At 44.5% G+C, this 144,179-nt stretch overlaps 3 protein-coding genes across 5 annotated transcripts; 2 read left to right on the top strand and 1 right to left on the bottom strand.

Moving 5' to 3' along the window:
* Window positions 1–42,396: 42,396 nt before the first annotated feature.
* Window positions 42,397–44,160, bottom strand: LOC133414171 (uncharacterized protein K02A2.6-like). Its single transcript, XM_061699351.1, has 2 exons — window positions 44,124–44,160; window positions 42,397–43,949 (listed from the first exon to the last, which is right to left on the bottom strand). Exons 1-2 carry the CDS (start codon window positions 44,158–44,160, stop codon window positions 42,397–42,399), a joined length of 1,590 nt encoding a protein of 529 aa, XP_061555335.1.
* A 5,216-nt stretch (window positions 44,161–49,376) lies between these two features.
* Window positions 49,377–90,643, top strand: hm13 (histocompatibility (minor) 13). 3 transcript variants are annotated; one of them, XM_061693960.1, is made up of 12 exons: window positions 49,383–49,836; window positions 74,251–74,286; window positions 76,473–76,571; window positions 78,737–78,819; window positions 78,905–78,993; window positions 79,074–79,159; window positions 79,258–79,383; window positions 79,453–79,510; window positions 80,489–80,609; window positions 83,238–83,340; window positions 83,426–83,511; window positions 89,686–90,643. In XM_061693960.1, exons 1-12 carry the CDS (start codon window positions 49,612–49,614, stop codon window positions 89,756–89,758), a joined length of 1,185 nt encoding a protein of 394 aa, XP_061549944.1. In that variant the 5' UTR covers window positions 49,383–49,611; the 3' UTR covers window positions 89,759–90,643. The 3 variants fall into 3 exon arrangements, with proteins under 3 accessions (XP_061549962.1, XP_061549944.1, XP_061549953.1); XM_061693978.1 differs by lacking the exons at window positions 74,251–74,286; window positions 89,686–90,643 and adding an exon at window positions 89,408–89,665 and having other exon boundaries at window positions 49,377–49,836; XM_061693969.1 differs by lacking the exon at window positions 74,251–74,286 and having other exon boundaries at window positions 49,389–49,836.
* A 7,027-nt stretch (window positions 90,644–97,670) lies between these two features.
* On the top strand, window positions 97,671–134,811 carry mrgbp (MRG/MORF4L binding protein). Its single transcript, XM_061693931.1, has 5 exons — window positions 97,671–97,911; window positions 115,868–115,989; window positions 133,013–133,094; window positions 133,173–133,247; window positions 134,045–134,811. Exons 1-5 carry the CDS (start codon window positions 97,770–97,772, stop codon window positions 134,248–134,250), a joined length of 627 nt encoding a protein of 208 aa, XP_061549915.1. The 5' UTR covers window positions 97,671–97,769; the 3' UTR covers window positions 134,251–134,811.
* The last annotated feature ends 9,368 nt before the right edge of the window (window positions 134,812–144,179 follow it).

Here is a 144,179-nt window from a genome sequence, read left to right as displayed (position 1 = left end):
TGGTTCCTCTTTATAATGTAAAACTTTGTGAAGTGATCCTATTTGTGGTGACTGTCGCTTTCGGCGAATTGTATAATGTTGCTATCCAATGTATAAATTAAACTCCAAAGCAAAATTTGCGAAGTACTGGAAACAGGAAAGCCCAGTTCATTTTATCGAAAGCTTTCTCTGCGTCAAGTGACATGATTATTGCGTTTAGATTTTTACGCTGTGACATGCTTATTAAATTCAACAGACGTCTGACATTATTTGTGGAACCTCTATCAAGAACTCTTATCTAATTCCTGTAGCAACCTTCAGATTACGAGACATAGAGGATTTCGTCATTTTGTCCTAATGTTTTACAAATCTAAAAAGAGATGTCGTGCCCCTTTTCGAGATAAAATAATTTTATTTTTACACTTAAACTTAAAACCACGCTAAACCTTATTCTTTTCTCCTAAATTAATTACCTTTTTATCCAAACCAATATATGCTACATATTGGTGCAAGGTCGTGTGAGGTGATGCCAAGTTACGTCCAACCCAAACACACAGATTCACAATATTTTGCAATAAAACTAGGCAGTTAGCAGCCGCAGCCTCTGTGTTGTGAGTGTAACTTTGTTACCATGGCAACGCAGTCACGAGCACTTGCGAGCGTGAGTTAACTAAGAGTGGCCCTCTTAGTTAAGACTAGAGCGAATTTATGGCATTATAAATGTTATTTGGATATCCGTGTTTTGTGTGCTGCATGCTTTGAACTGTGGGAAGATTTCCTATGTAAATTATTGTTAAAAAGGCCTTTGAGGGTCGTAAAACAGGTCACAAATTCTGGACGTTTGTGTGATGCCCTTTCTTCCCAGTTTTCTAACATCTGGAGTAGCTAACCAGACTAGTTATATGCCTGTTGTGGTTTTGGGGAATCTTATTCTGTGCTTCACTGCATAAATAGAAGATTTGGGAAGTCATTAGTCGCCTTAAAGGCATATTATACCGAGAATCCCTGTTGTGTGTCAGTCGAAAATCTGAGCTAAAGTGTTAGCTCTTTGTGTTTGAAAAAAAAACATGTGACGCCCGTAACGGTCGTCATCTTTGCTTTGTGTTGAAACGCTCAATCGCAGACTGCCAGTTGGTAATTTTTGACTTAAGTCTGCATCTTCACGGAAGACGTGACATCATCTTTACGTCGCCACTTGGGTTCATTCCTTCGTGGTTTTGGACTGTTGCACAGCCTTCGGTTTGTCCTTGAATGCCTCTTCGCGGACGCTCATGCCATTACGCAGCTCCTGTAAACTGGAAGCTTGTTAGCTGCCTAGCCGCTGCTCAACCGCTAGGAAGATGTTTGTGAACACGGATCGAGACAGCGTGTTCCCTCTTCATCACTGCTGGTGAAATAATCAACTTTAGCTTGCCTACAGTACTGCCCAGGATCTCCCACGAGTGCTCTGCTGCGAGTGACATGCAAGCTTGTGTCACACGTCGCCAAGCAACAGACCACCCCTCAAGAATATGGCTAACTAGCCACCTTTATCGTGATAAAGTGCTCTTATTAACTCATTCCCTGCCAATGCCGTACAAAGATGTCATTCAGAATCCATCTATTCCCTGCCAATGCCGCCAAAAGACGCCAATTGCATTTTTTAATGGGGATGGGTTGGTGCAAGGTCTTGTGCAGTTTATGTGTGATCGCCGAGCCTCTGGATAACTGCAATTAGGATTGGCACTGTGTAGAGGGCAACAAGGCCTTGAGGTAAACGTCCCTCCCTCAGAGGAAGAAGAGGAAGAAGAGGAAGAAGAGGAAGAAGGAGGGGGCGGGCCGGTGGGGTCCAAGAGACAATGAGAGAAGCCAAACATAATGGCAGAAAAGAGAAAAGACAAAATGAAAAAAATCTAACAAAAAACCTTTCGGTACTAGAAATTTATTGCGCCAAGGCAAGAAAAATATTCCTGTGACTGACAGGAATGATGCCTTAGATCATGCGGGGTAATAAAGGATGACGCGCCAAGCCAGAATAACGTGCGATCGCTTTGTAGCAAAGCTATCGCACAAAATGCCGGGCCAAATGGCATTGACATCCTCGGCCGCTTGCCAGCTGATCGTCTGCCGACCAGGATTTGAGTAAACACAATCCAGAACTGGAAGCAGCCGAGCTTCATTCGGAGCTTCCTCTGGATGATATGGAGACGAAGGTAACTCGTTTGCAGTTCGCATTAGCTACATTTAGCGAGCAAGCACGCTCCTTCAATCCTTGTTACATAAAAACCTATTTTAGTCCCACTAGTTCACATTACGGCGGCATGGTGGACGACTGGTTAGTGCGTCTGCCTCACAGTTCTGAGGACAGGGTTCAATCCCCGGCCCCACCTGTGTGGAGTTTGCATGTTCTCCCCGTGCCTGTGTGGCTTTTCTCCGGGCACTCCAGTTTCCTCCCACATCCCAAAAACATGCATGGTGTCCGCTTTTTAGGTCGCCCCAGGCGCCTCGGGAGGGACGTCTCGTTCCTGGTTGTGTTCAAGAGGAGAAGAGTTCATCAGCAGGCCAGTTGGTGAGAGTTTAGCACAGGATTTTTATTATATAGTCAAAATCACACTTACAGAAGCTTCTGGGCTCATATGCCGGTCACCACTTGGAGTGGATCTTGCACGTTCTCTCTCGCTTATATAGGAAAGGTTCCCGCCTCTGTTGCGCGACTACTACTTTGTTGTTTTCGCCTCTGTTGCGTGATCACAACTTTGTTGTTTTCGCCTCTGTTGCGTGATCACAACTTTGTTGTTTTCGTCTCTGTTTCGCAACAGGTTTCATAAACTTCCATTTGAGGCCTTAAAATTGTAACTGTTTTTTGTAGGTAAATGAGAAATAGGTAACTCGGTTACAAAGATAACATCACATTTGTATGTGATAAAATTAGAATATATGATATTGCCCCAAAGACGAAGAGTTTTTGTAGGTCCCTCTCTTGACGTGACTTAGTCACGTCACTTGACCTTAACAAAGTACTTGGGATAACACTAAGGCAGGTGAATGTATAAAAGAATGTAGCTTGCAAGCAGGCATTAAAATTCATCCATCACATCCATCCATTTTCTGAACCGCTTCTCCTCACTATTGTCGCGGGCGTGCTGGAGCCTATCCTAGCTATCATCGGGCAGGAGGCGGGGTACACCCTGAACTGGTTGCCAGCCAATCGCAGGGCACACATAAACAAACAACCATTCGCACACACATTCACACCTACGGGCAATTTAGAATTTTCAATTAAACTACCTTGCATGTTTTTGGGATGTGGGAGGAAACCGGAGTGCCCGGAGAAACCCCACGCAGGCACGGGACGAACATGCCAACTCCACACAGGCGGGGCCGGGGATTGAACCCAGGTCCTCAGAACTGTGAGGCTGACGCTCTAACCAGTCGTCCACCGTGCCGCGCATTAAAATTAATCAAATCAAAATAGGATACGGGAAGAAAATAAGCATATGAAATTTTAACAGTCCTTCTCTTGATGTGTTTACACCTCATAACCAATCACCTTGAGGAGCCTTTACAAACTTAACTGCATTTCAAGTCTTCCATATCAATCATCCATATCCGACTCGTCATCTGTTTCGGTGGTTAACACAGTACTTAAAAGAGCTTGTCTAACTGCCTTGTCATCAGTCGGCTGGGGAGCTATAGCTTTATCAATAACGCGGACGGTCAGTGAGCGAATGTGTGGAATACAGCAACACCCGCATAATGCAAACACAGTACCCAAAACCAAAATTGAAGTAAAAGCAGGCATTATAACACTTTTCCATGAACCAAACCATTTTTGCATCCATTCAGCGAATGGATCTTCTGGAACACCTGAAACGTCTTTCAACTCTTTGGACAGTTCCTGTAACCCTTTCAATCCTCTGGTTAAGGCTCCATCTGGGACCGTGTTGTTGGGAATGAAGGTGCAGCAAGCATCCCCAAACATCGCGCACACTGCTCCTTTTTCCGCCAATAACATGTCTACTGCAATGCGAGTTTGTGTGGCCATGATGGAGACAGCATTAAGCTGAGAATGGGTGGCCCTAACTGCATTTACTGTGTAATTGGCTAATCTCTGGACACTGATGTGTATGTAATTGATACGATAAAGCGTGTGCTTAACACCAGCTATGTGGCCGTAAATGGGGATCCCGTATGCAAAATTCCACGAGTGTGCTATTTGATATTCAGGTGGTACACTGTAAATGTCTCCTGAAGCCGACAATTAAGCTATGAATAGATCTCCGTCGTGTATACTTCTTTTGGTTCGCCGACTCAACTTTCGGACAATCTGGAGATGACCAAGATCTGATCGGTCTATGGGGATAATTTGAACCGGGGCCAACAGTGAAACTAGTGAGCACGTACCATACCATCCTCTTGGTAGGAATCCATACAGGGCACGACCACCACAGAACCACCACACGTCTGCCCTGGCTGTGGGATATCTCCCCGTTATATTGACTGTGGAGTTACATTTTTCGTCAGGAACTGTTCCCATGTAGCGAATGCTGCTATTTGTTTTCGGACAGTGGAAACATTCCATTTGCGGGATAAATTTAGAGTCGAATACCGGAGCCAATGCACTTTTTGCAGCTACAGGGTAGATTTCATCCCAGCCAGAACAATTTGGGGAGAGATTATCTTTTTCCATAGCTTGATGTAAGCAATTGTTATTGAGAATGGTAATGTTGCCACGTTTCCCTACTACCATTAATGCATCGGGTGAAGTCTGTGACCACCATTTTAAGCGTTGGTCTTGCTTTGGCACATGGAACACAATCAGAATTTGCCGTTTGTTTGGTCATTTCTTGGAGCATAGGGATCCAAACATTACGCTCCGCATCAAACCCTGTTTCGATCCTCATTAGCCTAGACATTCCCTTTGGTGTGTGAGCAATCTCTTCTCCTGAGAATGCTTTAACCCTGCTTTCCTGAGGAGTTGAAGTGGGTGTGGTTGTCGTCCCGTTTGCTGCAGGGGAATTACTTCGTTGGGGAGGATCAATTAGATTAACATGTATTAGTCCCTTCGGGTCCGTCCCACTTATATCTCAGGTAGGAGGCCGTCGGGGATGTGGACATACAGGGGTCGTGGTTCGTTTTATACCCAAATGTTTGAGTGAGGGTGTTGATAGTTAATGCTACCTTATTTACGGGTTGGACATTAGACACATATAGATACCTGGCTATGGTAATTTAGTTTCTTAAACAGAAGTGGCCAGCTGGATACGTCTGGACACCCCAAGGGGCCCCCGACCAAGCAAACACCAAGCTCCAGCTACTACACTATCTGAATAGGTTGTGAAAAATACAAAAGTAGACGTTGTATCCCGCCCACCCCAAGGGATATGTGCCGCACGAAATCACATCATAGAGATCAAATACAGAGGTCATGTTTGTTCCCCTAGTATAATTTATTTCTACTCCCCCATATTTCTTCAAACATGCGTCAGCAAAGACGTGTTTTGAACCTATCATGTGTTTTTGTCACTGCAACACTGGTTCTAACTTAGGCGCACGAGTGGTGGCGGTAAGGTTAAAAAGTAGGGTATTATTACCAGAAGTATCACTCACCTGGGCTTCGTGCCAGATAATAGGAAACGTAATTATAACAGACCTAAAAAGCAATACACAGAGCGTTACATACGGGCCGCAAAGTCCTGGCAGCCTAAAGGGGTGCCAGGGAGCCATGTCTATTAATCTAAGCTACTTTTTCAAAGGTTTAAAAGTTCAACGTACGTTCAGTTTTTCCCAAGAAGGTCAATCTTGTGCCTTGCCTTATATGTACTATATCAGTTCCCTCAATGTGTCTTCCATGTGTGCGGTGTTACGCGGTCAGTACAGAGGTGTACACTTGTGTGACCGTCTTGAGTTCACTTTGACCAACTCCTAACAATGTTTTCCTTCAAACCTCAAGAGGGGTGAGTGATGCCCTCTCTGGGGTTGCTTTTTCCTCCTCGTCCTCGATCTCCGAGACGCCCGAGTCCCAGTCGATCCCGCACTGGAGTGACCTTCCACCTTCGATAGGGGCCGTACCACCGTGGACTCCACCACCTGGTCTTGAACCTTTTCACGAACACCCACGTCAGTGGCTTCGAGCTGTCCGCTGGGGGAGGAGGGGTTGGTCCCTTCCTGTGCGCTGCAACAAAAGCTAGAGAATCTGTTAGTGCGGACCAATACTCTTGAGAGAACACCGGCATTTCATTGTCTCCCTCGGGAGTTGGTACCGCCCCGGCCAGATCTGTGTACCCCCTCCCTGTGTGGAGTTGGAAAGGAGTTAACCCATGTCTCCCACTCTGGGGTGTGTTTCTAATGTCATGAAGGACAATGGGTAGAGCGTCCACCCAAGTAATTTTGGTGCCTGTCATGACTTTAGCCAATTTTTTCTTCAACACCCCGTTCGTCCGTTCGACCAGCCCTTGACTTAGTGGGTGGTAAACTGCTCCAAATTTATGTTTGATACCGAAATGTTCTTCCACCTCTCTCAAATGCGTGTTTTGGAAGTGTGATCCATTATCTGATCGGATCACTTTTGATGACTTTCTTCACCAAAACTTTGATTAGTTCTTCTGCTGTTTCATGTTTCGTGGGATAAGCACTTACCCAGCCGGAAAACGCATCCACCATTACCAGCATGTACCTGTTCTGTTTTACCCTCTGGTCCTTTCCCATGTCAATATAGTCGATTACCAAAGTATGCCCTGGTCCTTGAGGTAGGGGGAAGAGTCCTTTTGCTGTTTTTATGCCTGCCTTTGGATTGAATTGATTACATTAACGGCATTGACTCAGCACTTCTTGTACTTTCTCTTTTAGGTGTGGCAAAAACCATCCCCTCATCCTTTTAAACGTCAAGTCAGTTCCCACAGAAGTCTTCCCATGTGCTTCCCCTATTACCAGGTGGGCTGCTTCTAATGGTAAGATCACGCGACCATCAGGTAACCTCCAGATTCCATCTGCCTCTTCCCGTGCTCGCTCTTGGAGCCAGACCGACTTTTCCCACGGCGTAACTTGTTTTTGTAAGATTATAAGATTATAGATAAGACTGCTTCAAACGCTCCACCATCATTCCAGTCCCCAAGAAACCTGCAATCTCTGGTCTGAATGACTACAGGCCTGTCGCTTTGACATCTGTGGTCATGAAGTCCTTTGAACGTCTCGTGCTGGACCACCTCAAGAGTGTCACAGGTCCCCTGCTGGACCCCCTGCAGTTTGCCTACCAAGCGAACAGGTCTGCGGATGATGGAGTCAACATGGGACTGCACTTCATCCTAGAACACCTCGACAGTGCAGGGACCTACGCGAGGATCCTGTTCGTGGACTTCAGCTCAGCGTTCAACACCATCATCCCTGAACTCCTTTCAACCAAGCTTCTCCAGCTCAGCGTCTCACCAGCCATCTGCCAGTGGATTTACAGCTTTCTGACGGGCAGGACACAGCAGGTCAGGCTGGGGGAGGCCACCTCATCCGCACGCAGCATCAGCACTGGGGCGCCCCAAGGTTGTGTCCTCTCTCCGCTGCTCTTCTCTCTCTACACGAACGACTGCAACTCAGCGAACCCGACTGTCAAGCTCCTGAAGTTTGCAGATGACACCACTGTCATCGGCCTCATCAAGGACGGTGACGAGTCTGCATATCGACAGGAAGCGGAGCGGCTGGAGCTGTGGTGCGGGCAACACAACCTGGAGCTGAACACGCTCAAGACGGTAGAGATGATCGTGGACTTCAGGAGGCATCCTTCGCCACAGCTGCCCCTCACGTTGTCCAGCTGCCTTGTGTCAACCGTCGAGACCTTCAAGTTCCTGGGAATTACAATCTCTCAGGACCTGAAGTGGGCGACCAACATCAACTCCGTCCTCAAAAAGGCCCAGCAGTGGATGTACTTCCTGCGGCTTCTGAGAAAGCACGGCCTGCCACCGGAGCTGCTGAGACAGTTCTACACAGCGGTCATCGAATCGGTCCTGTGTTCTTCCATCACAGTCTGGTTTGGTGCTGCTACAAAAAAGGACAAACTCCGACTGCAACGGACAATCAAAACTGCTGAAAGTATTGTCGGTACCCCCCTACCCACCATTGAGGACTTGCACGCTGACAGAACTAAGACAAGGGCGTGCAAAATCCTCTCGGACCGTCTGCACCCCGGTCACCAGCTCTTCCAGCTCCTTCCCTCAGGTAGGCGCTACCGATCAACGCAAACTAGAACTAGTAGACATTCCAACAGCTTCTTCCCTCTTGCGATCAACTTCTTAAACACCTAACCTATAATTCCATTACAACAAGCTGGTAATTTTTTGAATTTTTTAACTTGAGTTCGTTGTCACATTTCTGTGGGGCCAATTATGTATTACTCGTGCACTCACTGTAGTTGTCTCGCCATGCTGCACTATTTGCATATACTGGCCACTCATGCCAGAGTAGGATCTGCTCCATTTGCACACTGATTGAGGAGTATCTGTAACATTTGCACAACCAACATTGTCCCAGATGATCGCACTACTCGTCACTTTAAACCGCATACACTCCTTGAAGTCTCAGTGCCCTTTGCACAATGGTCATTGCACCGGACTATTGCAATATTAGTCGTTCGAACTGCTCTAAGTGCTAGAGGACTCTGCATCTTTTTGCATAATTGTTTTTTGTCAATGTCTTTATGTCCCCAAAGTGTTCTGTAAATTGACTGTTTGTTGTACTAGAGCGGCTCCAACTACCGGAGACAAATTCCTTGTGTGTTTTGGACATACTTGGCAAATAAAGATGATTCTGATTCTGATTCTGATTTGCAAGCGCCTCCTTGTCTTTTTCAAGTGCCGCGACGGGAGGGAGATCGCTTCCTTCCTTTTCTGCTGTTACCAGAGAAGCGATCATCGGGAGGAACCCTGTGACTTTCTTAGCCGCTTCATCTGCTGTCTGATTGCCTCGTGAATCGTCGTCCAGGCCCCCAGTGTGGGCCGTACATTTTCTTACAGCAATTTCTGTAGGTTGCATAAGATCTATGGCCAATCGCTGCACCAAGTCTGACAACTTGATTTCAGCCAATGTCTGTCGTAAACATCGATTAAAAATGCCTGGCGAGTTCATCATGCCCTGTGGTAAACGTGTGTACGTGTACCTTCTGCCCTGGTATGTGAATGCAAACAAATCACGACACTTTTCGTGCAGAGGCACAGAGAAAAATGTGTTTGATAAATCCAAAACCGAAAACCACTGATGTTGTGGTGTGAGTGAATTCATTATAACCAGCGGGTTTGGTACTGGTTCGAGCGGAGTGGTACAGTGAGCATTTACCTCACTTAGGTCGTGTACCATTCTCCATGTTTTGTCAGATTTCTGTATGGGTAACGAAGGTGTATTTGAACGGGATTCTGTTGAGATTAGGACTCCCGCTTCTACCAACCCTGCAATAGTATCTTTGATTCCTTCTGCAGCTGCAGGTTTAATGGGGTATTGTGGTCTGTTAATGACGTCAGTGGAGAATGCCAGCACAATAGGTTCAACGTTCAGATAGCCGACGTCAAAACTGCCAGTAGACCAGACATGAGTTGGAACTTGTTCTAGCATATGAGCTGCTAACGGGTGATCTGTATTTTCCCGACCATGATATCATTCCAAATCTAGGTCTTGAGGTTTGACAAGGTCTAAATTTGAGCCAATCATTTTGTAGCAGGAAGTTTCAGGTGAATACCAAACATCCGTAATTAGTGTTAACATCCAGTCAGTAGCAGCAATGGCATTCTTTACCATCGGGCCGAGATCTTTAGCTTGCCCTTTCACCTGCACTGCTAAGGAACAATGAGGAACGGCTGTGTCAGCCAGGTTTTACCACAGAAACTGTTGTTCCGTTAATTGGCCTCACTGCGGCAACACCCTCCGGTCCCACGTATATGTCTGTTGTTTTTAGGGTGGTATCAATGGTACCTGATCCAGCATCCCACATCTCCTGGTAGACCTCATCAGGTTCTCGGGTATAGTATAGAGTCACATGCGGTGGGTCGGGGGAAGGGACGTAGTCACCAAGCTGGTCAATCCATTTCTTCCACCGGTAATAAAAACTCAGCACACCAGTCTTGTCAGTTGTTTCTGGTTTCAGCTGTAACCAGAAAATGTGTGCTGGAGTCCCTTCCACTGCCCACTCTTGAGACATGGGAAACAGTCCAGTGGAGTCATCAGCCGTGGAATATACTTCTGTCCCATCGGGAAAAACCACTCTGACACCATCAGCGGAGCAATAGATGGTGGCATTCATTTTTTGTAACAAGTCTCTTCCGCAAAGTGGCTTGGGACAAACGTTAGTGGAGAAAGGAGTGCGATAGTTTTTGGCCAGCACACTGTACCACAGTGTCTTTTGAGAATGGCAGTGTCTGTTTTTGTCCCGACACCCCTACCACAGTTACCGTTTCACCGGAAAGAGGTGGGGCATGGGACGTGGGCAACGTTGAATGTGTAGCCCCTGTGTCCACGAGCCCGTGTACATTCTTTCCTCCCACCTCGTAAAACAACTGTGGTTCTGCCACCGGGGTCCCTGGGCACCCCTATTGTGGGGGTGGATGCTGTTGTGGAGCCATCGTCGCAGTGCAACGGGCGCTTGTGGAGGTACTTGCGCTGGCCCCCAGGATGGCTGTGGTGGTGGTGGGTACGGCTGGTAGGTCAGTTGTTGAGGTGGTGGGTTGGAGTAGGACGACATCGGCGGGTGGTGGCAGTCTCTGGCCCAATGCCCACTTTGTCCACAGTTGAAACATCCTGTGTTCCACTTCTGACCTTGGCCTCGGCCTCCGCGCGGACCCCTGGCCTGTCCCCTGCCTCGGCTTCCCTGAGCCTGTGGGTATGCTGGGGGGTAGTAATTTCCTTGTCCCTGATATGCCATAACCGGAATCTCTGGCATCATGGTGGGATAATAAGGTTGAGGGGGTGGGACAGTCGCTGGAGCCTGAGGCGTTTGCACATTTCCTGCAGCTTGTGGTACTTTTGGTTTGGAGGCATGCGTTTGTGCCTCTTTTAGTTGTAATTGCAATGGCAGTTTAGCTGTGCTTTCAGTGTTTTTGTCGGTTTTACTCTGTTTTTCATTATATCTGTCGATTGCATGTGCAGTTCTCTGAGCGAAGTCCGCATAGGTGCACGTAAGTGTAGTGCAACTATCTCTCATTTGGTCAGCTATTTGTGATGTTAGTCGCAGCTGCTATCACAGCCTGCCTGTAGAAAATGGCGGAAGTCTGTGTGTGTGCACCCTGGGCTGTTTCTCCTGTAGTGGATTCCCAATATTCTGATGTGCGCTGCATATATTCAATGCCAGTCTCATTTGATTTCAGAGGTAGGCGAGTGTAAATGTATTTGTTACATAAAAATGATTCTACAGTTAAAAATCGAAATGAAGTGACTGTAAAATGATATGAGAATTTGTGCAAATACATGATAAACAGGAGGGAAATGTTAAATATATTGTAGAAGTTATCATTTATTTGTTTAGCTTGCATTATTATTATGGACGATTTTGTGAAAGGAAGATGTCTCGCCTTCAAGAAGATGACTCAGCAGGAATCATCAGAGAGAAGGGCGCCTTGACCAAGGACGTGGCAGGTGTTGGTCCCATGTCTTCACCTTGGAACCCTCCCCTTAGTGTGTTGTGTCTTGTAAGCTTAGTATGTTATGTCTTGTAACTCTGAAACCTCCCTATTTCAAATAAATGCAGGAGCGACGGGAGAGATTGTTTAGAGCGTGATGTGAGGCTGTAATCTGAACAATCTCCCATACGCCCTCTCATGAGAAAAAGAAACCAGCGTCTTCATTCCTTTTGTGTCTATTTTTTATAGGTGTTGGGTAAGATAGATCCAACAGCGTGCCACCGTGGCAATATTCCAATTCGGTGGATATGTATTTCTGACTACATCAAATCAACCTTGTTTATGATGGGACAATGGGGTTTCTTTAGGTTGCCCCTGTGATCCAGCAGCCCGTTCAATGTCCTCAACAGTGGACACTGTTGCACCTGCCAGCAATGCCCTCAAGTCTCCTAATGCCAAAGTAGTTCCTTGTGTCACATTCACCAGCTTTGCCAACCATGCTCCTCCTCCCGCAGTAATGGCGGGCAATTTTGCAGATATCGCAGTAATGTCCGCTTGCGAATATGGTTTAAACCTCGGATTTGCATTGTACGGGTCTGGTATTAATGGACACATGGAGTGTGCACCTCCTGTGGTACTCCCTTCCTGCTGTTGCTGTAACTCTATCTGAGCCTTCATCTTAATGTATTCTTCCTCTATGAGTCTTTGTTCTGCTTCCTTTCTTGCGCGTTCTCTCACTTTCTCTTCCTCTTTTTTCTTTGCTGCGCGCGTCAGTACGCCTGTCCTTGTTGTCATGACTCCTTTTATAACTCCTGGCTGCTCTATTTTTCCTGCGCTATTCCGGCCTGTTAGATATATATCCTCATGAGTAAAATGACCAACGTCTTCATTCCTTTTGTGTTTATTCAGCCTTTCTGCGACTTCACACAAAGGCTCATCAAATTAGATTCTGACTCTGTTCCCTCTGAGTCACATTCCTCATCGCTGCCTGCTGAACCAGTCTGGTCTCCAGTACTGCAATGACTAATGTATTTAACTCAATTTGCGCCATTGCTCTCCTTATATCCCTGTCAATGTCTTTTGTATCAGCCACTGTGACATCTTTTCCCTCTTTTGCTGCCACTAACTGAGACACACGGTGTTCAAGCTTCAACTTATTTTCCAGCGCATTCTCACAGTCAGATCTCAACCTTTCCCTCTCTTGATCCTGAGCCTTTTGTCTCCAACGTACTGTATGGTCTGTTTTGATGTCCGCGAAGGCTGTCATAACATTCTTCTGAGCGTTTTTTTTAAGATCTTCCCACACCCCTCCCGTATTGCTGTCGGTCTTTGATGTCCGAATGCGTGTGGGAGGCAAACTCTTATGCTTTTGTTGAAGAAGTGCATCTCTCCCTTCGTTAGTTAGTGTTTCAATAAGATTTCCCTCGTAATTCTATTCCACCTTTGAATTGTAATTGAGGATAAAGGCCTGACACTGGTTTTAAATGTATTTGGTCAGCCTGAGAAGAAGGTGGTGATAATGATGGAGCTGTTGTGCAATACGGTGGCGGGGGTGCACTCGCTCCTTGTCCATCAAAGGATGGTCCTTTATGGGAGTCCCCCTCAAGTGTCTGCAAGCCTCCGACAATTATGTCGAGGATGCATGCCTTATCAGTATGTTTGTCAGCCTTTCTTACCCATTTCCTGCTGTTTCTTAAAATAGTGGGCTTACCAAATTCAACCTCACATTGGTTTTTAGCGTGGTTTACTGGCGCCTTGGTTGTTATCAACTGGGTTTTGAACAATAGCAAAAAAGGACCGTGGTTGTTATTTTTAGGCCACCCGGCTTTTTCTTTTTATCTTTTTCAAAGCTGTCTAGCCTTGTCTTTATAGTCAGTGGTTGGTTAGTCTCTTTCAAGGAAGTCAACTCGTCAATAAATTGAGTCCACGTGTCTTTAAAGGTCGACATTATCCATCCAGCCCTCCATTTTCTGAGCCGCTTCTCCTCACTAGGGTCGCGGGTGTGTTGGAGTCTATACCAGCTATCATCGAGCAGGAGGCGGGGTACACCCTGAACTGGTTGCCAGCCAATCGCAGGGCACATACAAACAAACAACCATTCGCACTCACATTCACACCTACGGGCAATTTAGAGTGTCCAATTCATGCATGTTTTTGGGATGTGGGAGGAAACCGGAGTGCCCGGAGAAAACCCACGCAGGCACGGGGAGAACATGCAAACTCCACACAGGCGGGGCCGGGGATTGAACCCCGGTCCTCAGAACTGTGAGGCTGACGCTCTAACCAGTCGCCCACCGTGCCACCAGGTGGCATGATTTTGGTCCTTAAAACAACAGGAAACTGCTTACCTTTTAATCGTTATCCCGGGACGAATTATTTTGATGTAAAATCAGGAACCTTGTTTGGAGTAGTTTTCTCCTTACTCTTTTACCTAGTCACGTCGGGGTCACCAATTTGTCCGCTTTTTAGGTCACCCCAGGCGCCTCGGGAGGGACGTCTCGTTCCCCGTTGTGTTCAAGAGGAGAAGAGTTCATCAGCAAGGTGAGTTGGTGAGAGTTTAGCACAGGATTTTTATTATATAGTCAAAATCACACTTACGGAAGCTTCTGGGCTCGTATGCCGGTCACCACTTGGAGTGGATCTTGCACGTTCCTCTCTACTCGGGATAGAGAGGGAGCAGTTCAAGCCCCTAGGTACGTGTTTCTCTCGCTTATATAGGAAAGGTTCCCGCCTCTGTTGCGTGACTACTACTTTGTTGTTTTCGCCTCTGTTGCGTGACCACAACTTTGTTGTTTTCGCCTCTGTTTCGCAACAGGTTTCATAAACTTGCATTTGAGATCTTAAAATTTTAACAATGGTAGGTTAATTGATAACTCTAAATTGACCATAGGTGTGAATGTGAGTGCGAATGGTTGTTTGTTTGTATGTGCCCTGCGATTGGCTGGCAACCAGTTCAGGATGTACCCCGCATCCTGCCCGAAGATAGCTTTGATAGGCTCCAGCATGCCCGCGACCCTACTGAGGAGAAGTGGCTCAGAAGATGGATGGATTGATGGATGTATGGATAGTTCACATTACAATGTAACATCTGTTGCCAGTATTGATTTGAATTTTCCATTTCGTCCATCTTGCAGGAATTCTCCATTTTCCCTCGTTTTTCTAAACGCGGTTGCCGCAATTGTGTTTTAAAGCTTTATGACTGGTATTTTTAACAAGTTTTGCGCTTTACAACGCAACGGTTTCAACAAACTGTGTCAACAAGAGGTGCTGCCTTGCTAATGCAGTAGCGCCACCTTCCGTTCGCAGACGTTCCCTACACAACACAATGTAAATAGTAAACAATTACTTAACGATAGTAGTAATAGTAAACAATTACTTAACGATTGGAAGCGCGACCACAAGACAATACATGGTTTGGGATTATTTTGTGGTTTAAAACCAGTGGAATAAAATATTAATTATTGGATTGAAGATAACGAGACCATTTTCCCACTTTGCATTGTCCCACGCCCATCCTCTTTAATACCTGTAACGAATGTTTTAAATGTTATGTGATTGTTGAGAACACTACTATTTTCAATGTGGTGTTTTTGTGGTGTGGAGTGCAACATTTCATCCGGTTCAGTTAACAACAGATTCGACATCCGACATTCGAGTTTGCAGAAATACAGTCAATAGTGGCGTTCATGTAAAGTTCTTAAAATATCAATATTAATAACATTAGGCCATCGTTGTGTCTTGACGGTACAAAGGCTACACGCATCGCCGGTGGGGGTGCTGTGTGTAGCTGTTCTTTGGGTTGTTATATTTATGGTTTGCGGCAGAGCAGCGCGTTCGGTTTCACCGGTGTCTCGGTCGGGCATCTGCGTTGGCGGACTTGATGTAGTCAAGGATGCTGTCACGGAGGTTGGACCTGCTTGCCCGGTCCGGTCTCAGTGTGTTGTTGACCATCCTCCGTTTTGTGCATGACGCATCGTGGGCGGAGTCTTGTGCGACCCCCCTTTCGCACCGCGAAGCCATGAATGGCTGTGAAGTGCGCTTCACGGAGGTGCAATAACCAAAGTCCACGATAATGTAAATGAGCAGGTGCAAAGTTAAGGAGAAACCGAAGTCAAGCTTGTGTAGCGCGCAGGAAGGAAGAACTGAAGGCACGCCGGTCAAGGTGAGCCAAAGAAAGCAAACGAAAAGCAGGCAACTTTGCCATCACGAACAACGTGGAACATCAGAAGGAAGGCTGGGGACCAGCACAGAATTTCATCAACAGTGGTTGCTGCAGGTGAAACAGAAGAGCCAGATCCCAGGCGTAGCCTGACGGAGCAAAGGGTGGGTAGGGTTGGTAAAATCACATAGAGGTGCACTTTGCAAGTTCCAGAGAAGAAGTGCACGGGAAGTCTGAGGTCTCTAAGGAGAGACAAAACCCACATGTCCTGTGCTGTTGAACCTATGCATTTGTGAAAGTCATGAAAGAAGCAAGATGACTATCATAGTCATCTTGCTTCTTGTTCGGGAAGCGTCGAGGAGTGTGGCGTGCAGCGACAAACTCAGGTCATTAAACTCTGGTGAAGGCTGAAAGAACGCATGTGGACCGGTTACTGCTTTGTTATCGCGCGTGACAAGTCGAATACGGAAGTTAACATTGGATGCTTTTGCTATAACTTCATCTTTGCTCCAAACTTCGCAAGGGGATGGTTTGTCCCGACTTAAGGTTTAACGGTTGAAGAACGTGCTAGGCGGAGTGCCCGTTAGCGCGCGACCACAAAACATTGTTAATGGTGTCAACTTGAACGGCCAGTCGGACAAGTACATCCACACCAACATAAGTTTTATGCGGCAAATTGGGGACTACTAGGAAGCAGTGAGTTAACGGGCGATGGTCCCATTATAGGTTCAGGGCGCTTACGCCCACTGCTGTGACGGCAGACGGCAGCGCGGTGTTATCGGGAAAGCGAAAGGTTTTCAGCGTTAATTGAAGGTCAGGATGCTTAAGTTGTCGGGTGTCAAACAATGCCTGAGAAATTGATGATTTGTCAGCCCACAAGGCCAGGATGACGCCGTCTTTCGGGCAGTTATGCAAATTAATCCCACCAGCAACATTGGGGCCGTAGCGCTCTTTGTGCGGTAGTTGGACAAGATGGCAGAGAAACGTGTGGAGTTCTCTAAGTCGGTACGGCGGTTGTGAGGTGGTTACAGGGGACTCGGCGGTGTCGTCAATGGGGGTGTCGTCACTTTAAAGAGTGTGGCCTGACAAGTCGCCGTCCTCCGAGTGGTCCAACACCAAGAACCGCTCTGAGGACAGTTCCCGGGTTGGTGTGGTAATGCCTGTTCCACCTGCGCCCACAGCTGAATATTTTTGTAATGAATTAGTGGCTCGAAGCAGCAGAGCAGGTCTTGGTCGATGAGCAGGGGGACTGTTCCAATTGGAGACACGTAGACCGGATGGACTAAAGTCAGGGGGGCCAATTGTCCAGTGGAGCATAGTTAAGGTGATTAGCTCAGTGTTAGTCACTGAAAATGCGCGGATGATTAGTGCGCAGCGTTGGAGTTGTAGGTTGAAGCTACTGGGTTGTAGCAATGTCAGATTGGATTGAACACGGGTGGGACATAACAGTGATGTCTGCTGCGGGGTCAGTCAGAGCTTCTCGGACAAGTTCATGCTCTCGTGTAACGGTTAAATAGAACTTTCGGGAAGTATTTTTTGCGGTTAGTTCACCCAAAAGCTGTCGGAATGGCAGAACGTTATTTAATAGTGTGATGTCACGCGAGTCAGGGGCCTCGCCTGGGTCGAGTCAGACGATAAGGACGGCACGAGAAGGGTTTAGGGATTGGTCGTCGCAAAGTGGTCCACTAAGGTTATGGCGAGGTGAGGTCGTCGTGGAGTCGACCGGGGTTACAGGGGCACTTGGCTGGTCATTAGGGGAACAGCGGAGGTTACCTGGTTAACCTATCGTGTCCTATGTGGCCCTGTTCGACTCAGTCAGGCCTAGTCATAATGATGGGTCCCGCTTTTTGCCATAAAATTCAAAGTTAATGATTATTTGCTAAAAACAATAAGGTTTATCGGTTTGAACAATAAGGTTTATCGGTTTGAACATTAAATATCTTGTCTTTGTTGTCTTTGTATCCATCCATTTTCTGTGCCGCTTCTCCTCACTAGGGTCGCGAGAGTGCTGGAGCCTATCCCAGCTATCATCAGGCAGGAGGTGGGGTACACCCTCAACTGGTTGCCAGCCAATCGCAGGGCACATGCAAACAAAGAACCACTCGTACTCACAGTCACACCTACGGGCAATTTAGAGTTGTCAATTAACCTACCATGCATGTTTTTGGGATGTGGGAGGAAACCGGAGTGCCCGGAGAAAACCCACCCAGGCACGGGGAGAACATGCAAACTCCACACAGGCGGGACCGGGGAGTGAACCCCGGTCCTCAGAACTGTGAGGCAGAGAACATTGTTCTCCAAACATACCGCAAACACCTCCGTCTCTCGCGAGGAGCATGTCGATAGCTATGCGGTTTTGGAACGTCATTAAAGAGGTAGCCTTGAGCTGCTCATGCACAGCTTCCAACCCACTCTGAGTCCAATTTCCTAATCTCTGTACATTGAAGTGGATATAGTTTATCCTATCAACATTTTTATTAATTGTACACCACCAGCATATGAGGGACTCAAATCCTCCTGCAACTTGGTCAGCTAATTTGTATTGACGAGGAACCCCACGAGGAACACCTATGGCATCGATGTATGTTGGATTATTTTGCGCCTGCCAGGATAAATCTCTTTTTTGTCTATGTTCTAGATTTGACAACAAATAGGTGCTTTTTTTTTGTTACGGGATATATAGGATCCCATGATTTACACTTCTCAGTTGGTATCATTCAGGGTGGGACGTCCCGTATACCACATAAACAAAACCAACACCATAGTAGCCAAAGTTGCTACGTAACAACCTATCGAATCTCGTAACCAACGCGGGTGTGCCATTCTGCTGCGTTCTCACTAAACCGGTTGGTGTCTTTTTTCTTCACTGACCAGCAAGCGTTTTCAGAATCTACACATCTTCTCCCGCTCCATTATCAGACTTTTGCTCACCTTCCCTATTTGAGTACTCAGCTGAAATGACTCTTTTACAGTGTGTTAAATGAACCCACGTATTTCTTTCTGCTATTTTTTAGGGCTGTAAAGTGTCGATGGATCTGTGCCACCATCCCTCCGGTTGAGACATGTTACACACCATGGCTCAATATAGCAGCCCATTTGAACATTTTTTTTTTTAAGTATTTGTTTCCCTTCTGTGCTAATGTGAATTTCATTTTGTAGTTTTGCACTTTGTTTTTCCCAATAATTGCATTCTTGTTATGGAATACGCATATTGGCTATCAGTATAGATTATAACATCTTTATTTATCATTAGTTTGCATGCCTCGGTTAATGCTACGAATTCAGCAGCTTGTTCAGCCAATTCCTGACAATCATGCTGCATGCCTTCATCAGGTAAGGGTATAAGTGTGGCTGGATTTAAGGTTGTGCATCGCTCAACAGTCAAATGTGGTTGTGACAGCAAGATGGCCATGCAAGATAAATGTCTTGCAGGTGATAAAAACGCCATATTTGTTTGCAATAGGAGAGCAGACACTGTATGTGGGACCTTAAGAGTTAATGGATGGAATAACACAATTGTGGAACTGCTCTCCACTGCCATCGAGGATGCCACAACTGCTCTGACACAATGCGGTAATGCACACGTCACGCTGTCCAATTTAGTCGAAAAATAAGCTATTGGTCTTAGCTTATCACCGTATTGATGTGTAAGTACGGAGGTCATGTAATAGCTTTTACAATCTACCATTTGAATTAATGGTTTATCATAATTTGGAAGGGCACAGCGCCGAACTGGACACCAAATGTTGTTTAATGTCGCAGAAGGCCTTTTCTGCCTCTGTGTTCCATTGAACAGGTGATGTCATTTTAAGGTTGTCTTCATACATTCATTTTGGGAGACAATGTTTCTCCCTGTCTCGTCATCTTCCTGTCTTTGAAACAACATATCTTTATCCCTACCTGTCTGCCTTTTCTGTTCACTTTCTAAGTCCTTGTTTTTCTTACTTCCTTTTTCTCTTTTGGACGCCATGTTTAGCCAGAAGAATAAGTCGTCATATCCCTCTTTTTCTATTTTTGTGTCGACATTTTATTTCGTCTCGAAGTTGAACCAATTCTTGCGAATTTAGCTGGCCAGCGAAACCGTATTTGGTTATCCACGTGTTTAAATGTTTTATTTTGGAAGGGTTTTGGAGTTGAACATATTTCCAGTCTTTACACGTTAGGCGTTCTTTTGGATCCGTTTTACTGTTATTTTTTCCCATTTTGTGAATTTGGAAGTCAGTTTATTTGCACCTAGAGTGACCTAAATACTGACTTTATTCAAAATGACAGGGTGACAATGAACGTCTGGGTTTTGGTAATCCTCAAACTTCTACCCAACACGGGGCGGAGGATTCTTGCATCTGCTTCTAAACCCAGTTGTCACTTACAATCCTGTCTTACACATTCATACCTTTACACATTCACATGATACTCGTAATGTTTTTACAAACACGGAATTTAAGTACGTACAGGACTCCGTCGTCCTCGCGGAATTTCTCGGACTCCGCCGTCCCTCTTTTACTTGCCAGTGACTAGTATTACACAAGGTTTATTCTGCCGCAGACTTTTGTCGCGCAATTCACCCACTCTTTAATCCTTTTTTTCCCCAATTTTAACTCACCAAAGTCATCTTCAATCCTGTGGATTGTCGTCAACCTTCAGATCTCAGTTGAGGAGAACGAAGACCAGTCCCATAAAGGGTCTTACTTGCTGTGGCCACGGTCTCTTAACTGGAAGTCGGCTCCACAACTGGAATCCTCAGGTGTGTTGACATCCGTCTCGAAGGACCAATTTAATGTTGGATCTATCTCACCCAACACCGATAAAAAATAGAGACAAAGGAATGAAGACACTGGTTTCTTTTTGCTCATAAGGAGAACATGTGGGAGATTGTTCAATTACAGTCTCCAATCATGCTCTAAACAATCTCCCCCGTTGCTCCTGTATTTATTTGAAATAGGGAGGTATCTAAGTTACAAGACATAACATATTAAGTTACAAGACATAACACACTAAGGGGAGGGTTTCAAGGTGAAGACATGAGACCAACACCCGGCCACGTGTCCTTGGTCACTCTCTGACGATTCCCGCTGAGTCATCTTCCCGAAGGCGAGACATCTTCCTTTCCCCCACGGTCAGCAAGCAACCATCAAAATCGTCCATGATACTAATGCAAGCTAAGAAAATAAATGATAACTTCTACAATTTATTTAACAGTATTCACTTAAATATATGTTGAACATGATTTGTAAATCATTGTATTCTGTTTTTATTTATGTTTAACACAATCCAACTTCATTGGAATTGGGTTGTACGTGTTTGAGATTGTGCGTAGAAGCAGTGATTGAGGAGCACAAAAGTGTTGACAGCTTAAAGCTGTGCGCACAATTTTTTTTGATTGAATTAAATTGCTGTGTGAGAGTTGGCAATTTAATTAGTGATTTAAAAATAGTTGCGAAGGGTACTTAGTGGAGTGAAACGAATCAGCTTGTTGACTAAATTTGAAACTAATGTAACCAATTAATTTATTGATTTGGATAAATAAATTAATTTTAGTTATAAGTTTGCTAAGCAGCTTGATTTGAGCGGTACGGTGGCCGACTGGTTAAAGCGTCTACCTCACAGTTCTGAGGACCGGGGTTCAATCCTCGGCCCCGCCTGTGTGGAGTTTGCATGTTCTACCCGTGCCTGCGTGGGTTTTCTCCGGGCACTTGGGTTTCCTCCCACATCCCAAAAACATGCATGGTAGGTTAATTGAAGACTCTAAATTGCCCGTAGGTGTGAATGTGAGTGCAAATGGTTGTTTGTTTATATGTGCCCTGCGATTGGCTGGCAACCAGTTCAGCGTTTACCCCGCCTCCTGCCCGATGATAGCTGGGATAGGGTACAGCACTTCCGCGACCCTTGTGAGGATAAGCGACTCAGAGAATGGATGGAACTTGATTTGACGGTGTGTGTTATGGCTATCAGTGCAAGTCAATTCAATCGGTGAAGCAATTTAGTTCTTCACCTGATTTACATAAGTTTTATTTAACTTTGGGTAAACGTCAAATGGACTTATCATTAGGCTTGTGACTGAATTACTTGTATGGCTAGTCATGGTGTGGGCTTTAGGCTGAGGGGAAAGCCATCAAAAAAAATTAAACGATACAACAAAGAAATAAATGAAATTAAAATTAAAATTAAAACTAATGAAAAAAACCATTAAAAATATCTATTTTTTAAATAATTTTATAAGTGAACATTAAAAAATAATGATAATAAAAAGAATTTCCCCCGAAAATGAAAACCCAAAGTGATTAAAAACAATGATAATAAAAATAATTTCCCCAAAAAATGAAAACCCAAACTGATTAAAAACAGACACGCAATTAATTAATAAACTCCACTTTGTAAAAGAAATCCGTTAATTAACTTTGGTTAATGGAAGTGGTCGTCAGTTTAAATCGTCAGAAGGTGTTGTGCACGTTTGTTGGCGGAAGGTGGCGGTGTTGCTGTATAGCAATGCAGCCCCTTCCAGTGGTGAAACTTGTTTAGAGTCTCACGTTGTAAATCCCAAAACTGGTTAAAAATGCCAGGGTAGGCATCGGCATTTCGAAAACGAGCAAAAACGGAGGCTTTTAACTTGAAAACGCTCTTTCTAACTATCGTGGATTCAGGCAAGCTCTCGGGGGTGTTTGGTTGCCTAGGCAACAGGTGACGCCAGGTCGCGCAGTGCTCACAGCGGAACAGCACCACCTGTGGGAGGGGCCATAGGGGTTGGGTGCATTGTGAGCTGAGCAGTGGCCGAAGGTAGGGACCTTGGCGATCCGATCTCCAGCTACAGAAGCTGGCTCAAGGGACGTGGAATGTCACCTCTCTGGCAGGGAAGGAGTCTAAGCCGGTGTGTGAAGTCGAGAAGTTCCGACTAGTCGGGCTCGCCTCCACACACGGCTTGGACTCTGGTACCAGTCCTCACGAGAGGGGTTGGACTCTCTTCCACTCTGGAGTTGCCCATGGTGAGAGGCGCTTGGCACCAGGACACCCTGGGTCGCAGTTCGATGATCGACTTTGTGGTCGTGTCATCGGAATTGCGGCCGCATGTGTTGGACATAAGAGACAGGCGGAGATGTCAACTGATCACCACCTGGTTCCGATGGTGGGGGAAGATGCCGGTCTGACGTGGTAGGCCCAAACATATCATGAGGGTCTGCTGGGAACGTCTGGCAGAATCCTCTGTCAGAAGGAGTTTCAACTCCCACCTCCGACAGAACTTTGCTCATGTTCCGGGGGTGGCGGGAGACATCGAGTCCGAGTGGACCATGTTCCATTGCTCCATTGCTGAGGCGGCCGACCGGAGCTGTGGCCGTAAGGTGGCGGCAATCCCCGAACCCGTTGGTGGACACCAGCAGTGAGGGATTCCGTCAAGCTGAAGAAGCAGTCCTATCGGGGCATTTTGGCTTGTGGGATTCCTGAGGCAGCTGATGGGTACAAGCGGAATGCAGCTTTGGTGGTCGCTGAAGCAAAAGTCGGGCATGGGAGGAGTTCGGTGAGGCCATGGAGAAAGACTTCCGGACGACTTTGAGGAAATTCTGGTTCACCATCCGGCGTCTCAGGAGGGGGAAGCAGTGCACCATCAACACTGTATATAGTGGGGATGGGGCGCTGCTGACCTCGACTCGGGACGTTGTGAGCCGGTGGGGAGAATACTTTGAAGACCTCCTCAATTCCACCGACACACCTTCACATGAGGGAGCAGAGTCTGGGTTCTCTGAGGCGGGCTCTCCTATTTCTGGGGTTGAGGTCACCGAGGTGGTTAAAAAGCTTCTCGGTGGCAGGGGCCCCGGGGGTGGATGAGATTCGCCCGGAGTTCCTCAAGGCTCTGAATGTTGTAGGGCCATATGGCGGCTGAAAAAATGTACAAAAAGATAATACACATTTTTCTCGTTGGTTCACCCCTCTTTCTCATGAATAGATTTTTTTCTCTCAAACAATTTGGCAGCTCAAAGAATTACCTCCAAAATACATCCAATCATCATCAGCGACCATGCACCAATTTTTCTCAATCTAAAAACTGAGTCAAGTTTGGGACCCCCACCAACATGGTGCTTTAACACGTCCCTATTGAAGGACCCAGATTTTGATTCTTTTGTGAGGAAGGAATGGGACGGGTTTTTGAAATTCAACGACTCCCCGACCATAACCTTGAAAACCTTTAGCTTGTGCAATATGCTTGCACTGTGTGTGCTTGGACAAGTTGTTTCCAGGATCTTGCAAGAGGAAGGCTGCGCAATGTTCTAGTTGACAGCTATAGGAAAACAGGTCATCTACCAGAGAAAGGGTGTGAGATAGCAGGTCAGGATGACGAGGAGGAACATTGCGCTCCCTGTACTTGTGTTGTAATATACAAATTGTGGGGCGACTAGGGAATGATGCGTCATTTTCTCTCCACATGCAACGCAGATGCGAGGCTTGGCTCTAGGCAGGAGAGAAAACACCCAGAATTCTGTCAACATGATTTGCTGAACTCTTGAGAAACATAAACGGATAATTATAGCAACCTGTGTGAGTCATTGGAGTAAATTCTTTTCCTGAGAAAAAACGAACATGCAGAACTTGGTGAGTGTGGTGGTAGTTTATTAATTTGTAATCTGGGGCCTTGGGCCCTGCATTTGATACAACCTCTACTACTCCAACAAATTGGTGACTCCCGACGGTGATCTCGGGAAGGTTGTTTCTTGGGACCTCCGTGGCTACACGTTTCATTCTAAAATATCCAGGCCGGCCGTCTAAAAAGGTAAGGAGAAACCTGTTTGTTCAAATTCTCCTATTTTGCTGCTAATTTAAATTGGGATATTGTGGAATGGGGTAAGGACCGGATATTTGTTGAGAAGAATCAGAAGTTCAGCACATATATATATATGGTATTTAGTATTGGTAAAAGCCCCCTCCTTGAGTCGTCACCTTATCGTGGTGGAGGGGTTTGTGTGTCCCAATGATCCTAGGAGCTAAGTTGTCTGGGGCTTCATGCCCCTGGTAGGGTCATCCATGGCAAACAGGTCCTAGGTGAGGGACCAGACAAAACACGGCTCAAATACCCCTTATGAAGAAGACAAATTATGGACTCAAGTCTCCCTTGCCCGGACGCGGGTCACTGGGGCCCCCCTCTGGTGCCAGGCCTGGAGGTGGGGCTCGAAGGAGAGCACCTGGTGGTGCACCCATGGGGGTGGTGATCTGATCCCCGGCTACAGAAGCTGGCTCTAGGGACGTGGAATGTCACCTCTCTGCCAGGGAAGGAGCCCGAGCTGATGTGTGAGGTCGAGAAGTTCCGACTAGATATAGTCGGACTCGCCTCAGCGCACAGCTTGGGCTCTGGTACCAGTCCTCTCGAGAGGGGTTGGACTCTCTTCCACTCTGGAATTGCCCACAGTGTGAGGCGCAGAGCAGGTGTGGGTATACTTATTGCTCCCCGGCTCGGCGCCTGTACATTGGGGTTCACCTCAGTGGACGAGAGGGTAGCCTCCCTCCGCCTTCAGGTGGGGGGATGGGTCCTGACTGTTGTTTGTGCCAATGCACCAAACAGCAGTTCAGAGTACCCACCCTTTTTGGAGTCTTTGGAGGGGTGCTGGAGAGCGCTCCCACTGGGGACTCCATCGTTCTGCTGGGGGACTTCAATGCTCACGTGGGCAATGACATTGAGACCTGGAAGGCCGTGATTGGGAGGAACGCCCCCCCCCCCCAATCAGAACCCGAGCGGTGTTCTGTTTTCGACTTCTGTGCTCATCACGGCTTGTCCATAATGAACACCATGTTCAAGCATAAGGATGTCCACACGTGCACTTGGCACCAGGACACCTTAGGACTTGCGACCGCATGTCTTGGACACTCGGGTGAAGAGAGGGGCGGAGCTGTCAACTGATCACCACCTGGTGGTGAGTTGGCTCCGATGGTGGGGGAAGATGCCGGTCCGACGTGGCAGGCCCAAACCTATTGTGAGGGTCTGCTGGGAACGTCTGGCGGAATCTCCTGTCAGAAGGAGTTTCAACTCCCACCTCCGACAGAACTTTACTCATATTCCAGGGGAGGCATGGGACATCGAGTCCGAGTGGACCATGTTCCATTGCTCCATTGCTGAGGCGGCCGACCGGAGCTGTGGCCGTAAGGTGGTTGGTGCCTGTCGTGGCGGTAATCCCCGAACCCGTTGGTGGACACCAACAGTGAGGGATGCCGTCAAGCTGAAGAAGGAGTCCTATCGGGCCTTTTTGGCCTGTTAACACGCCTCTGCAACATCGCATGGACATCGGGGACAGTGCCTCTGGATTGGCAGACTGGGGTGGTGGTCCCCCTTTTTAAGAAGGGGGACCGGAGGGTGTGTTCCAACTCCAGGGGGATCACACTCCTCAGCCTCCCTGGTAAAGTCTATTAAGGGGTGCTGGAGAGGAGGGTCCGTCAGGAAGTTGAATCTCCGATTCAGAAGGAGCAGTGTGGTTTTTGTCCTGGCCGTGGAACAGTGTACCAGCTTTACATTCTTAGCAGGGTCCTCGAGGATGCATGGGAGTTCGCCCAACCAGTCTACATTTGTTTCGTGGATAAACTCCGACTGCAACGGACAATCAAAACTGCTGAAAGGATTGTCGGTACCCCCCTACCGACCAATGAGGACTTGCATGCTGCCAGAACTAAGACAAAAGCGTGCAAAATCCTCTCGGACCCTCCTCACCCCAGTCACCAGCTCTTCCAGCTCCTTCCCTCAGGTAGGCGCTACCGATCAATGCAAACTAAAACTAGCAGACATTCCAACAGCTTCTTCCCTCTTGCGATCAACTTCTTAAACACCTAACCTACAATCCCATTACAACATGCAGGCAATTTTTTGACTTGAGTTCGTTGTCACATTTCTGTGGGGCCAATTATGTATTACTCGTGCACTCACTGTAGTTGTCTCGCCATGCTGCAGTATTTGCATATACTGGCCACTCATGCCAGAGTAGCATCTGCGCCATTTGCACACTGATTGAGGAGTATCTGCAACATTTGCACAACCAACATTGTCCCAGATTATCGCACTACTCGTCACTTTAAACCGCATACACTCCTTGAAGTCTCGGCGCCCTTTGCACAATGGTCATTGCACCGGACTATTGCAATATTAGTCATTCAAACTGCTCTAAGTGCTAGAGGACTCTGCATCTTTTTGCACAATTAAAAAAATTAATAATAATAATAAAAACATTAAAATGTACCGGCATTACCAGATAACTAGCAACCCTTTACTGCTCAGTGACTAGAGCGGCTCCAACTACCGGAGACAAATTCCTTGTGTGTTTTTGGGACATACTTGGCAAATAAAGATGATTCTGATTCTGATTCTGGTTCTGATTCTGATCAAGTTCAATATGCTGACATCAATTGGGAGGCTCTGAACACTTAGTATCCCTCCTCCCGCGATTTGCACACCCCTCTATCAACTCTGGTCACCATGGCTTACGAGCCTGCACCCTTACACTCCGCCAATTGACCCGTTACATTGTACATTGCTGCGAGTGGCTGGCAACCAGTTCAGGGTGTACCCCGCCTTCTGCCCGATGACAGCTGGGATAGGCTCCAGCACACCCGCGACCCTCGTGAGGAGAAGCGGCTCAGAAAATGGATGGATGGATACATTGTACATTGTGTAACGTACATGAGTTAAATACAAATTTTATTAATTTAACAGAAAAGAATAAGCCAGAAGCGATGCCTGTGTTACTTCCGGTTTAGCATAATTTTAAGTTTAATCGTTAAAATCAACTATTTTATCTAGTAAAGGGTAACCACGTCACTTTTTAGATGTATAAAACTTCAGGACAAAGTGACGACAAACCTTTTTGCCTCAGTCTCGTAATTTGAAGGTTGCTCCATGAATTAGATAAGAGTTCTAGACAGCAAGAGGTTTTTTTCTCGAACCCAAACACACACAACTGATGCAGGTATTGGATTTGTTTTTAAAAACAAATATTATGAGATCTAACATGGGGATCTACAAGGGAAACAATGCAGGAAGAAAAACAAAACAAAGGACAGACGAACATTGGCAAATGTATGTACCTTTAGTAACAGCATGTTGGATTTACATGTGTTGAACACAAGTGAGGCAGACGGGTCGAGCTTCTGAATATTTGGCCGGTCCGGTCCGCCCGGGGGAACAGGTTAATTTGGCGGAAAGGAGGAAGGAAACAAAAAAGGAGCACAAAAAGGTCCCAGAGGCATGACCGCCAGAGCCTGGGTGTCGCTGCTCGCAAGACGTTCTGTGCGGACGTGTGCTGTCCGCTTACGTCCCCATGGAACTTGCCCAAGCACCCAAAAAGGGTAGCTCGGAGCGCTGGCAGGATGCCCTGTGGTGGGGAAGGGTCCGATGTGTCCTCGCCACCTCGTGGTGCAAGGTGGGGCGTCCTGGCTGGGCCAGTCTTCAGCAAGTTGTTTGGATAAGAAAAGAGCAGAGCGCTCAAGCAGCCAAGGGGCTCTGGCCTTTTATGGCCAGCTGCCAAAGGGGGTGGTAACCCCCCCACCCTCCCTTTTCCACCATCTCCGGGACCAAAAGGGAAGCTGGACCGCCTGTGAATGTAACTTTTTCATTTTAGGATTATACTGGGGTTTAAACCAAGTGGAATAATATGTTATTTATTGGATTTAAGATCACGAGACCATTTTCCCACTTTGCATTGTCACCCGCCCATCCTCTTTAATCCCTGTAACGAATGTTTCAAGTGGATGTGGTTGTTGAGAACACTGTAATATTTGCAATGTGGCATTTGTGTTGTGTGGGGTGAAACACTTCATCCGGTTCAGTTGACAAACAGATTTGACATCAGACATTAAAATTTGCAAAAATACAATCACTAGTGACGTTCATGGAAAGTTCTTAAAATATTATATCACATTCAAGTCCAATGAAGATTGTGATTGGTTAATGCGGGCTTTCCACTGCCTGTGTGTCTCGCGAGTGCGCCATCCATTGCCCCAGGGTGGTTAGAGTGTCAGCCTCACAGTTCTGAAGACCGGGGTTCAATCCCCGTCCCCGCCTGTGTGGAGTTTGCATGTTCTCCCCGTGCCTGCGTGGGTTTTCTCCGGGCACTCCGGTTTCCTCCCACATCCCAAAAACATGCATTTATTGGAGACTCTAAATTGCCCGTAGGTGCGAATGTGTGTGCGAATGGTTGTTTGTTTGTATGTGCCCTGCGATTGGCTGGCAACCAGTTCAGGGTGTACCCCACCTCCTGCCCGATGATAGCTGGGATAGGCTCCAGCACGCCCGCGACCTTAGTGAGGAGAAGCGGCTCAGAAAATGGATGGATGGAAGTAAAAAAGTCTACGGCACGGTTCATCCGGGCCTAGTAAATACATTTGTTTATTTGTCAAATACCTTTTTCGCTTCAAATCCATAATAATATCCCTCACCATTTTTTGAGTTCTAGGTTGTATAGACTGTGGCAAAGGTACATATTAAGTTGTATTGTTAAGCTGTCTATCAGCTTCCATTATGTAATTATGTTTATCCTGTAAAATAATCTGACCCCCTTTATCTGCTAGTTTTATAACAATGCCCTTTAAGGCCCGTGAACTCTTTCGAGCCCATTTTTGGTCTCCCGCAATATTACTTTGATATGTTCTACTCAGTCGGTAGTGCGATAACGAACTTTTATTATTTTTCATCCACTGGCGAGTTATGTCCGATAATGTACTGCCATTTGGTTCCCAACCTGAAGGACCTGTAAAAGGAATATGTATATATCTTCTCAATAATTAAAAAAGTCCAATATTTTTATTTTCCTATGATAATTATAAATGTCCTGTTGTAATTCTAATAATTTAGGTAGGTGTTGTGTAGGAATAAAGGTAAGACCTCTTTCCAAAAAATCTTTTTGGGCCACATTCAATTTAAATGAGGAGAAAAGTACCATTACATTTGATCCGTGGGGGTCTGTACCATCCAGTCGCCCCCTCACATATTTAATTGGTCCAGCCAATGCTCCAAAATCCTATGGGGCGTCTGTTCTGTCCAGTGTACTGGATCCCGTATGTCTACTTGAAATCTAAAATAAGCCAATTCCGTCAAAGATTTTTTTTTTTTTTTTTTTTTTTAATTATTGTTTGATTCAATAGTTCAATTAGCTCCTGTTTATCACCCTCCAACCTGTCCGAATAATTGATCACGGGTACAAAAAGCTCGGCATTAGGAAAAGTACTCCTCGTCGTTCTCATCAAATGTTGAAGTTGTTTATCTGTCGTAGATGCTAACAGACCTTTTAGATAATTATTTGAAACCACAGATAAGATTACTTTTTCTAACCTTCTGGTCCGGTTATAATTTCGCAAAAAAATTGTTGAATATGATAGAGTTGAGCCCCAGGAAAGCTATCTATCTGCATCTCTGAGTGAAAGGAAGGAATACGAGCCAAATTCGAGTCCCCAACAATTAATAGTGGTTTATCAATCTGCAAATTCCAATCTTTTACTTTTCTATCCGTATTACAATGTCTTCCTTTCAAGAATGCGGGACTTGATTTGGCCCCAAATCTTCATTCCCATATAGAGGGTTAGGCTCAGATTGGGAAATGTTCAAGTCCATTAAACTTTGAAACATATCATCCTTCATCACATCTGCCTCGCCCCTTTGGCTGGCCCTCAAAGGGGAAATTTGCTGGAAATTCCTTTGTTGTTGTACATCCATCCATCAATTTTCTGAGCCGCTTATCCTCACAAGGGTCGCGGGAGCGCTGGAGCCTATCCCAGCTGCTATCATTGGGCAGGAGGTGGGGTACACCCTGAACTGGTTGCCAGCCAATCGCAGGGCACATAGAAACAAACAACCATTCGCACTCAGAGTAATGCCTACGGGCAATTTAGAGTCTCCAATTAATGCATGTTTTTGGGATGTGGGAGGAAACCGGAGTGCCCGGAGAAAACCCACGCAGGCACGGGGAGAACATGCAAACTCCACACAGGCGGGGCCGGGGATTGAACCCGGGTCCTCAGAACTGTGAGGCTGATGCTCTAACCAGTCGGCCACCGTGCCTCCCTGTATTATATTCAGCAAAAACCTGATCCTATATCTTCTTTCATTTTCATATATAGGACAGTATTTGTACATTTTTAGTGTGAAGGGAATCATTGATACAAATCCTTATATTTGCCAATCCATCCATCCATCTTCTACCGCTTATCCGAGGTCGGGTCGCGGGGGCAGTAGCTTTAGCAGGGATGCCCAGACTTCCCTTTCCCCAGCCACTTCATCCAGTTCTTCCGGGGGGATCCCGAAGCGTTCCCAGGCCAGCCGAGAGACGTAGTTTCTCCAGCGTGTCCTGGGTCGTCCCCGGGGTCTCCTCCCGGTGGGACGTGCCCGGAACACCTCACCGGGGAGGCGTCCGGGAGGCATCCGAATCAGATGCCCCAGCCACCTCATCTGGCTCCTCTCGATGTGAAGGAGTAACGACTCTACTCTGAGATCCTCCCGGATAACCGAGCTTCTCACCCTATCTCTAAGGGAGAGCCCAGACACCCTGCGGAGGAAACTCATTTCGGCCGCTTGTATCCGGGATCTCGTTCTTGCGGACATGACCCACAGCTCGTGACCATAGGTGAGGGTAGGAACGTAGATCGACCAGTAAATCGAGAGCTTCGCCTTTCGGCTTAGCTCCTTCTTTGCCACAACGGATCGATACAAAGTCCGCATCACTGCAGACGCTGCACCGATCCGCCTGTCGATCTCTCGTTCCATTCTTCCCTCACTCGTGAACAAGACCCCAAGATACTTGAACTCCTCCACTTGGGGCAGGATCTCATCCCCGACCTGGAGAGGGCACGCCACCCTTTTCCGACTGAGGACCATGGTCTCAGATTTGGAGGTGCTGATTCTCATCCCAGCCGCTTCACACTCGGCTGCGAACTCCTCCAGTGAGAGTTGGAGGTCACGGCTTGATGAAGCCAACAGAACCACATCATCTGCAAAAAGCAGAGATGCAATACTGAGGCCACCAAACCGGACCCCCTCTACGCCTCGGCTGCACCTAGAAATTCTGTCCATAAAAGTTATGAACAGAATCGGTGACAAAGGGCAGCCTTTGCGGAGTCCAACCCTCACCGGAAACGAGTCCGACTTACTGCCGGATATGCGGACCAAACTCGGACTCCGGTCGTACAGGGACCGAACAGCCCGTATCAGGGGGTTCAGTACCCCATAATCCCGAAGCACCCTCCACAGGACCAACCGAGGGACACGGTCGAACGCCTTCTCCAAGTCCACAAAACACATGTAGACTGGTTGGGCGAACTCCCATGCACCCTCAAGGACCCTGCCAAAGGTGTAGAGCTGGTCCACTGTTCCACGGCCAGGACGAAAACCACACTGCTCCTCCTGAATCTGGGATTCAACTTCCCGACGGACCCTCCTCTCCAGCACCCCTTGGCAGCCGGACCCTCCTCTCCAGCACCCCTGAATAGACCTTACCAGGGAGGCTGAGGAGTGTGATCCCCCTGTAGTTGGAACACACCCTCCGGTCCCCCTTCTTAAAAAGGGGGACCTTCTTAAAAAGGGGGGCCACCACCCCGGTCTGCCAATCCAGAGGCACTATCCCCGATGTCCACGCGATGTTGCAGAGGCGTGTCAACCAGGACAGCCCTACAACATCCAGAGCCTTGAGGAACTCCGGGCGAATCTCATCCACCCCTGGGGCCCTGCCACCGAGGAGCTTTTTAACCACCTCGGTGACCTCAACCCCAGAGATAGGAGAGCCCACCTCACAGAACCCAGACTCTTCTCCTTCATGGGAAGGCGTGTCGGTGGAATTGAGGAGGTCTTCAAAGTATTCTCCTCACCGGCTCACAACGTCCCGAGTCGAGGTCAGCAGTGCCCCATCCCCACTATACACAGTGTTGATGGTGCACTGCTTTCCCCTCCTGAGAAGTCGGATGGTGGACCAGAATTTCCTCGAAGCCGTCCGGAAGTCTTTCTCCATGGCCTCACCGAACTCCTCCCATGCCCGAGTTTTTGCTTCAGCGACCACCAAAGCTGCATTCCGCTTGGCCAGCCGGTACCCATCAGCTGCCTCAGGAGTCCCACAGGCCAAAAAGGCCCGATAGGACTCCTTTTTCAGCTTGACGGCATCCCTCACCATTGGTGTCCACCAACGGGTTCGGGGATTGCCGCCACGACAGGCACCGCCCACCTTACGGCCACAACTCCGGTCGGCCGCCTCAGCAATGGAGGCGCGGAACATGGTCCACTCTGACTCGATGTCCCTCGCCTCCCCCGGAACATGAGCAAAGTTCTGTCGGAGGTGGGAGTTGAAACTCCTTCTGACAGGGGATTCCGCCAGACGTTCCCAGCAGACCCTCACAATACGTTTGGGCCTGCCACGTCGGACCGGCATCTTCCCCCACCATCGGAGCCAACTCACCACCAGGTGGTGATCAGTTGACAGCTCCGCCCCTCTCTTTACCCGAGTGTCCAAGACATGCGGCCGCAAGTCCGATGACAAGACCACAAAGTCGATCATCGAACTGCGACCTAGGGTGTCCTGGTGCCAGGTGCACGTGTGGACACCCTTATGCTTAAACATGGTGTTCGTTATGGACAATCCGTGACGAGCACAGAAGTCCAATAACAGAACACCGCTCGGGTTCTGATCGGGGGGGGCCGTTCCTCCCAATAACGCCCTTCCAGATCTCACTGTCATTGCCCACGTGAGCATTGAAGTCCCCCAGCAGAACGATGGAGTCCCCAGTGGGAGCGCTCTCCAGCACCCCCTCCAAGGACTCCAAAAAGGGTGGGTACTCTGAACTGGTGTTTGGTGCATAGGCACAAACAACAGTCATGACCCGTCCCCCCACCCGAAGGCGGAGGGAGGCTACCCTCTCGTCCACCGGGGTGAACCCCAACGTACAGGCGTCGAGCCGGGGAGCAATAAGTATACCCACACCTGCTCGGCGCCTCTCACCGTGGGCAACTCCAGAGTGGAAGAGAGTCCAACCCCTCTCGAGAGGACTGGTACCAGAGCCCAAGCTGTGCGTGGAGGCGAGTCCAACCATATCTAGTCGGAACTTCTCGACCTTACACACCAGCTCGGGCTCTTTCACTGCCAGAGAGGTGACATTCCACGTCCCTAGAGTCAGCTTCTGTAGCCGGGGATCGGATCGCCAAGGTCCCCGCCTTCGGCTACCGCCCAGCTCGCATTGCACCCGACCCCTATGGCCCCTCCCACAGGTGGTGAGCCCATGGGAAGGGGGACCCACGTTACCCTTTCGGGCTGTGCCCAGCCGGGCCCCATGGGTGCAGGCCCGGCCACCAGGCGCTCGCCTTCGAACCCCACCTCCAGGCCTGGCTCCAGATGGGGGCCCCGGTGACCCGCGTCCGGGCAAGGGAAAACGTAATCCAATAATTTTTCTCATCATAGGGGTCTTCGGAGCTGTGTTTTGTCTGGTCCCTCACCTAGGACCTGTTTGCCATGGGTGACCCTGCCAGGGGCGTGAAGCCCCAGACAACTTAGCTCCTAGGATCATTGGGACACACAAACCCCTCCACCACGATAAGGTGACGGCTCAAGGAGGGGTATATGTGCCAAAATAATTATAATTATTTTTTTCTAGCACATATATAGGAGTATTAGGGTTAGTTAGTATTGAGACTGCTTTCATAGCGAGCTGAAAAAGTCTGACTGAAATTTTAATCTGAAAGGTAATTTTCCTCTGATTTAGACAGTGATTTAAACAGACATCTTGTATGAAAAACAGTTCCGTTTTTTGTTTTGAGATATCAATAATCTTCAGTTTTTTATGTCTGTGAACGAATGGCATTTACATTCAATGAAACAAAAGTTATACGTGACATATTAATGAGAAATGTACAATTTTTATAAGTGAATGTGGGACAATATGTGTGAGTGTATCATCTATACGTGTTTGGGAAAGATAGAACGCTCAGAAATATTATATATCTAATGGGAACTTGTTTACTGTGTACCTGGTAATATTAAGTTGTGTTTAGAGGTATTATGTATTGAAGTATTGAACATATTGTATATGAGTTCAGCATAGCCAAAATGTAAACGGAAGCCAAGGGACTATATCACGAGTAATTCATAACACAAGCAGCATGCAAATACAGATGTGTGTGGTGGGGGAAGGGAGGTGGAAGTGAGCATTCGGTATGTGGGGGGGTCCCTTAAAGAAGGGAAAAGGAAGTACCATAGAGAAAGGTTAGTACAAAGAAAACAAGGACAATGTCCCATGTCAGTGAGTGGAGGGTGAAATAGGACATGCGTGATTCCCTTTTTTTCCCTAAACAAATTATTACACGGTTTCCCACACTATATACCAAATATTAGAGCAAACTTGGAAGGAATACTCATATATTCGAAGAGCCAAGGGGTGACTTTGTGACCTTGTTGCCGGTAGTTCTTCATTAGAGGGTACAGGACTTTGCATCGTTCGTTGATTTCGCGTGGGAACTGGTCATTCATCCCGAATTGTGTACCCTTCAGCTCCTGTCCTTTTGACTGTACGAAGACTTTCTGTTGGAAATATTTAAATTTTGCGAGTATTGGACGGGGTTGATCCACTGTTCGTGATCCTATTTTGTGTACTTGGTGGAAGGTAATCTTGGCGAGGTTTTCCTTTGGGATTTTCAGCGCTGTCGACAAAGTTTTTTACTCGAGCCTCTGGAAGATCAAGCGTACTCTATGCCTGAAACGATGAGGTTATCCCACATGCTTCTTGACTGTAAATCCAGCATTGCTTCTTTGATTTTTGTTTTCCTTTCTTGAGAACTTCAACCTCAGTTGTCATTGCTTTCATGCCTGAATGAAGTTCGGCATTGTCTTCTTTTAGCTCTTTGATTTGTTGGTGCGTGAACTCCAAACTGGTTTTGAGCTCTTGAATCTCCTGGTGTAATAAATCAACAAGTGATAGCTTCTTGTCAGTGGAGGAGAGGACTTGAATATGGGCGTCGGGTGAGCTGGGTAGTAAATCTTCAGTGCTAGTGGACAAGTTAGCCTTCGTCTTTTCAGCGGGTTGCTGCAGTACTCATGATGGGATCCACTAGCTTGCATGACGAAGCGTTCGAAAGATCCGTCGATGAACTCTTCGAGTGGCTCTATCTTAGCGTCACCAGGGATTGGAATAAAGTGATCAATAATAATCAGCCCTGAAAAAAGAGGGGAAAAAAGTGGATGAGGGGGAAATTAAGTCTCGGGGTTGCTCATCTGATTTGACAGCGTTGCCGCAAAGTTTCGTCTGGGAAATCTCGCTGTCTCTTGTGGTGTCAGAGCATGCCTCGCCAAAGCCTGTGCGGTCAACCCCACCTGTCTTTCCTGACCAGACATGTCACAACAAGTTTGTGCATGACCCCCACCATCTCCCAGACATTTGCACGGGCATGTGACCTCATGTAACCCTGTCTGACCTTGCGTGATGCTGTGAAGTGCCAGATTTTATTGTTTAATAACCCTTTGAAGTACCAATTTTATAACACACAATAGTTCACTTGCTTTATTACTTGCTTTCTTTTTTTAATAGTACACTCCCTGCTCCCTATGGACCAATATCACGCCCTGCAATTCTTGACCTCACACTCCCTTCAAATGAACCCCTACCAACTGCTTCCTCTGTCTCAGTCTGCTTTGGGGTCCAGTTTAAAATCATTTGTTTTAAAATCATCACAGATCCTGTAAACTACTCCAGTATGTTGTTGTAATCAGTCATCTTAAAAAAAATACAGTAATTAATTATAAAGTAATTCACAGTATCATGTTGGATTAATTTACATGTACAGTATTTTACAGGACCAGTGCTGCCAGTAAAATAGTGTGAAAGATTGTTTTTCTAAATGTGTCCACTATGTGCCCCTTCCCAGTTTACCTTCTGCTCTTGGGACTGCTAACCTTCTCGTCCTCTACGTATTCTAATTTCACGGTATACTCCTAGACATTGTCGCGGACCGAGGCCGCCAGTTCTCCTCCCAGGTCGGTAAAACGTTCTGTAAGGTGGTGGGCGCAGCAGGCAGTCTGTCTTCTGGCTACTATCCTCAGTCCAATGGCCAGACGGAGCGGGAAAAACAGAATCTGGAGTCTGCTCTTCGCTGCGATGCTGTACGTAATCCCGCCTCCTGAAGCACCTTTCTCCCGTGGGTTGAATATGCCCACAACTCCCTCACCAGCTCCGCCACAGCTATGTCTCCCTTCATGGGATGCTATGGTTTCCAAGCCACTCTGTTTATAGAGCAGTAGCATCCGGTGTCGGTTCCTTCTGTGAAGGAGCACCTTCGATGGATCAAAGCGATCTGGAGGGACGTCAAGGCAGCTCTTACCCATGAAACTGAGAAGAACAAGCGGTTGGCCGATCTCCATCGCTCCCATGCACCTGAGTACTCGGTGGGTCAGATGGTGTGGCTCTCCTCCCGGGACCTCCCTCTTTAGACCGAATCACTTAAGCTCACACCACGCATCATTGGACCTCTTCCTGTCACCAAAACTATCAACTCCACAGTCATACAATGAAAGCTTCCCCAGTCTCTCAAGATCTATCCCGTGTTTCACGGATCCCAACTTAAGCTGCTCTTGTGGAAGAAAAATACTCAATGACCTGTGCATTTACTTACCCTCTCGTTTTCTGCTCTTCCTCCAGTGCCTACCTGTGTCTCCTGCTACGCCGCCTGCCGCAACCGCACCGCCAAACTCACTCACCTGCTCACGCTCCAGTGCCTCGTGCACACTCCCTGCTCCTACGGACCAATATCATGCCCTGGAATTCATGACCTCATGGTCCCTTCAAATAAACCCTTATCAAGTGTTCTCTGTCAATTGACTGTATGTTGTCGTACTAAAGTGGCTCCAACTACCGGAGACAAATTCCTTGTGGTTTTTTTTGGACATAATTGGCAAATAAGGATGATGCTGATTCTGATTCTGATCAACTGCTTCCTCTGTCTCAGTCTGCTTTTGGGTCCACTTTAAAACCATTTGGTTAAAAATTGTCACAGATCATGTAAAATACTCCAGTATGTTGCTGCAATCAGTAATCTTAAAAAATACACTAATTAATTGAAAAGTAATTCACAGTATCATGCTGGATTCATTTACAGTATTTTACAGGACCAGTCCTGCCAGTAAAATAGTGTAAATTACAGTAAGACGTTTTACAGTGCACCTTTGCGGTTTTTATGGCTTAAAAATTGTCCCCAGCGCCTGCTGTATACGTTTTGTGTTTTCAATGATAACTTCACACAGGTTGGTTTTCCTGCAATTGGCTGGCAACCAGTTCAGGGTGTACCCCGCCTCCTGCCCGATGATAGCTGAGATAGGCTCCCGCGACCCTTGTGAGGATAAGCGGCTGGCTCAGATAATGGATGGATGGATGGAAGGATGGTTTCCAAGAAAATTCTTAGGGTTTGGAGGCTACAACTTGCCCCGCTGCACTAGTTACAGTGGTGGTTTAAATCCCCAGCCTTTGATTGGGCTTTTACGCACCTTTTCAGTTTTTATTGCTTTAAAATGTTTCCCAGAGCATAATCTACATGTTTTGTGTTTTCAGTGATAATTTAACACAGGCTGGCTTCCAAACCAAATCTGGGGCTTTCTAAACTAGAACTGACCCCGTTGCACTGGTTACAGGCAGTGGTTTGAATCCCCAGCTTTTGGTTGGGCTTTTACACATCATTGTGGTTTTTATTGCTAAATAATGGTCCCCAGAGCCTGCTGTACACGTTTTGGATTTCAGTGTTAACTTCAAACAGGCTGGCTTCCAAGTAAATTCTTAGCGCTACCAGTCGCGGTTGTTTGGGAGTCGTGCATTTTTGGGTCCTATCCTCTGTTCCGTTCATGACAGAACGAACTGGCCATAACATGGACCCAGCAGACTCAGATCCGGTGCGCAAAGCCCTTCAAGCGCAGGGTCAACGCCTCTCGAAGCAGGATCAGAATCAGAATCAGAATCAGAATCAGAATCATCTTTATTTGCCAAGTATGTCCAAAACACACAAGGAATTTGTCTCCGGTAGTTGGAGCCGCTCTAGTACAACAAACAGTCAATTTACAGAACACTTTGGGGACATAAAGACATTGACAAAAAACAATTGTGCAAAAAGATGCAGAGTCCTCTAGCACTTAGAGCAGTTCGAACGACTAATATTGCAATAGTCCGGTGCAATGACCATTGTGCAAAGGGCGCTGAGACTTCAAGGAGTGTATGCGGTTCAAAGTGACGAGTAGTGCGATCATCTGGGACAATGTTGGTTGTGCAAATGTTACAGATACTCCTCAATCAGTGTGCAAATGGAGCAGATGCTACTCTGGCATGAGTGGCCAGTATATGCAAATAGTGCAGCATGGCGAGACAACTACAGTGAGTGCACGAGTAATACATAATTGGCCCCACAGAAATGTGACAACGAACTCAAGTCAAAAAATTGCCAGCTTGTTGTAATGGAATTATAGGTTAGGTATTTAAGAAGTTGATCGCAAGAGGGAAGAAGCTGTTGGAATGTCTACTAGTTCTAGTTTGCGTTGATCGGTAGCGCCTACCTGAGGGAAGGAGCTGGAAGAGCTGGTGATATTTTCTGGGTTTTGTCCTGGCTCAAGGTGAAGTCAAAATGGACCATTGCAAAGTCGATGCAGTGATTAATTGGCCTACTCCCACGTCACGCAAAGATGTACAAAGGTTCTTAGGGTTCGCAAACTTCTACAGAAAATTTATCAGGAATTTCAGTTCTATAGCCTCTCCTTTGCATGATCTTACCTCGCCACACAAACCTTTTGCATGGAACCCGCTTTGTCAGGCAGCGTTTCAAAAACTTAAGTCGAGCTGTACCTCCACTCCCATCCTTACTTTGCCAGATCTCCAACAGCAGTTTGTGGTAGAAGTCGATGCGTCTGATGCCGGAATAGGAGCAGTGCTCTCCCAAAAATCTCTCAAGGATGATAAATTACATCCTTGTGCTTTTCTCTCCAAAAAACTGACCCCAGCTGAGAAAAATTATGACATTGGTGACCGTGAACTGCTGGCAGTCAAGGTGGCTTTGATGGAGTGGAGGCACTGGCTAGAGGGGGCACAGACTCCGTTTTTAGTATGGACAGATCACAAGAACCTTGAGTATACTAAGACTGCTAAAAGATTAAATGCGAGGCAGGCTAGATGGGCTCTGTTCTTTACTAGATTTAATTTCACGCTATCCTACCGACCCGGTTCTAAAAATGGTAAGCCAGATGCTTTGTCACGCATTTTCTCCGAAGAGAATTCTTTGTCCGACCCTAAGACTATTTTGCCCAAGTCATGTTTTATTTCCGCTTTTGTTTGGGACATTGAAACGGCGGTTAAAGGGGCTCTGAAAAACACTCCTAGCCCTGAAGATTGCCCTGAAAACAGGCTTTATGTGGTTCCGACCTTAAGGGGAAGAGTCATCCACTGGGCTCACACGAACCGCACTGTATGTCACCCAGGCATTGCCAAGACTCAATCAGTGGTCGAACAGCGCTTTTGGTGGCCTAATGTTAGGAGGGATGTTATCGATTATGTCAATGCTTCCCAGGTATGTGCTGCCAACAAGCCCTCTCATCAACGTCCTTCTGGGGAGTTGCGACCCCTGCCAAGACCACAACGTCCTTGGTCAGACATTTCCGTAGACTTTGTGACAGAATTACCGGCCTCTAAAGGCAATACCACCATTCTTACAGTTGTTGACAGGTTCTCTAAGATGGCACACTTCATTGCACTTCCAAAACTCCCCTCAGCTAAAGACACTGCCGAGCTGATGATTAATCAGGTTTTCAAGTTCCATGGTTTCCCCAAGAATGTGGTGTCTGATAGGGGTCCCCAATTTATTTCGCAATTTTGGAAGGAGTTTTGCAATCTCATAGGTGCTACCGTCAGTCTGTCATCTGGGTTTCATCCTGAAACCAACGGCCAAACCGAGAGGCTGAACCAGGACCTGGAGACTGGGCTCCGATGTCTCGCTTCACAGGATCCGCGATCCTGGTCTCAGAAATTGGTTTGGGTCGAATTCTCCCACAATTTCCTCCCCTCTGCATCCACTGGTCTATCGCCTTTTCGCGTTGTGTATTGGTTACCAACCATCTCTGTTTCCTGCCATAGCCCCTGAGTCTACAGTTCCAGCGGCATTAACCTTGGTGAGACGCTGCAGGAGGACCTGGGAGCGAGCTCGACAGATGCTGCTGCGCCAGGGACGGTCCTACAAAGCCGCTGCTGACCGTCGGAGGACACCGGCCCCGAACTACAAAGTGGGTCAGCGAGTTTGGCTCTCGACCAAACATATTCCACTCCGGGTGGAGTCCAAGAAGCTCGCTCCCAGGTTTGTTGGGCCCTTCCCCATCACAAAGATCATCAACCCTGTCACCGTGAAGGTGAGGCTCCCAAGGTCGATGCGGGTCCACCCTGCTTTTCATGTACGCCTACTCAAACCAGCCCGGGAGTCCCCTCTGGTCCCGCCTTCCAGGCCCCCTCCTCCCCCCCGGTTTGTGGATGGGGGCCCTGTCTTCGCTGTGAAGCGGCTGTTGTCGTCTCGTCGGAGGGGGAGGGGGTTTCAATATCTGGTGGACTGGGAGGGCTATGGGCCTGAGGAACGTTCATGGGTACCGTCTGCGTTTATCATGGATGATTCGCTCATTCGGGACTTCTACGTTGCGCATCCAGGGGCCCCAGGGCTGTCTGGGGCCGGCCGTTAAGGGGGGGGTACTGTCGTGTGTGTGTGTGTGTGTGTGTGTTCCAGGTTTTGTCTTCCCCTCCCTGTTTCACACACACCTGCTCCTGTGAGCATCTTCACCACCTGTGCCTCGTTCACCCTAATTACCTATTGTATTTAACCTCGTGTCTCATTCCCTCTCGTTGCCAGTTCGTTGTACCTTGTCGTCACGTTCCAGCATTCCTTGTCACAGACTCACAGTAAGACTTTGACCCTGTTCCGATTATCAACCTTGCCTCTTTGCCTCATGTTCTTGGATACTGTTGCCTTTCTTGGATTGCCTGCCTGTGTACCAACCTATGCCCGTCTATTAAACCTCTCTTTTTGGAAACTGTCCATTTGTTTGGCAATCGTGCATTTTTGGGTCCTATCCTCTGTTCCGTTCATGACACCCCCTTTCGGACTCGAAAGAGTCTGACACCAGGATTACAAAAATATGCCCGCGAGGTCATCGAGCATCTCAGGGGTATCCCCTGAAGACAAGAGTGGCATCATCTGGACGGGGTTATTAACATCTCTCTTTTCAATAGCTGCTGTAATGAGTCGCTGGCTAAGAGAGCGCAAGCAAGGAATGCAACAACATCCACATATTGTGAGAAAAGCAGCAAACACAGCAATAGAAATAAAAACAGAAGATACCAGAGCCTTATAACGTCCAAAAACACTCATCCAATTGTCCTAAATAGAAGTATCTACCCCTGAATGTTCTTTCATCTTTTTGTTTAATGTTCTGAGCCCTTCAATTGCAAAGGTTGGGCTGCCATCAGAAGCTGTGTTATTAGGAATAAAATTGCAAGTTAATACAATAAAAAGGGTTGTGATGTAACAACAAATTGAAACATTGTCCCACTTGCGCCATTGTTGGGTGGTGTTTTTTCAGGATCGTTGCTAGAGAGCGCTGTCAGCTTCTTCAGGACCTGGGGTTAGACTACCCGGTCCTAGGTTGAGTCACCGGGATTATTCTGCCCGTGTACCGTGATCTCAACCTTTGATGAGTGATGTCGTCACTGGGATGGTATCTGGTCTGGCGTTGACGTGCAGTCAGTACTTGTGGCAATGATGATCTGTCGGGATGGGGTCTTTGCTGGTCGTGTAGAGGTGAGGTGGTACCACGTGTCCCCCTTTCCTTGTGGGCGGACAGCAGACGATGTTCTCTCCGTCACTTCATGAGGACCTGTCCACCTGGGTTCAGACCACTTTCTTTTGATTACTTTCAACCATACAAATTCACTTTCATGCATTACCAAAGGAGCATCGGGTTGTTTTGCAGTTAGTTGCAAAAAAGCAAGCGTTAGTTGTTTGAGCTCCGGAGGGCCGGAAACATCTGTTGTCTCCAGTGCAGCTGTTGGAGCCGGAAACGGTCTGTTAGTATGACATTCAAATGGAGTCCAGCCTTTGGCTGAATTGAATGACATTCGTACATTCATCAAAGCCAAAGGAAGGGCTTGTAGCCAATTGAGATTTGAAGTAGCTAAAGCTTTGGCCAATTTTTCCTTAATGTTCCGATTCATTCTTTCTACTTGTCCTTGGGACTGTGGGTGATATACTGAACCAAATGTGTGTTTCAGTCCCAGGGCTTTTTCTACTTCCTGCAAATGTTTGTTTTTAAAATGGGTCCCATTATCAGACCTTATTTTATTTGGGAACCCATGAGATGGAATATAATGGTTAATCAAATGTTTAACCACTACGTTTGCCGTTTCTGTTTTGCAGGGATAGGCTTCAGGCCAACCGGAGAAGGAATCCACTATCACCAGTAGATACCTGTAACCGGACACACTTTCAATCATGTCTGTAAAATCCATCGGAACCACCTGCCCAGGTGCCGTCACGTCAGGATCGTGAGTTCCCTGGGGTGGTTTCGTGGTAGGCATGCTGTTATATCTGCTACAGACACTGCAATCCTGTAGTTCATTTTTAACAATTGCTCTCATGAAAGGATGCCACCAGGTGTGGAGTCGTCTCAGTGTTTCTTCCACGCCTACATGGCATGCTCCATGAGCTTCACTTATCAACAGTTTTAATTGCTTCTGAGGTAGTATACATTTTCCTCCTTTTCTCCAAACACCTTTCTCATCTCTCTCACCCCCTTTTGACTTCCACATACTCCTTTCCTCGGGACTACCTTGTTCCTGCCATATTTTAACTGTCTCTTCTGTTACTTCCTGTCTGTCTTTTAATTCTGTTTCACTTACAACTAGTTGTAAGGTGGGAAGATAACCAGCCGCTGCTTTCGCCGCTTTATCCGCTGCATCATTTCCTGCTGAAACAAAATCATCCTTTTTCGTGTGTCCTTTACATTTTAAGACTGCCACTGCTTTGGCCATCATTAATGCTTCTTTCAATTTTAATATTTCTTGATAATGTTTTATGGGGACTCCCGTTGCGGTCATAAAGTCATTTCTTTGCCATTCGGCCATGGCTGTATGTACTACTACATGAGCATATGCCGAGTCAGTGTAAATGTTGGTCGTTTTGTCTTGGGCCAGCTGGAGAGCAGCTGTTACTGCCGTTATCTCTGCTCTTTGGGCAGATTGTTGCCCTTTGAGTTTTTTTGCTTGTATGGTTACAAATCATGTATCAGTTAGTTTTGTTACAGCAAACCCTGACTGGAGCCCTTGTTCTCCTTTAAAAGAGCATCCGTCCGTGAATAGTATCAAGTCAGGATTTTGCAAGGGCATGTCATATAGATCTTCCCTAAGTGTGTTATCTGTTATGATTCGTTGGGTACAGCAATGAGGCTGTCCTTCAAAAAGCCCTTCAGCCATGTTAATGCCCTCGTGTGTAAAAAGGATATGTGGCTGTGTGAGTATTACCTAAATTTTCCTTTGTCTTCCTCCTGTCATGGTGAAAACATGGCTTGTCACGTACTGTACTGTACTGTGAGAGGTGCATACTGTCAATGGATGATGTAAGACAATGTGTGATGTTTTTTGAATGAGTCGAGCTAACGCAGACGCAAACGCCGCACATACTGGATGTCGCTTTTCGTATTTTTCAAGTGGCATAGAGGCATATAGACAAATTTGTCTTTCTCCTGATTCCCCCTTCTGATAAAGAGCAGCAGATACACTGCTGGTCTTTTCAGAAACATCCAGGAAAAACATTCTGTTGTAGTCAGGAATAGCCAATGCGGCAGCTGAGGACAAGCGGTGTTTGAGGTTTACAAAAGAGGTTTCCGCTTCGGTGGTCCAAGTGAGGATATGTGACAAATTTCTCATGCCTTCAATGTTAACCATTTGGCGAAGAGGATGTGTAAGTTCTGCAAAGTCCGGGACATGATGGCGTGAGTAGTTGCACAGTCCTAAGAAGGCAAGCATTTGTTTGACATTGACAGGTTTCGGATGGTGTAAGATGTCATCTTTGTGTGAGGGAGACATCCCTGTGCCTTTGCATGAAATAAGGCGTCCCAAAAAGGAAACTTGTGGCCTTGCAATTTGTAGTTTGCTTTTGGAGCACTTAAGTCCTACTGACGCTAGATGAGACAAGAGTTGCTGGGTGGCTTGAAGACATAAGGACTCGGAAGGGGCGACCAACAATATGTCATCTACATTTTGTATTAAGAGCACGCCTTCCGGAAGTTGAAGTGGTGATAAAAGTTGTCTGAGATGATCATTGAACAGTCCTGGTGACAGAACAAAGCCTTGTGGAAGTCTGGTGTAAGAATAGTATTCATTATTCCAAGTAAATGCAAAGTAGTGCTTCATAGATGGGTCAAGAGGAATGCAGAAAAATGCATTAGCCAGATCAATGCAAGTAAAATGGGTGTGAGACGGAGAGAGCTGAGACAGGGCTGAGTGCGGATTGGGTACCGGAAGTGTTGGTGTCAAGACCGCTGCATTTATTGCCCTAAGGTCATGTACCATTCAGAATTTTCCAGTATTTTTCTTTTCAACTGGTAGAATGGGTGTATTATACTCTGACTCACGTATTTTGCATAATACTCCTGCTTTTAGCAAGCCTTCAATGGTTTCTGTAATGCCAATTCGACCTGCTTCCTTCATTGGATACTGTGGTATCCAAATAGGATCAGGCTTCATTTTGAATTTCACCGGCTGTACTAGACACAATCCCACGTCTGTTGGCTCTGTAGACCACAGATGTAGAGGCAAAGACTGTACCATAGGATTGGCGAATTCACTGTCAGTTGTTTCTCATCCATGATGCCTGTCCAACAAGCAGTGCTCCAGGGTTGATGTTGGTGTATACGATCATGACTGTATCCAGTATGCATCGAGAGACCGAGAATATAGCAATGTGTCGTGAAAAGTTGGTTGCCAATCAATAGCCTGTGTGCAGCCTAGGACGAACGGACCCAAATCCTTTGCAGTATGCTGTGGTGATACCATCAGGGACACATGAGGATGACATGGTGGCACAGTGGGATCTGATGGATGAGTCATCATATACCATTTTTGTTGTTCAGGTGTTAGTGAAATTTAAAAAGCCACACCTGGTTTTCCCACGAACAGGTCACCCATTTGTAGTTCCCAGATGTTGCCTTCTACATTTTGGAAAGCCTCGCTTTAAACCTCATCTCCCGTCCTGTCATAGTACAGAGTGCAATGCATACAATCAGAAACCATATCATAGGGTCTGAGGTGACGAACCCATGGCGACCATTGAGTCCAAAAGGGCTCTGCTTCCGTCCATCCGGGTGAGTCAGTGTCCATTTTCGCCCAGTAGATGTCGGCGGTGGTACACGTCATGCTTGGTAGTTGTCGCTCTGAGTCCTGCATGTAGATTTTTGATGTGTCGTCACCGGAACAACAGTAGGTGTGTCCATCAGGAAACTGTAATATCAGTCCATCCGGGCTGCACAGAATTGTTGGAGGTGTTTTGATGAGAAGATCCCTTCCCAACAGGTTGACAGGGCAATTGGGTGCATACACAAACGAGTGTAAAAGAGTTTGTGTAAAACACTGAATATGTACGGGTGTAGTCATGTGCATGATGGTTTCTTCACCCAGGAATCCAACAAGTGAAATGCCTTTTGCAGTAAGTGAACTTTCAGGTGGTAATGTTATAACGGTTGAATGTCTGGCTCCCGTATCGACAATAAAAGGTAAAATAGTTCCTCCTACCGTCAGTCCAATCATTGGTTCCTGCAAACCGTGGCATGTGGATTCGGGGCCCCATCATTGCGGATACTGGCCCCCAGACGGTGGCAGGTGCTGTTGGTTTGACACTTGAGGGTAAGACTGCTGCTGCTGCGGCTGATATTGTTGAGTCATATCCTGCTGCTGTTGCTGTCCGTATCCCCTTCCTCTTTGCTGGCCATAAACCACGCCTGTTGAATCCTCTAGGCGGGCCACTTACTCCTCTGCCTCTGCCCTCCAGGGGACGCGCTCGGCAGTCTCTTGCCCAGTGTCCGTTACGAGCACAGTTGAAGCATTGATTTCTGCCAGCAAACGGAGCACCTCGACCCATGAATGGCCCCGTTTGATACATCATGCACTCAGAAACAACATTAGGTAGCGAAGCCCCAACGGAAGCCACAGGTGTGATTTTAATATTTTCTTCTTGTTTTTTGAGACTTTGTAGTTGCATTACAGCTAATTGTGATTCGGTGGTTCTGTGTTTCTCATGCTTTGACTCTTTTTCTTTTGCATGTCTCCTCAGGTGGTGTTTCAGATGTGACAACCAGCGAGCATGATCTGCTCCGGGAAGGTCCGGATTCGCCTCCATGGCTTGCATCACAGACTTGGGAACGCCCTTCAGCACTGCTGCTCTAAATACTTGAGAATACAGAGCAGAGTCAGTTGGCAAATGGCCTGTTTTTGAAGAATATTCGACAAGAGCGCGGTCAATATATGCCGCTGCTTCCTCATCTGTTCTAGGAGCAAATACTAAGTCGGAGATGACTAGATCAGGAATGGGAAACAACTCGTTTAGTGCAGTGAACAATGTTAAGTAATACTCTCTTGTGAGTGCCTCATTGTCCATTATACTTATCAGACCAGAATTCTTCATCAGTGTTTCTAGTTGGGAGAGGGGACACGCATGTGTCAACAATGCGCGCATGTCTCCTGCTGTTAAAATTTGTCCTGTGACAGCCCTTTGTACCGATCTCAGCCAGTTCTCTCCTCCATTCTGCATTGGCGGAGGTTTCTGCATCAAAACACTTAGATCAGAAGGAGAAAGAGGTTTATAAAACACGGCTCCAGTAGCCGGATCAACCTTGGCCAGCATTGGAGCTTGGACAACAGTTTGAGAGCGTGTCATTGGTCGCAGTGGAGTGGATTCAGCAAAAGGGGGCGCACTTCTATTTTCTTGTGTCTGTTGTAACAGGGAGTCCGGCCGGGTGTGCTCCTGACAAAATCTGCACTTGGCACCTTAAGTCAGCCACCTGATTTTGCAAATGTGCGATGTGATAAGTGTTTGCTACCGCATGGGGAAGTCCCTTCTGAGCTTCTTCTGCTGCTATCTCCTGTTCCCTTTGTCTGAATATTTTATCTCGTTCCGCGTTAGCACGTTGTAGTTCTGTTATTTCAGCGTTGACAGTTTTCTCAAAACGGGAGGCACGCGCTAATAGCTGCACTCTTACCTTTTGTGGCACTTCAGGGTGTCTATTTAAGTCCACCGTAAACGCTCCTATTTGGTTTAACTTTTTATATGGTTCTCCGCGCATGTTTGACACTTTTTTCCAGTCTTTCCTCGAGCATTTTAACTGAGGCTGTTACGCTTGCGGCCAAATTTTCTGCTGCGTGCTGAATCAGGGGTTCACGTTGTTTCGATCCCACCGAGTCAGTACTACCATTACAATCCACATCTAGAGTTCCTCTATTTACACATAAAATAGGGGCTTGTATGTTTTGCAGCATCTGTCTCGCATCTGCATATGGTGACTCAGTGAATGGGTGCACTGGCCCTTTTGTATCATTTATTTCCAATTTGCCACAATACGGCGGCGGGGGGGACAACGGCTGAGTCACACCCACCCCACTGTATTTTATTTCTTTTCTTGACTGTTTTAATGCACATCCCATTGCCAGCATTCTGGCTTTTTCCATTACTTTTTCTCTCTTTTTGTGATTTTCTCTTACCTTCCTGCCTTTAGTGGACAATTTACTCGTCTTCTCTATTTCCTTCTCTAACTGTTTTTTTTCTTTTTGAACACACTCTCGACTTCCTTCATGAGTGAAACTAAACAAGCAGCAGTTGATAATGCAGGAAACCAGCCATCCTCACAGCATTCATTCATCCATTTATGCAGTTGTTCTTTCTTTCCCTGTCTATCTTTCTCAGACAATCCTCCCACACATACATTACATGCAATTTTTACTTGCTCACTTAATAGTATTTTTTGACCATGGTCTGGAATGACACGCAAGTCGAACCATTCCAATTCTCGATTGAATTCCCCTTCCATTTTTCAGCTGTTTTTTCTTCTTAAGTACTTATTTTTTTGTGGATCCACAATATACCTGTATTTCTCATACTTCAAAGACACTTGCTTAATAGCCAAACAAAAGCGTCCGAACCTTAATTTCGCAGAAGTGTGATCGGCATTTGTTTGTTTGCTATATTGGAGGATAAACTAGACTTAAAACCGAAAGACTAGTAGACCAACTCATGATTGTCTTTGTTCGTTTTTTTCCGTTTGCTCAATTTTCCAATCTTCTAACTGGGAAAGACATGTGGAAATAAAACTGAGACTGTTTCAATAGTTGAAATTAGCTTGCGTTAGCTGAAACAGCATTGATTTTCCTCACATTAACCTCAAGGCTAGACAGCGGCTAGCAAAGTTACCATCATTACGGTAGTAAAAAAAAAATCCATCTTTTTTTTTTTTACGCGGCTGTAAGTTTAATTGTTGTTAATGTGCTCTATAAAGTTGAGTTGTACTTTTGATATTAAAATATTACGTTAAAACTAAGTAATGTGGTCTTCCGCTTTTCTAAGTTGTTTGAAAAAACAGCCAGTCTAAAAAAAAAACTTGTTTTTTTATCTCTCAAAGTTTAGGGGGGGTTGGGATTCATTTTAGGGCTATGTGACATTGTTGTTTTTTGTTCTCGGAAAGCATCAGAGTCAGAGGTCTGCCTGCATAGTGCAGCTTTGCTTTAAGAAACGTGGCCTTAGCTGGTTACCGCGAGGCTACCGGCTGGCGTCTCGTACACGAATGACACGCATGCGATTCCGGCTTCTTCCTACGTCAGTCGCCTCGCTTTCTGCACACTCGACGCCCCTGCCTAAACAGCCGCCATCCTCGGCGAGACATGTCTGAGGTGGAAAAAGCCCTGAGCTCGGCCCCGGAGCCAGCCGCTGCGATCCTGGACGCACTGAACGCCACCGAATCCAACGGGACGAACGCGCTCAACGCGACCGCCAAATTCGTGGCCACGCCGGAGGGCACGGCACTGGCGTACGGCAGCCTGGTGCTCATGGCACTGGTGCCCATATTCTTCGGAGCCTTGCGCTCCGTGGCCTGCTCCAAGTCGAAGGTAAGACTGCGTTAGCTGGGGCTAGCTGAGCGCACCGTCGACTTCGCTCGTAAGCCCACGTCACCAATTGTGCTTTGAAACATAACGTATGTGTTATTATGTTCGGTGTTGTTGAATTTCGTTTGTTGATCTGACTTTCTTCAAGCAGGCACAAGTTGTGGTTGGACGGCTGTTGAGGTCATTTTATTGTTTGTTTATATCCTACGAAAGTGAGGTGAACATAGGCCGTCGGACATGTCCTCTAATTTGTATTATTGTTGTTACACGTCCGATTTATTCGTTCGTTGGGGTGCTCACTGGGAGCGAGAGTGACGTGTACCTAATGAGGGCAGTTTAAAGGGACAGTCTCATACCCTTTGTCAGTATTAATTTTGACCAAACAAACAAAAAAAAGTTTGATTTAGTTTCAGTCAATGTCTTTTGACTAAAATGAAATTCAGATTAAGTCATCATTTTGACGTTTAAATTGTTTGTCTTGTTTTCGTTGACGAAGTACCGTGAGATTATAGATTATATATTATTATATGCGATGTAAACTCCAGTAAATTTAGCAGGTGTGCAGCAGTTGGCTGGCATCGTTAGGCCTATTATAGGGGGGCTGAAGCTCCCTAAAGGATTTGTTGTTTAAAAACACAGGAACAGAGGAAATAATAATTAATAATGACTCCTCCACCCCCCCGCGACCCTAGTGAGGAGAAGCGGCTCAGAAAATGGATGGATGGATGGACTCCTCCACCCATATTGAACTGTAGGAATCAGGACAGATGACTAGAGAGAGTAACAAGGTGCGACATCTACTTGAAATGTGAGTCTACAGGATCTCACAGAATAAAGTCCTTTGTGATGCAGTCCAGGAATCATATGGATCTCAATATGGACATAAAATATGAAACATTTCTGTCAAGGTGTATGACTTCTTGAAATTGTATTTTGGAGAGTAAGGATTAGAAAGCGGAGAGAGCCAAGAGATAAATATAAGCAAAATTAACCTGTCCCAGGTATTTTCAAGACTGCATTAATATTAATTTATTTCATTTCAACATAATTGAGTAATATTTTCCTCCCATCATTTTACTCACATATGCATCCAAATTATAATCTCTGCGATTTCAAAAGTATCTCCGAGCAAATACTTAGTTTTGGGAGCCTAAATCATGTCATTCTTCTATATTGATCAGTTGTTAATTGTGTTTCAGTGTGTCTTGACGGGCCGGGTGTATCCCGCCTCCTGCCCGATGATAGCTGGGATAGGCTCCAGCACTCCCGCGACCTTTGTGAGGATAGGTGGCTCAGAAATTGGATGGATGGATGGATGGATGTGTCTTGAAGGGGTGAGACGGTGGAAATTGATTAGCACATCTGCCTTACAGTTCTGAGGACCCGGGTTCCAATCCGGCCTCGCCTGTGTGGAGTTTGCATGTTCTCCCTATGCCTACCTGGGTTTTCTCCGGATACTCCAGTTTCCTCCCACATCCCAAAAACATGCATGGTAGGTTGATTGAAGACTCTGAATTGTCCGTAGATGTGAATGTGAGTGGGAATTGTTGTTTGTTTCTAAGTGCCCTGCGATTGGCTGGCGAACAGTTCAGGGTGTACCCCGCTTCTTGCCTGAAGTCAGCTGGAATAGGCTGCAGCATGTCTGTGACCCTAGTGAGGATAAGCGGTACGGAACATGAATGAATGAATGTCTTGAAGGGGAAGAATTCAGTCTTGCACTATTGTCAATTGAAAAAGACACCCTTCAGCATCTGAGTCATAAGAGAGTGATGGACCGATTTGCCACCCTTAACTCATTCACTGGCAGCCGTTTCCTGAGCAGGGAACCCCCAGACTGCCAGACATTTTCGAGCAATTTCACTCATTTTTCAACCTCCACAGAATATTGGTTACTATGACTATGTAAACGCCAAACCCACCAAAAGAACAGTCACTCTCTTCTTACATCAGAAAAAAGGTTGTCTCTAGCTTATACCGTTCTTTTGTAATCAGAATCAAATATAGGCTAGTTTCAGCCAAATCTGTTTCTGAAGGAAAACAGCTGAGAAAACAGCCCTTTTTGTGAAAGCAGACATCAAGCAGAACAATGACTTTGACACCAATATTTTTTGTCTTTTGTGAAAATCTCAAAACATCTGAATATAAAACAACTCTGCGAAATACCTTTGGCAGAAAAATAATTTATTTACAAGTATAACTATGTACAGAATTAGAATCACCTTGTATTGTCATGAACATGCATGCATGTACATGAAATTTGTTCTCTGCATTTAACCCATCACAGTGAACACATACACATGTTAGTGGAACACACTGGAGAAGGGGGCAGCTGAAGCGCCCGGGGAGTATTTCCGGGTATTAGTGTCTTCCTCAAGGACACCACAGCCGTGAGTCCGGGGGATGTTGGCAGGTGGTAAATTCAGAATTTACATTGGACAAAAATGCATGGACGAATGGGGCTCCCACAGCTGCGCTTTCTTCCTCCTCATGTTCCTCTACCATTTGCTCAATAGTCCAGGTTTATATTGCCTTGCGTATAAAATCTGGATTTTGTTCTTTGGTGACAGTGAATTGGATCTTGTGTGGTTGTCATTGTCCTTGAAACCAGTCCCTACTTCTGCTCGAAGCACAACCTGTGCCGTTTAGAAATATAACTATTACTATAAAAATACTTTGTTGAAATTGGTATAGTGGGATGTGGAGGGAAAAAAAGCTTTCAATAACCTTTTTTGTTTGCAATGCGTATTGGAATGGGAGTCAAAACGTCTTCTGGATGCATAACATGTAAGTTTAAAAAAACAACAACATACAATTACTTTTTATTGATGACGTGTTTTGCAAGGGTAAAAAAAAAAGACTTCATCAAAATCCTAAAAGATGTTCGACTCGCGTGTGTTCCATTACTGTAAGATCGATGAGCTGGAAATGGAAAATTGAGATCAGTACTGGCGCCAGATGTTACATTGTAATGTGAACTGGTGGGACTAAATTATGTTGACGTAACAAGGATTGAAGGAGAGTATTTGATCGCTAAATGTAGCTAACGCTAGCTGTAAACAAGTTACCTTCATGTCCATTATCATCCAGAGGATCTCAGGATGAAGCTTGGCTGCTTCCAGGCAATCCAGAGGGAGTTCACTCATCTGACGATTCCGGATTCCATTTACTCAAATCCTGGTCGGCAGACGATCAGCTGGCAAGCTGCCGAGAGCCTCTTGTGATATGGCCCGGCATTTTCGGCGATAGCTTTGCCGCAAAGGTTTTGGCTCGGAGCGTCATCCTTCATTCCACCGCCAGATCCGGGCCACCATCTCATTTTATTTGCCCTGCAAAAGCAAATCAAAACTGCTAATAGTGTTCCAATGTAATGATGTTGAGATATTGCAAGCATTTTTGTTTCCAATCCCGCTTTGAAAAGAAATGGAGTAGTTAATTGACAACTCTAAATTGCCTGTAGGTGTGAATGTGAGTGTGAATGGTTGTTTGTTTGTATGTGCCCTGCGATTGGCTGGCAACCAGTTCAGGGTGTACCTCGCCTCCTGCCCGATGACAGCTGGGATAGGCTCCAGCACGCCCGCGACCCTAGTGAGGATAAGCGGCTCAGAAAATGGATGGATGGATAGTTAATGGATGGATAGTTAAAAACATGTTTTTAGAGATATATATTTTAGAGATATACACAATTTGTTGTGTATATCTAATTATATGAGGTGATAATTCCTTCATACGTGTTCACAGTCATAACGGCCCTCCGACGGGTTCACATACGGGTTCACATACGGGTTCACAGTCATAACGGCCCTCCGACGGAAGTCATAAATACGATGTGGCCCGTGACGAAAATGACGTTGATACCCCTGATCTAAGGCATCATTCCTGTCGGTCGCAGGAATATTTTTCTTGCCTTGGCGCAATACATTTCTAGTACCGAAAGCTTTTTTTAGATTTTTTTTTTTCATTTTGTCTTCTCTTTTCCGCTATTATTCTTGCATCTTCTCATTGTCTCCTCGTCCCCGCCTCCTCCTCCTTCCTCTGAGGGAGAGACGTTCACCTCAAGGCATTGTTTCCCTCTACAGGGTGTGATTTCTCTTTGCAGTTATCCAGAGGCTTGACGATCACACATGAACTGCACAAGACCCTCCCCCACCCAGCCCCGTTAAAAACCGCTGTTGACATCTTTAGGCGGCATTGGCAGGGAATAGCTCAATTCTGAATTACATCTTTGCATGGCATTGGCACCGAATTAGTTAAAAACAGATGGCATTCAATGAAACTTCCACCCACCAAGTAGCTGGTGATTGCGGCTATTTGATTTTGATTACATTAACTCCTCAAAGGGAAATGTTTCTGCAATTTTTTGTTAATTTAATATGATGGGCCTGGCTGACTTTGTGATAACACTTTGACTTTTTGTCATAGTTTTGTATCCACTCTAATAATGTGTAGATATTTTTTTCTTTTGTGGGCTCTAAACATACTTCCTGTGTTTGTGTACTGGATTAAAAAACAGACTGAAAAAACAGTACGAATCTAATGGTGGCCTTGAACTTTTACCCAGTATTGTATTGTTTTAAAATATCTCCAAAAACGTTGCAAAGCAATTTCTCAGTCTTCATTAGCTGTTTGTGAAATACACATTCGCTCACATCCTGTGCTTCTCATTCTACAATGAAGTTGGGACGTTGTGTGTTAAACAAATAAAAACAGAGTACAATGATTTGCAAGTCATGTTCAACCTATATTTAATTGAATACACTACAAAGATATTTAATGTTCAAACTGATTAACTTTATTGTTTTTAGCAAATAATCATGAACGTAGACTTTTATGGCTGTAATACGTTCCAAAAAAGCTGGGGCAGGTGGCAAAAAAGACTGAGAAAGTTGAGGAATGCTCATCAAACACTTGTTTGGAATATCCCACAGGTGAACAGGGTAATTGGGAACAGGTGGGTGCCATGATTGGGTATAAAAGGAGCTTCCCTGAATTGCTCAGTCATTCACAAGCAAAGCTGGGGTGAGGTTCACCTCTCTGTGAACAAGTGTGTGAGAAAATAGTCGAACAGTTTAAGGACAATGTTCCTCAACGTACAATTGCAAGGAATTTAGGGATTTCATCATCTACGGTCCATAATATCAACAAAAGGTTCAGAGAATCTGGAGAAATCACTGCATGTAAGCGGCAAGGCCGAAAACCAACATTGAATGCCCATGACCTTCGATCCCTCAGGCGGCACTGCATCAAAAACTGACATCAATGTGTAAAGGATATCACCACATGGGCTCAGGAACACTTCAGAAAACCAATGTCAGTAAATACAGTTCGGCGCTTCATCCGCAAGTGCAACTTGAAACTCTACTATGCAAAGCAAAAGCCATTTATCAACAACACCCAGAAACGGTGCCGGCTTTTCTGGGCCCGAGCTCCTCTAAGATGGAGTGATGCAAAGTGGAAACATGTTCTGTGGTCCGAAAAGTCCACATTTCAAATTGTAACTTACACATCTGTGAAGGCACCATTAATGCTGAAAGGTACATACAGGTTTTGGAGAAACATATGCTGCCATCCAAGCAAAATTTTTTTCTTGGCCGCCCCTGCTTATTTCAGCAAGACAATGCCAAACCACATTCTGCACGTGTTACAACAGCGTGGCTTCATGGTAAAAGAGTGCGGGTACTAGACTGGCCTGCCTGCAGTCTAGACCTGTCGCCCATTTGAAAATGTGTGATGCATTATGAAGCGTAAAATACGACAACAGAGACCCTGGACTGTCGAACATCTGAACCTGCACATCAAGCAAGAATGGGAAAGAATTCCTCCGACAAAGCTTCAACAATTAGTGTCCTCAGTTCCCAAACGTTTATTGAATGTTGTTAAAAGAAAGGTGATGTAACACAGTGGTAAACATGACACTTTCGCAGCTTTTTTGGAACGTGTTGCAGCCATAAAATTCTAAGTTAATGATTATTTGCTAAAAACAATAATGTTTATCAGTTTGAACATTAAATATCTTGTCTTTGTAGTGTATTAAATTAAATATAGGTTGAACATGATTTCCAAATCATTGTATTCTGTTTTTATTTAACACAACGTCCCAACTTAATTGGAATTGGGGTTGTAAGATACTTTGTATATATATATTGCCAAAGTTGCTATTGACAAAGTTTCACCAGATGTTGGGAACAACCCAAGTAATCCATACATACAAAGAAAGTAAAACAAATAAGTTCAGAAATTAAGTTGTGTGTAAAAATGTGAAATGACACAGAGAAAAAGTATTGAGCACATGAAGAAAGGGAGGTGCAAAATGGAATGGAAAGCCAACACAACACCTGAAATCTATCAATAATCAAACAGCAATCCAGCTCCTTGTCAGTGCAAATGAATATCAGCTGGTTCAGTCCTAATTGATGGCTGACAAAAAGGTCTCATTGCCAAGGTGTGAGTTAAAGACACATCTCATGATGAGTAAGAGCAGAGAGCTGTCTCAAGACCATCGCAAACTAACTATTGCAAAACATAACGATGGCATTGGTTACAGGTGCATATCTAATCTAATGGTGCATATCTAATCTAATGTTCCAGTGAGCACGGTTGTGGCCGTAATACGCAAGTGGAAAGCCAATCATACCACCATAAATTTGCCTCGACCAGGTGCTCCTCACAAGATTTCTGACAGAGGAGTGGAAAGAATAATCAGAAGAGTTGTGCCAAGAGCCAAGGAACAACTGTGGAGAGCTTCAAAAAGACCTGGAATTGGCAAGTACTGTTGGCACAAGGAAAACGGTGAGTAATGCACTACGCCGCCATGGTTTGTGTGCACGCGCATCACGCAAGACCCCATTGCTGAGGGGGGGGGGGGGGGGGAAGAAATAGCATGTCAAAGCTTGTTAAAAGTTTGGTGAACATTTGGACAAGCCAGTTAAATACTGGGAGAATATGGTCTGGTCTGATGAGAGCAAAATTGCACTCTTTGGATGCTATAATGCTCACCACGTTTGGTGGAGAAATGCCACTGCACATCAAGCTAAAAACACCATACCGACAATGAAGTTCGGAGGTGGGAACATGATGGTGTGGGGCTGCTTTTTGGTAAATAGTACTGGTAAACTTCACTTTATTGAAGGATGGATAAATGGGCAGATGTACTGAGACATTGACAAAAATCTGCTGCCTTCTACGAGGATGATGAAAATGAAACGAGGGTGGACATTTCAGCAGGAAGATGATCCAAAACATACTGTCAAGGAAACTCAATTGTTTTCAAAGAAAAAAAATAAAGCTGCTTGAATGACCCAGCCAATCACCTGACTTGAATCCAATTGAAAATCTATGGAAAGAAGTGAAATTCAAGGTCAACAAAAGAAGCTCACGCAACTGTCAAGATTTGAAGACTGGTTGTGTGGAGGAATTGGTCAAAATCACACCAGAGCAATGCATGCGACTAGTTTCTCCATATAGGAGGTGTCTTGAAGCTTTCATTGCAAATGAAGGCTTTTGTACAAAGTATTAAATAAATACCAGTTGATGTGTTCAATACTTTTTCCCTATGTCATATCACATTACATCTTCATTTCTGATCTTATTTGTTCTACTTTCTTTGTATGTATGGATTACTTGTGTTGTTCCCAACATCTGGTGAAATTTTCATTTCCATGGCACCTTTGGAAATATATTTGAGAAAAATGTTGTCATATTAAATACTTATTTCAGCCGCTGTGTATAATTTTAAAAGGCAATGGAAACAAAATGCATGTTCAGATAAAAACAAAGCATGACAAAAGACATGCATGTGTTCATATGTACTATATGTATGTTGTTTTTCGACTTCATAAATGCTGTACTTAAATTAACGTAATGGCAGCATAACTAATTTATCAACTTCCATGGGGGTTTGGATTAAGGGAAAAATGTGACATTTGAAATAAAATGTTTCTTTAACAAATGAGGAGAACTTGATTTTTGCTAACAATGTAGTTGTTTTCAAAACAAAACATGAAGCACTGTACATAAAATTACAACAATAAGAGAGAACAATAATCAGCCACAGTAGGTACGAGGAAAAACGGACCCATTTATTATTAACCAATGTGTTTCATCAAGTAACTTTAAACATAGGAATGTGCTACATTTGAATTAATAAATAACAAATCCTGAAAAAATAACTTAAATAAAACCGATAATGACAAAACATTTTTAAATTACAACATAACCACTGCTTAACTTAAACAAGCATATTCTACATTTTAATAGATTTTAAAAAGTATTACAAAAATAACCTCAATAAATAATGAATACAAATTGTACTTTAAAGTGCAAAATAACAATTCAAGTTCAATTACATTTTTATTTTATTTTTTTATTTTTATTTTTTTTTACTGTCAGTATAAGGTGGTTTGGTTTCTCCACGTACGGCAATGCATCTGAGGTATAGTTTCATTCGCTGTTCCTGCTCTGCATGTCTTGACCTGTGAAGGGTAGTATCGTGCACGCAATGAGAAACACACTTGCAGTAACAAAGAAAGTTGGAAGTAATGATTTTCATTAGCTCGTCAGTGGTGTTTTTCATTCAGAGTGTGGTAACTGAGCAAGCAAATATTTCTGAACAAAAATGAAGACGCGAGGTCTGATGTATTTGAACAATAAATAGGTGTAATTCTTTTGTGTGTTTAGTTTTAGAGTGAATTTTAACTGCGGAGTGTCAATAAACAACTTTAAGCATGCAACATTCACTCTTCTTGCTATGTTAGAAACTTAGTAACCTGTTGTTGTGATCACGTGGGCTCTGCATGCCATACGGGTGCTGCTGGATAGAAGTGCTGGAGCAGAGCATGTAATGAACTGCTTGTTTGAGTGGTAAAGTTGGAGATTTTAGATCCAGTCCGATCTGATACTCGTTTTGTTGCTGACATCGGACCGATTTCCGATCTCAAAGATTGGATCGGGACACCCCTTCTTCTTGTTAGTCCTTTCGCGGTGTAATCTTAAACTCAAAAGGTCCTGAAGACTGTAGGCTTTGCCCAACATGGAGTGGCATTTTTAAGCAAAAATGCACACAAATGCAGACAAAAACAGCACAGAGTGCGCTGTGATGAGACGCCGTTACGCCGGCTGGAGCAGCGTCACTGGCGTGGGGAAGAATCGAAAGGATCCTAGCCTGCAGGCCACTTCCAGCAGCAGCAATTTTGACTGGCCTGTGGGATCAATTTGAAGGCAGCATGACATTGCCCCGCACAATGGCATTGGTAAAAAAATTATATTACTATAGACTGTTTTTGGTGGTGTTAGTAAAGTATTTTTTTTTTTTTTTTTTACTACTACTATTTTTTTACTTTTTGCACAATTGTCAAAAAAAAAAAATTACAAAATGTACCGGCATTACCAGATAACTAGCAAACCTTTATTGCTCAGTGACTGTTTTTTGGGTCAATGTCTTTATGTCTCAAAAGTGTTCTCTGTCAATTGACTGTTGTCGTACTAGACCGGCTCCAATTACCGGAGACAAATTCCTTGTGTGTTTTTTGGACATACTTGGCAAATAAAGATGATTCTGAGTCTGATTTTGGTGAAAATATCAATGACCGTCTCAAGCAGCAGCTGCTGCTGACATCCCCATTAGCTTGTACCGTAAGCAGTTTGCTAATATTCCTTGGCTCCACATATAATCAACAGTGCAAATGATACATTAGTGCAGCACGGGGTACATCAATACAGTAGTTACACATGATTCATTGATATAGTGGCTACTCAAAAGACATGCTACAGAGTCGAACGAGTAAAAAACATTAACACAAAAGACACCAGTTAATTGAAGCTATGAAATCAAATACAGTTAAAACAAAACAAAAAAAATAATAATTTAATCCTCAAGCAATACCTCTCAGATGAAAAGAGTATCAAGTGGATATAATAAAACCAAATGGTTGGCATGCCAAACTCGCAGCCCGGGCATCACATCCAGCTCGCCACATCATTTTATGTGGGTGGCGAAAGCAAATCATTTGCGCCAACTTCCATGATTTTTTTTATCAAATCTGTACCAAACTTTCACATCGTATTATGTAATAAATAATGTTGCTATACTGCAAGCATTATTATTATTATTTTTTTTTTAACCAAACCCATTTTTACAGTAACTTGAACAAAAGTTGAACAAACTGTTATCCTTGACTTGTGGTTTGAAAGCTAGTTATCCATCATTTTGTTGTGTGTGTATATAATATCACGCGATGAAACATGTATATGGTTTCACAGTCATAACGGCCCTCTGATAAAATGATACTATAGCTGAAGCCACTCAGGAAAAACTGTATTACCATGTCAGAATTGGATAGTTGACCAAAAAACTGTAGAGAAAACGAACCAGCAGCTGAAACCATCAAGCATCTGACTTTTTCGAAGTCTGTTAGCTAATTTGCAGCAAATAATCAGTTGCTCACTTCAGTCAGGTGAGTTTCCTGAAGCTCTTAAAGTAGCTGGCATTAAGCCTCTGCCATAAAATAGAACGCTGGATGCTACCACGTTAGCAAGCTATAGACCCATCTCAAATCTCCCTTTCATAGCCAAGATTGTTGAGAGAGTTGTTTTTAATCAACTCAGAAATTTATTGAACTTGGACTTTTTGACAAATTTCAATCAGATTTCCGAACTCATCACATTACAGAAGATGCACTTATCAAAGTGCTAAATGATATAAGGTTGAATACTGACTTGGGAAAGCTGTCAATTCTGGTCTTGTTGGATCTGAGTGTGGCTTTTGATACGGTAAATTATAATATACTGCTGAACAGGTTGGAAACGTGGGTAGGACTAAATGGAACAGTCCTTAAATGGTTCAGGTCCTACCTGGAGGAAAGGAGTTATTTTTTTAACCATTGGAAGTGTTCAATCTCATCAAATGGCAATGACCTATTGAGTTTCTTGGACCCCTCCTGTTCAGCCTGTTAATGTTACCCTTGGGTCAAATTCTTCAGAACTTTAATTTTCACTATCATAGCTATGCAGATGACACACAGTTATATCGAGCACAGTCTCCAGATGATTATAGTCCAATTGAGGTGTTGTGTCACTGTCTAAAACAAATGACTGGATGAGCCATTTTTTTCTTCAATTAAACCACAACAACACAGAGTTTTTGGCTATAAAGAAAAATGATTACTGCTAGTAAATACCTGGTGTCACGCTCTTTAAAAACCAAAGAGCAAGTCTGAAACCTTGGTGTACTAATAGATTCCGGCCGGACTTTCAACAGTCATATCAAATAAATTACTAAAACTGCCTTTGACCATCTGAAAAACATGCCCAAACGTAACATCTGTATATTTATTAGGTTTTTCGTCTGAAGGTTGGGGGTTCGAAATTAAAAAAATTAAGTTTTTCAGACGACAGTTCAAATTTATCTTATCGGCTAAGAATGTCAGTAAGGCCCCTGTGTTCCTTTTTCAACCCATATTCTACAAGTCTTGTAATTTGTAATCTGTATATACCGCTTGTGGAAAGCCACTATATCATATCATCTTGACCTAATGACAAATGTGCACAAGTTAGTATGTATCGCTTCATATGTCAACCCAAATAGGTGAATGTTCCATAATGAGTTCATAATTATTGACATTAAATGTATGTGGAACAATCGTAATATGTATCACCATGATAATGCCAATATCGGTGCTGTGTTTGCAGCATCTTGAATTGGCTCTAAGTGAATCTATAAATTCAGATTTTTGTGGCAATCAATTATCTGTCAGACGTAATAATGCAACGTGTGATGCGAATTGTGCTGCTAAGCACAACACTAAAACAATCCACTGTCTTTATACTCCAGAGCACAAAACAAGACAAAACCAAAAACTAAACAAAAAAGAAGAAAAGAAAAACAAACAACTTCAGACCAAGCCAAAACCAACAAAACAAGAAGAAGAGAAGAAAACAAAAAGAAACTACTCCAGACATCACCCCCCCCCCAACTCCCCTTTTGATAAAGTGACACATCCCACCCATGCTCACGTTAGCAAAAATACAAAAAACAAAAAAAAAACATTCTCGACAACTAAAAAGCGGTTAATACCGGATGGAATTTGGCCCAATGGGTATCGACTTCAATAAAGGACAAATACTGTGAACAGCATCCATGCAAAGTGGATGTTGGCAGTGTTGACAGATGAGCAGTTTAGGTTCAATTGAATCGGCGGATACTTCCTGATTAACCCTATATTTGCTAGTAACCCAAACGGTGGGATTTGACTTGGGACTCGAGAAATGTCAAGGAAGCGGAATGTGAAAATCATTTAAGTAAAATTGTTTTACCTCATTAATGTACACACGGCACCCCATATTGACAGAAAAAAAAACGTATTTGCTGATTTATTAAAAAATAAAAACTGAAATATCACACAGCCATAAGTTTTCAGACCCTTACATATTTAATTCGGTGCTGTCCATTTCTTCTGTTCAACCTTGAGATGGTTCTACACCTTCATTGGAGTCCAGCTTTGTTTGATTACACTGATTGGACTTGATTAGGAAAGCCACACACCTGTCTATAAAAGACCTTACAGCTCACAGTGCATTTCAGAGCAAATGAGAATCATGAGGTCAAAGGAACTGCCTGAAGAGCTCAGACAGAATTGTGGCAAGGCACAGGTCTGGCCAAGGTTACAAAAACGTTTCTGCTGCACTTAAGGTTCGTAAGAGCAGAATGGTCTCCATAATCCTGAAATGGAAGACGTTTGGGATGATCAGAATGCTTCCTAGAGCTGGCCATGCGGCCAAACTGAGCAAGAGGAGGGAGAAGAGCCTTGGTGAGAGAGGTAAAGAAGAACCCAAAGATCACTGTGGCTGAGCTCCAGAGATGCAGTCGGGAGATGGGAGAAAGTTCTAGACAGTCAACCATCACTGCAGCCCTCCACCAGTCGGGGCTTTATGGCAGAGTGGCCCGACGGAAGCCTCTCCTCAGTGACACATGAAAGCCCGCATGGAGTTTGCTTAAAAAAAACACAAAAAGAAACACCTGAAGAACTCCAAGATGGTGAGAAATAAGATCCTCTGGTCTGATGAGACCAAGATAGAAATTGTTGGCCTTAATTCTAAGTGGCATGTTTGGAGAAAACCAGGCACTGCTCATCACCTGTCCAATATAGTCCCAACAGTGAAGCACTGTTAACTCTGTGAGTGCAAACAAATTGTGTGTCAAAACATTTTGCTTTTCACATTTGTTAATTTATTCATGTCAGTGGAATTAACCATGAATTTAACCAGAATTTTGATTTATCTAGTACCAAAAAACTCAACAACCTTTATTTAAAATTTTCAATCATTAATTAAAAATATGCATTTTCAATGTTTTGTCCCAGAACAAATATCCACCAGTGAATAGTTTCTCGAAACCTTGAAAAATTACAAATCATCCTCCATTTCGGGTCTTCTTCCAGATTGCACTCTTCTTGATCTTTGTCATAGGGTGAGGCCACTGTGGAACCTAGCTCGCGACCACAACCTGACAATCCTCCCCTTGGCCAACTTGGACAGATCAGACCACAGGCGATACACAGTTATCAGTAACTTGCCCTACACACAGTTTTGTCAGAAAGCTTCTGTCCCTGTTCACATCTAAATCTAGCAGTCAACCACATTTGACAGTTTTAACTAAAAGTTCTAAATCCTTGACTAATTCAATTTTTTTGTTCTTTCTCAACCAACTTTTTTATTTTTATATTTTTATTTTTTTTTAGTTGTACACAGGCTCCGTGTTGCTGGGAAACCACATTACTTTATCCACATCTCCACGCATTCCACATTTCTCTTGATGTACAGTTACCCTTGCCACTGGCACTAACACAGTCCCATACCATCACAGATGCTGGCTTTTGAAATTTGCGTCCATAACATTCCTCTTTGGCCCGGAGGACACGATGTCAACAATTTCTAAAAACAGTTTTAAATGTGGACTCGTCGGACCACAGAACACTTTTCCACTTTTCATCAGTGCATCTTAGATGAGCTGGGTGTTGTTGATAAATGGATTTTGCTTTGCATAGTAGAGTTTCAAGTTGCACTTACGGATGTAGCGGCGAACTGTATTTACTGACATTGGTTTTCTGAAGTGTTCCTGAGCCCATGTGGTGATATCCTTTACACATTGATGTCTGTTTTTGATGCAGTGCCACCTGAGGGATCAAAGGTCACGAGCATTCAATGTTGGTTTTCGGCCTTGCCGCTTACATGGAGTGATTTCTCCAGATTCTCTGAACCTTTTGTTGATATTATGGACCGTAGATGATGAAATCCCTAAATTCCTTGCAATTGTACGTTGAGGAACATTGTCCTTAAACTGTTCGACTATTTTCTCACACACTTGTTCACAAAGAGGTGAACCTTGCCCCATCTTTGCTTGTGAATGACTGAGCAATTCAGGGAAGCTCCTTTTATACCCAATCATGGCAACCACCTGTTCCCAATTAGCCTGTTCACCTGTGGGATGTTCCAAACAGGTCTTTGATGAGCAGTCCTCAACTTTCTCAGTCTGTTTTGCCACCTGTCCCAGCTTTTTTGGAACGTGTTGCAGCCATAAAATTCCAAGCTAATGATTATTTGCTAAAAACAATAATGTTCATCAGTTTGAACATTAAATATCTTGTCTTTGTAGTGTATTCAATTAAATATAGGTTTAACATGATTTGCAAATCATTGTATTCTGTTTGTATTTATGTTTAACACAACGTCCCAACTTAATTGGAATTGGGGTTGTACATAAGGCCACGAATATAATGGCCTGGCCCACTTCACATCAAAGTGGAGTGAATATGGCCTGTGAACTGAAATGAGTTTGACACCCCTGATTTAAACCATGCAAACTTTTGATAGAATCAAAATCGAGAATCGTTTGGAATCTGAATTGAAATGAGGAACCGGAATTGGGAAGGGAATCGGTCAAAATCAAAACAATGCCCAACCCTGCGAGGTACCACTCCACTGTATTGTAGTTTGCAAACCGTGTTAATCACAACAAAAAAAGATGGTGACGACGTCCGAGAAGATAAATGTGGGGGGAAAGATGAAATGCCAAAAGTGTATTTCAGACTTGGCAGAAAGGTGAACAACAAATTGCTCATATCTACTATTAGTAGTGACTGCAATTGACCTATTATGCTGCCATATTTGGATTTGTACAGTACTGCAGTGATCATGTGTGTCTTTGAACCACAGCGAGTACCCTGTTTAGTGACTTTTCAGTTTCTATTGTGCTCATTTATCGCAGCGCTACGTTTACTACCTTTTTCTGTGACTGTTTTCGGCTCCTCGCCGATTTGATTGACAGCTGCCGCCCATTTCTTTAAATAAGTGCGCAGCCATGAACCTGTCATGTGTTACATGCTAAAATGCTAGCTGCACAACACAAGGATATTTTGTGCTTTTTTTAAATTGACTGTTTTTTTATACTTACAAGAAATGTTAAATTGAAATTTATGTACTGTAGGTACGGAAAGTATTCAGACCCCCTTAAATTTGTCACTGTTATTGCGGCCGTTTGCTAAAATATATATTTTTCCCTCATTAATGTAAACACATCTGTCTACATAAGACATTCAGCTCACAGTGCATGTCAGAGCAAATGAAAATCATGATGTCAAAGGAACTGCCCGAAGAGCTGAGACACAGACTTGTGGCAAGGCACAGATCTGGCCAAGGCTACAAAAATATTTCTGCTGCACTTAAGGTTCCTAAGAGCACAGTGGCCTCCATAATCCTGAAATGGAAGTTTGGGACGACGACCCTTTCTTGAGCTGGTCGTCCGGTCAAAGTGAGCAATCGGGGGAGAAGAGCCTCTGTGAAAAAGGTAAAGAACCCAAAGATCACTGTGGCTGAGCTCCAGAGATGCAGCCGGGAGATGGGAGAAAGTTCTAGAAAGTCTACCATCACTGCAGCCCTCTAGCAGTCAGGGATTTATGGCAGAGTGGCCTGACAGAAGTGCAAGAGACATGAAAGCCTGCATTGAGTTTGCTTAAAAAAAAAAAAAAAAAAAAAAAAAAAAACACCTGAAAGACTCCAAGATGGTGAGAAATAAGATTGTCTGGTCTGGTGAGACCAAGGTAGAACTTTTGGGCCTTAATTCTAAGCGACGTGTGTAGAAAACTAGGCACTGCTCATCATTTGTCCAATACAGTCCCAACAGTGAAGCATGGTGGTGGCAGCATCATGCTGTGGGGGTGTTTTTCAGCTGCAGGGACAGGACGACTGGTTGCAATTGAAGGAAAGATGAATGCAGCCAAGTGCAGGGATATCCTGGTCGAAAACCTTTTCCAGAGTGCTCAGGACCTCAGACTGTGCCGAAGGGTCACCTTCCAACAAGAGGACCCTGTGCACACAGCTAAAATAACGGAGTGGCTTCAGAACAACTCCGTGACTGTTCTTTAATGGCCCAGCCACAGCCCTGACTTAATCCCAATTGAGCATCTCTGGAGAAACCTGAAAATGGCTGTCCACCAACCTTCACCGTCCAACCTGACAGAACTGGAGAGGATCTGCAAGGAGGAATGGCAGAGGATCCCCAAATCCAGGTGTGTAAAACTTGGTGCATCGTTCCCAGAAAGACTATTTTTTTATTTTGGCTATTTTAGCTCAAAAGGGTGCTTCAAGGACCCTTATGAAGAAGAGAAATTATGGACTCAGGTTTCCCTTGCCCGGACGCGGGTCACCGGGGCCCCCTCTGGAGCCAGGCCTGGAGTTGGGGCTCGAAGGAGAGCGTCTGGTGGCCGGGCCCCCCTTCCCATGGGCTCACCACCTATGGGAGGGGCCATAGGGGTCGGGTGCAATGCGAGCTGGGCGGTGGCCGAAGGCGGGGACCTTGGCGATCCGATCCCTGGCTACAGAAGCTGGCTCTAGGGACGTGAAATGCCACCTCTCTGGCAGGGAAGGAGCCCGAGCTGGTGTGTGAGGTCGAGAAGTTCCGTCTAGATATAGTCTGACTCGCCTCCACGCACAGCTTTGGCTCTGGTACCAGTCCTCTCGAGAGGGGTTGGACTCTCTTCCACTCTGGAGTTGCCCACGGTGAGAGGCAGTTGTGGGTATACTTATTGCTTCCCGGCTCGGCGCCTATACGTTGGGGTTCACCATGGTGGACGAGAGGGTAGCCTCCCTCCGCCTTCGGGTGGGGGGACGGGTCCTGACTGTTGTTTGTGCCTATGCAACAAACACCATTTCAGAGTACCCACCCTTTTTGGAGTCCTTGGAGGGGGTGCTGGAGAGCGCTCCCACTGGGGACTCCATCGTTCTGCTGGGGGACTTCAATGCTCTCGTGGGCAATGACAGTGAGACCTGGAAGGGCGTGATTGGGAGGAACGGCCCTCCCGATCAGAACCCGAGCGGTGTTCTGTTATTGGACTTCTGTGCTCATCACGGATTGTCCATAATGAACACCATGTTCAAGCATAAGGGTGTCCACACGTGCACTTGGCACCACGACACCCTAGGTCGCAGTTCGATGATCGACTTTGTGGTCGTGTCATCGGACTTGCGGCCACATGGACCATGCTCCGCGCCTCCATTGCTGAGGCGGCCGACCGTAGCTTTGGCCGTGAGGTGCTCTGTGCCTGTCGTGGCGGCAATTCCTGAACCCGTTGGTGGACACCAATGGTGAGGGATGCCGTCAAGCTGAAGGAGTACTATCGGGCCTTTTTGGCCTGTGGGACTCCTGAGGCAGCTGATGGGTACCGGCTGGCCATTTGGAATGCAGCTTTGGTGGTCGCTGAAGCAAAAACCCGGGCATGGGAGGAGTTCGGTGAGGCCATGGAGAAAGACTTCCGGATGGCTTCGAGGAAATTCTGGTCCACCATCCGACGTCTCAGGATGGGAAAGCAGTGCACCATCAACACTGCGTATAGTGGGGATGGGACGCTGCTGACCTCGACTCGGGACGTTGTGAGCGGGTGGGGAGAATACTTCGAAGACCTCCTCAATTCCACCGACACGCCTTCCCATGAGGAAGCAGAGTCTGGGTTCTCTGAGGCGGGCTCTCCTATCTCTGGGGTTGAAGTCACCGAGGTGGTTAAAAAGCTCCTCTGTGGCAAGGCCCCAGGGGTGGATGAGATTCGCCTGGAGTTCCTCAAGGCTCTGGATGTTGTCGGGCTGTCCTGGTTAACACGCCTCTGCAACATCGCGTGGACATCGGGGACAGTGCCTCTGGATTGGCAGACTGGGGTGGTGGTCCCCCTTTTTAAGAAGGGGGACCGGAGGGTGTGTTCCAACTACAGGGGGATCACACACCTCAGCCTCCCTGGTAAGGTCTATTCAGGGGTGGTGGAGAGGAGGGTTCGTCGCGAAGTTGAATCCCAGATTCAGGAGGAGCAGTGTGGTTTTCGTTCTGGCCGTGGAACAGTGGACCAGCTTTACACCCTTGGCAGGGTCCTCGAGGGTGCATGGGAGTTCGCCCAACCAATCTACATGTGTTTTTTGGACTTAGAGAAAGCGTTCGACCGTGTCCCTCGGGGTGTCCTGTGGGGGGGTGCTTCGGGAGTATGGGGTACCGAACCCCCTGATACGGGCTGTTCGGTCCCTGTACGACCAGAGTCAGAGTTTTCCGCATATCCGGCAGTAAGTCGGACTCGTTTCCAGTGAGGGTCGGACTCCGCCAAGGCTGCCCTTTGTCACCGATTCTGTTCATAACTTTTATGGACAGAATTTCTAGGCGCAGCCGAGGCATAGAGCGGTTCCTTTTGGTGGCCTCAGTATTACATCTCTGCTTTTTGCAGATGATGTGGTTCTGTTGGCTTCATCAAGCCGTGACCTCCAACTCTCATTGGAGCAGTTCGCAGCCGAGTGTGAAGCGGCTGGGATGAGAATCAGCACCTCCAAATCTGAGACCATGGTCCTCAGTTGGAAAAGGGTGGCGTTGCCCTCTCCAGGTCGGGATGAGATCCTACCCCAAGTGGAGGAGTTCAAGTATCTTGGGGTCTTGTTCACGAGATGGCGCCTACCAGTGTGGTCGCCTCTGTAACGCCCTCTCTAGTATTGTCTTTGTTTTTGTGTTTTTCGTCCGTCTTTGGAGACCTTACACGACTCACTTACACAAGGGGAGACCTGCTAACCATCAAGGAGGCTACTCAGGACTTTCTGTCACCAACTTTCGAAAATCCGCTCAGTTTTTTCCCCGAGTTACTCACCGGAGCGGCGTCCGCGGTTTTCGGCGCATGGATGCGGAAGCGGCGCCACAGAGGAAAACGAGCCGGCATTCAGGTGAAACTCCGCAAGAGAGGACACAGATTGGCGTTCCCGTCGATCCACCTCGCGAATGTACGCTCCCTACCCAACAAAATGGACGAGCTTCATCTTCTGTTAAAGACCAGTAAAGACTTCGGACGTTCCGCGGCCATGTGCTTCACGGAGACCTGGCTTTGCGACGGCGTACCCGATTGCCCCGTCATGCTTCCCGGCTTCAACATTCATCGAGCGGACCGCGACATGGAATCATCGGGGAAAACGAAGGGCGCCGGGATATGCCTCCATATCAACGAAAAATGGTGTACGGACGTCACGGTGCTCAGCACACACTGCAGCCCGCACTTGGAGTCGCTGTTTTTGAACTGTAAACCATTCTACTCGCCACGTGAGTTTGTATCGTTTATACTGGCTGGAGTCTATATTACACCACAAGCTAGCACGAACGCCGCATTGCTAACGCTCGCCGAACAAGTCAATTAAATTGAAAAAAAACACCCGGACTCACCCCTCATTATTCTCGGGGACTTTAACAAAGCTAAACTCAACCACGAACTCCCTAAATACAAGCAGCACATCGACTGTCCTACCAGGGAAAATAATACTTTAGACCACTGCTACACTACGGTAAAAAACGCATACCGTGCTATACCTCGTGCAGCCCTGGGCTCGTCTGATCACTGCTTAATTCACTTAATACCGACGTACAGGCAAGAACTTAAATGTGCAAAGCCTACAGTGAAAACAGTCATAAGTGGACCAATGAAGCCAAGATGGAACTTCAAAGCTGTTTAGACTGCACAGACTGGAGTGTCTTTGAAAATTCAGCTGGGAGCCTGGATGAATATACGGACACTGTCACATCCTATATCAGTTTCTGTGAAGAGGTTTGTGTACCAACAAAATCATTTCAGACATTCAACAACAACAAGCCGTGGTTCACTGCTAATCTTAAGCAGCTTCGCCAAGCTAAGGAAGATTCATATCAGAGCGGGGACAGGGCCCTGTATAATCGAGCTAGAAACCAGCTTACTAAAGAAAGAGGATCTATGCAGCAAAGTTGGAAAAATAGTTTAGCGCGAACGACTCAAAATCAGGCTGGCGTGCATTCCAATTGCTGACTAATTACAAGCAACGATCCCCCCAAGCTGAGAACAATAGCACACTAGCCAACGACTTGAATACCTTCTATTGCAGATTTGAAAAGGACAGTTTCACTCCACACACCCACCCGGCCGCACCCGCGACCACAACCACACCTCTGACTTCTGCGTTAACCATCCATGAACAGGATGTGAGACGCATCTTCAAACAACAGAAGATTAACAAAGCGGCAGGACCGGACCATGTATCCCCATCCTGCCTCAAAGTCTGCGCGGACCAGCTCGCTCCAGTCTTCACTCAGATCTTCAACAGATCTTTGGAAATGTGCGAAGTTCCATCCTGTTTCAAACGCTCCACCATCATTCCAGTCCCCAAGAAACCTGCAATCTCTGGTCTGAATGACTACAGGCCTGTTGCTTTGACATCTGTGATCATGAAGTCCTTTGAACGTCTCGTGCTGGACCACCTCAAGAGTGTCACAGGTCCCCTGCTGGACCCCCTGCAGTTTGCCTACCAAGCGAACAGGTCTGCGAATGATGCAGTCAACATGGGACTGCACTTCATCCTAGAACACCTCAACAGTGCAGGGACCTACGCGAGGATCCTGTTCGTGGACTTCAGCTTAGCATTCAACACCATCATCCCTGAACTCCTTTCAACCAAGCTTCTCCAGCTCAGCGTCTCACCAGCCATCTGCCAGTGGATTTACAGCTTTCTGACGGGCAGGACACAGCAGGTCAGGCTGGGGGAGGCCACCTCATCCACACGCAGCATCAGCACTGGGGCGCCCCAAGGTTGTGTCCTCTCTCCGCTGCTCTTCTTTCTCTACACGAACGACTGCACCTCAGCAAACCCGACTGTCAAGCTCCTGAAGTTTGCAGATGACACCACTGTCATCGGCCTCATCAAGGACGGTGACGAGTCTGCATATCGACAGGAAGCGGAGCGGCTGGAGCTGTGGTGCGGCCGACACAACCTGGAGCTGAACACGCTCAAGACGGTAGAGATGATCGTGGACTTCAGGAGGCATCCTTCGCCACAGCTGCCCCTCATGTTGTCCAGCTGCCTTGTGTCAACCGTCGAGACCTTCATGTTCCTGGGAATTACAATCTCTCAGGACCTGAAGTGGGCTTCCTGCGGCTTCTGAGAAAGCACGGTCTGCCACCGGAGCTGCTGAGACAGTTCTACACAGCGGTCATCGAATCAGTCCTGTGTTCTTCCGTCACAGTCTGGTTTGGTGCTGCTACAAAAAAGGACAAACTCCGACTGCAACGGACAATCAAAACTGCTGAAAGGATTGTGGGTACCCCCCTACCCACCATTGAGGACTTGCACGCTGCCAGAACTAAGACAAGGGCGTGCAAAATCCTCTCGGACCGTCTGCACCCCTGTCACCAGCTCTTCCAGCTCCTTCCCTCAGGTAGGCGCTACCGATCAACGCAAACTAGAACTAGTAGACATTCCAACAGCTTCTTCCCTCTTGCGATCAACTTCTTAAACACCTAACCTATAATTCCATTACAATAAGATGGCAATTTTTTGACTTGAGTTCGTTGTCACATTTCTGTGGGGCCAATTATGTATTACTCGTGCACTCACTGTAGTTGTCTCGCCATGCTGCACTATTTGCATATACTGGCCACTCATGCCAGAGTAGCATCTGCTCCATTTGCACACTGATTGAGGAGTATCTGTAACATTTGCACAACCAACATTGTCCCAGATGATCGCACTACTTGTCACTTTAAACCGCATACACTCCTTGAAGTCTCAGCGCCCTTTGCACAATGGTCATTGCACCGGACTATCACAATATTAGTCATTCGAACTGCTCTAAGTGCTAGAGGACTCTGCATCTTTTTGCACAATTGTTTTTTGTCAATGTCTTTATGTCCCCAAAGTGTTCTGTAAATTGACTGTCTGTTGTACTAGAGCGGCTCCAACTACCGGAGACAAATTCCTTGTGTGTTTTGGACATACTTGGCAAATAAAGATGATTCTGATTTTGAGTGGGGGAAGAATGGAACGGGAGCTGGACAGCCGGATCGGTGCAGCGTCTGCAGTGATGCGGTCTTTGTATCGATCCGTTGTGGTAAAGAAGGAGCTTAGCCGAAAGGCAAAGCTCTCGATTTACCGGTCGGTCTACGTTCCTACCCTCACCTATGGTCACAACCTGTGGGTCCGGAAGGATCTCAGAGTAGTGTCGCTGCTCCTCCACATCGAGAAGAGCCAGATGAGATGGCTGGGGCATCTGATTCGGATGCCTCCCTGGTGAAGTGTTTCGGGCAGGTCCCACCGGGAGGAAAACCCAGGGACGACCCAGGACACGCTAGAGAGACTACATCCTTCGGCTGGCCTGGGAACGCCTCGGGATCCCCCCGGAAGAGATGGATGAAGTGGCTGGGGAAAGGGAAGTCTGGGCGTCCCTGCTAACGCTACTGCCCCCGCGACCCGACCTCGGATAAGTGGTAGAAGATGGATGGATGGAAGGGTGCTTCTACTAGATACTGAGCAAAGGGTCTGAATACTTATGGCGGTGTGATATAAAAAAATTTTTTTTAATAAATCTGCAAAAATTTCAACAATTCTTGTTTTTTTCTGTTAATATGGGGTGCTGTATACACATTGAGGGAAAAATTAACTTGAATAATTTTAGCAAATGGGAGCAATATAACAAAGAGTGAAAAATTTAAGGGAGTCTGAATACTTTCCGTACCCACTGTCTATTTTAGTTTTTTTTATTTGTTTGAAATTGCCTCACTAAAAATGTTATGACACAAGAAAATAGTTTGCTGCTTATTGTGAAGATAAGAAAAATGTTATCTAAAAAAGAAAACCAATTGGTCGCTAATAAGTGAAATAGCTTATTTTTTCTTCTTCATAAATGCTCTTTAACAAAGCATAAATATAAAAAATTAAATTATTTAATTAAAAATTAAAAAATCAAATCTGAATACTCGATTACTCGTTAAAATCTTTAGTAGAATACTCGAATACTAACATATTCGATCGCTGCAGCCTTACGTAGTTTGTAAGAATCGGATAAGGATGAAGAATTTTTTGCCACTTTTTATGTAGCAAATTGGCCAAAATGTTCTTGCCCAAAAAGCAATGTAAATAATTTGGAAATTTGCGCCCTAAACCATGACACTTTGGTAGAAAAATGCCCGTACGTTAGTCTTCTTAGTTGAAATGTGATGTTTATAAAGGCCATTTTCCAATTTTTTTTTTTTTTTTTCAATGGCAGTGTCCCCTCGCCACACCACGGTAGAAAACAATATTTAGCATTTATCAAAATGGAAATAGTCTGGTACGCCTAATTGACCTAAAACTGGAATTTCATCTCAGACAATAGAAGGCATATGTTCTTCCTAATCTGTAAAAAAAAAAAAAAAAAAACATTTAAGTCAATCGTGATTTTATTTTTATTTATTTTTTTTTTTCTGTAAACGTGTAGCTCCATGTATCACACCACACTGCCCCTAAGAGGCCAAGGCGTGCACTTATAACATTGGGGCAGGCAACTTTGAATAGTGTTTTTTCCTTAAAAAATTAAATCATCATTTAAAAACAGCATTTTAATTTCACTTGGGTTATATTAGTCTATTTACATTTGTTTTATCTTAAAGTGGGGAAACTGCAAAAATAAAATAATTTGAGAAGGGGGTCAATACTTTTTCACGGCACTGTATGTGTTTGAGACAACTCTCTGCACCATTTGTACAATCGTCACTGAACCAAATCATTGCACTATTAGTCACTTTAAATTGCTATAAATTCCTTGGCCTGCATCATTTGCACAATGCCATTATAACAGCGTCACCACAGTAGTGGTACACTTTCATTGCTCAATGACTCTCCATACTTGTTTTTTATGTCCTCAATGTATATTTTGTCATTGGTTGTTTGTTGTCAGACTAGAGTGGCTCCAACTACTGGAGACAAATTTCTAGTATAATACCAATAAAGCTGATTCTGATCCCCATTTCGCTCATTAATGAACAATCAATTATGTGCTTTTCCCTGCATGGCTAATTCGCTTCAATTCTGATCCTGTTTGTTTCTTCCTGTGTTGTCCGTTTACATCTGTCTTGTCTGTAGGAGCTCAGAGAACAAGCATATGAATCGGGCTTCCGAGTGAGTATGAGATGCTGTTTGTTTGTAAGCATGAAAACATACTATGTATGGCTGCGTTCTGCCATCACATGACTGACAACCATGAATAATGTTGACTGCATGAGAGATTGTATCACACTTGTTTCCTCCCTGTCATTAACCACTCAGTTCACTTGTTTGGTCTATGTTGTCATGCATCGCATGAACTGGTAGCATCATGTTCAAAGAGGAGTTCCACTGTGACACCCCTGAGGTTGAACAATTTAGAATTTAACCAAAAATGTGCCTCCAATGCAATAAAGTCTGGAGCTCAGTGTGTGTGTCAGCATGTGTGTTTGCCTTTGTCATTGGTTCAAAATGTAATAACCATAGAAGAGGCATGTCGTAAAAGTGGTACATTCATCTCTGTCCTGGACATGACTAAAATGGTTGAATAAAGGGCATTAAGGCCCCAATATCATTCTGCCATGCTGGCCCCGCACTGTCTGATGGCCCTGATCCAGTACGCCACTGTGTCAGGTCGCTATGTTGTACTTATTGACGCTCACTGATAAGTTTCGCCTGCTGAAAATGTCCCAAAAATGCATTTTGCAAGTGCAAGACAGGATGTTGTGATGGTGAAAGAAAAAACCTTACGTGCTTGATTGTATAAGCAGATATGAATTGGGCTTAGCCGAGTAGATACCCAAAGCTAACACCGGCAGCGGGACCATGGACTTGCTGTGAAGAACAAGGGCAGTAACACAAAGTGAGGCTTCATCACCAGATTATTATGTCCAATAATGTACGGCAACTGTGTGCTAACAAGACCTTTATTCATAAAAAAAAATAAGAAAATGCGCACCAACACCATGAGACTTAACAGCACTGTGTCCTTGTCGTAACACTTGTTGGAATACAGCACACGCCGTATTTAAATAATACAGTCCCCCAAACGTATTGGAACGGCAAGTTCAATTCCTTTGTTTTTGTTGTATACTGAAGAAGTGGGTTTCAGATCAAAATATGAACATCTGACAAAAGTTAAAAATTCCAGCTTTTATTTCATGATATTTACAGCTTGATGTGTTAAACAACTCAGGACATAGTGAGCCGACAGAGTTGCATGGCTGCGTCTTTAGCCGTTAGTGGACTGATGTAACGCCGGCGGACTGGTACACTCTTGCCGGTGTTGGCTCCGTCCAATAATCCACAGCTTTGCTCCACATGCAGGGCAGGAAAGGGTTTATGTTCAGGAGCTAAACAGCTCGATCCACCACGGCGATGTCATTTAAATCGTCAGTGTTTCACTGAGTTGTGTGTTGGTCCCCAATTAACACACACATGGGAAAGTCAACTGTTTATTATGTTCGCCAGCTCGCGAGCTAACAAAATATCCTGCGAATTAATGAGCTAGCCCACAAACTGAGTTAACGAGCAAAGCAGCTCCCTCCACCGTAGCAACATCGTTTAAAACGTCAACGCTTCGCTCAGAGTTGTTGTGCGTCGTCAAATTACACACATGGAATGTTCTGTTAATAATGTTCGCTAGCCAGCGAGCTAAGGAGCTAGACCGCTCGCTCCACTTCAACGAAGTCGTTTAAAAGTCAGCGCCTGTCTAAAGAGTTGTTGTGTGTATTAGTCCCCAATTAACACAAACACGGGAAAGTTAACTGTTGGTTAAGCAGTTCAGCCAGTAGTTGACGACAACAAACATCAATGTACAGTGGATACGGAAAGTATTCAGACCCTCTTAAATTTTTCACTCTTTATCTTGCAGCCATTTGCTAAAATCATTTAAATTCATTTTCTTTCCTCATTACTGTACATACAGCACCCCACATATTGACAGAAAAAAAGCCACTCCTTTGTTATTTTAGCTGTGTGCCTTAGGGTTATTGTCTTGTTGGAAGTTTAATGAGTTTAACAGCAAAGGGTCTGAATACTTATGGCTGTGTGATATTTCAGTTTTTCTTTTTTAATAAATCTTGAAATAAAAATGTCAACCTCTGTTTTATTTCTGTCAATATGGATTGCTGTGTGTATATTAATGAGGAAAAGAATATGAACTTAATGATTTTAGCAAATGACTGCAATATAACAGAGTGGAAAAATTGAAGGAGTTCTCAATACTTTCTGTACCCACTGTACATACTTTTGTTTATCACATTCAAAGAGTTGGACAAGACTGACCAGAAGTGTTTAACTGTACCCACTGTTGTCCGCAGAACGCGTCAGACATGCCAGAGACCATCACCAGCCGAGATGCCGCCAGATTCCCCATCATCGCCAGCTGTACTCTCTTTGGACTCTACCTTTTCTTCAAGGTGACCTTCCTAGTTTCCCTGTACACTTGGCTCAAAGTGTTATCAGTTACATCATGAACAGCTAAGAGAAACTTGGAGGCTAGCTGTGGAACATAATGCTTGTTGAGCGGCGAACAGGCACAGATGGCCACTAGTTGTTGAAGATTGTACAGGGTTTAACATCAAACAAGTTAGCTAGCAGCTTTTGAACATAGTAGTGTATTTAGCTGCAAAGAGACAGCTTGTGACTAGATTTTTAGGGCAATAGTAGCCTGAGCAGCTGACAAACACGGTTAGGCACTAGCAGGTGAACAGCATAGTGTTTATCAGCTAATAGACAGAGTAAGCATTTAGCTGGTGAAAATAGCAGGGAATTTAGCTGCTAAGAGAACGCTTGTGTTGTTACTAGCTTTTGAACATATCAGTGGGTTAATCAGCAAAAAATAGTTATCCACGAGCTGTTGAACATAGTGGATTTAGATGCAAAGAGACAGCTAGCGACTAGCTTTTGATGACAGCAGTGTCTTTAGCATCTAACAGATGTGCTTTGCTGAGACTTTTCAACGATCTGATCGGCTTGATCGGTATTGGCTGATAATTAGCATTTTATGCTGATCGGTGCAGCGTCTGCAGTGATGCGGACTTTGTATCGGTCCATTGTGCTCAAGAAGGAGCTAAGCCGAAAGGCGACGCTCTCAATTTACCGGTTGATCTATGTTCCTACACTCACCTATGGTCACGAGCTGTGGGTCGTGACCGAAAGAACAAGATCCCGGGTACAAGCGGCCGAAATGAGTTTCCTCCGCAGGGTGTCGGGGCTCTCCCTTAGAGATAGCGTGAGAAGCTCGTTCATCTTGGAGGGGCTCAGAGTAGAGCCGCTGCTCCTCCACATCGAGAAGAGCCAAATGAGGTGGCTGCGGCATCTGATTCAGATGCCTCCCGGACGCCTCCCTGGTGAGGTGTTCCGGGCACGTCCCACCGGGAGGAGACCCCGCGGACGACCCAGGACATGCTGGAGGGACTACGTCTTTAGGCTGGCCTGGGAATGCCTCGGGATCCCCTCGGAAGAGTGCTAAAGCTACTGCCCCCGCGACCCGACCTCGGATAAGCGGTAGAAAATGGATGGATGGATGCTGATCGACTTTAATGTCATAATTCGCCTACCCGTTCAATGATGTCATTGATCGGCTCCACAAAAGACATTTACTCCACGTCGCCATAGAGTACAGTATATTTGAATGCAAAAGCTAGTTTATTTTTAGCCTTGTCACATGTCTTGACGTAGTACTGTAAATATCTGACAACCAATAAAGTTATTTAAAACAAAACAAAAATTAACGTTGGCAGTGTGGGACAGACAACACGTCCGAGCCAGACAACACGTAATGCATGAATCAGACTACAAGACAAATTTGGTCTTTTACGATTGCACTCAGAGTCAGAGTACTGCAATAAAAGTTTGTATTCCGATACCACCGCGTCCCGTCTAGTTATCTCTCAATTTGTTGTGGAATGGTAATATGTTTTGGTAATTAAACATTTATATGGTTTCACTGTTCTAACGGCCCTCTGAGGGAAATCATAACTACAATGCGGCCCGAGACAAAAAAAGTGTTTGACACTCCTGGTGTAAAGCCTAGCTTTGCTATTAGCTGGTGAATTTAGCTGCACTAGAAGTGTATTTAGTCCGCTACATCTGTCCTGAAAGCTTCCCTTCTGAACCTTGTCTTGTCCAGTCCTGTCCTATATTATCCTGTCCTTCCTTCACAGGGTGTAGTACGACTGCCCTATACAACACTCAAATCTAATGTCATTGTACTAAGCATATCATGATTTACTTTTATCTTTCTTTCAGCTAATGTCCTGTCTTTTATTGTCTTCTGTTCCTACATTTAGTTATCTTTTCAGTCTTTCCATTTTGCTTTTTTATGTCACTCCCCTTTCAAACTTTATTCTGTCCGACTGAATTTTCCATAAAAAAATCCATTAGAATACAAATAACCACAGTGGCAGCTTAAAAACTCCACTGTGGCACAGTAAAACTTCTGACATAAAAGGGATACAGAGCCGCCTTTCTGCTTGACCTAACAGCCAAGTACGACAAAAAAAAAAAAAAGTGTATTTAGTAGCTAAGGGACACAGCATGTTTTAGCATGACATTTTGGACTTGTGTGGCGTTATTGCAGGTGTTTTCTCAAGATTACATAAACCTGCTGCTGTCGGTCTACTTCTTTGTGCTTGGCGTGTTGGCGCTTTCTCACACGATGAGGTAAATCGCACGGCTTTTCACATTAAGCACCGCCCAGGCATTGGTTAATCATGCGTTAATGGTCTTCTTCTTTTTTGTGTCCAAGTCCTCTGCTGTCCAGAATCTTTCCCGCTTCTGTGCCAAACAAGCAGTACCAGCTTCTCTTCACACAGGGTGCCGACGAGGCCAAAGAAGGTTAGACGAAGGAAGCGTGTCTCTTCGTCCTCTCGCCAGCGCCCACTGGTTGTCAAAGATCTGTCGTTTTGTCTTTGCAGAGATCATCAACTATGAGTTTGACACCAACAACCTGGTCTGTCTGCTTGCCAGCAGCGTGGTGGGTGTCTGGTACGTGCTCAAAAAGGTATTGAACAGACGTGATGTTTCACACTCGTAGCCATTAGTCTTGCACTGTATGTCGGAATGGCCGATTTACACATCAGCGTTGTTGCGGCCTTGCAGCACTGGATCGCCAACAATCTCTTTGGTCTGGCCTTTGCCCTCAATGGCGTGGAGCTTCTGCACCTGAACAATGTCAGTACCGGATGCATCCTGCTAGGGGGGCTGTTTGTCTACGATATCTTCTGGGTGAGCGCCGATTACACAGCCTGAAAAATAAGCTTCATGTTGATGATGCTCACACTCTGATCTTCTCAGGTATTTGGTACAAATGTCATGGTGACAGTCGCCAAGTCCTTTGAAGCGCCAATCAAATGTGAGTATTTCAGAGCTGTCAAATGTTCCGGGTGGGGGGATCCAGCGTTTGACATTACTGGCCAGTATGGCAGTGTGTCCGGCCAGTGATGAAAATTTAATGAATGAATTTAATGAAAGACACACTATACTCCATCCATCCATCCATCCATTTTCTGAGCTGCTTCTCCTCAATAGGGTTGCGGGAGTGCTGAAGCCTCTCCCAGCTATCATCGGGCAGGAGGCGGGAAACACCCGCAACTGGTTGCTAGCCAATCGCAGGGCACATACAAACAAACAACCATTTGCACTCACATTCACACCTACGGGTAATTTAGAGTCTCCAATTCATGCTTGTTTTTGGGATGTGGGAGGAAACCGGAGTGCCTGGAGAAAACCCACGCAGGCACGGGGAGAACATGCAAACTCCACACAGGCGGGGCCGGGAATTGAACCCCGGTCCTCAGAACTGTGAGGCTGACGCGCTAATCAGTTTTCCACCGTGCCGCCTACACACTATACTGTTTATTTAAAAAAAAAAAAGAGGGGGGGGGGGGGGAAGCTGCTTGGCACACCCATATCGCATATATTTTGATTCAGGCTGCAACTGTGTCTGCCATTACAAGATTGATGCAATAAAAACAAGTATGCAGAATTGTTTTTATCCTATTACATAGTACACTGCAGTAACTGTCCCGCAGTAATGTTCTTGACAAAATTTTGAAAATATAGGTTGGCAGCTCTGGTATTAGTTGATGACAAGACTTTTTGTCTGATGACGTGTGAAAGTGATTCAAATGGTCCAATTGATTGTATCAATAATGCTAAGATACCAGTTGTTCGTTGTACACGCTGCAGTAGAGGGGGCGGGGTGAGCAGTGTCTCATTTGCATTAGACAGGCCCGCCCCTACAACATGGCCATTAAAAAAGGCTGAAAAGGGCTGTTATTTTTTAGCTACATCTGCTTATCTTGATGTGCTCCCTCTCTTTCCCTGCCAGTGGTCTTTCCTCAGGACTTGTTGGAGAAAGGTCTGGATGCCAGTAACTTCGCCATGCTGGGTCTGGGTGACATCGTCATCCCAGGCATTTTCATTGCGCTGCTGCTGCGTTTTGATGTCAGGTAACCCCAAAGACAAAGTCTTCGCCGTCGCCATTGCTTCCTGTTCCTGTTTAATTTGTGATGTCCTATTTTGTTCTTTTTCTTCTTCTGCTTGTTTTCATTTTTAGTTCTTGTATTCATCCTTCCTTTTTCCAGTTGTCCTCCCTATTTATTTATCCTACTTGTATTTATTCTACTTATTCTTGTACCTAGGCTCTTCTTTCTACTAGTGCTGCCACATGTACTTGTCCTTTTACTTCGACTACTTATTTTTCATCTACTCACAGTGCCTTGAAAAAGTATTCACATCCCCTGAACTTTTTAACATTTTGTGACCTTGTCATCACAAACGTGAATGTATTTTGTTGAGATTCATCTTCCAGCAAGATGACGTTAACATAAAGCCAGAGCGACAAAGTGATTTAGATTTTATGAAATAGACCAACACAAAGTGGCACATACAGTAATTGTGAAGTGGAACAAAAATAATATATGTTTTTCAAAATTTTAAGCGGATATAAATCGGAAAATGGTGGTGTGCATTTGTATTCAGCTCCCTGTAGTCTGACACCCCTTCAGTGGTTTGTTTGAGAACACTAACAACAGCAGCATCATGAAGACCAAGGAACTCTCCAAGCATGTCTGGGATAAAGTTGTGGAGAGGTTTAAAGGAGGGTTATTTAAAAAATATATCCGAAGCTTTGAACATCTCAAGGAGCACTATTCAATCCATCATTCTAAATGGAAAAGGTATCGCACAAATGGAATCCTACCAAGACATGGTTGTCCACCTAAACTGACAGAGCGAGCAAAGGAGAACACTGGTCAGAGAAGCAGCCAAGAGGCTCATGGTCACTCTGGAGGATCTGCAGAAATACACAGCTCAGGTGGGAGAATCTGTCCACAGAACAACCCTCTTGCACTCCACAAAGCTGGCCTTTATGGAAGAGTGTTAAAAAGGTTGCTATAGTGTGTGTCCAGGAGACCAGGTGGAAAGGCAGTAAGGCTAAGAAGTTTAGGGGCAGGGTTTAAAATATTTTACCATGGTGTAGATGGGAAAAGAAATGGAGTCGGGGCTATTTTAAAAGAAGAGTTGGCTAAGACTGTCTTGGAGGTGAAAAAGAGTATCAGATCGTGTGATGAGGCTGAAACTTGAACTTGAGGATGTTATGTACAACCCCAATTCCAAGGAAATTGGGACGTTGTGTTAAACACAAATAAAAACAGAATACAGTTATTTGTAATTCATGTTCAACCTACATTTAATTGAATACACTACAAAGACAAGATGTTTAATGTTTTTAAACATCAAACCTGCAAAGTTTTGAAGATAAGCGGTATGGAAAATGGATGGATGAATGTTTCTACATAATTTAACTAGGGTTGGGGAATCTCTGGCATAAGGCCGATTCGATGCATATCTAGATATACAGGTAGCAATTCTATTCAAAAACGATATTTTTACGGGCACAGCGATTCGATTCCGTATAGGAGCGATACGATTCTCGATTCAGTTCGTTGCAGAAAAAAATTGAACATTAACATTTGCACGTGCTAATCATAAAGAACCTTGACTTGATTTAACCCGATTGTATAAAATGACAAAGTTGGCCGGATGTTGGACATTCGCCTGACATTCGGTTCAGTTCTCACACACTCGTACTCGGTCTCATAACTACATTTTGGATTATATCACGTGTAGTATGAGGAGGACAATTTCGGAAACTGTAAAAAAAAAATAAAAATAAAAAAAATAAAAAAAATAAAATAAAAAAAACTCACAGCTGGATTTGTTGTCACTACAATTGTGTGATTTGTTGTCACTCCAAATTTATATGCAATAACGGCGCTTGACCGTCTATAAATTGCACATTACATTATTACACATTGCACAAAGATTTTTCTCTCATTCTGATTGCAGTAGTACTTTGCAAAGGGAGTCCACTGCTTACTAGAGTTCAAATTTTGCAGGTATCATTTTGGTTAAACTGTGTGCAATTAATTCTCAAAAATATTCACCAAAAATGAATAAAAACACCTTTTCTCATTGTTGTAATAGGTGGCAGTTGGAGTCCACTACTTAATACAGGTCAAACTGATATTTTGCATGATAGAAAAACTGGATGCAATTAATTGTAAAAACTATTCACTAAAAATGAATAAAAAAATTTTTTTCTCATTTTGATTGCTGTAGTAGTTGGCAATGGGAGTCCACTACTTACAACTGGTTAAACTGTATGCAATTGATTGTCAGAAATATTGACTAAGAGTCAATAACACTTTTTCTCATTCTGATTGCAGAGATAATTTCTAGTTTTATACACACTATGACAAGCTTTTGCCATTGCTTAATGTTGATAGCTTGTTTATCTTAATTATAATTATTTTCAATTACTATTACATGTAATTGACATATTACCAAATTTAATAAAAAAATAACTTAACTGCAATTGTAGAAAATGTCTTGTTTTTATTTATTTTGCATATTTATTTTTTACAATTATTTGCACACCGTTTCTAACAATGCAAGATATCTGCAAAGTTGGACATGTAGTAAGTGGTGGACTCAATTAATTTCCTTGCTGTTCTCCTTCGAGTTGTTTTTATTTTTCTACCTTCTACTACTATTGCTTGTTCTTTTGTCCACAGTCTGAAGAAAAACAGGAGGACATACTTCTGTTCCAGCTTCCTAGCTTACATCTTTGGTCTTGGTCTCACCATTTTTGTCATGCACACCTTCAAACATGCACAGGTGAGACGTTAAAGGTCACTGGTCCAAAAAGCCACCTCCCCTCAGAGAGTAGCTCACGTGTATTTTTGTGTTTGTCTGTGTTCAGCCCGCTCTGCTCTACTTGGTGCCTGCCTGTGTCGGCTTCCCTGTTGTGGTGGCCCTCTTCAGAGGAGAACTTAGCGAGATGTTCAGGTGAGTAACGGAAATTATTCAGACCCCCTTAAATTTTTCAGTCTTTATATGGCAGCCATTTGCTAAAATAATTTTAAGTTCTTTCCCCCGCCCTCATTAATGTACACACAGCACCCCATATTGACAGAAAAAAACAGAATTGTTGAAATTTTTGCAGATTTATTAAAAAAGAAATACTGAAATATCACTCAGCCATTAGTATACAGACCCTTTGCTATGGCACTCATATATTTAACTCTGGTGCTGTCCATTTCTTCTGCTCATCCTTGAGATGGTTCTCCAACTTCATTGGAGTCCAACTGTGTTTGATTATACTGACATGGACTTGAAAGCCACACACCTGTCTATATAAGACCTTACAGCTCTCAGCTCATGTCAGAGCAAATGAGAATCATGTGGTCAAAAGAACTGCCTGAAGAGCTCAGAGACAGAATTGTGGCAAGGCACAGATCTGGCCAAGGTCACAAAAAAAATTCTGCTGCACTTAAGGTCCCTAGGAGCACAGTGGGCGCCATAATCCTTAAATGACAGACGTTTGGGACAACCAGAGCCCTTCCTCGAGCTCGCCGTCCTACCAGACTGAGCAATTGGGGAGAAGAGCCTTGGTGAGAGAAGTAAAGTAGTGCCCAAAGATCATTGTGGATGAGTTCCAGAGATGCAGTTGGGAGATGGGAGAAAGTTCGAGAAAGTCAACCATCACTGCAGCCCTCCACCAGCCGGGGCTTTATGGCAGAGTGGCCCAACGGAAGCCTGTCAGTGCAAGACACATGAAAGCCCGCATGGAGTTTGCTTAAAAAAACACCTGAAGGACTCCAAGATGGTGAGAAATAAGATTCTCTGGTCTGATGAGATCAAGCTAGAACGTTTTGGCCTTAATTCCAAGCGGTATGTGTGGAGAAAATCAGGCACTGCTCATCACCTGTCCAATACAGTCCCAACAGTGAAGCATGGTGGTGGAAGCATCATGTTGTGGGGGTATTTTTCAGCTGCAGGGACAGGACGACTGGTTGCAATCGAAGGAAAGGTGAATGCGGCAAAGTACAGGGATATCCTGGACGAAAACCTTTTCCAGAGTGCTCAGGACCTCAGACAGGGCCGCAGTTTCACCTTCCAACAAGACAATGACCGGTCCTAAGCACATAGCTAAAATAATGGAGTGGTTTCAGAACAACTCGGTGACTGTTCTTGTATGGCCCAGCCAGAGCCCTGACTTAAACCCCATTGAGCATTTCTGGAGAGACCTGAAAATGGCTGTCCACCAACATTCACCATCCAACCTGACAGAACTGGAGAGGATCTGCAAGGAGGAATGGCAGAGGATCCCCAAATCCAGGTGTGAAAAACTAATAAGTTTCATGGCTGTATTAGCTCAAAAGGGTGCTTCTACTAAATACTGAGCAAAGGGTCTGAATACTTATGGCTGTGTGATATTTGTTTTATTTTTTGATAAATCTGTGTAAATGTCAACAATTCCGTTTTTTTCTGTCAATATGGGGTGCTGTGTGTAAATTGAGGAAAAAAATAAAAAATGATTTTAGCAAATGGCTGAAATTTAACAAAGAGTGAAAAATTTAAGGGGGTCTGAATACTTTCCGTACCCACTGTATAAGCAAGCAGCTCACATGATCATGGCAGAAGTGATCCAAGCAACCATGGCAACGATTTTCAGTGAACACAAAGCTGTCAAATGTGACGGAACGTCTGTATTTTGTTATAGAAATCGCTGAACCCTGAGCAGTAGCTTTAGCAGGGAAGCCCAGACTTTCCTCTCCCCAGCCACTTCATCCAGCTCTTCCGGAGGGTTCTGAGGTGTTCCCATGCCAGCTGGGAGACATTAGTCTCTCCAGCGTGTCCTGAATCATCACCGGGGTCTCCTGTTGGTGGGACATGCTCGGAACACCTCACCAGGGAGGCATCCTAATCTGTCTCCTCACAATGCGGAGGAGCAGCAGCTCCACTCTGAGCCCCTCCCGGATGACCGAGCTTCTCATCCTATCCCTAAGGGAGAGCCCGGACACCCTGTGGAGGAAAGTGATTTCGGCCGCTTATATCCGGGATCATGTTCTTTTGGTCACGACCCACAGCTCGTGACCATAGGTGAGGGTAGGAATGTAGATCGACAGCTTCCCCTTTTGGCTGAGCTCCTTCGCCACCTCTGCGGGTCGGGGATGAGATCCTGCCCCAAGTGGAGGAGTTAAAGTATCTCGCTGTCTTGTTCACGAGTGAGGGAAAAATGGAACGGGAGATCAACAGGTAGAACGGTCCAGCATCTGCAGTGATGCAGATTTTGTATCGGACCGTTGGCACACCACCCTTTTCCAACTGAGGACCATGGTCTCAGATTTGGAGGTGCTGATCTTCATCCTAACTGCTTCACACTCTGCTGCGAACCGCTCCAGTGAGAGTTGGAGATCACGGCTTAATAAAGCCAACAGAACCACATCATCTGTAAAAAGCAGAGATGCATTACTAAGGTCACCAAACCGGACCCCTCGATGCCTCAGCTGCGCCTAGAAATTCTGTCCACAAAACTTATGAACAGAATCGGTGACAAAGGGCAGCCTTGGTGGAGTCCAACCCTCACCGGAAACGAATCCGACTTACTGCCGGCAAGGCGAACCAAACTCTGACACCGGTCGTATAGGGACCAAACAGGCCATATCAGGGCATCGGCGGGGAGGGTGGGGGTTAGTACCACTACCCTTTTGGGCTGAGCCCAGTCGGGTCCCATGGGTGCAGGCCCGGCCACCAGCTCGCCTTCAAGTCCCTCCTCCAGGCCTGGCTCCCGACGGGGGCCCCGGTGACCCGCGTCCGTGCAAGGGAAAATGTTTTCCAATGTTTTTATCCATAATAATAATAATATAATATAAAAAGCATGCAAGACATCTGTACAAAAATGCATTGCATAAAACATAAAACACATTGTAAATATAATTGTATAATTCCGATTAATCAGATTTAATAGACTTGCCTTTAACTATTTAACTAACTATATTGTAACGTTTTTACTTTTTTTAACTAAAACAATCGGTAAAGGCTAATTAATCCATAGACAGATGTTTTTGACGATGGGCGAAATCTCATATACAATACTTTAATTCAGGCTGTAACAGCGTCTGCCATTACAAGGTTGATACAGGAACAAATATTGAGGCCATAATGTTTTAACAATTATGGTTATAGACTAACGATCATGTGCAATTAAATGGCAAGCGGGATTTTTTTTTTATCCTATTGCATAGTATTCTGCAAAAACTGTCCTGCAGTAATATTCCTAAAGTAAACTTCGATTGAGATGACAAATAAATTTTATTTTAAATTTAACTACTGACCTCTACTGCTGAAATACAGTTGTATTTATAAATTATTCCTAAAAGTTAAAAAAAACAATTGTTTAGACCATAATTTGATACACTGTCACCGCCGTGTTTAGCATGCGTAAAGAATTCTGGGAATGATGACGTAGAATGGCTGTTGTAAAATTGTTACATTGCTGCTACTCTGCGGAGCTAAGCTAGCCACTTGCGAACAACTTATCGTCAGCGAAAAGAGTTTAAAAGGCCATACTGCGCCACTTTGGGATGCAATTTCCAATCAGCACGGAGTGCAACAAAGGAGATAAGCATTCATAGCTTTCCCAAAAAGATAAAGTTGAGGAAACGGTGAGAGGATGTGGACGGAAGAGCTGCCGAAAGATCGGCGGTTTTTCGAAGCCTTTGATCGCCCCCAGCTCATGGGAGAGCTCACGGGTGTGTCTGGCTATAAACGACGGCTTAAATCAAATGCAGTGCCGACTATCTTTCTTCACAAGGAGCCTAAACGGCCGCGTGTGACAATTAAAAGCCGAGCAAAAAGTCGCGAAAGACAGGAGGCGCTGACTGCGTACCTTGTTGATCAGCCACTTTAGCAGCAGCTGTTGTAAACAAACCATCGCTACCAGTCACAGAGTTAGCAGTGAAAAATAGCAAAATAGGTAGGCACTAGTCTTTATCTTCTACATCTCTATCTGCATCCACTCCCTGTCTCTTTGTCATTCTTCATCTTCACCCACCTTGTTTACCCAGTCTTGTCCTCATCTTTCTCTTCCTCCTCCTTGAGTACATCCGCTTCCTGTCTTCATCTCTGTTAACTACAGTGCTGTGAAAAAGTATTGCCCACCTTCTCAAGTTCTATTTTTGCAGTTTCCCCACTTACATTTTTGAGATCATCAAGCAAATGTAAATATCAGTCAAATATAACCTAAGTGAACTTAAAATGCTAAAATGTTTTTAAATTGTGATTTCACTTAAGGGAAAAAAAAACAATTCAAAGTTAACTGGCCATGGGTGGAAAAAGTAATTCCTCCCCCTGTTAAATCATGAATTAATTATGGTTAATCACAATTTTTGGGTAATTTTAACTGACCACACCCAGACCTGTTCAATCAAGAAATCACTTGAACAGATCACTCCCGACAAAATCAAGTCTGACAAAAGATCTAAATAAGCTGCAACAAAATGAAATGAAATGAATCCAAAGAAATTCCAGAACAGTCGAGAAATAAAGTAATTGACAGCCATCATTCTGGAAAGGCTTACAGAACACCTTTGTAAAGCTTTAGGATTCCTGCATACCATAGAGAGAGCCATTACACTCACACGGAGAAAACATTGAACAATAATCAGGAGTGGCCGGCCTCCAAAGATTACCCCAAGAGAACAGCAATGACTTGTCCAGTAGGCCACAAAGGAACTCGGGTTAACTTCTAAAGAACTGCAGAACTTGCCTCAGTTAAGGTCAGTGTTCATGACACAACAATAAGGCAGAGACTTGGTAACAATGGCATCAATGGCAGAGTTCTAAGGCCAAAACCACTGTTGACCAAAAATAAAATCAAGGCTTGACTTTCTTCTACAAAAACAAAAAAAACATCTGATTGATTCGCAAGACTTTGGGAAGAATATTATATAGACTGACGAGATGAAAGTTGAGCTTTTTGGAAGGTGTGTGTCTCATTACATCTGGTGTAAACGTAGCACAACATTTCAGAAAAAGAACATCATACCAACAGTCAGACGTGATGGTAATGTGGTCTTGGGCTGTTTAGCTCCTTCAGGACCTGGACAACTTGCTGTGATTGAAGGAACCATGAAGTCCGCTCTTTATAAGAAAATCCTGTTCAGCCATCAGTTTGTGACCTCAAGCTGGAGCGCACTTGGATTCTGCAGGAGGATAACAATCCAAAAAACACCAGCAATTCAATTTCTGAATGACTTAAAAAAAAAAATAATAATTAAGGTTTTGGAGCGGCCTAGCTAAAATCCAGACTTTAATCCGATTGAAATGCAGTAGCATGACCTTAAAAAGCACGCTCATGCTCGAAAACCCTCAATTTTTGCTGAATTCAAACCATTCTCCAAGGAAGAGTGGGCCAAAATATCTCCACAGCGATGTGAAAGACCAGTTATAGAAAATGCTTGATTCCAGTTGTTGCTGTTGAGGATGGCCCAACCAGTTATTAGGTTTAGGGGGCCATTACACCTTCAACACAAGGCCCGGTAACTTTAGTTGTTTCCCTTTGTAAATGAAATCACCATTTAAAAACAGCATTAAGTTTGCTTGGGTTATATTTGTCTGATTTTGACATTTGTTAGATGATCTTAAAGTGGGGACACTATGCAAAAATGTAAGAATTTGAGAAGGAGGCCAATACTTTTTCACAGCACTGTATCATGACACACAAACACTCAAGGTTCTGGACACCATCACTTTTGTTTCTGCTTGCATGCATGTGCGACATCTTCCTGTTGACATTCTTCTCTGAGCACCGTCTGTCTTCTCCTTCCTCACCTTTTTAATCTTACTCCTTGCCCACTCTTCTTTTTTCTCTCACCCTCCCTCCCCTCGAGGCACTTAGCTATGAATCGGCCGAGGGTGTCCTTCCGGCCTCTCCCAGGCTCGCGACCTTCCCAAGCATCAGTGGCTCCCCGGCCAGCCTTGCTGCCTCCATGGATGCAGTCTCTATGGCGACAGACTACTACCACAGGCGTCGCTTACAGCCCGCCGCCATGTAGATGCCACATCCTGATTTACCGCTTTGGTGTTAGCGCTTGCCAACAGACGTCTGCTGCTACATTAGGGCTTCTTCTAACGTCTCCTTACTGTCCGACATCAACATCATCTGTTCTCCTCCAGGTACGAGGAGTCCTTTGGGGAGGAGGGGCTAGCTAAAGATGACTCGTCAGAATCACTGAAGAAGGACCAATAGCATTCAGTGACCCCCAGCTGCCTCGCAAACACCCACATTCTGCCAGCCCCTGCCCACCACATCCCATCTAGCTGCTTCCTGCCACACTTCCGATCACTTGTCATTCTGCACCCTTATTGTCTGGGGGGGCGGGGATAATAAGGGGCAAGGATGAGCAGATGGGGGCAGAGACTTCTCAAAAGTGATGGTCATGATCATAAGATGGGTAGAGGCAAGGAAAAAGTTATTTTTATTTTAGTAAATTTGAGCTTGGGAGTGTTTTTTTTGGGGGGGGGGGGAGGGTGATGCATAATTTTAACACGTGCATTCTGTCTTTTACTTCTTAATGAATCTTTTGAACAGCAAAAGCAGACAATTGTGAGGTGCCTTTTCACCCCTAATTATTGTAATTATTATCAGGATTAGTAAGGAACAAACTGGTTGAGCTTATGAAAAATAGACTCATGAAATTGTTTTCAAAGGGCTGTTCTTGAATTTAGTATAAAAGAATCCTTTATTTTGATCCTTCAAAGCCCATAATGAAACCTCATGATAAGCCTCTCACCCTCATCTGCGCTCCGACATGTAAATTTTGATGACATCATCAGCGATTGTCATCACGCAGCTTTTTCTTTGTCTTTTAGGATTGTTGTTGTTTTAAGGTTTATGAAGATAAGCTAAAAGGGATTTCTGAGAAGGTCAAATGGGTATTTCACAATAAAACCTCATTTCAGAGAAGTTTTTTGTGCTTTGTGTTCTGATTGGTTAAGAGCATTCTGGGAAGCGCTTATTGTTTGTTATATTACATTTGCTCTCATTGTGTGCTGGATTTCCCCTAAGTTTTGAATGGCTCATGCTTATTGTTGATGCTTCCTTTGCTCTCTTTTTCTTTTCTATCTTGATGTTAAGGAGGGTGGGAGGGGGGGATGTTCTTGTACAGTTCTGTTTGTTTGAGGGCTGCATGTTAATGTGTTTGTCAGCGCATAAAGAAGCAGAACTTTGAGAACTCACTCAGATGACTCATGTATTTGTGTTGCCATATCTTTTAATGTTCAATAATTTGCTTTAAGTAGGGACGATTCAAATATCTGAGGTTTAGGGGTGCTGAGCTGGCCCGGCAAGATATATATATTTTTAACACAATTTGATTCCCCCATTTCTGAAAGAAAATCATGACACTTTTTGGGAAAGTCTGTGACTAAACCAAGTCAGATGTTTTTTTTCAATTTTGGGCTGAAGCAAAAGAGGAATTGATTGGAATCATAAAAAAAAAAACATGTACCCTTAATTTCTGGGGTATACAACTCATTTTGATACAGCAGCACCTCTACAAGCACTTTAACAGTATGTTTTTTTTTTTCCTTCTTCTTCTTGAGTAAACCAGCCACTATAGCAAGCTTAGACTTATTTTGGGGGACTTTTTTTTTTTTTTTAAATTCAATGCACATTTTATAAAGGCCATCAATGGAAATTGAGTTTTGTGAATACTAATATGTGAGTTCCTGTCTTGGCTTTTCTCTGTATGTCATAAAAGGAGTAAAACTGTTGCTTCCAGTCAGTCAAGCTATTCACTAGCACCTTGGCTTTAATTAGCATCGTTACTAAATCTAGAATACCGACCGCCATTTTTCCATTTCACTGTGCCGGAAATCGGGTACATGAATTTAGGGGAGGTCCACCAAAATCGCATTTTCACATTGTTTCGTGCAAGGTAATAGTTGTTCTTTTCAGGTTACATTGTTGGAAAATCCCTTTACAACCACGTTTTTTCAGTTTCGGTTGAGATTTTCTGTGCTTCTGACAAAGATGAAAATGTTCGTTGATTATTATTACTATTATTATTTTTGTTTTCTGTGAAGTATGACGTAATTCTGACTATTTGCTTGCTCTCAGTTTGATCATCAAAATTAAATGTTCAGATGGCTCGAGCAGACGCTGCCATTTGAAAAACTGGAAAATGGCCTGTTGAAACATCATATTTTCAACCAATAAGACTAACATAAAGGCATTTTTCTTCCAAAGAATCAAGGTTTCAGTCACGTTTCTTAATTATTTACACTGATTTCTGGGCAGAAAATGTGGGCAAAACAAACTAGGATTCATTTTATTTGTGTAACACACTTCTATCCAGTGATAGTGTATTTTGATATAATGGTATTTTTAAGATTTTAGTAACATTCCTACTTTAATATAAGCACGTGCACATGACACAACTTCTCTCACTCCATTTCAAACAGGACAGTGTTACTGTCGCTGACCACCTGAAACATTTCCTAGTCAGAAAAGAAAAAAAAAAAAAACATCAGCCTACTCTTACCTAAAAATATAAACCGTGACATGATTAAGTGCAGCAAAAATGAGGACTGGCAGGGCCGTTTTCGACCATTTCCTCATTTCATGAGGAAACGGTCGTGATGAAAAAAATACAGGAAATTCTGTTTTCAGGATTTGTGGCTGCGCGAGTTCATCTGGCTGAGTTACAGTGGCTGAAATTAGTATTTAACGCATCACCATTTTTCTCACTAAATATATTTCCAAAAATCCGATCAACATGAAATCGCAAACTAATTGTTGGAAAACATAACGATGGCTTTGGTTACAGGTGCCTATCTAAGCTTCTGAATGTTCCAGTGAGCACGGTTGTGGCCATAATATGCAAGTGGAAAGCCAATCATACCACCATAAATTTGCCTCGACCAGGTGCTCCTCGCAAGAATTCTGACAGAGGAGTTCAAAGAATAGGAGGCACGGTGGACGACTGGTTAGAGCGTCTGCCTCACAGTTCTGAGGACTGGGGTTCAAATCCCGGCCTCACCTGTGTGGAGTTTGCATGTTCTCCCCATGCCTGCGTGGGTTTTCTCCGGGCACTCCAGTTTCCTCCCACATCCCAAAAACATGCATGATAGGTTAATTGAGGACTCTAAATTGTCTGTAGGTGTGAATGTGAGTGCAAATGATGGTTTGTTTATATGTGCCCTGTGATTGGCTGGCATCCAGTTCAGGGTGTACCCCACCTCCTGCCCGAAGATAGCTGGGATAGGCTCCAGCACTCCCGCGACCCATGTGTGGATAAACGGCTCAGAAAATGGATGGAAGGAGTGCAAAGAATAATCAGAAGGGTTGTTCAAGAGCCAAGGACCACCTGTGGAGAGCTTAAAAAAGACCTGGAATTAGCAGGTGCTGTTGTCACAAGGGCCAGCACGGTAGGTTAATTGAGGACTCTAAATTGCCTGTAGGTGTGAATGATTGTTTGTTTATATGTGCCCTGCGATTGGCTGGCGACGTGCCCGGAAAACCTCACCAGGGAGGCATCTGAATCAGATGCCCCAGCCACCTCATCTGGCTCCTCTCAATGTGGAGGAGCAGCGGCTCTACTCTGAGATCCTCCCGTATGACCTAGCTTCTCACCCTAAGGGAGAGCCCAGATACCCTGTGGAGGAAACTCATTTCGGGCGCTTATATCCAGGATCTTGTTCTTTCGGTCACGACCCACAGCTCGTGAACAGAGGTGAGGTTTGGGACGTAGATCGACCAGTACATTGAGAGCTTTGCTTTTCTAGCTCCTTCTTTACCACAACGGACCGCATCACTACAGACACTGCACCGATCCGGCTGTCGATCTCCCATTCCGTTCTTCCCTCACTCGTGAACAAGACCCCAAGATACTTGAACTCCTCCACTTGGGGCAGGATCTCACCCCCGAAATAGAGAAGGCATGCAACCCTTGAAGGAACCTGTGTTTTAAAATCTCCTAACTTCCGTGGTTCCAAGCGTGTTCGTTTTCGTGAAAGAACGTCGTTCACAACAATGTATAAAAAGCAACCAATTTATTCCTGACAGAGGAGTCTATACATTTTGCAGAGCTCTGGGTTCGTAACTACCCTAACTTATTCTTAGCAGATACAGTAGTAGAACAAAACTATCTGACTCTCCCCCAGACTTATACAATGTTTCAAACAGGCCGGTGTGGAATCGCTGTCGTCCGATTGGTCCGTAATCTGACGTCATCGTTGTTCGGCCAAATGATGACTATTTGATCTGGGTCCAGACGTCGCCTGCCGATGTCTCCTGCATTCAATGTTTATAGTGGCTCCCCGCAGTTCCTTTCTTCTTTGCCATCTGTCTCCAAATACCCCCTGATGAGGGCCACATACCCCCCGCTGGGGGCCTTCCTGCAGTATACTCCTATACTCCAATACACATTCTCTTCCAAACTAGTTAGAATTACATATTAGAATATAAAGTATTCTATATTCTCATCACCCTATTCCGACTAAGGTCTCAGATTTGGAGGTGCTGATTCTCATCCCAGCCACTTCACACACTGCTGTGAACCGCTCCAGTGAGAATTGGACATCATGACTTGATGAAGCCAACAGAACCACATCTGCAAAAAGCAGAGATGCAATTCTGAGGCCACCAAACTTGACCCCCTCTATGCCTCGGCTGCGCCAAGAAATTCTGTCCATAAAAGTTATGAACAGAAATCGGTGACAAAGGCCAGCCTTGGCAGAGTCCCAACCCTCACCGGAAACGAGTCAGACTTACTGCCGGCAATGCGGACCAAACTCTGACACCGGTCAAACAGGGACTGAACAGCCCGTATCAGGGGTTTCGGTACTCCATTCTCCCACAGCACCCCCCACCGGACTCCCCGTGGGACACGGTAGAACGCCTTCTCCGAGTCCACAAAACACGTGTAGACTGGTTGGGCGAACTCCCATGCACACTCGAGGACCCTGCCGAGGGTGTAGAGCTAGTCCACGGCCAGGACGAAAACCACACTGCTCCTCCTGAATCTGCGATTCAACTTCCAGCACCCCCGAATAGACCTTAGCAGGGAGGCTGAGGAGTGTGATCCCCCTGTAGTTGGAACACACCCTCTGCTCCCCTTTCTTAAAAAGGGGGACCACCACCCCAGTCTGCCAATCCAGAAGCACTGTCCTCGATGTCCACGCGATGTTGCAGAGGCGTGTCAACCAGGACAGCCCGATAACATCCAGAGCCTTGAGGAACTCCGCGCGAATCTCATCCACCCCTGGGGCCTTTCCACCGAGGAGCTTTTTAACCACCTCAGTGACCCCAACCCCAGAGATAAGAGAGCCCACCTCAAAGAACCCAGACTCTGATTCCTCATGGGAAGGGGGTGGGGGGGGGGCGGTCGGTGGAATTGAGAAGGTCTTCCAAGTATTCTCCCACCGACTCACAACGTCCCGAGTCGAGGTCAGCAGCGCCCCATCCCCACTATACACAGTGTTGATGGTGCACTGCTTCCCCCTCCTGAGACGCCAGATGGTAGACCTGGTCTGGACGGCTTCGAAGAAATTCTCCTCGAAGCCGTCCGGAGGTCTTTCTCCATGGCCTCACCGAACTCCTTCCATGGCCGAGTTTTTGCTTCAGCGACCACCAATGCTGCATTCCGCTTGGCCAGCCGGTACCCATCTGCTGCCTCAGGAGTCCTCCAGGCCAAAAAGACCCGATAGGACTCCTTCAGCTTGACGGCATCCCTCACCGTTGGTGTCCACCAACGGGTTCGGGGATTGCCGCCATGACAGGCACCAACCACCTTACGGCCACAGCTCCGGTCGGCCCCCTCAGCAATGGAGGTGATGACATTGCAGGGGGTCTAAAAGGGTCTTGCCCAGTTGCATGGGCTCCGCCAGTCCAGTGGGGGGTGAAGAGGAGCCAGCAGGTATGGCTGGTGGTGCTGTGCCCCCGGTGTTATACTGCGCGTTGTAATTCCTCCCATACTCAGTTCTGGCATGAAGACGATTGTCCAATTTTATGGCTCACGAAATTAATTCCTCTAGTGAGGTGAGTTCGTCCCTGGCGGTGAGCGTCTTTGACCTGCTCAGATAATCCTTTAAAAAAATAATTCCTTTTAAAGCGGCGTCCTCCCAACCACATTCTCTCGCAAGTATCCTAAAGTCTATTGAATATGAAACCACAGAACTTGAACCCTGAGTGAGGGCTAGGAGGCGCGGAGTGGCTTCCCTACCCTTGACAGGGTGGTCAAAAACTTTCTTAAACTTGTCCGAAAATTAGTCGAATGATGAGAGGACTGCGGAGGAATTATGCCAAAGCGCAGTAGCCCATTTGGCACCTCTTCCGCTCAGAAGGTTAATGATGAAAGCGATTTTGGATTTATCCGTGGGATAACTCAGCGGTTGCAGGTCGAATACTAGTGAACGGTGTACTAAAAATTGACTACACGAACCTAGATCCCCCGAGTAAGGTTCAGGAGGAGGGACGTGAGGCTCTTTGTAAGGGAGGCTCGGGAGGAATACTCACGTGGGTTGCCGGAGTGCTTCTGGGCGGACAAGAGAGATACTTGTTGTGTGAGCGTATTTAATGAGTTCATGATTTCGCTGAGGGCTTTCTCCTGTCTACCTATATGAGCGACCTGGTGGGCGAGCGCTTCCCTCAACGGTTCCGGTGTCGCTGGGTCCATGTTGTATTCTGTCACGATACGTAATCGTATTGAATTGGACTGGACCCAAAAGCAGACTGAGGCGGAGGGAGTAGAGTGAGGGAGTGATATTTTGAAGTGGCTCAGAGTTTGTATATCCAAGGCGTGCTCGTGGTCCATCGGAACAAGGAATGACCAGAAAGCGGGAACATGAGGAGGTGGACGAGCTTGACGCCGTGGTTGGAGCGGGCAGCGAAGCGGAGGCACAGGAGGAGCACTGGAAGTGGAAGAGAACACAAGTGGGTAAGTACAGGTGCGGGTCGACGGATAATAACTTACATGAGAGTCGGCCTGTGTACCACAAATGAGTGTGAATACTCTGGTGTTGAATCCCTGGGTCAGGCAGCCTTAAATACAGGCAGTGATGAGTCCTTATTGGGAAAAGGTGCGCAGGCGAGGGGATGCTAATAGCTTGGGAGTGAGACAGAGCGGGGAGGGTGGGGCGCAAAGCGCCATCCAAGCTCCAAAAGAGGAATTGGAGGGCACATATCATGACAGAATATTGATAAAAGAAGACGTTTTACATGTGAGGAGACCAATGAAATGGTGGGAAGGAAACAAAGTACAAAGTTTATCTGTTCTAATTGAGTTTGAGGGGGGGAAAAAATCCTACCCAACTCAATAGATATGATTTTTTTTCATCATAATGTGAGAGAATACATTCCACCACTGTTGAGATGCTATAAATATGGCCTTATTGCAAAGGAAGAAAGTGTGGAGGTGAACATGAGAACTGAAAATCTGTGGAGCTCACATTGTTACACACAGAGTGTGTGAGGTGAGGAAAATGGCAGCAGAAATACGAGTTGGAGGAAACTTTAAATATGCAGAAGCTGCTCAATTAGTAAAAGAAAATCAGCAGAGAGCTAAGCAACGATATCATGTAAAATTATAGCAAAGTAAAAGAGGATATTATAATTGTTAAAAAGGCAAATTTTGTTTTATTGCTGAAGTGATCACCCAACAAGCTGAACATAGAGCAGAAAAAATAGCTATCGTTGGGAATAGTGCCACAAAATATATTGCTTTTAAAGGAATAACTAACAAATACATGATAAGCTGAGGAACAGGGGGAAAAAGTAGAAGAGAGAGAATCTCAATATCAAATGGAAAGTTAGGAGTACCATAGCAAATGGACAAAAGTTTAAAATATGTATATATGAATAAAAGGCAATTCAATTCAATTAAAATATGAAAAAATATCTTTATATATACACACACACACATATCAGAATCACATATATATATATATATATATATATATATATATATATATATATATATATATATATATATATATATATATATATATATATATATATGAGTTTAATGACACAGGAAATCGTTAAAATGTAAGCCAAAACAGATCTGTGGGTTGGGGATATGAGTGTTGCATACTCTTTCACAGTTAGGTGGCGGTATGTACCGAAACGTTTGCAATCATCCAATAAATGAAAGAAGAAGTAGAAGTAAACCCTAAATTATTGTCGTACTTCCGACTGACACAACCAAAACATCCGACCTTAGAAGTACGGTCTTGTCTCCGTTGTGTTTGTTTCGACGATGGGGGAGGCCGACGTGACGCAGAACCAGTCCGACGAGAAGCCACCGGACGCGGCCCTGGTACCCGGCGAGGAGTCGGTGGTGTGGAGCCACGAGGTGGAGGTCTGCCTCTTCCACGCCATGATCGGACACAAGCCTGTTGGTGAGGCTAACTGCTAGTAGTTTAGCTTTGTTAGCTCATCTGTCTGGTCACTCTTCCTTTATCAAATTACAAATAGAATTCTACAAATCATAGTTAAGGATCATTGTTATCATCATATTACTCAAAATCTAAATGTACGTTTTTCAGTGTATATTTGCGGCATTCATTCATGACTAAGCCTAAAAAGCAAATAGCTAAAAAGGCCCACGATTTCTGTATATTTGCACTACAAATTTTATAGGTTTGACTTGGAGAGACGTAGCCCCCCCGTAAAAGGTTTTGGTCGTAAATATTGCCCACGTTCATTATTTAAGATTGTCGGCCCCGACCAGTTTTGGGCAAATCCACTCTTAACACACATCAGACCTAAGGACAATCTATTAGGATAATTTTGTAAGACACAGAAGATTGTCTTGTCGGGAAGGGATCGAAAAAGGACAAAAACAGCCAGATTCTCAGACCAGACCTAAGAAAACCAACTGCGGTCTAGCCAGCCTCCACTCGAAAAGAAGTCAAGCCAGCCTGCCGCCCCCAATTTTGTTTATACTAGGCATTACGGTAATAAGCCGCCAACTAGCGGCGAAAGCAACCTTCAAAATAAAAGCCTATAAATAATACATGGGCATCAATGCATACTGAGTTTTTAAAAATGATTTAAAATAATCCTTTCGGTATTACAACACCAGTTCAGCTCTGGGGGACACTACACCACCCCAGTTCTCCACCAAAAGAGGTCCCACCCAAATCTGATGTTGTTTCAAAATAAATGTCCCCTGAAATCTGCATGTTTTGCTGTCATTACCCCTGATTTAAAAACATCCACCCCTGATTAAAAAAAATCTCTTCAGTATCGCAACACCAGTCCAGTTCTCGAGGTACATACCAATCATTACCACTGATTACAAAAAAACCCAAAATCATTAAAAAAAAATCCTTTAGATATCACAACACCAGTCCAGTTCTGGGGGACACTACAGCACGCCTGGTCTCCATCAATAGAGGTCCCATCTAAATCTGATGTTGCATTTCAAAATAAAAGTCCCCTGAAATCTGCATATTAAGCATTACCCCGGATTTAAAAAAAAATTAATTAAATAAATTCAGTATCGCACCGCCAGTCCAGTCCTGGGCAACACTACACCACCCCAGGTCTTCACCCAAAACAGGTCCCATCCAAATCTGGTGTAGCATTTCAAGATAAAAGTTCCCTGAAAAATGCATATTTCGCTGTCATTACCCCTGATTTAAAAAAAAAAAAAGAAATCTATTCAGTATTGCACCCCAAGTCCAGTTCTAAGGGACACCACACCACCCCAGGTCTCCACCAAAAGAGGTCCCATCCAAATCTGATGTTAGATTTCGAAAATAAAAGTCTCCTGAAATCTCCATCTCACTGTCATTACCCCTGATTTAAAAAAAAAATAAAATAAAAAAATATTCGGTATGGAAACACCAATCTAGTCCTACGACACCACCCCAGGTCTCCACCAAAAGAGGACCCATCAAAATCTGATGTTGCATTTCAAAATAAAAGTTTGCTGAAATCTGAAGATTTTACTGTCATTACCACTGGTTAAAATTTTTTTTTTTTTTAAATCCTTTCAGTCCAGTTCTGGGGGATACTAAACCACCCCAGGTCTCAAAAGAGGTCCCCTCCAAATCTGATGTAGAATTTCAAATAAAAGTTCCTTGTGTGTTTTTGGACATACTTGGCAAATAAAGATGATTCTGATTCTGATATTTCGCTGTCATCACCCCTGATGTAAAAAAAAAAAAAAATCATTAAAAAAATATATATTCTGTATCGCACCACTAGTCCCATCCAAATCTGTTTCATTTCAAAATAAAAGTCGCCTGAATTCTGCATATTTAACTTTCATTACCCCTGATTTAAAAAAAAAAAATTAGGGCTCTCAAAGTTAAAGCATTAACTTTGGAGATACATTAAAATTATTTTACGCGCCTCTGCTCACGTGTGCAGCAAACTTAGAGGAGTCACTGACGCGAAGATGGACGAACATGGGCGACAGGTAGTTTTACGTTGTTTTACTTGCTTGACGCTTGTTGGAGTAAGTAAATTGCGCACTTTTCAAAGCCATATTCAAGTACCATATTAGTTGTACGTCTTTGGCGTATCATCTCAGAGCAAGATACCCTGATCAAGTTACCTCCACGGGGCCTCACAAATCAACGCTGCTCGAGTGGTATGCTCGTGGGAAAAGACCTAAACCTGGAAGCGAAAAGATTTGAGAAGTGTTTGTATGAGAAGACGATAAGAAATAGGCTTTACACGATCAGTATTTTTGGGGCCAATCAGCGACCACCGATCAGCATGTTTTAAAAAAACGATAACCGATCACAGATCCGATCACAAGATGGAGCAATGTGTCTATTTACATGACTTGTTCATTTATTGAATGCAGCCCTATGGGTGGCACAAGTCAGTGCAAACTGTAGGCCGGTCCCAAGCCCGGATAAATGCAGAGGGTTGCGTCAGGAAGGGCATCCGGCTTAAAACCTTGCCAAACAAATATGAGCGTTCATCCAAAGAATTCCATACCGGATCGGTCGTGGCCCGGGTTAACAACGTCCGCCACCGGCGGCGTCAACCTGCGGGGCGCCGTTGGAAATTCAGCTACTGTGGGTCGAAGTCAAAGAAGAAGAGGAGGTGGAAAGCGGGTTCTTCGGCAGAAAGAGAAGAGGAAAACACAGAGCCTAGAACTGAATGTGGGGACTTTGAATGTTGGGACTATGACAGGAAAATCTCGGGAGTTGGTTGACATGATGATGAGGAGAAAGGTTGATATATTGTGTGTCCAGGAGACCAGGTGGAAAGGCAGTAAGGCTAGAAGTTTAGGGGCAGGGTTTAAATTATTTTACCATGGTGTCGATGGGAAGAGAAATGGAGTCGGGGTTATTTTAAAAGAAGAGTTGGCTAAGAATGTCTTGGAGGTGAAAAGAGTATCAGATCGAGTGATGAGGCTGAAATTTGTAATTGAGGGTGTTATGTGTAATGTGATTAGTGGCTATGCCCCACAGGTAGGATGTGACCTAGAGGTGAAAGAGAAATTCTGGAAGGAGCTAGATGATGTAGTTCTTAGCATCCCAGTCAGAGAGAGAGTCGTAATTGGTGCAGATTGTAATGGACATGTTGGTGAAGGTAATAGGGGTGATGAAGAAGTGATGGGTAAATACGGCATCCAGGAAAGGAACTTGGAGGGACAGATGGTGGTAGACTTTGCAACAAGGATGCAAATGGCTGTAGTGAACACTTTTTTCCAGAAGAGGCACGAACATAGGGTGACCTATAAGAGCGGAGGTAGAAGCACACAGGTGGATTACATCTTGTGCAGACGATGTAATCTGAAAGAGGTTACCAACTGTAAGGTAGTGGTAGGGGAGAGTGTGGCTAGACAGCATAGGATGGTGGTGTGTAAGATGACTCTGGTGGTGGGGAGGAAAATTAGGAAGACAAAGGCAGAGAAGAGAACCATGTGGTGGAAGCTGAGACAGGACGAGTGTTGTGCAGCTTTTCGGGAAGAGGTGATACAGGCTCTCGGTGGACGGCAGGAGCTTCCAGAAGACTGGACCACTGCAGCCAAGGTGATCAGAGAAGCAGGCAGGAGAGTACTTGGTGTATCTTCTGGCAGGAAAGGAGAGAAGGAGACTTGGTGGTGGAACCTCACAGTACAGGAAATCATACAAGGAAAGAGGTTAGCTAAGAAGAAGTGGGACACTGAGAGGACCGAGGAGAGGCGAAAGGAATACATTGAGATGCGACACAGGGCAAAGGTAGAGGTGGCAAAGGCAAAACAAGAGGCATATGATGACATGTATGGCAGGTTGGACACTAAAGAAGGAGAAAAGGATCTATACAGGCTGGCCAGACAGAGGGACAGAGATGGGAAGGATGTGCAGCAGGTTAGGGTGATTAAGGATAGAGATGGAAATATGTTGACTGGTGCCAGCAGTGTGCTTGCTAGATGGAAAGAATACTTCGAGGAGTTGATGAATGAGGAAAATGATAGAGAAGGGAGAGTAGAAGAGGTAAGTGTGGTGGACCAGGAAGTGGCAATGATTAGTAAGGGGGAAGTTAGAAAGGCATTAAAGAGGATGAAAAATGGAAAGGCAGTTGGTCCTGATGACATTCCTGTGGAGGTATGGAAGCATCTAGGAGAGGTGGCTGTGAAGTTTTTGACCAGCTTGTTCAATAGAATTCTAGTGCGTGAGAAGATGCCTGAGGAATGGAGGAAAAGTGTACTGGTGCCCATTTTTAAGAACAAAGGTGATGTGCAGAGCTGTGGCAACTATAGAGGAATAAAGTTGATGAGCCACACAATGAAGTTATGGGAAAGAGTAGTGGAGGATAGACTCAGGACAGAAGTGAGTATTTGCGAGCAACAGTATGGTTTCATGCCTAGAAAGAGTACCACAGATGCATTATTTGCCTTGAGGATGTTGATGGAAAAGTACAGAGAAGGTCAGAAGGAGCTACATTGTGTCTTTGTAGATCTAGAGAAAGCCTATGACAGAGTACCCAGAGAAGAACTGTGGTACTGCATGCGGAAGTCTGGAGTGGCAGAGAAGTATGTTAGAATAATACAGGACATGTACGAGGGCAGCAGAACAGCGGTGAGGTGTGCTGTAGGTGTGACAGAAGAATTTAAGGTGGACGTGGGACTGCATCAGGGATCAGCCCTGAGCCCCTTCCTTTTTGCAGTGGTGATGGATAGGCTGACAGATGAGGTTAGACTGGAATCCCCGTGGACCATGATGTTTGCAGATGACATTGTGATCTGCAGTGAAAGCAGGGAGCAGCTGGAGGAACAGTTAGAGAGATGGAGGCATGCACTGGAAAGAAGAGGAATGAAGATTAGCCGAAGTAAAACAGAATATATGTGCATGAATGAGAGGGCTGGTGGGGGAAGAATGAGGCTACAGGGAGAAGCGATAGCAAGGGTGGAGGACTTTAAATACTTGGGGTCAACCGTCCAGAGCAATGGTGAGTGTGGTCAGGAAGTGAAGAAACGGGTCAAAGCAGGTTGGAACGGGTGGAGGAAGGTGTCAGGTGTGTTATGTGACAGAAGAGTCTCTGCTAGGATGAAGGGCAAAGTTTATAAAACAGTAGTGAGGCCAGCCATGATGTACGGATTAGAGACAGTGGCACTGAAGAGACAACAGGAAGCAGAGCTGGAGGTGGCGGAAATGAAGATGTTGAGGTTCGCTCTTGGAGTGACCAGGTTGGATAAAATTAGAAATGAGCTCATCAGAGGGACAGCCAAGGTTCGATGTTTTGGAGACAAAGTTAGAGAGCGCAGACTTCAATGGTTTGGACACGTCCAGAGGAGAAATAGTGAGTATATTGGAAGAAGGATGATGAGGATGGAGCTGCCAGGCAAGAGAGCTCGAGGAAGACCAAAGAGAAAGTTGATGGATGTCGTGAGGGAAGACATGATGGCAGTTGGTGTTCGAGAGGAGGATGCAGGAGATAGGCTTACATGGAAAAGGATGACGCGCTGTGGCGACCCCTAACGGGACAAGCCGAAAGGAAAAGAAGAAGTTCATTTATTGTATATACTTGTGTACTGTATCCATCCATCCATCCATCCATTTTCTGTACAGCCTATCCTCACAAGGGTCGCTGGCATGCTGGAGCCCATCCCAGCTCAAAATTATTCTCGAGCATTTTAGACAAACGTTAAAACACCAATGACCTCTAGAGGGCATTCAAGGAGTGTCCACTGACATAAGTTTAGGTCAGGTTAATATTACATGACAGAAATAATGTGTACTAACTTACTGTAATTAAATTACTTTATTGCAATTAAATTACTTTAATAAATAATGTTATGAGATGCTAACTCTAACTTTCTCACTGTCCCAGCTATATGGACTTGTGTTGTCCAGAGTTCGTGTCTGTTTGGCTTTCCCCCCCCCCCCCCCCCACACTGCTTTGCTTGAACGTGGCATGCTCCTCCTTGTGTACATTCTTCAGGTGCTCGATCAAATTTGTTGTGTTGAAGCATTTAGATGACGTTCCCCACGACGTACTTCAGTTGTGCTCAGACTGCAAAGAACTGGCGTGTTGTTTGTCTGAGACACCACAAAATAGTCCCACGCCGACCGTGTTTTTTCAGAAACAGGATTGAAAAAACTTTATTGGCCATCATATAGTTACAGTACTGCGCAACAAGACAGGTGACAAGGCTAAAAATAAACTAGCTTTTGGATTCATACGCAACGAAGACGCAGAGTTAAATGTCTTGTGCGGAGCCCATCGATGACATCTTTGATCGGATTGGCGACATGAAAGCCGATCAGCATAAAATGCTAATTATCGACCGATACCAATAACACCGATCAGATCGGCGTAAAGTCTAATAAGAAATATGCCTTTGAAGCTGAGTCAGTTTTTATTGTGTTGGTCAACAGTTGTATTTTACAGAAGAATTTTATTCAAGGATCAAATAAAGCTATTAAAGCTGTTTTTGAATCTAAATAATTTTTTTATTTGATGATTTTTACATTAATTCCAAGATTTTACTCAAGTAAATATCTGTTACATGCTTCCTAGAAAATAATAGATGTCAAAAAATGTCATTAATCGCGATTAATTACGGAAAATTGTGCGATGAATTAGTTTAAACAATTTTAGTCGCCAAACAGAAATAAAAATAATACTTTCGGTATCGCAAGACCAGTTCCATCCATCCATTTTTTACCGCTTATCCGAGGTCGGGTCGCGGGGGCAGTATCTTTAGCAGGGACGCCCAGACTTCCCTCTCCCCAGGCATTTCATCCAGCTCTTCCGGGGGGATCCCGAGGCTTTCCAAGGCCAGCCGAAAGACGTAGTCTCTCCAGCGTGTACTGGGTCGTCCCTGGCTTCTCCTCCCGGCGGTACGTGCCCGGAACACCTCACCAGGGAGGCGTCTGGGAGGCATCCGAATCATCTGGCTCCTCTCGATGTGGACGAGCAGCGGCTCTAATCTGAGATCCTCCCGGATGACCGAGTTTCTCACCCTGTCTCTAAGGGAGAGCCCGGAGACCCTGCTGAGGAAACTAATTTCGGCCGCTTGTATCCGGGATCTTGTTCTTTCGGTCACGACCCACAGCTCGTGACCATAGGTGAGGGTAGGAACATAGATCGACCAGTAAATTGAGGACTGAATACAAAGTCCGCATCACTGCAGACGCTGCACCGATCCGCCTGTCGATCTCCCGTTCCATTCTTCCCTCACTCGTGAAGAAGACCCCAAGATACTTGAACTCATCCACTTGGGGCAGGATCTCATCCCCGACCTGGAGAGGGCACGTCACCCTTTTCCGACTGAGGACCATGGACTCAGATTTGGAGGTGCTGATTCTCATCCCAGCCGCTTCAGACTCTGCTGCGAACTGCTCCAGTGAGAGTTGCAGATAACGGCTTGATGTAGCCAACAGAGATGCAATATTGAGGCCACCAAATCAGACCCCCTCTACGCCTCGGCTGCGCCTAGAAATACTGTCCATAAAAGTTATGAACAGAATCTGTGTCAGAGGGCAGCCTTGGCGGAGTCCAACCCTCACCGGAAAAGAGTCCGACTTACTGCCAGATAGCACAATACGTTTGGGCCACGTCGGACCGGCATCTTCCCCCACCATCGGAGCCAACTCACCACCAGGTGGTGATCAGTTGACAGCTCGGCCCTCTCTTCACCCGAGTGTCCAAGACATGCGGCCGCAAGTCTGATGACACGAGCACAAAGTCGATCATCGAACTGCGATCTAGGGTGTCCTGGTGCCAAGTGCGCGTGTGGACACCCTTATGCTTGAACATGGTGTTTGTTATGGACAATCCGTGATGAGCACAGAAGTCCAATAACAGAACACCGCTCGGGTTCTGATCGGGAGGGCCGTTCCTCCCAATCACGCCCTTCCAGGTCTCAATGTCATTGTCCACGTGAGCATTGACAATCCAGCACCCCCTCCAGCGACTCCAAAAAGGGTGGGTACAGTGAACTGCTGTTTGGTGCATAGGCACAAACAACAGTGAGGAAGGCGGAGGGAGGCTACCCTCTCTTCCAGCCGGGGGGCAATAAGTCTACCCACAACTGCCCGGTGCCTGCAACTGATATACATACAGCATTTACGCATTAGCCTTTATCTCACAGGGCTGAGTGTAGGTTACTGTATGAACACATTTGTTCTGAGTTATAAAAATACATGGTATTTACCTTGTGGGCTGATCAGTCAGCCACATGTGCTCCCACCACCCCTGAGAGAGCAGTGTCACCCACTATTGCAGCGATTCTATCCTCAAACAGGGTGAGGCCTTCCGCGCCGGTTCCTTCCCCTGTTTTGACCACACTTTGGCGGTGGGCAGCTGTTCTCCACTTCAAATCCACCTTAATGTCTGACCACTTCTTTTTTTAGTTCAGCGTGTGTGCGCTGATCTGACGCCACAGTATTGACAACTGCACACGCGCTGTACCATTCACTCCTCTTTCGCTTGTTGTTAACGCCGGAGGACAGCCTGCTAAAGAGGATTTTATTGCCCACCTCCACTTCATTGAGCAACTTCACATTCAGAAAAATAATTTTTCTTCATTACCATGCTCATTTTCCTTTTTTTCTGATCACGCAGAGATCGGGATCTCAGGTGCAGGGTTCATTTAAATATGATTTGCATATTTAAATGTAGGCGTGGACAGGGAGGAGTTGGCTACTCCAACATGTGCGCTCATTTCCATGTTGATTGGGTTGTACGAGGGAAATGTGCTTGGATGTGTACGCACATATTCATACATCTGGATATTTTTGTGCGTACGCCATGTTTCAGTAGGAAATCCACACAAGTGAGGCCCCTGGAGTGGTCTATTGTCACCCAGAACTGGACTCGTGATGTGATACCGAAATGATTCTTTTAAATAATTTTTGGGAAATCAGTGAAAAATGACAGGGAACTATGCAGATTTCAGAGGACTTTTATTTTGAAATGCAACATCATATTTGGATGGGGCCTCTTTCGGTGGAGACCTGGGGTGGTCTACTGTCCCCCAGAACTGGACTTGTGTTGCGATACCGAAATTATTTTTTGTAATGATTTTATTTATTTATTTATTACTATTATTATTCTTTTTTTTTTAAATTATTTGTATTATTATTTTTTAAATCAATGACAGTGAAATATGTAGAGTTCAGGGAACTTTTATTTTGAAATGCAACGTCAGATTTGGATGGGACATCTTTTGGTGGTCTACTGTCCCCCAGAACTGGACTGGTGTTGCGATAGCAATGGGATTTTTTTTTTTTTTTTTTTTATAATTTAGAAAAATATATACTTTCAGTCATGTATGAATATTTCAAAAAAACTTTTTTTTAGTGCATCTCAAGATTCGAATTAATCTTGCTGGTTGCAATCCTGCCATAGTTTACCAAGTAAAGTTTAAGTGACTGGTTGCGTTATAACAGAGAGCTCATTTAATATAATTATTTTAAATCTGAAGCATTGACGTCCTTGTAGGCCTATTACTGGTAGACTTTTATTTTGAAGGTGGCTTTCGCGCTAGTTAGTGGCTTATTACCGTAATGCCTAGTATGAATAAAATTAGGGGCGGCTGGGTTGAATTCTTCACGAGTGAAGGTTGGCTTGACCACAGTGAAAACCAGAACAGTCCAAAAGATTTTCAACTACAAAGTCCAAACAGTAGTTTCCAATCAATCAATGCAATGCCTTGAGAAAGTTGTAAGTCTGTTTCCAAGCTGATTAAATTTGGTGTGTGTTTTGGGTGAAGACAACTCGAGTTGAGTCAATCTTTGAACAATTGTCACAGAACCACAAGTGTTCAAAGTTGGCCTCCCATGGTAATTTTTTTAATACGATATATTTTCCCAAAAAACTACCACAATAAACGATAGTGTTTTTAATGGCTCTGAAATCATGAAAAATAAGGCCCACCCTTATTTTTTGTTGTTTATTCAATTTTATTGCTTCAAAATCAGTATTATTATTTTAGCAGTTATTATGATTATTATTATATATTATGATACTTTCATGTTTTTCTTTACTCTGTAAAATGTATCCCCTGGGTCTGAAATAAAAAATAAGAGCTGCAAGACTAGTTTGGTTTACATGGAGCCTTCTAATTCTGATTATAATTTGTTTAGAAGCCCAAACTGAATGAAAATGCTCCCTATAAAAACCTCACTCAGAATAATCAGGCTGGATCCGAATGTAATTTCATTTTGATTCACAGGGGTGGAATATTCTTTTTGCCAAACTGTTCAAAAGTACTTTTTTGCCATTCGGAATAGAGCCGGGAAAGCTCTGTCTGTCTTGAAATAAATGCCCAACGACATCATCATTTACACATTGGCGTAAATATTCCGGCTCCCGACGGAGCTTGTATGCGACTGAGATCTTGTTTTTAAGTACTTAAGTTGTTTTTATCAAGCATTTTTTTCAAATAAACATAAAAACATTCCCAACTACTGTGCTGAATAGACAACGCACCTCCATAAATATTGTGACCTCCACGACCAAGTGCGCATGTCACACGGCTGTTCCGATTAAATGCAGGGCACATTGGAAAATATCACATCACGTGTAAACAGTTGACCAGCGATATGCTATCGAAATGATTTCAATCGGAATGACAAAAAAAGTCTCCATGTTAATCTGGCTCCTGTGTGGTTAGTCCGCTAAAGACGAGCCCTTCAGCTGTCAATTAAATATATGTTGACGTTTGGTGTCGTCAACTACTGGCTTATGCGTGCCACTGAGCTTATTTTTAATGAACAGTTAACGTTCCCGTGTTTGTGTTAATTGGGAACTAGCACACACAACAACACGTAGCGAAGCTATGATGTTTTAAACGACATTACCCGCAGTGGAGCGAGCTAGCTTGTTAGCTCGCAGGCTATCGAGCTAAAAAGCTAGCTCACAACAACAAACAGTTAACTTTCCATTAGGTTTCTCTGTTTTGTGTGAATCAACACGCTGTATATGGCGCAAGGCCTTTGGAGTATGGGACGGAGCCAACACCGGCAACAGTGTTACCAGTCCGCCGGCGTTCCATGAGCCCACTAGTGGCTAATGACCCAGCCGTCCACCTCTGTCGCATCACTGTGTGATCCGCACAACGGCTCACCACAACAATGACAATTTATTGAGTCCGGAAAAACTCGTGTCCATTTTATATATTGAACGATAAGTTGATATAGTAATTATCATAGCAGGCCTAATACAAAGTTACAAGTGCAATGCAGGTATAAACTGAACTAGAGCTGGGAACAGCCATAATCGGTCCCTCGCACACCGGCCTCGTTGTGGTCCTGGCAGTTTGAGGTCCTGGTCATTAACTTTACTTTAAAGTACTGTGAATATTGCATTTAAATGGTTGTAGATCATTTTCTGTTGAGTTCGGGATACAGGTTGTAATTACGATTTTGTTCGTGTCGGGGTGTTACACGCGTGTAGGAATTTTTGTCAGCGTAGGTGCACCGTAGCGCAAATAGGTATTTGATGAACTGTCACCATGTCCTGTTTTGTGGCGACATGAGAAAAGCTACGGTTGAAGAGTCATCACCGTCACATAGTATGTCGGAAAAAAGCTTTTAATGACTTTTAATGTCCAAGTGTTCATATGAAACTCACCAAGTTTGAAGTCAATCAGGTGAAACTTGTAGGACAAGTTCACAAAATTGTGACACCTGTAAATTTTCCAAAAGTGTACCTTTAAAAGGTTGTAGGTCAGTTTCTGAGTTTAGGATCTGGGTTGTAATTATAATTTTGTAGGTGTCTGGGTAATACACGTACCTGCCCAATTTGGTAGGTGTAGGTGTGACGTACCACGAATACATCTTTGATCAGAATCAGAATCATCTTTATTTGCCAAGTATGTCCAAAACACACAAGGAATTTGTCTCCGGTAGTTGGAACCGCTCTAGTACAACAGACAGTCAATTTACAGAACACTTTGGGGACATAAAGACATTGACAAAAAACAATTGTGCAAAAAGATGCAGAGTCCTCTAGCACTTAGAGCAGTTCGAACGACTAATATTGCAATAGTCCGGTGCAATGACCATTGTGGAAAGGGCGCTGAGACTTCAAGGAGTGTATGCGGTTTAAAGTGACGAGTAGTGCGATCATCTGAGACAATGTTGGTTGTGCAAATATTACAGATACTCCTCAATCAGTGTGCAAATGGAGCAGATGCTACTCTGGCATGAGTGGCCAGAATATGCAAATAGTGCAGCATGGCGAGACAACTACAGTGAGTGCACGAGTAATACATAATTGGCCCCACAGAAATGTGACAACAAACTCAAGTCAAAAAATTGCCAGCTTGTTGTAATGGAATTATAGGTTAGGTGTTTAAGAAGTTGATCGCAAGAGGGAAGAAGCTGTTGGAATGTCGACTAGTTCTAGTTTGCGTTGATCGGTAGCGCCTACCTGAGGGAAGGAGCTGGAAGAGCTGGTGACCGGGGTGCAGACGGTCCGAGAGGATTTTGCACGCCCTTGTCTTAGTTCTGGCAGCGTGCAAGTCCTCAATGGTGGGTAGGGGGGTACCGACAATCCTTTCAGCAGTTTTGATTGTCCGTTGCAGTCGGAGTTTGTCCTTTTTTGTAGCAGCACCAAACCAGACTGTGATGGAAGAACACAGGACTGATTCGATGACCGCTGTGTAGAACTGTCTCAGCAGCTCCGGTGGCAGGCCGTGCTTTCTCAGAAGCCGCAGGAAGTACATCCTCTGCTGGGCCTTTTTGAGGACGGAGTTGATGTTGTTCGCCCACTTCAGGTCCTGAGAGATTGTAATTCCCAGGAACTTGAAGGTCTCGACGGTTGACACAAGGCAGCTGGACAACGTGAGGGGCAGCTGTGGCGAAGGATGCCTCCTGAAGTCCACGATCATCTCTACCGTCTTGAGCGTGTTCAGCTCCAGGTTGTGTCGGCCGCACCACAGCTCCAGCCGCTCCGCTTCCTGTCGATATGATGAACGGTAAGTATGGCGTGTGGGGCGGGGGGTGGTGGCATTGGGTCCCTGCAGCCCCCACTGGGTGGCCAGTTGTCGGGGCGCCACAGTGGAGGCTGGCAGACCGCCCTGGGTCCCTCAGGGTGGGATGTGTGCCGTCCGCCGGGCTGCTCTCTGGTGGATCCCTGGGCCCGATCCCGCCCATCGATTGATTGGGTGGGGTCCTCAGCCACCGTGGTGTGGGCACAGCAATTACAGGACACTTCTGTCAGTCTTTCTGCATGTAAAACTGTGTCAATTCACTTCCATGTATGCGCAGGCACACACCCCTGGGACTCTTTCACTGGGTGTGGGGTCACGCACTTATTGCGACAAATAAGTCATGAATATGCAAATCGCTTGTGTATCCCCTCACTTATACTCTCGTCCTTTAGACTTTTATAATTTACATAATTAATCCCACCACACTTCAGCTGTATAGCCAGGTTCACGACCCTTGTCCTGCATGCTTCTTCTCCTGGTCTTGTCCTGTTCTAGCTTCTCCTGTCCTTCCCTCACAGGGTGTAGCACTGCAGCCCCATGCAACAGTCATATTTAATGTTTCATTGTTGTAGATAATGTAATGACTTACTTCTCTCATCCTGTTTACAATTAGTGCTTTGTCTTTTGTCTTTGTTTCTCTCTCCCCTCTAGAAACTTTGTTCTGTTCGACTGATCGACTCTGATTCTCAATAAACCTCAATTATAATACTAAGAAACTACAGAGGAAGCTTTAAAACTCCAAGGTGACACAGTAAAACTGTTCCGGCAAAAAAAGATACAGATTTTCCAATCTGCTTGACCTAACAGCCGAACAGGATAAAAAATAAAAAAAAAAAATGAAAAAAAAAGGGTATGCATGCCTGACGTTTCTGTACGTCTGTGGTTGATACAGGTGTGAGCTGATTTTTGGCCAAATAATTTTTTTAAAATTGAGGTTTATTGACTATTATTGTACCTTTTTCCAACATTTACATTCACAGTACTTAAAAGTCCGACCATAATTACCAACAATAAATACAGGATATAGTTTGTAATTACGATTTTGTTCATGTTGGTGTGCTACACGCGTGTAGGAATTTTCGTAGGCGTAGGTCTAGCACAAATAGGTATTTGATGAACCGTCACCATTTCCTGTTTTGTGGCCACTTGAGAAAAGCTACATTTGAAGAGCCACCACCGTGACATAGTATGTCGGAAAAAAAGCTTTTGATAACTTTTAATGTCCCAGGTATTGAGATGAACCCCTCCTTGGGCCGCCACCTCAGCGTGGTGGATGGGTTTGTGTGTCCCAATGATCCTAGTAGATAAGTTAACTGGGGCTTCACGCCCCTGGTAGGGTCACCCATGGCAAACAAGTCCTAGGTGAGGGACCAGACAAAGCACAGGTGCAGTGTGAGCTGGGCGGTGGCCGAAGGCGGTGACCTTGGTGATCCAATCCCCCGCTACAGAAATTGGCTCTAGGAACTTGGAATGTCACCGTTCTGGCAAGGAAGGAGCCCGAGCTGATGTGTGAGGTCGAGAAGTTCTGACTAGATATAGCCGGGCTCGCCTCCACGCACGGCTTGGGCTCTTGTACCAGTTCTCTTGAGATGGGTTGGACTGTCTTTCTACTCTGGAGTTGGGAGGGCTGCCGACCAGGTGTGGGTGTACTTATTTGGTGGCCTCAGTATTGCATGTTTTTGGTTTTTGAAGATGATGTGGTTCTGTTGGCTTTATCAAGCCGTGATCTCCAACTCTCACTGGAGCGGTTCGCAGCCGAGTATGAAGCGGCTGGGATGAGAATCAGCACCTCCAAATATGAAACCATGGTCCTCAGTCGGAAAAGGGTGGAGTCCCCTCTCCGGGTAAGGGATGAAATCCTACCCCAAGTGGATGAGTTCAAGTATTTTACGGTCTTGTTCACGAGCGATGGAAGAATGGAATGGGAGATTGACAGGCTCATCAGTGCAGCGTCTGCAGTGATGCAGACTTTGTATCCATTGTGGTGAAGAAGGAGCTAAGCCGAAAGACAAAGCTCTCTATTTACCGGTCGAGCTACGTTCCTACCCTCACCTATGGTCACGAGCTCTGGGTCGTGACCGAAAGAACAAGATCCCGGATAAAAGCGCCCAAAATGAGTTTCCGCCGCAGGGTGTCTGGAATCTCTCTTAGAGAGATGGTGAAAAGCTCGGTCATCTGGGAGGGGCTCAGAGTAGAGCCGCTGCTCCTCTGCATTGAGAGTAGCCATATGAGGTGGCTCAGGCATCTGTTTAGGATGCCTCCTGGACGCTTCCCTGGTGAGGTGTTCTGGGCACGTCCTACCGGGAGGAGACCCCGGGGACGACCCAGGACACGCTGAAGAGACTACGTTTCTCGGCTGACCTGGGAACGCCCCGGGATCCCCTTGGAAGTCTGGGCTTCCCTGCTACTGCCCCCGCGACCCGACCTCGGATAAGCAGAAGAAAATGGATGGATGGTGTTGAGATGAATCTGGCCAAGTTTGAAGTCTATCGGATGAAACCTGTAGGCTGTCCCTCTGATGTACCACGAATAGCTCTTTGATGAACTGTATGGCATCTGGAAGTGTACGGAAAAGGTGGAACCTTACAATTATGAAGTGACGGGTCACTTCCTGTTGGGTTTAGGGTCCGTGTGCCTTTGAAGTTTCTGTACAGAAGTTTCTCGATACAGATGTGAGACAGTTTTTGTAGCTCTAAGTGACACGTACCAACTAACGTGTATGTGTTCACTCTGATGGGTTAAATGCAGAGAACAAACTTCGTGTGCATGAGACTATGATGAAGTTTAGGCATTTTCGGTTTTGTGGCAAAATGTGGAATGAAAAGTTTGAAGCCCTGCCCCTGTCATATAGTTCATTGGATTAAAAATCTTTTGTTTTAATGTCCCATGTCTAGAGATTTTACAGACCAATTTTGAAGCGAATCAGATGAAAGCTGTAGGAGGAGTTCGTAAAAGTATAAACTCTGAAAAAATGCGAATATTTCACACTTTTCGCACTTTCTGTTGGAGTTACGACGCGCTGACTTTTTTGTGTTCGTCTGGGTCTCCTCTATATGCTAGGGACCTCGCAGGTCACTTGCTCGGGCCCTAATAATAATAACTAGAATGTGCAATTCCTGGAGAAATTGCGTGTGAATGCAGAAATGCTGAACGAAATCATTTGGAATTTTATTGAATCATATGGAATGCTATCAATTGATATTGAATAATATGGAATAATATGAAATGTAATGGAATGAAGTGAAATGCTTTTATTTTGAAAATCTAGGAAATTGTAGCAATTTGGGAAAGCTCATGGGATGGCTTGAATGAGCTGAACATGTTGAAGTTGAAACAGTTAGGTAGGGTTGAGAAATTAAACTGTTGGTAAATTTATAAAAATTGTGAATTTAAGGGTTTTTATTCATTTGTAAAATTTAGGGAATGAGAGTGAGCGAAAGGATGGCTTGAATGAGCTGAACACTAAGTTGAAACGATTCCAATCGGTTGAGATATAAGGAATCTGTAGCCAAATGTGTAAAAATTATGAATTCCGAACTATTATTTTATACATTTATGAAACTGGGGGAATGGGACTGGTTCAAATGATGGTTTGAATGAGCTGAACACATGGAAGTAGAAACGATGCGAATCTTCATCTTCTGTTCCGCTTATCCTCACTAGTGTGAATCGGTTGAGAAAGAAGGAAACTAGCTAAATTTGTAAAAATATTTAAAAACATGCTTTTATTTTGAACATTTTTGAAATTAGCTTCACAGGATGGCTTAAACGAGCTGTACACGTAGAAGTTGAAACGGTTCAAATCGGTTGAGAAATAAGGAAACTGGCAACATTTGTAAAAAAAAAACAAATTAGAATTTCGGGCTTTTATTTTGAAATTTCGTGAAATTTGAGGATTGGGAGTGGTTCACAGTATGGTTTGAATGAGTTGAACACGTAGAAGTTGAAATGGTTCGAATCTGTTGAGAAATGTTGAAGGAGAAGGGGAAAATGTTCTAATACTCAGTGACTGTTTTTTTTTGGCAATGTTTTTGTCTCAAAAGTGTTCTCTGTCAATTGACTGTCTGTTGCCGTACTAGAGCGGCTCCAACTACCGGAGACAAATTCCTTGTGTGTTTTTTGGACATACTTGGCAAATAAAGAGGATTCTGATTATGATACGGGAATTTTGGGTGTCAAAATGTGAAAAACTTTGGACTTGAAATTGTTTTAATTGACTTGAATTGAGTGAATAATGTAAAATATGTCCTTTAGAAATTTTGTGGGTCAAAGGGTGGAAAAACCTGGTGAAAATGGTGAAATGTTTGCTGGGATGGAATTTTTGGAATGTTGAAAATGTTTAGTAGTTGAAATGGTTTGAATCGGATGAAAAATGTGGAAGGATGAGGGAGTAATGCTGAATATGTAAGTGTATGGGATTGCTTTGGGTCAAAAAGGTGGAAAATTTGGACTTTTTGGTGGGTGGGCATTTTTGGAATGTTGGAAATTGATCCCAAGGTGAATTGAATGAGCTGAGCATTTTGAATTTTTTGGGAATTTTGAATGGGAACGATGTGAATGTGTTTTGTTGAATGTGCCATTGGAAATGAATGGGGAATTTTTTGGTTAAAAAAATGGAATATTGGGAAATGTGAAAATTTTGCGGCTTAGATGAGTAATGCCACGCGAGGTGTGAATTTTTCGAATGTTGAATTTGGAATGAAGTGAATCGGATGTAAAATGGTGAAAGAGAACCCTGTCTTAAAAAAATAAAGGTACAATACCATATCTGTGAATGCTCTGCAGTCACTCAATAATAATTTCTAGAAATACAATTGGGCCCTCACAGGTCACCTGCTTGGGTCCTAATGATGCGTTTGTAAAGGATTGTGGGACATTTTGTTACATTGACACTGTATGATCCACACATTGCTCATCATTCTTGACTGCGATGATTTCCTGCGCGTGCGTGTGTGCAGGAGTGAACCGGCACTTCCACATGATCTGCATCCGAGACAAGTTTAGTCAGAACATAGGCCGCCAGATCTCTTCTTCAGTCATCTGGGATCATCTGGGAAGCATGTACGACATGCAGGCACTGGTGAGGACGGACACACACACGCACAAAGAAATACGTTCAACACTGTTCATATTAAATGGTAAAAACAAGATCCAGTGTCTTTATGTCAAATTCTTTTTGAGGACCAGCCTTCTTTAGAATAAGTGTCAGTAGGGAAAAAAGGCCAACAGCACTGGGTGTATAGTACTCTCACAACGCCATTTGAATCGTCCCTTCCTTGAGTGCAATTACTTCGATGTCTCCTCACCCACACTGCTGTTTAAACATTCACATGGCTTAAAGTAGAGGCACGGTGGCCGACTGGTTAGAGCGTCTGCCTCACAGTTCTGGGGACCGGGCGTTTCAATCAATTGCATGTTCTCCCCGTGCCTGCGTGGATTTTCTCCGGGCACTCCGGTTTCCTCCCACATCCCAAAAACATGCATGGTAGGCTAATTGACAACTCTAAATTGCCTGTAGGTGTGAGTGCAAATGGTTGTTTGTGCCCTGCGATTGGCTGGTAACCAGTTCAGGGTGTAGCCCGCCTCCTGCCCGATGATAGGTGGGATAGGCTCCAGCACGCCCGCGACCCTAGTGAGGAGAAGCGGCTCAGAAAATGGATGGATGGCTTAAAGTACTCCGCATAGTGCTAGAAATCTGGCGTGTACATGTTTTTTTGACAAGACTCGCCCTACGTGACATGCAAGCAAGCATGGCACATAAAAGTGTACGTGCACTGTAAAAACGTCAACCATATGTCTATGATTATCTCATATTTCCAGCTCGCTGCTACTGACTTGAGTTTTTCCTTCTGATGGGGGAGGCAGCAGCTCGGTTGACAGGCTCACCAGCTTTCACATGTGGGGAGCCAAGAAGCCATGAGCCTTGCAATCGATCGGTAAAGAGAAACTTGCAGGCTGGGGGAGTTTATCTACGGACCGCCCACAGTGGCCAGCGAGGTCGCCGCGCAGAGTCAAAATGAAGCATTTAACCATGAGGAACGTTTGAAGTGACAGCAATCATCCTGCAGCTCGCGGGCTAACTAGCTGGCTAACTGCCTTCTTAATCAAAATAAGGCATGTGATCCACCATGCAGTCACAGTTTGGTTGTGGGCTGACAAGTTATTGTACATAATATTCTTCCCCTGTTCAGTAAATAATATTTACCATCCCAAATTTTCCATGTTAATGTTGATTATAAACTAAAAATCGTGAATTTGGAAAAATTCTCCTATTTCCTGATCTGAACACATTCACTGCCAGCCATTTCCTGAGCAGGGAACCCCCAGACTGCGAGGTATTTTCGAGTAATTTCAATGATTTTTCAAGTCCCACATAATATTGTGTACTATGACAATGTAAATGCCAAAACCAGAAAAAGAAAGATCGGACTCTCTTCTTTCATCAGAAAAAAAGTTTTTCTCTGGCTTATACCGTTCTTTAGTAATCAGCTGTCAAATATAAGCTACTTTCAGCCAAATCTGTTTCGGGAGGGGTGGGTACTGAGAAACTTTTTGTGAAATTAGACACATCAAGCACAACAATAACTTTGACACCTATATTTTTTTTTCTTTAGTGAAAATCTCAAACATCTGAACATAAAACAACACTGACAAAGTACTTCTGACAGGAATTTTTTTTTTATTTATATGGATAACTATGTACAGAATTTACATTTGACAAAAATGCATGAACAAATAGGGCTCCCACACTTGCGCTTTTTCCTCCAAATTCTCCTACTCTTCCATTTGCTCAATAGTCCAGGTTTGTATTACCTTGCGCATAAAATCTAGCAAAGTTTTATCCACATATGGATTTGGATTTTATTCTTTGGTGGCAGTGAATGGGATCTTGTGTGGTTGTCATTCTCCTTGAAATTCTCTGCTCGAAGCACATCTCTGCTCGAAGCACAACCTGTGCAGTTAAGAAATATAACTCCATCCATCAATGCGTTTTCTCCCGCTTATCCGAGGTCGGGTCGTGGGGGCAATAGCTTTAGCAGGGATCCCCAGTCTTACCTCTCCCCAGCCACTTCATCCAGCTCTTCCGGGGGGATCCAGAGGCGTTCCCAGGCCAGCCGAAAGACGTAGTCTCTCCAGACGTAGTCTCTCCTGGGTCGTCCCCGGGGTCTCCTCCCGGTGGGATGTGCCCGGACCACCTCACCAGAGAGGCGTCCGGGAGGCATCCGAATCAGATGCCCCGGCCACCTCATCTGGCTCCTCTCGATGTGAAGGAGCAGGGGCTCTACTCTGAGATCCTCCCGGATGACCGAGCTTCTCACCCTATCTCTAAGGGAGAGCCCCGACACCCTGCGGAGGAAACTCATTTCGGCCGCTTGTATCCGGGATCTTGTTCTTTCGGTCACGACCCACAACTCGTGACCATAGGTGAGGGTAGGAACGTAGATCGACCGGTAAATAGAGAGCTTCGCCTTTCGGCTTAGCTCCTTCTTTACCACAACGGATCGATACAAAGTCCGCATCACTGCAGACGCTGTACCGATCCGTCTGTCGATCTCCCGTTCCATTCTTCCCTCACTCGTGAACAAGATACTTGAACTCCTCCACTTGGGGCAGGATCTCATCCCCGACCTGGAGATGGCACGCCACTCTCTTCCGACCGAGGACCATGGTCTCAGATTTGGAGGTGCTGATTCTCATCCCAGCCGCTCCGCACACTGCTGCGAGCTGCTCCAGTGAGCGTTGGAGGTCACGGCTTGATGAAGCCAACAGAACCACATCATCTTCAAAAAGCAGAGATTCAATACTGAGGCCACCAAACCGGACCCCCTCTACGCCTCAGCTACGCATAGAAATCCTGTCCATAAAAGTTATGAAAATAATCGGTGACAAAGGGCAGCCTTGGCGGAGTCCAACCCTAACCGGAAACGAGTCCGACTTACCGCCGGATATGCGGACCAAACTCTGACTCCGGTCGTACAGGGACCGAACAGCCCGTATCAGGGGGTTCGGTACCCCATACTCACGAAGCAACCCGCACAGGACCGCCCGAGGGACACGGTCGAACGTCTTCTCCAAGTCCACAAAACACATGTAGACTGGTTGGGCGAACTCCCATGCACCCTTGAGGACCATGCCAAGGGTGTAGAGCTGGTCCACTGTTCCACGGCCAGGACGAAAACCTCACTGCTCCTCCTGAATCTGAGATTCAACTTCCCGACGGACCCTCCTCTCCAGCACCCCTGAATAGACCTTAACAGGGAGGCTGAGGAGTGTGATTCCCCCTGTAGTTGGAACACACCCTCCGGTCCGCCTTCTTAAAAAGGGGGACCACCACCCCAGTCTGCCAATCCAGAGGCACTGTCCCCGATGTCCATGCGATGTTGCAGAGGCGTGTCAACCAGGACAGCCCTACAACATCCAGAGCCTTGGGGAACTCCGGGCGAGTCTCATCCCCCCCGCCCCCGGGGCCTTGCCACCGAGGAGCTTTTTAACTACCTCGGTGACCTCAACCCCAGAGATAGGAGAGCCCGCCTCAGAGAACCCAGACTCTGCTCCCTCATGGGAAGGCGTGTCGGTGGAATAGAGGAGGTCTTCGAAGTATTCTCCCCACCGGCTCAGAACATCCCGAGTCGAGGTCAGCAGCGGGAAGCAGTGCACCATCAACACTTATACACAGCAGTGCACCATCAACACTTATACACAGTGTTGATGGTGCACTGCTTCCCCCTCCTGAGACGCCGGATGGAGGACCAGAATTTCCTCGAAGCCGTCCGGAAGTCTTTCTCCATGGCCTCACCGAACTCCTCCCATGCCGGGCTTTTGCTTCAGCGACCACCAATGCTGCATTCTGCTTGGCCAGCCAGTACCCATCTGCTGCCTCAGGAGTCCTACAGGACCCGATAAGACTCCTTCTTCAGCTTGACGGCATCCCTCACGGTTGGTGTCCACCAACGGGTTCGGGGATTGCCGCCATGACAGGCACCAACCACCTTACGGCCACAGCTCCGGTCAGCCGCCTCAGCAATGGAGGCGTGGAACATGGTCCACTCGGACTCTATGTCCCCCGCCTCCCCCGAAACATGAGCAGTTCTGTCGGAGGTGGGAGTTGGAACTCCTTCTGAGAGGGGATTTCGCCAGACGTTCCCAGCAGACCCTCACAATACGTTTGGGCCTGCCACGTCGGACCGGCATCTTCCCCCACCATCGGAGCCAACTCACCACCAGGTGGTGATCAGTTGACAGCTCCACCCCTCTCTTTACCTGAGTGTCCAAGACATGCGTCCGCAAGTCCGATGACACGACCACAAAGTCGATCATCAAACTGTGACCGAGGGTGTCCTGGTACCAAGTGCACGTGTGGACACCCTTATGCTTGAACATGGTGTTCGTTATGGACAATCCGTGATGAGCACAGAAGTCCAATAACAGAACACCGCTCGTGTTCTGATCGGGGGGGGGCGTTCCTCCCAAAAACACCCTTCCAGGTCTCACTGTCATTGCCCACGTGAGCAATGAAGTCCCCCAGCAGAACGATGGCGTCCCCAGCGGGAGCGCTCTCCAGCACCCCCTCCAAGGACTCCAAAAAGGGTGGGTACTCTGAACTGGTGGTTGGTGCATCGGCACAAACAACAGTCAGAACCCGTACCCCCAAACAAAGGCGGAGGGAGGCTACCCTCTCGTCCACCGGGGTGAACCCCAACGAACAGGCGCCGAGCCGGGGAACAATAAGCATACCCACACCTGCTCGGCGCCTCTCACAGTGGGCAACTCCAGAGTGGAAGAGAGTCCAACCCCTCTCGAGAGGACTGGTACCAGAGCCCAAGCTGTGCGTTGAGGCGGGTCCGACTATATCTAGTCGGAAGTTCTCGACCTCACACACCAGCTCGGGCTCCTTCCCTAACAGAGAGGTGGCATTCCATGTCCCTAGAGCCAGCTTCTGTAGCCGGGGATCGGATTGCCAAGGTCCCCGCCTTCGGCCTCCGCCCAGCTCGCACTGCACCCGACCCCTATGGCCCCTTCCACAGGTGGTGAGCCCATGGGAAGGGGGACCCATGTTACCCTTTCGGGCTGTGCCCAGCCGGGCCCCATGGGTGCAGGCCCGGCCACCAGGCGCTCTCCTTCGAGCCCCACCTCCAGGCCTGGCTCCAGAGGGGGGCCCATCAAGTTTTTTAAAACTGTTTTATTTAGTTATATATTATTTTATTTTTTTACAAAAGCATATTCGTTAGGGTTACGGATTGGTCATCATGTGTGGGCTGTGTTGAGGCCTAACTTGTAACCGTGGATCATACTTTCCAAGATAACAATGTCCTTAAACCGAGTGAGTCAATTTTCAGCTGCTGGAGCTTTGTTGGTTTGTCTGTACATGTCTGACGGACATGTCCAGACATGCTCTGACCTGTCTGGACAAGTTGAAACATGCCCAGATGTGCCTTCTGAGGGAGTTGCTATGACATTGTTTTAATGTTTATCAGAATGGCATTTGTGGAGAAGGACCCCCAAGGAGTCTAGACTTGGTCTAACATGTCTGGACATGTAACATGCCATCAACAGGTGTTTGGGCAGGGCTTGGATCATTGCTTCCGGTGGGGGCTTTCAGGCGGGGAATTTCCGGTGAAAACGTCACTCTCTTCCAGCGGGGGATTTCCAGTGGGTGCTTTCCGGTGGGGATTTCAGATGACATCATCACCTCCGGCTGGGGGATTTCAGGTGGGGGTTTTCTGGCAGGGATTTCTGATCAGAATCCTCTTGATTTGCCAAGTATGTCAAAAACTTGCATGAATTTGTCTCCGGTAGTTGGAGCTGCTCTCGTACGACAATAGACAGCCAAAAAGATAAAGAAATACTTTTTTGAGACATAAAAATGTAAAAACGCACTACGGAGAGTCACTTAGCCTCTAGCAATTTAATAACAAGAGGAAGAAACTGTTGGAATGTCTGCTTGTTTTAGTTTGCATTGATCGATGGCGTCTACCTGAGAGAAGGAGCTGGAAGAGGTGGTGACCAGGACGTGGAGGCTCCAAGAGGATTTTGCATGCTCTTGTCTTAGCTCTGGCAGCATGCAAGTCCTCAATTGTGGGTAGGGTACCAATGAATTTTCCGGAAGTCCTGATTTTCCGTTGCAGTCAGAGTTTGTCCTTTTTTGTGGCAACACCAAACCAGACTCTGATGGAGGAACACAGGAATTATTCGATGACTGCTGTGTAGAACTACCTCAACAGCTCCTGTGGCAGGCCGTGCTTCCTCAGAAGCCGCAGGAAATACATCCTCTGCTGGGCCTTTTTGAGGATGGAGTTGACGTTGGTCTCCCACTTCAGGTCCCGAGAGACTGTATTTTCCAAGAACTTGGTTTTGACGCTTAACACAGGGCAGTTGGACAGCATGAGCGGCACCTGTGTCGAAGGAGGCTTCCTTAAGTCCACGATCATGTCTACATTCTTGAGCATGTTCAGGTTATGTTGGCCACACCAAAGCTCCAGCCGCTCCACTTCCTGTCGATATGCAGACTCGTCTTTGATGAGGCCGATGAGTGTAGTGTTGTCCGCAAACTTCAGGAATTTAACAGCTGGGTGGGTTGAGGTGCAGTCATTAGTGTAGAGAGAGAAGAGCAGTGGAGAGAGGCCACATCATTGGGGCACCCCATTGGTGGTGGAGGATTTGACCACAGATGTCAGGGCGACAGGCCTGTAGTCATGCAGACCTTGGGGACTAGGATGATGTTGGAGTGTTTGAAACAGGGTGGTACTTCATACAGTTCCAGAGATCTATTGAAGATCTGTGTGACGAATGGAGCGACCTGGTCCGCGCAGACTTTGAGGCAGGATGGTGACACAAGGTCTGGTCCTGCCTCTCTGGTGTTCTTTTGTTCTCGTTTTCTTTTTCTGTTCAATCAAGAAATCACTTAAATGTGGTTTTAGAGGACATGGTAACACCTTTGGAGCTGGGAAATTTTTAAATCTACAAAGCTCCAAACAAACAGTTGATTATTCAAAGTGGAGCTTCTATCATTGCAATTTTCCATTTGAAACAATCCCAATCCCGGATGAGATTTTGTGTCTGCAACATTTTCAATATCATTGAGTAACAGCTTCCAGTTCACACAACCTTGACTGTAACCTCTCTGGTGCAAAGCTATTGGCGATTATTTGTGATAATTTTTGAAAAATTTGTGTTGCTGGCAGGTGGTAAAAAACGTCATCCTCGGTTCATTGATGTCATACCTCTAGGTCATCGCTAGCAGCTTGTGAGCTGGCTGCCAAAACGCTACAAACGAGATCACATGGCAACTACTACCTTAGCAACTGAGTCAACATGGACATACCATCAGTGATGCCGGTAACACGTTACTCCAAAATGTTGCCATTTTGAGTAACGAGCAAAGTAACACCTTGCATTTCGCGGTTAAGTAGCAAGACTAGTTACTTCTTCAAAACGACAATAGTTACTTTTGAGTCTTCAATATTTATCGACAAGTATTAATTTATGGCTGGTGATTCGTACAAAGAGCAGTCTAGCTGTTCAAAAATATTATATCGATCACGCAAGACTGCTCATTATTCAATAAACAACTAAGCGATTGGGAGGTGATTGTTTATTATACAATGCACAGTGACAGTACAGTACCATAAAAGTGCAAAGAAATGCATGATTTCACTGTCGCCACACTATTTTTATTTTCCTTAGTAAAAAGTGTGTTTGATTGTTGTTACTTTTTTATTCACACATTAAGAAAACAGTTTCACTGTCGTGTCAAGCGCACAATGCATTGTGGATTAATTATTCATACCGAAATGCGCGGTCATAAATTTTCATACACAAGGCCTCACTCACAGAAGGACTTACAATACTTAAATAATATTTACAATGAAAAGTGAGAACTTTCAAGTTCGTCTGTAGTCCGGACTGTGAGCTGGTTTAACACACTCGTTTAACCCACTCCCCATCAATAACCCACAGCTTTGCTTGTTCAACAGTTGCATAATCTTGTCATCTTTTCTCGCTCTTCACATAAAAATTACGATGGTGGTAGCAATGGTGTGTGTGTGTGTGTGTGTGTGTGTGTGTGTGTGTGGACGCCAAATACACACGCACGCACCCGCAAACACACACCGTTGTTGCCTTCATGGACCACAATTAGCATCGATCGATTGATCTATCTGTCAGTTAAGTCTTTAGAGAAGTGTACTGACAATGGTGTGCTTGTTAACATGTTTATTTACTGACTGTATTTTTTTGCTTCATGTTGATGACATCGTTCTGTAACTTGTGTGGCCTATACTACAAAGTAAGGGGTTCAGTTATGCTAATGCTATTTTTTCTACTGTGGATAAGTGATATTCCTGCCACTTGGCAGCTGCTGAAAGTAACTAAAGAGTTCATTTTTTCCAACTTAGCTACTTTTGAAATCAAGTAATCAGTAAAGTAACTAATAGGGGTGTGGATTGCCTAGTATTCTAGCGATTCATAGGTCACGATTCGATGAATCACGATTTAAAACTTTACGATTATTTCGTTTTTTAAATTTTTTTAATATACGACTTTAGAAACAAGCGGCACAGTGGGCGACTGGTTAGCACATCTCCCTCACAATACTGAAGACCGGGCTTCAAATCCCGGCCCCGCATGTGTGGACTTTACATGTTCTCCCCGTGCCTGCATGGGTTTTCTCCGGGTACTCTGGTTTCCTCCCACATCCCAAAAACATGCGTGGTAGGTTGATTGAAGACTCTAAATTGCCCATAGGTGTGAATGTGAGTGCAAATGGTTGTTTGTTTATATGTGCCCTGCGATTGGCTGGCGACCAGTTCAGGGTGTACCCCGCCTCTCGCCCGAAGATAGCTGGGATACAGGCTCCAACACGCCCGCGACCCTAGTGAGGATAAGCGGTACAGAAGATGGATGGATGGATGGACTTTAGAAGCAACTACTCAGTAAAGTAGTAAAACACAAATTTGTATCAAATGCATTTTATTTGGCTGAAACGTCAGAACCGTGAGCAGTCAAGTAATTTAGCCAACTGCATGTTGCAGTCCATATTTTATGCTTAAACAGCATCTAAAAAATATGTAGAGTCATTGATTAATATAACATTCTTCTGTTTTGAGCGCCATCCATTTTCAAACCTGCTTAAATGCATATTCAGTCTACTGCATTAAATTTGTCATTAAAAAACATTACATTGTATAAAAACATAAATACTTAAGTCATAAAAAGTAAACCTTTTACTCTCAAAAATGGCTTCAAAAGCTCCGACAGCAGGGAAAAATATGCCAACCAAAAATGTTATTTAATATGGCATTTTAGAACCCAACAGCTGTGCAACATGACTGCTATTATACTGAACATTAGTGCAATTTAACAGAGGTATGTCTGGAACAAGAACTAATCACTTGTTTAAGTGTTTAAAGATGGAATGTTGGACACCGTCAAGCAACGTCAGTGAAATGTTGGGAGGATGGTATGGTGTAACGAGGCTCTACTGTGTTTATCATATAACGAAAGCCTTCACTTTCCACATAGCTCATAGGGCACGTCTTTGCACATGTAATAAGTCAACAAGTGTGTTATTTTGGTGGCACGTGTTAAATTTTCTGAAAATCTGACCGAGTTAGCTTGTTCAAGAGTTAGTTGTGATGAAGTAGTCGTTTGTTTTCTTTTTACCTCCACTCCATCCTTGCGTCTTGCAACATGTACGTGAAGGTTTGTGGTGTTTCCGCAGTATTTGATTTTTTTATTGCAAAGTTTGCATATGGCGTGGCTTTTATCACATTCCAGGCTTCGGTTTTTGGTGTAAAACCCAAAATAAATCCAGATTTCAGATTTGTAAATGTGTCTCGGAGCATCTCGGAGCTCCTGCTCTGCCATTTTCAAGTTTTACTTTTTGTTCTAAACTCTGCGAGACTACAGCAGACTTCAGTGTAAAAGAAAAAAAAGACAGGCTAACTCCGCGAGATTCTAATTCTCCTCTGGTGGGTTCCAAGGCTCTGGTGTAGTGTGTGCCGTCTAGTGGACAGGAGTTGAGGTGAAGCACAAAAGTAAGACGCTGCATTGACTATTTCGGGCAAAACTGCGTGTAAAAACATTGATTAGAATCGATACGAGAATTGTGCAATGTAAGATGGTGATATATTGCCTAATCAATCATTTTTAACACCCCTAGTAACTAAGTTACTTTTAAGCTCAAGTAATCAGGAAAGTTACTTTTTTGAGGTAACTGTGGCAACACTGCATACCATCAACCTGCTAATGCAGCTAGCCCAGCAGCGGAAAATTTCGACATGCTAAATTGGACAGCAGCTAGCCCAACAGCTAATATCTTCAAAATGCTAATGTAGCTAGCCTAGCCTCATTACGTCTGCCGTAAATGTAGCACAGTATTTCAGAAAAAGAACATCATACCAACAGTCAAACATGGTGTATGTTAGGTTCAAGACACCTAGAACACTTGTAAAAACAAGACAGACACAGAGGCAGTTCAGTTTTCAGACTTGCAAGGAGGACGGACGAGAGTGTGTCCTTAGTTACAATCTCCAACCCGTTCTAAGTTCACTCTGCCGAACCCTCTCTTTTTATTTCCTTCGGGCGGTTCCTACTTACACAGCTGTTGCTGCTATAAAGTTGTAAAACAATCACATATATGACTCACTGTGGAGATGTGTTCTTCCTCAGCGTTGATTGCTTCAACCTTTGACCGCAAAATGTTCCAGCCGCTATCTTTTGATGAGGGCGCAGTCCTCTTCACAGACGTCAACTTTTATGATACAATCAACATACTGCTAAATGCATGCTTTGAAAATACTGTAAGAGTAAATATGGGATAACAATGTACTTTATTCTAACAGTGTAGTCGTGTGATAGTCTTGGGCTGCTTAACTCCCTCAGGACCTGGACAACTTACTGTGATTGATGGAACCATGAATTCTGCTCTTTAACAGAAAATCTTGAAAGAGAATGTTCAGCCATCAGTTTGTGACCTCAAGCTGAAGCGCCCTTGGGTTCTGCAGCAGGATAACGATCTAAAACACACCAGCAAGTCAACTTCTGAATGGCTTAAAAAAGCAAAATGAAGGTTTTGGAGTGGCCTCGTCAAAGTCCATATATCCACTGAGATGTGAAAGACTCAATGCCAGTTATAGAAAACGCTTGATTTGAGTTGTTGCTGCTGAGGATGGCCCAACCAGTTATTAGGTTTCGGGGGCCATTACTTTTTCACACAGGGCCAAGTAACTTTGATTTTTTTTTTGCCCCTTAATAAATTAAATCACCATTTTAAAAAAATATCATTTTAAGATATTACTTTGGTTCTGTTTGTCTGATATTTACATCTGTTTGATGACTTTAAACAAACTATGCAAAAATATAAGAATTTGATAAGCAAGCCAGTATTTCTTTCCACTGCATTGTATTACACCAACTGAAATTAAACAAGTACAATTTAGATGGCCTAGTCAAGTTCTACATGCCACATAATAATCATGCTCAGGGGTATTAATTCTTATCTACAAAACAATTCCTTTTCTGCTTACCAATACTTTTTTTAACCCCTATGGAAAGTTTGTAATTGCCTAGGATCCTTTCCCTGACACGAAATTTAATCAGCATTCATGGTCCTAAGGAGGACAACTCAATGTTTTTTTAAGTTTTTTTTAAAAATTATTATTAACCTTGTCTTAATTGTGTGGCCTAAATATTACAGGTGGGGATTTCAATTGCACTTTGAACCTGCTGATAGATCGCTCTACATAATTTGATCCCTATGAAACAAAAGTTAAAATAATCTTACAATATATCACTGATTTGTCAAATTTAGCTGAAATCTGGCGAAAACTTAATCTCGATAAATTAGAACAATGCTACTCAGAAATACATAAATCAAAGTCTCGTAATCATTATATTTTTAGTGTCACAAGGACTTAAGGACAAAATAAAAAAATGTTGGTATGTCTGTGTAGTGTACAAACCGTTATTAATTCTAAAAATGGAATACAATAAATTAAGATCTGATAAAGCAGCAAAAAGCGTGCTGTGGCTGAAAAAAGCCTTGTATGATCAGGGAGAAAAAGATAGGAAATTATCTTGGGGATAATGAGGGGAAGCATGCAGGACAGAGATAGTGGACCTGGCCGGCTGTACAACGGAAGTGTGGTGGGAGTGGCTATGTAAATTGTAAACATATTTATAAATAAAGTGCAAGTGAGGGAATACCCAGGAAGTTTGCATATTTATGAGTTATTTATCGCAATGAGTGAGTGGCCCCACACCAAGCAAATAAGTCCCTGAGGTGAGTATCTCCGGACACATGCAAGTTTCCTATGGACAATAAGCTTCAGAAATTATTTGCAATTGCTGCCCCTGCACCGCGGGATCTAAGGATCTCACCCCACCCAGCTGAGAGGCCTGGTCAGGAGCCCACCCGAGAGTGGCCCATTGGACGGGACACCACCCACACCGAGGGACCCAGGATGGTCCCCCAGTCCCACCAAGGCGCAAGTGAGCGACGTGGCCCCACCGTCCCCCACCAGCAAAAGTAATGGGGAACAAGAGCGGACGCCAGTTGGCACCAACCCAGCACCTGTGGAACATAAGGGAATCCAACACCAGCGCACGCCGGGAGGTTCGTCGCGTTATCGGTCCACCGCATCAAAGGCTGGAAGGAGTAAAGAAACTCCCGCCGCCACCGCAAGCACAAGGTCGAAAAGAGATCCCCAATCCATGAATGCGTCCTTTCATCGTGCAAATCAGTCTAAAGCGTAAGAGAAAAAGTAAATAAATGAGAAAAAGGAGAAAATAAAACATCAACAAAAAGGAATATAGAAGGCACAACTTTACTTTTACATTTACAATATAATATTGTTATTGTCAGAAGGCCTTTTACCCAGGCAGAGGAATCTAAGATCTAGGTTCACCATGTTGAGGAAGGGTGATTAATATTGATAGATTTTTCCAGTTTAATAAAACCGTTTTCTTAGCAATAGCTAACGCAACGAGTATTGATTGTGAATATTTGGGTGGTCGATTATGGTTAAGTCACCGAGTATGCACAATCTTGGTGGAAAGTAGAATTCTGCAGTTCAGAATATACAAGAGTTTCTGCGTAACTGAAATCTAAAAGCATTGAATTGGTGTGAATTCCCATATAGCGTGAAAATAGGTGTCTGGTATTTTTAGTGCATTGAGTGCATATGTTCGATGAAGAGAAGCGCATTTTTAGGTATAGTGTATTGAATAAAGTGTGTTCTATGGACCACTTTATATTGTATAAGCTTTAAATTAGTTTTTTGTCATCCTAAACGTGTTGTTACATATCTGCATCCAGTAATTACAGTCAGCAGACATAGGTCTTCTTCCTGTTTAGTGATGGGTAAGTGCATTGATTTTGTACGAGATTAATTTATAAACTTTTGAGCGTTTTTTTCCCCCTTTGTGGGAGAAGCTTCACTATTTGCTTAAACTCCGGCAGTTGAAGGGTGCTCTGAAGTGTTGGTGTTCTTTTTTTCTTTTTTTTTTTTTTAATAATTATTGCAGTTTTTAATTTATTGTATTGAAGGATGTGGAACAGTGGTTGACTGTGTAGCAGGTCTGCCTCACAGTTCTGAGGACCCAGGTTCAAATCCGGCCTCACCTGTGTGGAGTTTGCATGTTCTCTCCGTGCCTGCGTGGATTTTCTCCGGGTACTCTGGTTTCCTCCCACATTCCAAAAACATGCATGGTAGGTTAATTGAAGACTCTAAATTGCCCGTAGGTGGGATAGGCTCCAGCACCAGCGCAACCCTCGTGAGAATAAGCGGTTCGGAAAATGGATGGATGTATTGAAGGAAGTTTCCGCTTATTATTTGGCATTCTTAGAACAATTCATTATGTGTAATGAAAATATTATTGTGAAATAGTTGTTGTAGGTGGTCAATTCCACATTGTTCCCATGTGCTAAAATAAAGGGATGAAATCTGGGGTAGGGGGAAAAAAAAAAAGTCCAGCTAGCCATTTAACGCATTCACTGCCAGCCTTCCCAGTTAACATGGATATTTGACTTCTAAAGCCGTCAATGGCAGTGAATGTGTTAAGGTGGATGCGTTTATTGGATTCTTGAAACACTTATGGCGTTTGAGACTTGCAGAAATAAATGGGAGTTTTGAGAGTTCCAATTCTAGCAAAAAAATTATGCTCCTTATTGTGGTGCAGTGTTTGATGAGGTATTGTAATTGGTTAGCTAAATAATAGTGTTTAAAGTGGGGAGCATTTAGTCCTCCCTCCTGTTTACTTTTCTGAAGACTGAATAAACTAATTCTATTTTGTTTTAATTATTTGAGTAAAAATTTAATATGGCAGAGGTTTGGAACCATTTTAATGTGGTTTTAAATGAATATTGAGAATAAATAGTTTATTAGCGGTAAGGTTTTCATTTTTACTGTAGCTAATCTTCCCAGGAGTGATAGGTAAATTATTCCAGCGTTTTAAATCAGTTGAGATTTTTTTTTCCAGAAGTGGTGTATAATTTAGACTGGTTAGCTCTGTGAGTTTTGGTGAAATATTAATACCTAAATACTTAATGTTTCCTATAAGGTTTGGCGTAATCTGGGATTTGATCTGCAGGATTCCACGAGTTTGCTGTTATTGGGAGTATTGGGGTTTTGAGTACTCTAATTGTGAAAATGTCTCTGAGAGATTGAAGACAGCTTGAAGAGATGAGTTGGGTTTTTGAAAATAAAGAATGTCATCCGCATACAAATTGATTTTGTGTTATTCCCTTACAGAGCAAATACCTTTTATCCTAGCACTTTGACATATAGCGGTTGCTAGTGGTTCGATGAATATTGCAAATGGCATTGGTGAAAGTGGGCACCTTTGTCTGGTTCCTCTTTGTAGGGTAAAACTTTGTGATGTGATCCTGTTCGTGGTGACTGTCGCTTTTAGCGAGTTGTATAATGCTGCCGTTCAATGTATTAATGAGTCTCAAAGTACTGCAAATAGGAACGACAAGTATATCGAAAGCTTTCTCTGCGTCAAGTGACATGATAATTGATGTTAGGTTTTTTGCTGCGACATGCTTATTGAATTTAATAGACTTGTGACATTATTTGTGGAACTTTTAATGAAACCTGTCTGGTCATAGTGGAATCTTCTCTTTTGAATCTTGAATGCCTGTAATTAATGATTTTTCTTTTTTGCGTTGAAGTTGGTTTGCAAGAAATTTGCCTGATTTATTATAGTACTCAAAGTTGGTGTATCTTAACTGTTGTTGTATAAATTGTTCTTTTTGATAGGATATTGTCGAATTGATGTTTTGCCTTTTGGAGTTGGTTCCAAAGCATATCGGTCTTATTCATTGCATATTCTTCTGTGAGATATTTGATTTTTTTCCCCTCAATTTCATTTTCTAATTGTAGTTCTTGTTTTTTGTATAAATGTACAGATTTTTTTTGTTGAGTTCGCAATGTTTGTGAAAGGTGAAGGCTACCTTCCACAAGATTTTAATTGAGTGGGATTGTTTAGGGAATAGAATGTGCAGCAAATGGAGTCATGTGCAGGCATTTATTGAAAGGCAGAACCCTAATAAAATTATGGTCAACAGAGCAATCAATATTCAGAGAAAATCACCTGAGTCAGAATTGCCCCCATGTTATTATAGAAAACTGTACTTTGATGGACTAGCTGTAGTCCTCCTACCCTTTCTCCCCTCCTAAATATAAGTTAAAGAGCAATATTCAGTTACCGTAATTTTTCGTGTGTAGTGTGCACTCATGTATGATGTGCACCACCAAAGTTGACCTCAAAATTCTTCTACCTATGTATAATGCATTTTTACAATGCATGATTTTGCTTCTACCCATATGATCAAAACAGTATTATCTGTATTTGTTCTTCTGAAGTTGAGCACTTTGAACATGTAATACTTTATTAACTTGTTCTTATTTTGAAATTCACAGCCTTACTTTTATTTAGTAAATGAGAAAACACGGTTGTGCTCATAGGTTTGATTACCCAGGCAGAATTTGTAAGATGGATACAATTCTTTAAAGAAAACATGAAGGGCTAGGCGAAACACATTTTATTTTAATGGGATTCAAATTAAACTGTCAAGCATTCAGAAAAGCATTATCATTAAACAAAACATAACCATAAAGAACTGAATGATGGTTGTTGTTCAGTGATATTTAAAAAAAAAAATAATAATAATAATAATAATATTTCACAAATTCTGCAGGGTATGTAAACTTATGAGCACAACTGTACATACAGTATATGCAGTCATACGTACTCCTGCCATATTGGAATGAAAGTATAGGCTACACCTTTTTCATAACCTCTAGGTGGCAGCATATTAGAGTGAAAGTGTACACCTTTCTCATAACCTTTAGGTGGCAGTGACATTGGTTTTCACAGTTTTTTCATAACCTCTCGATGGCGGCATACATTTATAAAATGTGAAAGCTTTTTAATTTTCCCCTATACCTATGTATAATGCTCACTATTGGATTGACATTTTGGGGGGGGTGCTCATTATACACGAAATTACGGTAATGGTTATTAATGTTATTTCTTTATATGTGTATTTTCCTTTTTTCCTATATTTTAGTGTATTTTAAACTCTGCACTGATACAAAAAAAGGTAACTATAACTTCATTTTGGGGCTGGAACAGATTAATTCAATTTCCATACATTTCAGTAGGAAACACTACCTTGGTATACAAACATTTTTGGTTACAAACGTGGTAACGGAACAAGTATAATTTGTGAATTGAGGTTCCACTACATTGAAAAATCATTTTAGAGCTGCAATTGCAGTACCGTGATAGTGATATTTTTGCTCAAGGTTATCATACACCATCAGAATCTGATACAGGCCCATGCCTAGTCACATTAATTGTGACACATACTGCACATTACACATGCATGTGACCGAGTGTGCTGTGGATATTTGTTTTACTCCGGATTATTTCTACTCATTCTGTTTAATTCTATTGTCCAAGGTGGCAGTTATCATGAACAACATTGCATGCATGTGCTTGTGCTATAGACTTTTTCACTGGATTATGTAGAGTGGTCATTTATTTCTCTAGTTCAACTGTGTGATGCTGTGCTTAATGTGTGTTTGCATGTGCAGCACGAGTCTGAGATCTTGCCCTTTCCCAACTCGGAGAAGAGTTTCTTTCTGCCTGATGACATCATCCAGGAAGTGAAAGAAGGTGTGATTTTATTGGCTAACAGGTCTTTGGTCGCTCATGTCATTGGAACATTTAGCGTATCAATCCCTTTCTCTTCAGGCAAGATGTGCTCAGAGGAGGAGCCAAAGGAGGAGCTGGAGCTGGAGCGAGAGCTACCCGCCATGCACGAAGAAGGTACAAGATGGCCGAAGCAACAGACCCGTTGATTATAGAAGTACAGTAATCCCTTGCTATATAGCGGTTCACTTCTTGTGGATTCAGTGCATTGCAATTTTTTTAATTTTTTTTTATAAGGCAGTGTTGTGCAGTTCCTCACCTGCACATCTCGGATACAGTTAACTTTACTAGCTGTAGGATTTTGTTGTGACAGCAATGACTCACATAAGGTCCATTGGGCACATGAGTACATTTGGTATGAAGTTGCTCGAGGATAAAAGAACAGAACTGGAAAGTCACTGTTTAAAACACAAGCAACAGTCAGTTTTATGACTTAAATTCACAAATACCAACCATAGCCTGACGGATAGCTAATGTAGAGACTCATAACAATACTGACAGGAACAAATGTTAGTAAACAGAAGCTTGATTTTCTACAACTACAGCAGTGAGTTCTGGGTTCCCATAATGATTTTAGTCGACTACATTGCCAGGACTGTCAGTGTGAGCAACGGTGCTAGGAAAAACGCCTGTTCACACCCTGTCAAAATGGTCGGTTGTTAATGTCACTGAAGCAGACCACAAAGCCATGTGCTTATGTAGTGTGTGTGGATGGTGACTGTAAGTGGACGAATAAAATACTTGCACCTTAATAAAGTATTACATATTGGCATTGGCTTGCACATATGAAATTTATACATTTATATTATAATGTAAGAAATACTTTGTGGATTTCCCTTATTGCTGGGTGTTTCTGGAACATAACCCCCGCGCGAAACAAGGGTTTACTGTAATCTTTGATCACCTCATTTCAGGAAGTAACTCCTCTCTCAAGATGTCAGAGCGGACGACCAGCACCCGTGACAAGGAGAAGGGCGGGGTCGAGTGCGCGGTAACAGGTGGAGGAGCAGGCGGGGGTGGGAAGGAAGCAGAGAAGAGGAAGAGGAGTCGTGGTGCCGAGAAACTCCTGTCATCTTCCAACCCTGCCAGCCCCGGAGGAGCCAAGAGGAGACGCACATGACCATGCAACTGGTCCCATGACAAAAAACAGCTGGTGTGTCTCTTCATGGCCTTTTTGCAACCAGAGGTCAACGCTCGGTTGCTTTTAAAGTCTGATCAGTTGACAGGAAGTTGAAGACCGTAGTGCTGCGAGCACAGGAAGTGGACACCGTTTGCGCCAGTACATCATTTTTGTCTCTGTTGACGACATCCTGATTTTCTCTAGCCAAATCGTTGTGAGTAGCATGCTAAATTAGCCTGCTAGCTGAGCCTTAGCATTTGCTTCACAGTGCTTTTTGTCACATTTTGATTTAAGACGAGAATGTATTCTATACGTATTCGCTGTTTGCCTGTGTCCATAAGCAGATGATGCCCGTCATTAAGTAGACATAACACTATTTTTCTATTTGTATACCAAACCAGTATTCCCCCTACACTTCTGGTCAAAGTTGGCAAAAGCCGAGTTGTCTTGACATCTCTAAAGGTGATCCGAAGCCATTATCCTGGTTATGGGGTATCTTGAGTCATTTTCATGGTCAGGCTGATAATTGTAAATTAATAAAGCTGTTCAATGTTAACAATGGCGAATCCTGATGGCTAAATCTATTTTCTTTGTTTGCAACCTTGTCGGTCCTTATTCTTCGTTCCTCTGTTTACATTTTAGCTCCTTGCCCCAGCGATCCCATTGAGGTTTCCAGATCAACTGGGCCCAGTGTTAAAAAAAAAAAAAAAAGTGTGTGTGTGTATCACACACCCTACCATGACTACCCATCCATTTCCTGAGCCGCTTCTCCTCACTAGGGTTGCGGGCGTGCTGGAGCCTATCCCAGCTATCATCGGGCAGGAGGCGGGGTTGCCAGCCAATCAATCGCAGGGCACATATAAACAAACAACCATTTACACTCACATTCACACCTACGGGCAATTTAGAGTTGTCAATTAATTAACCTACCATGCATTATATTATTAAACTCATAATTGTGTGGATCACAAATATCCAGATTTTGTAATCAAATTGATCTCGCAGGCTGATTACAGGATTTTACCCTTCTTGTGTTTAGTTTTTATTCTGCTGTTCTTCAAGTTGCCTTCATTAAAAGTTGATATGAACTTATTTTAGACAAAAAATGACCAATTTAAAAATGTTAAAAAAAAAAAAAAAAATTTAATAGCTTGGATTAATGTGCCCGATGATGACAGGTGAAGATGTTAATTTTAATACAGTTTCTGCAATTACCAAGATAATGATTTACAGAGCCCAGTTGTTCTCAAACGTTTTTACACTAAGTACCACCATAAAAAAAACTGTTAAAATACATTAACATAGAGGGCCTAAATGTTCATGAAAAACAAGACAGGTTTTATTCCTAAAAGTGTATTTAATATTGTAAATCACTGTAACCTGTCACTCGGCTATGATTTAAGGCAACCGGTTCCCAACCTTTTGTCTTGCATACACCTTGAACATTTTTGTCATACCATGACTACCCCCTCACTCATGCATGATGATTCTCCAAAAGTAGAATTTAGCACAACTGAGTTTTAAATTAATTTATTTTTGGGGGGCTGCATGGTGGCCGACTGGTTAGCACGTCTGCCTCATAGTTCTGAGGACCCGGATTCAAATCCGGCCTCGCCTGTGTGGAGTTTGCATGTTCTCCCCGTGCCTGCATGGGTTTTCTCCGGGAAGCCCGGTTTCCTTCCACATCCCAAAAACATGCATTAAATGGAGACCCTAAATTGGCAGTAGGTGCGAATGTGAGTGTGAATGGTTGTTTGTTTGTAGGAGGGTAAAATTACTCGAGTATGTTCACTGCGTAGTACGTTATTCCTTGCGCAAACGAATCACTCATCGTACTAGTAAAGCGCTCCTTAGCGGATCACAAACAAAGAATTTCAACGAACGAATCACTTGTCTAATGGATCGCGAATGATGAGTTCAGCGAATGAATCACGCTTCAGTTCCTCAGTCCACCAGTACACTGAACGAATCACTCAGTTCACTTAAGTCCCTCCCCTGAAGGAGTCACTTTTCAGTTCCTTAGTACACCAGTTCACTGAACGAATCACTCTTCAGTTCCTCAGTAGACCAATTCACTGAACAAATCACTCAGTTCACTTAAGTCCCTCCCATGCCTGCACGGCGCTGCCTGACACTGGCTGCTCATTGGTCATTCGCCGAAGATTCAGAAGTGAGTTACAGAACGCTTTAACAGTTCCGACTCTCTCGCCTCTCGGCAAGCAAGCTAAAAGAACGAATCATTTGATAAACTGATTCGGTTAAGTTCGTTCACTAAAAAGATTTGTTCTTCTGAACGAAACATTCGCGAACGTAACAACACTAGCCCAGACGGCATGCAAAGCCAACGTGATCGCAACAACAGGTTACTATGGTACTAACATAGTAGCAAGGAGTAAGTGTGAATGTGGCTTGCTTAAAGTCGTTTATTGACACTCCATGTTACTATAAAACTAAATTGACATAACAAAAGAAATAAACAATGAATAGAAAACAATTCATGAGCTAACAAAAATTAGCATTGAACTCTTGGCACGTATCTCTCTCAAAATAGTGAATATTGGTACATAAAAGCTGTATGAACACATAAAGAGGCAATATAACAATACTCTGGCATATATTATTCAAACTGTGAAAAATGAATTAATAACAATATTCAGAATAATCTTTATTTGCCAAGTATGTCCAAAACACACAAGGAATTTGTCTCCGGTAGTTGGAGCCGCTCTAGTACAACAGACAGTCAATTTACAGAACACTTTGGGGACATCAAGACATTGACAAAAAACAATTGTGCAAAAAGATGCAGAGTCCTCTAGCACTAAGAGCAGTTCGAACGACTAATATTGCAATAGTCCGGTGCAATGACCATTGTGCAAAGGGCGCTGAGACTTCAAGGAGTGTATGCGGTTTAAAGTGACGAGTAGTGCGATCATCTGGGACAATGTCGGTTGTGCAAATGTTACAGATACTCCTCAATCAGTGTGCAAATGGAGCAGATGCTACTCTGGCATGAGTGGCCAGTAAATGCAAATAGTGCAGCATGGCGAGACAACTACAGTGAGTGCACGAGTAATACATAATTGGCCCCACAGAAATGTGACAACGAACTCAAGTCAAAAAATTGCCAGCTTGTTGTAATGGAATTATAATCTATAATCTACAGGGGGACAATGCAGGGAAAAGCAAAACAAAGGACAGACGAACATTGGCAAAGGAAACCGACTTGTGATGTCATGGTGGAAATGAGGATGGGATGACAATGCATAGAGCTGGGGATTCCTGTTCTTGTTAATTTAAACCCAAATATGCACCAATCTGTACTTTAGTCGACTGAAGTTGGATTTACGTTGCATGGAACACAATTTAGGCAGGGTGGTCGATCTCCCGAATGTTCGGCCGATCCGGTCCGCACGGGGAACAGGTGGATTTGGCAGAAAAAGGAGGAAGGTAAAAATAAAAAACAAGAAAAAGAGTTCCAACGCAGGGCGGCCGAAGCCTGGGTGTCACTGTTGGCAAGACACTCGGAGCAGACGTGCGCTGCCTGTTTCCTTCCCAATGGAGCTTGCCCGTGAGGTGCCCAGACACCCAAAAGGGTAGCTTTGATGAGCTCCTTCGGACTGGCTGGTAATTCATTTAGCGTCCGTGTGAAATAAACCAGGCATCCCCGTAGCCGTGTGTCTTGGCGGGGGAGCGGAGACAGGGAATACAGTCCCAGTCCAAGGTTGGGCATTTAACCATCTTCTTTCATCAGAATTTTTTTTTACATTTCTACCTTTTACCCTTCTTGAGTAAACTGCAGTTAAAAGTAAGTTTCCAAGAAAAAAATTGAGAAAAAGAGCTTTTTCTGAAACAATGCATTTCCAGCAGAATTTGCTTTTATGATAGCTCAAATGTCTCAACAATGAATGCTTTCCGACTATAAAATAACATAAACAACACAAAAAAAGGGTATTTTGATTGCAAAATTGCAAAAAAACAGTTTATTTACAAATATAACATGCATTTTCAAATTGAGAATGCATGAACTGAAATATGTACAGCTGTGTGTGTGTGCGTGTATAAGTGTGTGCGTGCGTGCGTAAGTGTGTGTGTGTGTGTGGGACATTTGTGGGTTCCCAGTCAGCAGACACCCAGCCATCAACAGCCCCACCACTGGTTGATGCACCTCCTGTAAATGATTTAAAAAAATAAACAATTAGCATAAAAATGAAACATATTATTGCTGCCGTGTGAAGTGGAGAAAAAAAACTTTTTTTCACCTTTCTTGTGGGAGTTCATCCGCTGCTGATTGCACCAACTGCAATTTATAGAAATACGTACAATTACCACAAAATATTTGTTGTTCCTACAGTGCGATGAGGAAAGGTAAAAAAAAAAAAAGCTAGATTACACACATCACATTGTCTAAAATAATATTTTTGTTCCCTACTGTCTATAAATAAAATAAAGACAAAAAAAAGTATCCAATTCATCTTGCGAGCGATGATCCACGTTTATGTCTACATTATGCATGATTTGTGAACGTGTAGTATCGTACAAAAAAACTGTCGTGCTTTTTTGTGCATGTTGCATGATAAAAATGGTAAAAGGGAGTAATCGCTCAGGCTATGGACGTTAGCTTTGAAGTTAACAAATTCTTACCTCTTTCGTGATATTATGGGGGCTCAGGGGAGGACACCCTGCTGCTCCCAAATAAGGATGCATCCGGACCAGGCTCATTGTAATCTGAGTCGGAATGTCTGTTGGCACTCCACGTTTAGGGGGAAGTGGACCGTGATATGGTTGCGATCTCACCGTGGCCCTTCGAACGCTCGACGTAGCCCGCGTGACACGCCCTTTGTTGTCGTAGCTTCATCCCTTTCTTTTCTGGGAAAGGGATGACAATGGTACATCGATGGTACATCGTCGTCCTTTTTAACAAAACTGTTTTAAAGTGGAGTGACTACGCCTATGGCCCGGTTGTCAACGGCAACCCCAAGAACTGATGAACTTTTGCATTCCTGCTTCCTGAACCTCAACTTACCGGTTTGTTGCCACAAGACACAGGAAATCTGGAGCCATAAAACTGATTGCAAGTCACCTCATGACTGGCACAGCATGGTTGGGGGGGAAGAAAGTGATTGATGTCTGTTGACCAATGGAACACGATCACCCCCATATGGTGGTTAGAGATACTGCCTGTGGACATCAAAATGACACTGAAGAAATAATAAACAAACAAACCTTCAGGAATATTCTGAATGTACGCCTTGATGTCTGTGTCATTAATGTAAATTTTACAGGTCCAGCTACGAGACTTTAGAGTGTTCCTCTTTATTTGAAGCCAAACAGAATGAAATTATGCTGTATTGAAGAATAAGTAGTAAATTTGACAAGACTAAAGTTTAAACAATGATTCTATATGGTTGATCTACAACCCGAATTCCAATGAATTCCAACACTGCTCCTCAGAGGTCAAGACGTGCACAGCAGTTATACATCCATCCATCCATTTTCTACCGCTTATCCGAGGTCGGGTCGCTGGGGCAGTAGCTTTAGCAGGGACGCCCAGACTTCCCTCTCCCCAGCCACTTCATCCAGCTCTTCCGGTGGGATCCCGAGGCATTCTCAGGCCAGCCAAAGGACGTAGTCTCTCCAGCGTGTCCTGGGCCGTCCCCTGGGTTTTCCTCCCGGTGAGACCTGCCCGGAACACTTCACCAGGGAGGCGTCTGGGAGGCATCCGAATCAGATGCCCCAGCCACCTCATCTGGCTCCTCTTGATGTGGAGGAGCAGCGGCTCTACTCTGAGATCCTCCCGGATGACCGAGCTTCTCACCCTATCTCTAAGGGAGACCCCGGACACTCTGCGGAGGAAACTAATTTCGGCCGCTTGTATCTGGGATCTTGTTCTTTCGGTCATGACCCACAGCCCGTGACCATAGGTGATGGTAGGAACTTAGATCGACCGGTAAATTGAGAGCTTCGCCTTTCGGCTGAGCTCTTACCACAACGGATCTCATACAAAGTCCGCATCACTGAGGACGCTGCACCGATCCGCCTGTCGATCTCCCGTTCCATTCTTCCTACACTCATGAACAAGACCCGAAGACACTTGAACTCCTTCACTTGGGGCAGGATCTCATCCCCGACCTGGAGAGTGCAGCCACCCTTTTCCGACTGAGGACCATGGTCTCAGATTTGGAGGTGCTGATTCACATCCCAGCCGCTTCACACTCAGCTGCAAACTGCTCCAGTGAGAGTTGGAGGTCATGGCTTGTAAAAGCCAACAGAACCACATCCAATTTTATGGCTGCAACACGTTCCAAAAAATCTGGGACAGGGTCATGTTTACCACTGTGTTACATCACCTTTTCTTTTAACAGCATTCAATAACTGTTTGGGAACTGAATTGTTGAAGCTTTGTAGGTGGAATTCTTTCCCATTCTTACTTGATGTACAGCTTCAGCTGTTCAACAGTCCGGGTTCTACGGTGTCGTATTTTACGCTTCATAATGCCCCACACGTTTTCAATGGGAGACAGGTCTGGACTGCAGGCAGGCCAGTCTAGTACCCGCACTCTTTTACTACGAAGCGACGCTGTTGTAACACGTGCAGAATGTGGTTTGGCATTGTCTTGCTGAAATGAGCAGGGGCGTCCATGAAAAGACGTTGCTTGGATGTCAGCATGTTTCTCCAAAACCTGTATGTACCTTTCAGTATTAATGGTGCCTTCACAGATGTGTAAGTTACCCATGCCATTGGCACTAACACAGCCTCATGCCATCACAGATGCAGGCTTTTGAACTTTGCGTCCATAACAGTCCGGACGGTTTTTTCCTCTTTGGCCCGGAGGACACGACGTCCACAATTTCCAAAAACAATTTGAAATGTGGACTCGTCGGACCACAGAACAGAACTTTTCCACTTTGCATCAGTCCATCTTAGATGAGCTCAGGCCCAGAGAAGCCGGCGGCGTTTCTGGTTTTTTTTCAACATAAATGGCTTTTCTTTGCATAGTAGAGTTTCAAGTTGCAGTTACGGATGTAGCGCCGAACTTTATTTACTGACATTGTTTTTTCTGAATTGTTCCTGAGCCCATGTGGTGATACCCTTTACACATTGATGTCGGTTTTTGATGCAGTGCCGCCTGAAGGATCGAAAGTCACGGGCATTCAATGTTGGTTTTCGGCTTTACCGCTTACATGGAGTGATTTCTCCAGATTCTCTGAACCCTTTGATGATATTATGGAGCGTAGATGATGAAATCCCTAAATTCCTTGCAATTGTACGTTGAGGAACATTGTCCTTAAACTGTTAGACTATTTTCTCACACACTTGTTCACAAAGAGGTGAACCTCACCCCATCTTTGCTTGTGAATGACTGAGCAATTCAGGGAAGCTCCTTTAATACCCAATCATGGCAACCACCTGTTCCCAATTAGCCTGTTCACCTGTGGGATGTCACAAACAGGTGTTTGATGAGCATTCCTCAACTTTTTTGCCACCTGTCCCAGCTTTTTTGGAACATGTTGCAGCCATAAAATTATAAGTTAATGATTATTTGCTCAAAACAATAGTTTATCAGTTTCAACATTAAATATCTTTGTAGTGTAGTCAATTACATATAGGTTGAACATGATTTGCAAATCATTGAATTCTGTTTGTATTTATGTTTAACACAACGTCCCAACTTCATTGGAATTCGGGTTGTAGATCAACCATATAGAATCATTGTTTAAACTTTAGTCTTGTCAAATTTACTACTTATTCTTCAATACAGCATAATTTCATTCTGTTTGGCTTCAAATAAAGAGGAACACTCTAAAGTCTCGTAGCTGGACCTGTAAAATTTACATTAATGACACAGACATCAAGGCGTACATTCAGAATATTCCTGAAGGTTTGTTTGTTTATTATTTCTTCAGTGTCATTTTGATGTCCACAGGCAGTATCTCTAACCACCATATGGGGGTGATCGTGTTCCATTGGTCAACAGACATCAATCACTTTCTTCCCCCCCAACCATGCTGTGCCAGTCATGAGGTGACTTGCAATCAGTTTTATGGCTCCAGATTTCCTGTGTCTTGTGGCAACAAACCGGTAAGTTGAGGTTGAGGAAGCAGGAATGCAAAAGTTCATCAGTTCTTGGGGTTGCCGTTGACAACCGGGCCATAGGCGTAGTCACTCCACTTTAAAACAGTTTTGTTAAAAAGGACGACGATGTACCATCGATGTACCATTGTCATCCCTTTCCCAGAAAAGAAAGGGATGAAGCTACGACAACAAAGGGCGTGTCACGCGGGCTACGTCGAGCGTTCGAAGGGCCACGGTGAGATCGCAACCATATCACGGTCCACTTCCCCCTAAACGTGGAGTGCCAACAGACATTCCGACTCAGATTACAATGAGCCTGGTCCGGATGCATCCTTATTTGGGAGCAGCAGGGTGTCCTCCCCTGAGCCCCCATAATATCACGAAAGAGGTAAGAATTTGTTAACTTCAAAGCTAACGTCCATAGCCTGAGCGATTACTCCCTTTTACCATTTTTATCATGCAACATGCACAAAAAAGCACGACAGTTTTTTTGTACGATACTACACGTTCACAAATCATGCATAATGTAGACATAAACGTGGATCATCGCTCGCAAGATGAATTGGATACTTTTTTTTGTCTTTATTTTATTTATAGACAGTAGGGAACAAAAATATTATTTTAGACAATGTGATGTGTGTAATCTAGCTTTTTTTTTTTTTTACCTTTCCTCATCGCACTGTAGGAACAACAAATATTTTGTGGTAATTGTACGTATTTCTATAAATTGCAGTTGGTGCAATCAGCAGCGGATGAACTCCCACAAGAAAGGTGAAAAAAAGTTTTTTTTCTCCACTTCACACGGCAGCAATAATATGTTTCATTTTTATGCTAATTGTTTATTTTTTTAAATCATTTACAGGAGGTGCATCAACCAGTGGTGGGGCTGTTGATGGCTGGGTGTCTGCTGACTGGGAACCCACAAATGTCCCACACACACACACACACTTACGCACGCACGCACACACTTATACACGCACACACACACAGCTGTACATATTTCAGTTCATGCATTCTCAATTTGAAAATGCATGTTATATTTGTAAATAAACTGTTTTTTTTGCAATTTTGCAATCAAAATACCCTTTTTTTGTGTTGTTTATGTTATTTTATAGTCGGAAAGCATTCATTGTTGAGACATTTGAGCTATCATAAAAGCAAATTCTGCTGGAAATGCATTGTTTCAGAAAAAGCTCTTTTTCTCAATTTTTTTCTTGGAAACTTACTTTTAACTGCAGTTTACTCAAGAAGGGTAAAAGGTAGAAATGTAAAAAAAAATTCTGATGAAAGAAGATGGTTAAATGCCCAACCTTGGACTGGGACTGTATTCCCTGTCTCCGCTCCCCCGCCAAGACACACGGCTACGGGGATGCCTGGTTTATTTCACACGGACGCTAAATGAATTACCAGCCAGTCCGAAGGAGCTCATCAAAGCTACCCTTTTGGGTGTCTGGGCACCTCACGGGCAAGCTCCATTGGGAAGGAAACAGGCAGCGCACGTCTGCTCCGAGTGTCTTGCCAACAGTGACACCCAGGCTTCGGCCGCCCTGCGTTGGAACTCTTTTTCTTGTTTTTTATTTTTACCTTCCTCCTTTTTCTGCCAAATCCACCTGTTCCCCGTGCGGACCGGATCGGCCGAACATTCGGGAGATCGACCAGCCTGCCTAAATTGTGTTCCATGCAACGTAAATCCAACTTCAGTCGACTAAAGTACAGATTGGTGCATATTTGGGTTTAAATTAACAAGAACAGGAATCCCCAGCTCTATGCATTGTCATCCCATCCTCATTTCCACCATGACATCACAAGTCGGTTTCCTTTGCCAATGTTCGTCTGTCCTTTGTTTTGCTTTTCCC

The sequence above is a fragment of the Phycodurus eques genome, chromosome 1 (genome assembly GCF_024500275.1).
Source record: "Phycodurus eques isolate BA_2022a chromosome 1, UOR_Pequ_1.1, whole genome shotgun sequence".
In the NCBI taxonomy this organism is placed as follows: Eukaryota; Metazoa; Chordata; class Actinopteri; order Syngnathiformes; family Syngnathidae; genus Phycodurus; species Phycodurus eques.
The sequence above is the reverse complement of the archived record's forward strand: the minus strand, read 5'-3'. Positions and strand labels throughout refer to the sequence as shown.

What these genes read in the sequence shown, in the direction of transcription:
- LOC133414171 (XM_061699351.1), bottom strand. Translation starts at nt 44,160, where the DNA reads ATGGCTGAAGGGCTTTTTGAAGGACAGCCTCATTGCT. An exon ending in TGAAGGACAGCCTCATTGCT is followed by an intron (nt 43,950 to 44,123) that starts GTACCCAACGAA and finishes TAACCATACAAG; the next exon opens with CAAAAAAACTCAAAGGGCAA.
- hm13 (XM_061693978.1), top strand. Translation starts at nt 49,612, where the DNA reads ATGTCTGAGGTGGAAAAAGCCCTGAGCTCGGCCCCGGAGCCAGCCGCT. An exon ending in TGCCGACGAGGCCAAAGAAG is followed by an intron (nt 78,994 to 79,073) that starts GTTAGACGAAGG and finishes TTGTCTTTGCAG; the next exon opens with AGATCATCAACTATGAGTTT. An exon ending in TCTGGTACGTGCTCAAAAAG is followed by an intron (nt 79,160 to 79,257) that starts GTATTGAACAGA and finishes GCGGCCTTGCAG; the next exon opens with CACTGGATCGCCAACAATCT.
- mrgbp (XM_061693931.1), top strand. Translation starts at nt 97,770, where the DNA reads ATGGGGGAGGCCGACGTGACGCAGAACCAGTCCGACGAGAAGCCACCG. An exon ending in TGTACGACATGCAGGCACTG is followed by an intron (nt 115,990 to 133,012) that starts GTGAGGACGGAC and finishes TTGCATGTGCAG; the next exon opens with CACGAGTCTGAGATCTTGCC. An exon ending in ACCCGCCATGCACGAAGAAG is followed by an intron (nt 133,248 to 134,044) that starts GTACAAGATGGC and finishes ACCTCATTTCAG; the next exon opens with GAAGTAACTCCTCTCTCAAG.